The sequence below is a fragment of the Mesoplodon densirostris genome, chromosome 1 (genome assembly GCF_025265405.1).
Source record: "Mesoplodon densirostris isolate mMesDen1 chromosome 1, mMesDen1 primary haplotype, whole genome shotgun sequence".
Taxonomy (NCBI): Eukaryota; Metazoa; Chordata; class Mammalia; order Artiodactyla; family Ziphiidae; genus Mesoplodon; species Mesoplodon densirostris.
The window spans coordinates 76,624,527-76,737,485 of NC_082661.1; the positions used below are offsets into that span (position 1 = coordinate 76,624,527).

A 112,959-nucleotide genomic window follows, 5' to 3' on the forward strand; every position below is an offset into this window, starting at 1 on the left:
TTATTGGGATAATTGTGAGCTTGGGGGGAGTTTCTTAATCATTTTGAGTTTCATATTTCTCAACCTGAGAATTATTTTTTAAATGTCTACTATTTTGTGGAAATAATATTTTAATGAACCTAAAACAATGCCTGGCTCTTGGTAGGTGCTCAAACAATAGCAACAATTATTATTTTTGCCTCCAAGTTCTACCTTATTTTGAAAGTGAACATGTGACTTATTAACCATAGTGATTTGTATAGTGTTATCATTTTTGCCTCATGATAAATGCAACAGAATTCTTGCAACAGAATTATGACTGTGCCTACGGTTTATGTGTGCAGGTTAACTATCAAAATTTACATATTTTATGTCCACAAAGAACTCAAGAACTCATGTATTTTCAGCCGTTATGATTTTTGGTTTCTTTAGCCTGGTAGGCTGAATACAACAACATAGTACACACACACGCATACAGAAGAAATGCCACCTCAGCTCAGAGTGTGTCTCAAAGCACATATTTTCCAAACTTCAGATGAGGGGAGAGAAACTAATAGATCTCAGAACTGCTGGCTCCCCAGCTCTTAGTTATGGAGAAAGTATATGGATTATATGCTTCAGTTATGTAACTTATAGCTCCATTGGAGTTTCATGGAAAACAAAGTAAGAACTTTTTTTGTCTTGGAAACTAGACAGGAAATCCCCACTTCACTCATATATCATAAATCTCAGGAAATAAGAACAGCTAGGCCTAGAGATCCTTTTTGGATTAAGCTTGTTCAATCTACAACTGGGTACCATGTGATCCAGTGTCTGTGGGAAGTCTCACTAGAAGATAATGGCACTAGTTTTGATAAATAATAAAGATCTTTACTATTATAAGTTTCCTTAGAGATGTAATACAGAGGCCTTTCACTGAAAAAGCAGAAAGGAAAGCTTCCTACAATACCTCTGTATATATTTCCTCTCTCCGAAGTTCCTTACTCATGATAGCTAAAATCTCCTACTGCTCTTTCAATCCCCCAGTCCCTCAGAGGGACTTTGCTTCCACTTTGTTCACTACCTTCTTCCCACATGATGTAAAAGTGAGAAGCCATGGGTTCCAGTGTCCCTGTGCACCAGCCACACCCAGAGGACAGCTGGAAGTCTCCTGGCTATTCTTCTCTTCTTGGTAAGAAGCATGTGGCATCCCCTAGAATGTGTATTTCTCTTTTCCTGAATGTTTGCCTACATTCCCTTGTTATATTTAAAAGGAGAAAATTTCATGGGAGAAATTCTTGTTTAAAATAACTCTCTCTTGTACCAAGTTTCCTGTAGCTTAAGCTCTATATTATATGCTTGCTAGCATGTGATAAGGATTATTTTAGTCTATTACACAGCAACTGTGCATAGGAATCTACTTGATTTCTACTTTTCATTAGTGAAGAAGAAGGCTATTATAAGAAAAAAAAAACCTTTTTGAAAGAGACTATGAACAAAGAAAGTAAAGAAACTCTACTTCAATACCTGAATATAATATAGAGGAAAGGAAGGACCTCACAGCAAGGACATTGTTTAGTTTACTAGGGCTGCCATGACAAAATACCACAGACTGGGTAACTTAAAACAATAAAAATGTATTTTCTCATAGTTCTGGAAACTAGATGTCCAAGATCAAGGTTTCAGAAGGGTGGGTTTCTTCTGAGGCCTCTCTCCTTGGTTTGCAGATAGTATCTTCTCTCTGTGTGTCCTCACATGATCTTTCCTCTTCTTATAAGGACACCAGCCAGATTGGATTAGGGCCCATTCATATGACCTCATTTTACCTTAATTACCTCTTTAAAGGTCCTATCTCCAAATACAGTCACATTCTGAGTTATCAGGGGTTAGAACTTCAACATAAGAATTATGAGGGGACGCAATTTAGCCCATGACCGAGATTTAAATTTTACTGGAATTAGAGTTGGATATGCCTTTGAAGACTTTAAGGATATTAATAAAAGTTTTTTAATTACTGAAAATATCAAACTAAATGAAATCCAAATGACAAATAGAATGACAGGCTATGGAATCTGGAATTAGGAGAAAGTAGCTAAACCTCCCTCCCAGTGTGGGGATACCTTCTCCAGGTTTCCCAGGATCTGTGCTTGAAAGTATTTCATGTATCAAAATTCAGTTCATTTGTCCTTGTTCTGACATCTGAAGCAACAGACTTACCACTCTTCAGAAGAAAACTTTCAAATATTTTAGGAAGTTTATCATTTTGCCTAGTCTTGTCTTCTCTAGTCCAAACCCCCCAAATTCCTGGACATTTTTTATATGGCAAGCTTTTTAGACATCTTGCCGTCATAGTGTTTTTTAAAAGTATGTCTCTCTAAATGAATTGGTATCTTCGACATGTTTTTAATCTGGCATTTTTTGAATAGGGAATTGTGTTTCACACAACTGATTTTTTTCACGTAATTGAAGTTTATCCTTTCAAGTAGTAACAGAAAAATTAACTTAATCTTCTGTAAAACAGAAACACTCCTTCGTATGATATTTTAACTTACAAAGTTTCATTTAAAAAAATCAGTCTTTTTTTTTTTTTTAAACTACTGAGCAACGGTATATCAACTTTACCTGCTTCCAGAAGATGGCACTAAAGATTGTACAAAGTAATTTTCGTCTAGGGTAGAGCTTCCCAGCCCTTTCATGTCATAGCAGAGCTGGAAAATAAGAGTATTTTTGCTGGATAAGTAAACAGTGTGTTGCAGCCAAAGAAGAAGAGCATCGGGATCACCTAAAGACCCCCTCTGGTTCTGAACTGTGTTGCTTCTACATTCATATGTTGAAGCCCTAACCACCACAATCCCTCATGTGCCTGTAATGGAAACAGGGTCTCTGAGGAGGTGATTAAGGTTAAATGAGGTCAGAAGGGTAGAACCGTGATCTGATAGAACTGGTGCCCCTGTAAGAAGGGAAGTCCCTGGTGGCGCAGTGATTGAGAATCTTTCTGCCAACATGGGGGACACGGTTTCGATCCCTGGTCCAGGAAGATCCCAAACGACGCAGAGCAACTAAGCCACGGCCTGCGCTCTAGAGCCTGTGAGCCACAACTACTGAGCCCGTGAGCCACTGCTACTGAAGCCTGCGTGCCTAGAGCCTGTGCTCTGCAACAAGAGAAGCCACTGCAATGAGAAGCCCACGCACCACAACGAAGAGTAGCTTCTGCTCACTGCAACTAGAGAAAGCCCACGCACAGCAATGAAGACCCAACGCAGCCAACAATAAATAAATAAATGAATAAAAATAAAAAAATAAAAAACAGAAGAGACACCAGAGAGATAGCTCTCCCTTCACCGTGTGAGAACACAATGAGAAGGTGGAGGTTTGCAAGCCAGGAAGAGGGCTCTCACCAGAACCTGACCATGCTGGCACCCTGATCTCAGACTTCCAGCTTCCAGAACTGTGAGAAAATAAATTTCTGTTGTTTAAGCTACCCAGGCTATGGTATTTTGTTATGGCCACCTGAGCTAATACACCATCTTTCTACAACAAACAATAACCAACAAGAGGAAAAGTAATTGGCAAAATGGAAACATTGTTGAATGGGTGGCAAGATGATCAGTGTCAACATCGGGCACCCATTAACCCGTTAGGGGGTGTTTCAGTATCTTAAAGGCCTAAGAAAGTACTGCTGGTGAAGAAAGCCAGGGAAATTCCAGACCCATTTTAATCTGTACCTCATCAACAGGAATGGTGGGAATACACTATAGCTACTAAGAGGTTCCCTTAGGATTGCAAAGAGGGGCATTCCTTTCCTCAATGGACTTTCAAATGTAAATGAAAAGATGCCCTTTGGAACCTTGTTGCTCAAAGTGTGGTCCAGGACCAGAAACATCAGCATCACCTGGGAGCTGGCCAGAATTTCAGAATCTCAGGCCTTCCCAAACCTACCAAATCAGAATTTGCATTTTAACAAGATCCTCAAGTGATTCATAGGCACATTAAATTTTGAGAAGCATCATTTTACATCTCATATCAGCAAAAAAAAAAAAAAAAAAAAAAGAGAAGAGTAAGCTTGGTTCTAAAGCTTCAAAGAAGCTCACTTTTGGGAATTCCCAAAGTGGCAGTCCAGTGGTTAGGACTCTAAGCTTCCACAGCTGGGGGCCTGGGTTCAATCCCTGGTTGGGGAACTAAGATCCTGCAAGCTGTGTGGCACAGCCAGAAAAAAAAAAAAAAAAAAAGGAAAAAGGGGGGGGAAGCTCACTTTTTTGTTTGGTGGAAATACATTTGTGGCCTAGGAGAATTTACCCTGGATTTGTGAATATTGGGACTTATGAACAAGGAGCTTTGGGAACCTAACCTGTTCATATGTAAAAGAGTTTATAAGGTTCTAAAAATGCGTTGTATATCCCTGCTGTCAATGCCCTTCAGAATACCAGGTTAGAAATTCCCAGATGGTAGAGACCTGTGGGCTATGTTTATCATGTTCTCAGTGTAATATACAGGGTTGTTCAATTTAACTAATTGCCTCAGACTGCTGTGCATTTAAGTTCTTCCATTTTTTCAATATTCTAATGGTGACAGCTGCGCTCACTGTGCCTATATCAACAGTGTTTCCTTCTCCTGCCTCGTGATTCATTGTTTCTAACATGCTGGGGGCTGGATAAGTGGATAACTACAGAAATTAAGGTATAGCTAAAATAATAGCCAAATATTCTAAGTGAGAACTTGAGAGAATTTTCTGTAAGTGCACTTTTGCACATAGGCTGACTATGTGGTAATTATTTGCCTAAAAATCCCACATTTCTTTTTTTCTTTTAGGATCTTAGTTTGTCTTAGACAGTTGAGACTTAAATGATAGTTAAATTACATCAACATAAGTGATCAAAAGATATGAACATCAGTGAAATTATTTCTTCCCATCATAATATGTCCTGGAACTCAATTTAGAATGCCCTAATCAGGGGTCCCCAACTCCCGGGCCACAGACCAGTACTGGTCCACGGCCTGTTGGGAACCGGGCTGCAGAGCAGAAGGTGAGCAGCGGGTGAGCGAGTGAAGCTTCATCTGCCGCTCCCCATCCCTCCTCATCGCTTGCATTACTGCCTGAACCATTCCCCATCGCCCCCGCCCTGTTCTGTGGAAAAACTATCTTCCATGAAACTGGTCTCTGGTGCCAAAAAGGTTGAGGACAGCTGACCCTAATGAAAAGGAGAAACAAAGATTCACAAGGAACATGAGAAAAAAATAACACAAGTTTGTAGGAAAAAAATCAAGAAATAAATATAAGAAAGTAGGATTATATGTAAAAGATCCTGCATAGGATCTTCAGGGACAGATTATATCCTATTAATCTTTGTATCCCCAATACCTGGCCTACTAAAAATGCAATAAATGTGTAAAGAGATCAGAAAAAGGAGAGGAAAGAAGAAAATCGTGTCTTCATATTGGGAGAGGGACATCTAATAGGGAATGCCACTGAAAGAGGAAAGGTATTCTACAAAGGTCACATGTGATTTAAAAACCAGAGGGGGAAAAAAAAAAGCTGAGGAAGATGCGAAGCCAGGTACAACAGAGAAGGAACTGGATTATCATTTTTTGAGATAAAAATAGGTGTTCAGTTGTCCAAGGCTCCCACAACTTCTATTAGAGAAGGTGAGTCCTAAATTGAGGGTGACAAATAGTGGCACGTGTGTCAGAATTTGACATTCAGCAAAAATGTCCCTCCTGCACCTGTGGCAGGGCTTACTTTCAATTATAGCACTTTTCCCCATTGAACACAAACTGTGCAACAGCATTTATCTTCACATTGCCCATCAAAACAATTAAGATTGACGCTACCATATTTGACACTCCTGGAACAAAGTATCACATTTAATGACTGGCAAAAGATTGGAGACATGTCCTGAAGAAAAGGACCATCGTTTCCTGATGTTGAAACTAATGAACCAATTCAGCTTAACTTTGTGATTCAAAGCAGCGGTCCTCAAATTTTCTTGTGCATCAGAAACACCAGGAAAGCTTGCTATTGGGTCGCATCTCCAGAGTTCAGTAGGTCTGTGGTGGGACCTGAGAACTTGCATTTCAAACACTTTGAGATTTGCCATTCTAAATGTCACTGGAACAAATTCTAAATATGTAAAACTGAAAATCCTTTGACAAGCAAAATAGTACATAATAATTAGCATAGCTTTATGAAGAAAAATGTAAATTAATCAAGTATAGTACGTAGTGAATAGAGCAAAGACTTTGGAGCTAAACAGACTTTGGTTTGAGCTCTGGTTCTGCCATTTACAGGTTCATGATTTTTACTAAGATTACTTGAACTCGGGCTTCCCTGGTGGCGCAGTGGTTGAGAGTCCGCCTGCCGATGCAGGGGACACGGGTTCGTGCCCCGATCCCGGAAGATCCCACATGCCGCGGAGCGGCTGGGCCCGCGAGCCATGGCCGCGGAGCCTGTGTGTCCGGAGCCTGTGCTCCGCAACGGGAGAGGCCACAGCAGTGAGAGGCCCGCGTACAGCAAAAAAAAAAAAAAAAAGATTACTTGAACTCTATCTAAGCCTTAGTTTCCTCTGGTAAAATGGGGATAAGAAAAATATCCAATAGAGTTATTGTGAGGACTAAATGGGGGGGGATACATCTAAAGTGACTAGCACAGTGCCTGGTACTTGGTAAGCATTCATTCAGTCCTTCCTCATTTTCTTCACTGATAGCAGTCGTGGGACTTAAAGCAGTAGAGTGAAATAACATATCTTCATAAAGGTTGTAGGATCTGTCATGCAAAAGATTCTTACAAGCATGCTAGAAAATACCACGGTGAATTAGCGGACAGATGGAAAGAGCTTAGATGATAAAGACTGTGGGGAAGATGGGTTAAAACACAGAGTCCCCGTCCTCCTTCTTTAGGAGTCTCCCCTAAAGAGACGGGGCTCAACTTCAGTCCATATACCTGTGATTAAAATGGGCTTCTTATACAGCGGTCCCCAACCTTTTTGGCACCAGGGACCAGTTTCGTGGAAGACAATTTTTCCATGGACGAGGCAGGGGGTATGGGGGATGGTTCAGGCGGTAATGCGAGCGATGGGAAGCGGCAGGTACCAGTCTGTGGCCCGGGGGTTGGGGACCCCTGTCCAAGAGGATACATTCCAAGGACAGAAAGCCAATTGGCTCGTTATTCCCTTACCCTTATAATAGCAGCCCTTAATACAGGGCTTTTCTCTGAACCATTTTTCAAAGGACTTCCAGGCAGCACTGGAACCTGTAATCGTGTAATCTTCTCGATGAAGCAGAGTGTGGTCCTTTGCTTATGCGGGGGCTTCGCTTTTTGCGGAAAAGCTGGAAACGCTGTAGAAAAGTGCTTGCCCATTTTGTGTAGATGGATGATGTATTGTTGAACATCCTAAAACTCAGAAAGTACCAACTATTACAAAAGACAATTGTGGACTGTGTATTTGATGATACTAATGAATTCTTTTTAATGACTTTAGGTATAATAATGGTATTGTGTTTATGTTATACATTTAGAGATACATGTTGAATACTTACTGATAAAATGATATGTCTGAAATTCATTTCAAAATAATCTTAGAAGGCACTTCCCTGGCTGTCCAGTGGTTAAGACTCCACACTTCCACTGCAGGGGGTAGTGGAACTGATCCCTGTTCGGGGAATTAAGATCTCACATGCTGTGCAGCACAGCCAAAAAGAAAAAAACTTAATCTCGGGAGAGTGGAGGTTGGTGCCAGTATAGATAAGCAAGATTAGCCCTGAACTGACAAATGTTGACGCTGGCTGATGAGTATATGATGGTCCATTATACTACTTTCTCTTACTTTGTATTTCTTTGAAATTATCTACCTAAAATGTTAAAAAATTCAAGTAGTTTTTATTAATGGGATATTGCTTTCTAGGACAGGATTGTGTTATAATATCTGTACAGTGTAATTTTCTCTAAAGATTCTGAAAATTTACATTTAACAAAATTCTTGGCTTTTAAACCTTAGAATTTGGCTTAATGCATCTTTCACATGCAGGAACTAGTATATTTTAGCTTCTGGATATCGTAATGTAAAAGTATTGTTTGGGTTGCTTATTAGTGTAGTGTATAAAATGGAAAGGAAAAATTAATCAGAATTATGGAAATAAGAATAAAGATAAATTCGAAAAACAAAAGTACAAATCCAACTACTGAAATCCTATTTGTAATTCATTTGGTTCATTAAAGCACCAAGTATTAATTCACGGCAGCAACTAAAGGGAAGCTTCACATTATTCTAGGACTACAACACACTTTATGTTTGGCATAATCATTCAGTAATTAGACTTATCGCTCCAGAAATACAATCTTGCTACATCCCATTCGGAATTCGATGCTTTTGAACAATTTCATTTCTAACAAACACAGAATGACTGTGGCACACTCAGGATTGCAAGATGGCAAAACGACCTGGGTGATGCAGTCCCAGGGCTTGCTTACCAGTTAACATGCTGGGACAGGCCAGAGATTCAACGATTTCACTAGTGTAGACAAACCACGCTGAGTTCTTGCTTTGGGTGTTACAGCTTCTCTTCTGAACATCAACAGGATGAGCCAACCCTTGACAAAAATCATTTGGACGATAAAGTTTGCCTTTCAGCTTCCCTTTACTCCATTTCCTCCTTTCCTTTCCCAGGATTTAAGTCAGTGGGAAAAGTTCTCAATTCTTATTGAGATACTGTGTTTATCATAGAGAAATATTTCCTCTTCTTTTGCCCAGGATTATAATTCCCTACGGACAGGGAGCTTGAATGCCTATTTCCTTTAGGATTTAATATTAAGGGGGAAAACACCTCAAGATTAAAAAAAAAAAAAAGCCAAACCCAGGGTTCCTCTTCGGAGGAAGGGTGAGCGGGGTCAGTCCGGCCAGGAGCCGCCTTGGTCTCTGGAGGTCACCCCGCAGCTCTGGAACCCCGTCCCCGCACCGCACCGCCCGGCCCAGGCCCGCCGCGCTCCTGCCTCCGCCCCACGTGGGAGCGGGCCCAGCGCCATCTATCCTGGTCCACCCCTTTCGCCCCGAGGCGACAGCAGGTCCGCCCGGGCCCGAGGTCGCAGGGCTGGCGGGGAGGCTGCCGCCCCGGGCCCCGCCTCCGGCCTGGTCGCGCCAGGCTCCGCCTGCAGGGGGCGCTGCTGTTCGCACAGTCAGCGCCTGCCGGGAGCGACCCGCGGGGTGGGAGTCCCGCGTCTCCGGGCTGGAGGCGGCGGCGGCGGGGCAGGGCCGGGCGGGGTTCCGGCGCCCGCAGCGGCCGAGCTAGGCTCCGGGGCGGAGCGCGAGCACTCCAGCCACGGTCCCGGGTGACTCCGTCGGTGACGCCGGGCGCATTCCCTCCTCTTCCTCTCGCCGCTCCGGCTCCGCCTTCCCTTCCCTCCGCCCAACTCACCGAAGCGGAGCCGCCGCCGCCGCCCGCAGTGCCGTCATGTCGGCCCCCGCCGGGTCACCTCATCCGGCCGCCAGCTCCCGGATCCCGCCCAAGCTTGGCGGAGCCGCCGCCTCAGGAGCCGCCGCGCCCGCGGGCCCGGGCCCGGGCCCGGGGCCTCACCAGCAGAACGGTGAGGAGGGCGGCCGGGGCGGAGCGCGGGGCCTAGTGCTGGCGGGGCAGCCTGCGCGGCCGGATCGGGCGGGGCGGGAGGGAGGGCGGTGGGAGGGGGGGCGGCTGCCGGGGCGGTGGGGGGGGCGGCACGCGGCGGGGGTCGGCCCCGGGGGGGGTTGGGGGGGCGGTGGGGGAGGGGCGCCCCGGCGCGGGGGCCGGCCCGGGGAATCAGGGAGCAGGGCTGTCTCTGTAGTGTGACCCCGGGCCCGAAACCACGGGGGCGAGTAGGGGCCGTAGAAAAGGAGGAGACCAGACACCGCATGAAATCCCTTTTATCCAGCCCGGGCGCAGGGGAGTTTCCCCGGGCGACCCCTTCGCCCAGATACCGGGCGAAAAGCCGAGGCCGCAGAGTGCGTGGTCCGGGGAAGGCTGGTGTAGCCATGGAGCTGGGAGGGTTGTACCCTTCCTGTCTCAGGAAAATTGCTGTGATTTCTGAGGCCCGGCGAGCACGCTGCCTGGAAGGGAACTGAAGTTAGTGCCCAAGTTTGTAGACAAAGGGTGTAAAGATGCAACACAAGTGTAACTGTAACCCTGACCCAGTTCGGCCTCAAGATCTGTCATTGCTGCTGCGGCCGCTACTCGAGCGTTTGGAGTTTGCTGGTCGCGTTTGAAAGGGAGCAGGTATCAAACGGATTTAAACGAATACTTTTAGATCTGGGTGTGTTTTTCCCCCCCAGCTTCACTTTCAAAAACACAAAAACGTGCCAGAGTTGGCCCTGTTTGAGGCAAGGCCTTCATACCGGCAGCAGCCAATGCACCGTGAAAGCGCTTTCATACTAAGGTCGCGGGGCTTTGGTGATGCTCGAGTTTTCAGCTGAAAAATGATCGGCTCTAGGATATCCATTCCCTCATCTTGAGATTTGGAATGTTCGTGGCTGGGGCCGGGGGAGAGGGGGCCTCCCTTTATAGACGATAACGTTTTAGATGAGAACTCTCGAAAGTGATGGACTGAATACTTCAGAAGAATATGTCTGGTTCTCTGTAAAAGAGAACAAGGTCTGCTGGTACTCTAAAAATGGTTGTTGGACTGACCTATTTTATCCAATCTGTGAAATAAAAACTTACTGGACTTTATAAACCAGTTCAGCCAGCATCTGATTTTTATAACTGATACTTTTCAAGCTTGCAGTTTATCATTTATCCTGAGAACCAGAAGTTGCATTTTTTTCATAAGTCAAACGTGATGGCTTAGCCTTATCCTTTGGATCAGCCATACTTGTCAGTATTACATGCTTTACTTTCACTGGTCATTGTTTACTCTGTGGGTTTTGAATGTGAACAGTGTAGTAGGTTTTGTACTTCTTTCCTGAACATACATGAAGATATTATTTGTGAGCAGTTTTTGTTCTTGTAAACTTGATATAAGTTCTTGTTTTTGTTTTGTTTTTAGAATAGCTTTGTGTGTGGAGGAACTAGAACACGGTAATTTAGGAAGCGATCCCAAGTCTTTTAGAATATTTTAAATCCATGATTAATAGTGATCCAGGGATTGTGTCTTGATTTTCTGAGTATGCATTATTGTCTTAGTGTACAGTTTTTAAAGTGGCAAGTATTTACCTCAGCCTTAACAAATTTTGTGAACGCTCAAGGAATGGCAGGATATCAGTTGTAATCAGGCTGTTAAATATGTAAAAACAAATCAGTTAATACATTTAGAAGCCAAAAATAGATGATGCTTGATTTCTACTGTTTATAATCGTTACTTTGACATAATTCATTTCAACATTTGTTGCATGCTTGCCAGTTGGGGACTCAAGGTTAGCCTAGTAGAAAAGACAGAATCCCTGCCTCTCTCGTAAATTGACATGTATTTTGGTGACATTTGAGTTGGCTATGACCTTGAGGGATTTGACAGGGATGGATAGGAGAGGAGGGCTGTCTCAAGGGCATGAACAGAAGTCTCAAAATTTAGAAACTAAGAGGCAGAAAGGGTGTTGGGTGAGAGGGAAAACCCAAGGCATTAAAGCTGAAAAGAATACCTAAAAGGGGCCAAGTTACAGAAAGGCCTTAAATGCTAAGGAATTTAGAAATTAAGATAAAGAACTAGAGTTAATTTTTGTTTGTTTTTGTAAAATTAAGTAGCTTATGTAGGTAAATAACAAGATCAAATCTGTTTTTGTTTTGTTTTTTAATCTTAGAAAAAAGTAATTTTTGCTATATGGTATTTGGCACCCATAGATAACGATTAAGCAGGCATTCAGGTTTGTGGTTGATTCTTTAGCCCCACGTAAACTAGTTTGCCTTTTAATATATCTCTGTGGAATTCCAGCACGGTGAAAAAGAAATAGGTCAGAAGTATGAGTTTGAAGCATCACAGAAGACAGAGTTGTAAAACGGGAATGGTACTTAGAGATCACTTAGTTTAGCGGTTATCAAACATTTTTAAAAACAGATTTGTTTTCCTGCAGAGCCCTGCTATAGAAATCAGAAAAAAGCAAAGCTGTTGTGGTTAAAATAGAGGTGGAGATCCAGGTGTTTTGGGAACACAGTCTGTAAAACACCTAGTTCACTCCTCTAATTGAACAGATCCAGAAAGTTTTGGGTGGGTGTTTTTCACCAATGCCCGTATAAGCTTCTTGAGGGTAAGCAGCCTGCCTCCTGTTCACTGCTGTATATTCAGGGCCTAGAACAAGTTATAGTCTCATTAAACATTTGTTAAATGAAGTCTAATACAGTCTTCCTAGTTTCAAGTCCAATCTCTTTCTATTAACAGACTCTAAGAAGTCTCTTATTAGAAACTTTGATATTGGAAAGGGTAGGGAGGCAGAAATCGGGCCTTCATTATTACTTTTCCTTATTTTCTGTGTTTAATTGTTAACATATTTTCCCCCATTTATTTGAAGATAGAATTTGACTTCTTTGAGTCTTTGAAGTATTTCTTTTTAAACTTCCTTCCTTGAAGTTATATTTCTGTACTTCTGTTTTTCATTGAGCACCATACGGGCGGTTTAGAATTATTTGTATTTTCATATGAAGTATTAGTTGAATATTTTCCAACTTTTCCTCTGCCTTTTGAGAGTCCTTCCAAAACTGAGTCCTCAAACAAGGGAGGACTGATTGAATAATATCCTAGTAATGATGGTATAACCCCATAATTTCCCCCAATCGACTTAAATTGAAAGAGGTCTTTTTAGAATTTTTTGGGGCAGTGGGTCACCCAAATTTACCAATAAAACACTGCTTTTTAATTCTACTTTTAGGAAGCAAGTGGTGCTCATTTTCAAATGAAAATGTGTTTTCTTCCTTCCATGTGCCTTTTCCAAGAATGATACTACCAGCAGTTTTATCATTTTAATTGTTAATAATGCAAGGAAGATGAGATAGTAATGGGAATTATGAGAATTCATTATGGAAGCTATAAATAAATATACCATTCACTCAGCAATACTGTCTAGTAGGTTATAGGAAACCCTTCAACTTTGAGAGCACATGCAAAATTTAAAATGATACAAATCTCCCTAGTGTGTCTGAAGGAAGTTTCTTTTGATCAGAGCAGTGTCTGTGTCTCAGGTTTCTAGTCTTCCTTTCTAGCTAACCAGAAGCATCAAGTCCTCATGAAGATACTGCCATGGTATAACATAGCTTTCTGCACACATAATTTCCCCCTAAATTGATTAATAGATATCTCAAGGATCTTAAAAAATATATAAACAAGTGTCTTTTATCTGGGTTCAGTTTTTATTGTTGTTGCTGTATTGCTTTGGTTATTTTGATTCCCATGCCACTCCCTCCCCCTCAGCTTCTGAGGTTATATCTGTACTAATTTTTGTAAATCACATTCATTGCTACTGATCCTAGTATTTCAGCTAACTTCCATCTTTCTGATTCATCTGTAAACCCTGAAGTATTTATTAGATGCTAAAGATGGTGAAATAGAACAGATTTTGAGCCAATCTTCAGCAGACTTTCCTAGAAATGAGAGCATCTTCACAGTCAGCACTGCATGTTAGAGCAGATCATGTTATATTCAGCCCTGGGGAAGCCACTATTATTTCCAGTAGGCTAAGCATACTCAGAATTGTCAGAAAGTGTGGGCTAGTGAAAAGGCTGTGGGGCTCTGTTACAGCCCAGGGTTTTGTGGAGAAAATTACTTAACATCTCTGGACTTCAGGGGATAATAATACCTTCCTCATAGGGTTGTTGAGAAGATTACATTAAATGAGGTACTATTTTTTTAAAGTACCTGGTGCTTAGCAAAATGCGACGCTTAGCAAATGAGGGTCCCCTTCAAAATACCAGGATATAAATTCTTCATGTGGCAGATACCATGTGAGTTTTCCTCATCACATTCCGTGGCAGCATGCAGTAGACACTCAGTGGAGTAAGTGAACTTGGCTATTATTTTCTTACACTCCCTCCCACGAATCTGCTCTTGGAAGGTTTCCTCTAATAGGCCACTACCTCAGCTAGCTGGTTTGCGGGAAGAGGGGTTTCATCGGTTTTAAGTTTTCTAAAATTGTGTGCTGAAAGCTGCCAGTAAGAGGAACTGAGGAAAAAGCGGATGAAGTAGGGAGGGGAGAGGGACTAGTAAAATGCCTTGCCTAGGCAGTGGCCAAGTCCTAACTCGCTTGTTTTTCCTAGTATTTCTCTGAAACGGATATTGTGAAATGGGCTTTGGAACCTGCAATACCTGGCTTCTTCACTACTTCCCAACTATTTGAAATTGTATGAATTAGTGACCTTTCGTGTCCCTGTTTGTTTGTTTGTAAAATGACAATAGTTGTACTTCACAGGACTTGTGAGAATTATATAAGATTATATATAGGAAAGTAAAGTACCTGGCATGTAGTAGGTTTTCAGCCAATATTGGTTTTCTTTTGGCCCCTTCACTCTTAGCACTCATTATCATGACATCCAAAGAGGACAACTGATGTAGTGGCAGGAAAAACCTATACTTAGTGCAGTGAGATTTCATCCAAATGGTTGCATAGACTGTGTCTGCCAGCAGTGACTGGAACAGTTACCTTTGTAGCTATTAGCCCTCCATCAGGAAGAATAATCCAGGGGAATCAGATGTGATTGAGACTCTCCATTTTTTAAATCACTGGAATTTCTAATTGCAGATTTCTTTAGAGGTGTATGTGTGTGTATACATTTTATGCTCACTAAAAATGTATTTTAGTAATATTATTGATAGTTTATTGGTAGGGGTAGTATATTCAAAATATTTAGTAATCAGTACTGCATGTACTGACCACTGAATGGATACCAACCTTGCCCCTAGAGCAGAATTCAGACAGACTGCAGTGTGCCAGGCATTAGTCCTTTAGCTGCTAAGTTGTGAGTGGCTGTGTGGCAAGGGGCCAGCATGGTGGGGCGCAGCAGAGAGTCAGGGTCAGGACTGTGGCTGTTTACCAGCTGGTTCAGGAGCATTTTAACAGTTTGATAAGGACGATTATTAAAGTGCATACTGGCTGAGTATTGACGGACTTCTTGGTAACTCAGTGATGAATGAATTACCTTCTTAGATCTGATTCTCCTTCTCCCAGTTAGTACGGATTGTATCTCAATAGGATAGAGGAGTTTGTACTCCGATGACCTTTCATTATCTTTTAAAGATAATGAAAACTTTTCATCTGACTTTTTTAAAAAGTTGGAAATTCAATTCAGGAAAAGACTAATGAAACAAAAATACATTAAAAATGTTGCTTCTCTATGGGATTGGGGGGGATGAGGAAACATTAAGAGCCTATGGTTTTTTGTATAGTGACTAGACTTTCCATAAAATACTTGATTTGTAAATTTTGATTTTCATGTCGAGTTTGCTTAAAGCAGGAATAGAATGAATTTTCCTTTGGTGAGACTCTTATCTCTGAAAGGAGATTATGTCACTGAGGCAGATCTATCCCTTGGGTGGATCTTGTGATAATTTACTCTTGCTAAGGAGGGCATAGATGCTTATAGAAAATCAGGCTGTATCTATCTTGTATATGATAATATCAGTCAGGCTGACCAGCTGAAACCTCTGCAGCTGTGATTAGAGTTGGGGAGATTATCCTGGATCTGGGCGGGCCTGATATAATTACAACCATCCTTATTAGAAACTGGAGGAGTCAGCCTACAGAGAAAGTAATGTGACCATAGAGCAGAGGTTAGGATGTTGTGCTTTGAAGATGGAGGAAGGGGCCATGAGCCCAGGAATGCAGGTAACCACTAGAAGCTGAAAAAGGCAAAGAAATGGATTCTCTCCTCAGGCCTCGGAAGGAACCAGCTTTGCCCATGATACCTTGATATTAGCCCAGTGAAACTGACTTTGGATTTCTGACTTCCAGAACTCTAAAAGAATAAATTTGTGTTATTTCAAGCCATTGAATTTGTGTAATTTGTTACACTTGCAGCAGGAAACTCATACATCTGGTAAGAAGGGAAGAAAAAGTGGTAGTGTCAAAACACTTTAGATGTAATGAAATACAGTAGGTTTTTACTTTCCTTTTGTTTCAAATGTTCATATACTTGAACTACTACAGAGTAAAAAGTGTAGAATGCCAAGGTAAAAAAAAAAGTCAGACTTGTATATTTGTTCTCATAGTAGCGTATAAATGGCTTTACTTAGTGGAAGCTATTAAGTTTTGAATTCTTCCTCTTTCAGTATCATATAGTTCTTGTTGATAATTGTGATGAGGTAAATAAATGCCTGATACAGAAATATTTGAGGATTATTTATGGGACTTAATTTTTTTCAAAATATAGTAATGGATTCCATTATCCTAAGCCTTAAGGATACGATAGAGCTGAGAGCAAACTAGGCCCAAGTTTTTCACTTACAGAGTGTACACTTAGAGTTCCATGTGGAAAGGGCTGTCCAAAATACTGTAGTACAACATTAAGCAGGCATCTGCTTGTAGGGTTAGAAAATGTCTTCTAGAGGAAGAGCTGAGCTGAGAACTGAAGAATGAGCAAGAGTTGGTCAGATGAAGGGGCTAGAGGGAGTTTTTGAAGTTTCCACGTAGAGGGAAGAGACTGTGTAAACAGTCGGGTGAACAAGCATGACTTGAGAAAAATTTTCTATGGTAAGAGTGTGGAATAGTGATTTTCAGCCTTTTCACACTCATGGCTACTTTAGTGCCAGAGTTTTTGGTGACATTCTTTTTTTAAAATTTATTTTTATTTATTATTTGGCTGCGTGGGGTCTTCGTTGCTGCGCACGGGCTTTCTCTAGTTGCGGCGAGTGGAGGCTGCTCTTTGTTGCAGTGCGCGGACTTCTCATTGTGGTGGCTTCTCTTGTTGCGGAGCACGGGCTCTAGGCACGCAGGCTTCAGTAGTTGTGGCACGTGGGCTCAGTAGCTGTGGCTCGTGGGCTCTAGAGAGCAGGCTCAGTAGTTGTGGTGCATGGACTTAGTTGCTCCGTGGCATGTGGGATCTTCCTGGACCAGGGATCGAACCCGTGTCCCCTGCATTGGCAGGCAGATTCTTAACCACTGCATTTGGTGGCATTCTTGAAAGAATTAAACTTTGAATACCTGTATTTTAAAAAAGCAAGTTTCAGAAAAATATCACATAATTTACTTGATCCTCTTCAGAAGTCTTTATATGGCAACTTAACTGTTGTATTCTGCCCTAATAAACCTCTTCAATGGCCTTTTGAGGCAAAGCTCTAGCATACAACCTTACCTGATGTTGTGCTGTGGCTCCTTTGCTTTTCTTGTGGCAAGTTATACCTCTTCCTACCAGGTCAGCATTCTGTGTCACTTCATCATAACAGTAGGCATTCTGAGTTGTAGCAGAATTACATTTTATTTATTGATCAAACTTTGGCGGACCCACGTGAGGACTCACGGTATATTAAGGTATACCTGTAGGAAATCATTGTGAGAAGGGGGAGTGGTGCGCAATGAGTTAGGAGAGGTAAGCAGGGGTCAGATCATGAAGGGTCTTTGCATTGGTTTTCTCTTTGCTGATGTAATAAATTGCCACAAACTGGTGGCTTAAAACAACATGAATTCATCTTCTGTAGGTTAGAAGTCTTACTGGGCCAAAATCAAGGTGTCATTAGGGCTGCATTCACTTCTAGAGGCTCTAGGCAAAGGCAAAGGTCTTTTCCAGCTTCTAGAGGCTGCCCACATTCCTTGGCTTGTGGCCCACTCTTTCCATCTTCAAAGCCAGCAACGTTGCATCTCTCAGAGGAGTCTTCTGTAGTCACATCTCCCTCTGACTCTCTTCTGCTTCCCTCTGCCACTTTTTTTTCTTTTTTTTTGCGGTATGTGGGCCTCTCACTGTTGTGGCCTCTCCCGTTGCGGAGCACAGGCTCCGGACGCGCAGGCTCAGGGGCCATGGCTCACAGGCCCAGCCGCTCTGCGGCATGTGGGATCTTCCTGAACCGGGGCATGAACCCGTGTCCCCTGCATTGGCAGGTGGACTCTCAACCACTGCGCCACCAGGGAAGCCCCCTCTGCCACTTTTAAGGACTCTCATGATTACACTGAGCTCACCTGGATTATCAAGGATATTCTCCCTCTTCTAAGGTCAGCTGATTAACAACCCTAAAGCTGTCTGTAACCTTACCTCCCCTTTGCCATGTAACCTAGCATATTCACAGGTTCCAGGGATTAGGAAATGGACATATGGGATGCAGGAGGGATTATTCTGTCTTCCACTATTTTACAGGCCATGTTAAAGAATTTGTATTTTTCCTTGATGGCAAGAAAAACCGTTAGAAAGCTTTAAACAAGGAAGTAACAATCAGATTTGTTTTTTAGGAAAATCACTCTGGTGGCTATGTTTGGTGTAGTCATTTGCTTCACAAATTTTGTCAATCAATTTAGTAGGTCGTTTCCAGCACTTTCTTCATTGATGGTTTAAAAACTTGTTATTTTGCAATAATTTTAGATTTGCAGAAGTGATACACAGTACGGAAAATGCAATAACCTTCTCTTAGCTTCCTCTAAAGTCTTAACATCTTCCTCTCATGATTTACCATCTTATAAAAAACTATGGTACCTTTATCAAAACTAGGAAATTAACATTGGGGAAATACAGTTAACAACAGATTTTTATTTACAGTTCACCAGTTTTTCTGCTAATTTTTTTTTCCGTTCCTGGATCCAGTCCAGGATATCATGTTGCATTTAGTTGTCGTGTTGCCTTAGTCTCCTCTGGTCTATGACAATTTCTTAGTCTATTTTTTTGTTTTTTTAGGACTTTGACAGTACTGGTAAGTTATTTTGTAGATAGTTCCTCACTTTGGGTTTGCTGATGCTTTCTCATGATTAGACTGGGGCTATGATTTTTTTAGGAAGAATACCCAGAGGTTGAAGTGCCCTTATCGTGTCATATCAGGGGTTACATGATATCAATTTGTTTTATTACTGGTCATGTTAACCTTGGGCACTTGATTGAAGAGAAGTCTTAGTTTGGGCTACTATGACAAAATACCATAGACTAGGAGGCTTAAATCACAGACATTTATTTTCTCAGTTTTAGAGGCTGGCAGTTCAAGATCAGGGTGCCAGCCAGCATAGTTGTGTTCTGGTGAAGACCCTCTTCGTGGCTTGTAGACCTCCATCTTCTCACTGTGAGCTCAAATGGTTTTCTTCTTATAAGGATACTGATTCTTCATGAGGGTCCTACCGTTGTGACCTAATCTAAACCTAATTACTTCCCCAAAGCCCCACCTCTTAATACCTTCAAATTGGGGGTTAGGGCTTCATACGGATTTGGAGGGGACACATTCAGGCCAGATTCCTCCACTGTAAAATTACTATTTTTTATTTTTTCCTGCTCTGTTGGGAGCAACTCACTTAACTCAAGCCTACATTCAACAGAAAGGGAATTATGTTCTACCTCCTGGAGTTAAGTGTATCAAATAATTTGTGGGCATATGTTAAAATCACCACAGTAATTAATAAACATTCTTAGGGTGATACTTTGAAGTTACTATCCTGTCTCCGCTTAAAATTTCATGTACTGGGCTTCCCTGGTGGTGCAGTGGTTGAGAGTCCGCCTGCCGATGCAGGGGACACGGGTTCGTGCCCCTGGCCGGGAAGATCCCACATGCCGCGGAGCGGCTGGGCCCGTGAGCCATGGCCGCTGAGCCTGCATGTCTGGAGCCTGTGCTCCGCAACAGGAGAGGCCACAACAGTGAGAGGCCCGTGTGCCGCGAAAAAAAAAAAATTTTCATTTACTAATTTTAACATTCCTCATTCGCTCTTGCCTGTGGTTATTATTGCTGTGGAATTCTAATGGTGATTTTCTTTTTCCCTCATTCTTTCTACATATATTATTTGGAATTTTTCTGTAAGGAAGACTTGCCCCCTTTTCTCCCATCTTAAAATTTATTCAGTCATTTATTTATATTATTATGGGCTTAAGAATATTTATTTTATTCTTTGGATTATAAGCCAATACTATCATTATTTAAAATTTTTACTCAAATTGTTACAGCTTTCGCCATTGGGAGCTCTTTCAGTTTGGCTGTTGTGACCTTTGGCCACCATCCTTTTGTTTTTTGAGCACTTCCTTACTTTCTGGCACTAGCAGATGCTCCATCTTTTACTTGCACTATGGCAGCACCAGAGTCTGCTCTTTGTCCAAGGAGCCCTGGTTCCTTTTGTTCGGACATGGTGTTAAGAAACCAAAAACTGGGCCTTGGATGTGCTCATTGCTACTGTGGTGTCACTGTTTCTAGGCTCTCTCAGCAGACAGAGCTGGGGGATGTATATGTATACGAACCCAAGTATGTAAACCTATTTATATAATTATATCTGTTGCCTATTTATCTGTATGTATATTACCTAAATATCCTTCTGTTAGGTTATCATACATTTGTAATAAACTTAGACTGATTTGTCACAGTCTGCATTCCATCCTAGATTTTCTCAACATCTAGTTGATTTTTTACAAAAATTTGCATGTAGTAAATTTCATTCATTCTTTGTAGCGTACAGCTCTATGGGTTTTGATGAATGCATGTACATAGTCAAGTATCAACCACCACATTACTATTCAGAACAGTTCCATCACCATAAAAAAAAGGTCTTCATGCAGTCCCTTTGTAGTTAACAGCTCTCCCTTCCGCAAATCCTGGCAACCATTGCTGTTCTCCTTCACCTTTTCCAGAGTGTTGTATAAATGGAACCATAAAATATATCATCTTTTGGGTCTGGTTTCTTTCACCATGTTCATCTATGCTGTTGCATGAAACAATATTCTGTTCCCTTTTATTGCTGCATAATATTCCATTACATGTATAAACAGGATTGTTTATCCATTCCTCCGTTGTTGAATATCTTTGTTGTTTCCAGTTCTTGGTGATCATGAATAAAGCTGCTATAAACATTCAGGCACTGGGTTTGTGTGAATACTAGTTTTCAGGTCACTTAGGTAAATATGTAGGAGTGGGACTGCTGGGTCAAATGGTAAGTGTATGTTTAACCTTTTATAAGAAACAGCCAAACCATTTTCCAAGGTGGGTGTACTATTTTGCATTCCCTCCAACAATAAATTAGAGTTTCTGTTAAACTATATCTTTGCCAACATTTGATATTTTCAGAGTTTTTGTTTCAGTCATTCTAATGAGTGTATAGAGATATCTCATTGGGGTTTTAATTTGCATTTCTCTGACTAATGATGAGCATATTTGCATACATTTGCCATCCATATATCTTCTTTGGTGATTATCTTTTCACATCTTTAACCAGTTTTTGGTTGGGTTGTCTGTTTTCTCGCTGTTGAATTTTAAGAGTCCTTAATATATTCTGAATACAAGTTCTTTACTGAGCATGTGATTTGCAAATATTTTCTCCTAGTCTGCTACTTGTCTTTTAATCCTCTTAGTGTTTTTTACAGAGCCAAAGTTTTTAATTTGATTAAGTTCACTTTTTCAATATTTCATGCTTTTAATGTCATAGGTAAGAACTTATTGCTAAGCCCATATTCACCTAGATATTCTTCTATATTTTGTCCTATAAGTTTTAAAATTTTCCATTAAATCTATGATTCGTTTTGACTTAATATTTGTTTAAGATCTGAGACATGTGTTGAGATTCATTTTTTTTGCATATGGACTATGTATGCATCAATTGAAAAGTACCATCAATTGAAAAGACTGTCTTTCCTCCGTTGAATTGCCGTGGCACCATTGTCAAAAAATCAGTTGACTGTGTTTTTGTGGCTCTATTTTTATTATTTTCTGTATGTCTAGCCTTTCCTCTGGACCACACTTTCTTTTTTTTTTTGTTGTTGTTGTTGTTGTATGCGGGCCTCTCACTGTTGTGGCCTCTCCCGCTGCGGAGCACAGGCTCTGGACGCGCAGGCTCAGCAGCCATAGCTAACGGGCCCAGCCGCTCTGCGGCATGTGGGATCCTCCTGGACCGAGGCACGAACCTGTGTCCCCTGCATTGGCAGGCAGACTCTCAACCACTGCACCACCAGGGAAGCCCTGGACCACACTTTCTTGATTATTGTTGTATATAAAGTCTTGAAATTGGGTAATGCAAATCCTCCAACTGTTCTTTTTCAAAGGTTTTTGTTTGTTTTTTGCTATTTTAGTATCTTTGCCATTTCCTAGAAATTTTAGAATCGGCTTTTTGATATCCATAAAAAAGCCTTCGTGTATTTTTATTGACATTGTTTGAATCTAAAGATCAAAATTGAGATAATTTACATCTTAATGTCAAGCCTTCCAGTCCACAAACATGGTATATCATTCCATATCCTTGATTTCTTTTATCAGTGTTTTGTAGTTTTCTACATATAGATCCTTCACATATTTCATTAGATTTGTATTTTAAGTCCTACCTTTTGTATGTTTGCTATTATAAATAGTATTTTGGTTTTAGAATCTGAATTCTGAATTTTTAAAAACAGTAATTGCTGTTCTAGTTGCTATTAGTACATAGTAAATTACAACAAAACAGTGGTTAAGCAACCATTTTATTATGCTCACAGACTGTGTTGAACTAAGACTTTGAACAGGGCATGGCATAGATGGCTTTGCTCTGGGATGTCTAGGGCCTCAGCTGGGAAGACTTAAAATGATTTTGATGGCTGGAGATTGGGATGATCTTGAAGGCTTATTTATTCACACATCTGGCACTTAGACTAGAATAACTCAGAGACTCGGACTTCAAACCAGAGTCCCTAGTGGTGACCTCTCTATGTGGTTTGGCTTTCTCAGACCGTGACAGCTGTGGAGTAAATGGATTTCTTATGGAGTTGCTTAGGGATCCATATGCAGATATTCCATCAAACAATGCAGATGCTGGGTTGTCTATGACCAAGCCTGTGAAGTCACACAGCTTTGCTTCTGCCATTCTTTATTAGTGGAAGCTGTTATAAGCCTGCTCAAATTCAAGGGGAGTAGACAGATCCTACCCTTTAATCAGCAGAGTATCAAAGAGTTTGGGAACTGTGTTTTAAAACTGCCACAGATGCTAAGGCAATTATAGGGAATATAAGCAAATGAAAATGCTACTACCAGTAAAAACCCCATAATTTACAGAGTGTGTGGTTTTTTTTTTAAAGACTATGGTTGTATATAAATGATTTATTTGTGATATTTGCCAGGCTCAGTTTTTAGTTTATGCAGAAGAAATAAAACTTCAATACTAGTATACCCTAAGAGAAAGTTAAGAGTTATCTAATATATTTTAAAGTTGAAGAAAAGAGAGTGCATGCCTTGTTAGGTCACAGTAAGACAAAATTTTAAAAAATATTTGCTTGTCCTAGATATCAGTTTTTTTCAATTTAAACTGATCTTTATGGTTTGTTCTGTTTTGTTTTTTCAGTGCAGGCTTTAAAAGTTTTTATTTTTTATACAGCAGGTTCTTATTAGTCATCAATTTTATACACATCAGTGTATACATGTCAATCCCAGTTGCCCAATTCAGCACACCACCATCCCCACGCCCCCGCGGTTTTCCCCCCTTGCAGGCTTTAAAAGTTGATTTAAAATATTCAAAACAATCATTTTGCTTTCAACGAAGTCTTGATTCATTTATTATTTTGATTAAATTATACTAGAAATTTTGGGGGGTACACTTGGAACATTTAGATCTTGCTATAGTGTAAGGAATGGTAAGCACCAACATATAATTAGCTGTTCCTACCTTTGCATCCCCCCCTCCTCCCACAAAGTAAGGACCTTCCTTTTCTTTGATGGGCTGAAAAAGCAAATAGGCTTTTTGGGTGGGTAATTCACTTCTGATAAATTTCAGCAGATACAACGTTCCTGTTATTTTTAGAAGAATGGCATTTGAGTAGCTTGGACATGATGATGATGATTTTCCTGTTTTCAGATCATGTGGCATAGATGAACCAAATCAAATCATGAAGTGGGTAGATATTTAAACAGATTTCTCTAACTCTGACTTGGCTCTTCTCTTGATCGATAAATTTGTACCAGTGTTGGGTTTTCTGTGACTGTAATGAAGAGTAGCAAACCCTGGTTTTGTTTTTTTTTTTAATTTTTATTGCAGTATAGTTGATTTACAGTGTTTTATTAGTTTCAGGTGTACAGCAAAGTGAATCAGTTATATGTATATCTAGCAAATCCATTTTTTAAATATACTTAAGGAAGAGAAGGAGCAGAACATTTTACACTTTTTTTAGTCATGTTAAATTCTTCTAAATGAACTATGATCATGTAGAATATCCTGTAAGAAAAGTAAATTATATACCTAGTGAAACAGTGTTACCTGAGTTTTGGTTCTCTGTATGCTTCTTGGAAGTGTGGCCGTTATTTTTTCTTTACAGCTTGATTGTGTAAGTTATGTTTGTATCTGCCATGGAGTATGTATTTAAATGACCAAAGATTAAGATTCCACTGCATTATTTAGTAGGAATTGAAAACAGAATAAGGAAATTATTCATATATCTTTTATAAACACATTGTCTATTTTCTATTTTTATACATTATTATGGCAAAGAATACAGTGGCACTTTCTTTGTGTCAGTGAACTTGAAACAGCTTGAAATATATATATATATATATTTTTTGATTATCTTTTCATTTGAGGTATGATACAGATATCTATTTCATTCCACAAGACAAGAAAATTAGATTCTAGGATAATTAAATTTGCCCTTGTAACCAAAGCTAGAATTCCATTGTTTGAGATAATTGACCTTCTTCTTGGCTAAAGAAAGCTAGCAGGATTTTAGTGTGGTGAGGGACAGCAGATCATTGTCTGAAAGCACGGACTTCAGCCAGATTATTTGAATCAAGTCCCAGCCCTCTTACTTCCAAAGTATGTGACTGTATTGAACAACTTAACTTTTGTGCCTCCTTTATTTTATTCATAAAGCGGTTATAATGATACTGTTTACTTCAGGGAGCTGTGAGGATTAAAGGAGTGAATATATGTAAAACATTTAGAACAGTGAGAGGCACAAAATGTAATGTTTAGTAATGTTTAGACTATTAATAAAATTAATATTAATATTATTTTTAACTTTAATGGTATTGATAAAATAAATACATTCTATAGTGATCAAAGATAAATACATAAAAATGGAAATATTAAAAGCACTAGAGGAAAACATTGGTATGTAGCTTTATAATATTGGAATGGGGCAGGCTCTACTAAGTATGATTTTAAAATTTATCAAGCATGAAAGATTTTACTATATAATAATTGAGAAACTATAGCAAGAGACAACATGAACAAAGTTAAAAAACAAACAATAACCTGAGGGAAAATATAGACAGCACATAATAATAACATATTGTTAAATTTCTTAACATACAAGAACATTTATAAATTATTAAGGGAAGCACAATCCTATGGGAAAAGGGCAAATAACAAAGAAAGATACCCAAATGGCTAAGAAACATTAGAAAGGATTCTGAGCATCACTCAAAGTCTAGTATTGCAAACTATAATGTTTCTCTCATTAGATTGGCAAAGATTAAAATGGTACTCAGTGTTGGGAAGATGAGGCATTCTTAAGCATTACTGCTGAGCAGTATAAATTGATAGACATTTTTGGAGAGTTATTTGGCAATAATGGTCCATTTTAATAGCCCCAAAACCCTTTGAACCTCCAGTTTCACTTCTAGGAACTTACCCTGCAGATTCATCAAAGGAGTTGACTTCATAAGTTAGTTCTCTCCCTGGAATAAATATTCATCAATGGGGATTTGGTAAATAATGTTATGTTTCTACAATGAAATACTATATAGATTCTTTTAGAAGAACAATGAAGTTTGTATATGCTAACACAGAAGGGTATCCAGGATATATTAGGTAAAAAAAGGAAGTTGTCAAACTGTAGTATGATCTATGTCTGTTTAAATACATATGCTTATATATACATTACATATGTGTATATAGGTATACAAAGGATACACAAGAAACCATTAATTAGCTACATCTGGGACATAGGACATAAGCTACCAGGGAGAGAAGGGGACTTGTACTTTTCACTTTATATTCTTCATTGTTGGAATTTTTTTAACAGTGGATATATTGTTACTTTTATAATAAAAAAAAAAAACAGCCTGTAAGAAAGGTTTGAAAATCTTCCATGCTAGGTATATTGTTATCTACTGCTGCATAACAAAATACCCCAAAATTTATCAACTTAAAACAACAAATATTTAATCTCACAGTTTCTGAGGGACATGAAGCAGCCTAGCTGGGTGGTTCTGGTTTAGGGTCTCCTGAGATTGTAGTCAGGCTGTCAGCTGGGACTCTAGTTAGATTCTGCTTAGGAGAGGACCTTCAAGATGGTGGAGGAGTAAGCCATGGAGATCACCCTCCTCCCCACAAACACATCAAAAACACATCTACATGTGGAACAACTCCTACAGAACACCTACTGAATGCTGGCAGAAGACCTCAGACTTCCCAAAAGGCAAGAAAATCCCCACGTACCTGGGTAGGGCAAAAGAAAAAAGAAAAAACAGAGACAAAAGAATAGGGATTGTACCTGCACCTCTGGGAAGGAGCTGTGAAGGAGGAAAGGTTTCTACACACTAGGAAGCCCCTTCACAGGCGGAGACAGGGAGGGGGTGGTGGTGGGGAAGCTGCGGAGCCATGGAGGAGAGTGCAGCAACAGGGTTGCGGAGGGCAAAGCGGAGAGATTCCCGCACAGAGGATCAGTGCCGACCAGAACTCACCAGCCCGAGACGCTTGTCTACTCACCCACCGGGGTGGGCGGGGGCTGGGAGCTGAGGCTCGGGCTTTGGTAGGATCCCAAGGAGAGGACTGGGGTTGGCGGTGTGAACACAGCCTGAAGGGGGCTAGTGCGCCACAACTATCTGGGCGGGAGTCCGGGAAAAAGTCTGGACCTGCGTAAGAGGCAAGAGACCATTGTTTCGGGGTGCGCAAGGAGAGGGGATTCCTTCCCTGTCTGCCCACAGAAAGCAGAGCACTGCCTAAATGAGCTCCAGAGACGGGCGTGAGCCGCGGCTATCAGCTCGGACCCCAGAGACGGGTATGAAATGCTAAGGCTGCTACTACAGCCACCAAAAATCCTGTGTGCAAGCACAGGTCACTGTCCACACCTTGCCCCCAGGAGCCTGTGCAGCCCGCCACTGCCAGGGTCCTGTGATCCAGGGACAACTTCCCTGGGAGAACACATAGCATGCCTCAGGCTGTTGCAACGTCTCGCCAGCCTCTGCCACCACAGGCTCGCCCCGCATTCCAACTGTAACTACCGTACCCCTCCCTCCCACTGGCATGAATGAGCAAGAGCCCCCTAATCAGCCGCTGCTTTAACCCCGTCCTGTCTGGGAGGGAACAGATGCCTGCAGGTGACCTACACGCAGAGGCGGGGCCAAAACCAAAGCTGAACCCCAGGAGCTGTGCGAACAAAGAAGAGAAAGGGAAATCTCTCCATGCGGCCTGAGGAGCAGTGGATTAAGTCCCCACAATCAACTTGATGTATCCTGCATCTGTGGAATACCTGAATAGACAGTGAATCGTCCCTAAATTGAGGCGGTGGAGTTTGGGAGCACCTGTAGACTTGGGGTTTGCTGTCTGTGACTGATTTGTTTCTGATTTTTATGTTTATCTTAGTATAATTTTTAGCGCTTGTTATCATCGGTGGATTTGTTTATTGGTCTCTTTTTTAATTATTATTTTTTTCATTTTAATTATTTTTTATTATTTTCTTTTTTATTCTTTATTTGCTCCCCTGTCTTCTGAGCCATGTGGCTGACAGGGTCTTGGTGCTCTGGTCTGGTGTCAGGCCTGAGCCTCTGAGGTGGGAGAACCAAGTTCAGGACACTAGACCACCAGAGACCTCCCAGCCCCATGTAATATCATTTGGCAAGAGCTCTCCCAGAGATCTGCATCTCAACGCTAAGACCCAGCTCCCCACAATGGCCAGCAAGCTCCAGTTCTGGGTTCCCCATGCCAAACAACTAGCAAGACAGGAACACAACCCCACCCGTTATCAGAGAGGCTGCCTAAAATCATAATAAGGCCACAGACACCCCAAAACACACTGCCAGATGCAGCCCTGCCCACCAGAAAGACAAGATCCAGCCTCATCCACCAGAACACAGGCACTAGTCCCCTCCATCAGGAAGCCTACACAAGCCACTGAACCAACCTTACCAACTGGGGGCAGACACCAAAAATATCGGGAACTACGAACCTGCAGCCTGCAAAAAGGAGACCCCAAACACAGTAAGTTAAACAAAATGAGAAGACAGAGAAATACACAGCAGATGAAGCAGCAAGGTAAAAACCCACCAGACCAAACAAATGAAGAGGAAATAGGCAATCTACCTGAAAAAGAATTCACAGTAATGATAGTAAAGATGATCCAAAATCTTGGAAATAGAATGGAGAAACTACAAGAAACGTTTAACAAGAACCTAGAACTAAAGAGCAAACGAACAGTGATGAACAACGCTATAAATGAAATTAAAAATTCTCTAGAAGGAATCAATAGCAGAATAACTGAGGCAGAAGAATGGATAAGTGACCTGGAAGACAAAATAGTGGAAATAACTACCACAGAGCAGAATAAAGAAAAAAGAATGAAAGAATTGAGGACAGTCTCAGAGACCTCTGGGACAACATCAAACGCACCAACATTCGAATTATAGGGGTCCCAGAAGAAGAGAAAAAGAAAGGGTCTGAGAAAATATTTGAAGAGATTATAGTTGAAAACTTCCCTAACATGGGAAAGGAAATAGTCAATCAAGTCCAGGAAGCACAGAGAGTCCCATACAGGACAAATCCAAGGAGAAACACGCCAAGACACATATTAATCAAACTATCAAAAATTAAATACAAAGAAAAAATATTAAAAGCAGCAAGGGAAAAGCAACAAACAACATACAGGGGAATCCCCATAAGGATAACAGCTGATCTTTCAGCAGAAACTCTGCAAGCCAGAAGGGAGTGGCAGGACATATTTAGTGATGAAAGGGATAAACCTACAACCAAGATTACTCTACCCAGCACAGATCTCATTCACATTCAATGGAGAAATTAAAACCTTTACAGAGAAGCAAAAGCTAAGAGAATTCAGCACCACCAAACCAGCTTTACAACAAATGCTAAAGGGACTTCTCTAGGCAGGAAACACAAGAGAAGGAAAAGACCTACAAAAACAAACCCAAAACAATTAAGAAAATGGTAATAGGAACATACATATTGATAATTACCTTAAATGTAAATGGATTATATATACAATGGAATATTACTCAGCCATAAAAAGAAACGAAATTGAGTTATTTGTAGTGAGGTGGACGGACCTAGAGTCTGTCATACAGAGTGAAGTAAGTCAGAAAGAGAAAAACAAATACCGTAAGCTAACACATATATATGGAATCTAAAAAGGAAAAAGAAAATGGTTACGAAGAACCTAGGGGCAGGGCAGGAATAAAGACGCAGACGTAGAGAATGGACTTGAGGACCCGGGGAGGGAGAAGGGTAAGCTGGGACGAAGTGAGAGAGTGGCATGGACATATATACACTACCAAATGTAAAATAGATAGCTAGTGGGAAGCAGCTGCATCACACGGGGACATCAGCTTGGTGCTTTGTGACCACCTAGAGGGGTGGGATAAGGAGGGTGGGAGGGAGATGAAAGAGAGAGAGTATATGGGGATATATATATGCGTATAGCTGATTCACTTTGTTATACAGCAGAAACTAACACAACATTGTAAAGCAATTATACTCCAATAAAGATGTTAAAAAAAAAAGTAACGTAGGAAGTTTAATATCCAGTTACTCCTTGGCAGCACTATCACCACAGCCAAATGCCCACCAACTGAGAAATGGAGAAGCAAATTGTGGTCTGTCCATACAATGGAATGTGACTCAGCCATAAAAAGGAATGAAGGTCGGATACAGGCTACAATGTGGATGACCCTGAAAGCATTATGCCAAGTGAAAGAAGCCAAACACAAAAGGTCATATACTGGGTGATTCTATTTATATGAAATACTCAAAATAGGTAAATCCACAAAGATGGAAAGCAGATTAGTAGCTGCCAGGACCTGGGGGCAGGGAGGAGTGAGGAACAACTGCTTAATGGGGACGGGTTTCCTTTCAGGGTGATGAAAGTGTTTTGAAATTAGAGGTGATGGTTGCACAAGAGCGTGAATGTACTAAATGCCACTGAATTGTACCTTTTAAAATGGTTGAGTGTATGTTATATAAATTTACCTCAATTAAAAAAAAAAAAGAGAGAGACTCTACTTGGTATGAAGGATCTGCTTCCAGGCTCACTCCTGTGATTGTTGGCAGACCTCAGTTTCTCTCTGGCTGTTGGTCAGGAGAATTCGGTTCCTCACTGCATGGGTTTCTCCAGAGGGCTCTTCACAACTTGACAGCTTTGTTCTTCCACACTGAGTGAGTGATCTAAGAGAGTGCCAGCACCCAAGACTGGGCAGATCTTTGGAGCGATATATCATTACCTCTGCTATATGCTGTTGGTCACACAGTCCAGTCCTGGTATTGTGGGAGGGGGTCAGTACCAGGGGGTGGGGGTCATTGGGGGCCATCTTGGAGGCTATCACAGTGGGTCTATCAGAGTATAATCTCTTGTAACAATTTGGGATTATGAAGAGGTAAATTAGGGCAACATTTAGATGGGAACTGTGCTTAAAAGTTAGTTGCCTTCTTACTAATTCTTGTAAATATTTGCTCTTTTTTTTTTCCAGGTCCGGCACAGAATCAAATGCAAGTTCCATCTGGGTATGGATTGCATCCTCAAAGCTACATTGCTGCCTCAGGACATTACTCTCAAGGACCTGGGAAAATGACCTCATTGCCATTGGATAGCCAGTGTGATGATTACTACTCTGGTCCCTATAGGGTACCAACACAGAATGTGGTGACTCCTAACACAGCAAGCCAACAACCAGGAGCACAGCAGATGTATGGCAGCGTTCCTCCTGCCCCTCATGTCGTGGGATCCACTCTGGGATCATTCCAAGGTGCCGGGTCATCAGCATCACATTTGCATACGAGTGCCTCCCAGCCATACTCCTCTTTTGTGAATCATTACAATAGTCCAGCCATGTACTCTGACAATTCCTCTGTTGCTGCTCAGGGATTTCCCTCTACTTGCGGTCACTATGCTTTGTCAACTGTTTCTAATGCTGCGTATCCTAGTGTTTCATATCCCTCTCTACCTGCTGGTGATCCATATGGGCAGCAAATGTTCACCTCGCAGAATGCTCCGACTGTCAGGCCAATTAGAGATAATTCATTTTCTGGTCAAAATACAGCTATCAGCCATCCATCACCACTTCCACCTCCACCATCACAACAGTACCACCAGCAGCAGAGTCTTTCAGGATACAATACTTTTGCGTGGTCAGCTTCAGGCCTTCCGTCAACCCAAGACAATCTAATCCAAAACCACACCTCCATGGCTACAGCCAACAACCCAGCAAATCCTGGTAGGTTGAATGAAAAGTTCACCAAAGCATGGTTGAAAATCAGTGCATTTCCAATCTGATTTTTACTGCATGAAGGTTAAAGATGATACTGCCTAATAGAAAAATTGGAAATTAGCTCACCTTTGCAATTTATTTGCTTTATTTATAGTGGAATTTTGCAGCATCTTCTTGAACCCTTCCCCTTCATCTATTCACAATTAGCCCCCCAACCATCTGACTTGTATAGCATGGTTCCTTGCCATGATTGGGATCTCAGTTGGTATTTGTTGCTGTGTTTTCATGCCTCTGCAGTAGTTGTCTTTAATGTGAGTTAGGAATAAGGCAAAATGGAAGGGTCTATTTGGGGATATGCTTTGGTAGCTAATACTTCCTTTTTTATATTAGTTCAACCTTGGGACAGTTACTATTCCAGCCACAGCCCTCTTCACTATAGAAAAAATGATGGCCTGCAATACCACACTGGTTTCTCTAGGTGAACCCCTATTAGCGACTTTCACAGAAGATATATTTCCTATACATTAAAGTTGATGTTTTCTCAGCCCCAGATTGGTAAGTTAGGATGAAGGACAGGGAAGATGGAGAAAGATAAATGAAGAATACCCTTGTAATTAGTTTTTCTTACCTTCCTAAACCAAGATGTGGTGAAATGTATTTGTTTAAAAATTATGTATGCAAGGTATGTAGTTTTTTAGTGTGGGGTTTGCATAGGATATATTCACTTTAATTCAACTTGTGAACTTGAACTTAACAAAATCTGCTCTTGAACTGAATGAAAAGGTATGTAAAGGATGGGAATTGTTAAAGCTGTGATAGTTTTCTGAATGATGTCTTTGGATTGTATATCAGAGTCTAGATAGCCATAGGTCAAGGATGTTGTAGAAAAGTATCATTCCCTGGACAGTTAGATTATTTAAAGTTAGAACTTTAGAATATTAGATCTGAAGTGTGCATTTGAGATCATCTATTCTTTCGTTGCTATGTTGTTTAGAAACACTTTGGCCTACAAGCAACTAATAGTGGTTTAAACAAAAGTGGTATTTTTCTCACATAACAAGAAGTCTAGGCAGATGCAGTAGATCTAGATGTCCTCAGTGTCTTTTCTCCCTTTCCACTCTGCCATCCTTAGTATGTTGATTTATAGAAACAAGATAATTTCTGTACCTGTAGACAGCAAGTCAAAGTTAAAAGCAGAAAGAAGGGCCTCCCTGGTGGCGCAGTGGTTAAGAGTCCGCCTGCCGATGCAGGGGATGCGGGTTCGTGCCCCGGTCTGGGAGGATCCCATATGCCGCGGAGCGGCTGGGCCTGTGAGCCATGGCCGCTGGGCCTGCGCATCCAGAGCCTGTGCTCCGCAACGGGAAAGGCCACAACAGTGAGAGGCCCACATACCGCAAAAAGAAAAAAAAAAAAAAAAAAAAGCAGAAAGAAGAGAGAGGAAAGAAGATGGGGTCGTGGCATTGACCCCATTTCATTTTACATATCATTTGCCATAGCTGTTTTAAAAGACCATCTCTAATTTAAGGGAAGGCTAGAAAATGAATATTTAGCTTTGTAGCCTTCATGGTAGAGGCAGGCAAGAAAGAAGGGGTTTAGCATTAACTGGATTTTAGGTAAGTCAACTTGAAGCATCTATCACAATTCCCAAATGTGGCTGTGCACCAGAATCCTTTGCACAGATGGTGATCTTGAAACCCAACTTACTGAGCTAGAATAGAATCTCCAGGGTAGTCTTTGGCGCGCAATTTGTGGGATCTTAGTTCCCTGACCAGGGATGGAACCTGGGCCCTCAGCAGTGAAAGAGCAGAGTCCTAACCACTGGACCACCAGGGAATTCCCTTGGGAATCTGTATTTCTGATTGATCATGAGTGATGTCTGGTAACAGATCCATATTCTAGTGTATGTAGTCCTTTTGTTTAACAAACGAGGAAAGCCTGTAGTCATTAATGTTAGAAACAGAGCTTGTCCTGAAGCTCAGTTTCTTCTGACTCTCACTCTACCCTTCTCAGAACCAGGGTTTTCTGTCCCCTAGAAATTCTGTTTTCTTTCTTTCTTCTTTTAGCAGTCCTTTTACACATCAGCTTATCCTAAGGTCCCTCTGACTTAAGGATTTTGTGACTTTCGTGACAAAAAAATAAGAAATTCAGGTAATTCCTGTCTTATTCTGAGATGGGACTGAATAGAACTAATTTATGCTGAGATGTAGGATCAGGGAAATGTAGGGCCACTTGGCTAAGGAATAGAATACCTGTGCGGAAGGGCCTGTCGTTGAAGAAAATGTTGAATAAAGGGTAAGAATAATTACAAAATTACCTTCTATTTGAATAAGTAGTAATTAGGCCGTTAGGCAGAGAGAAGGGGGGGTATATTTCCATTCTTTTAATTGTGATACTATACTGTGAAAGGCATAGTAAATATAATTTTAGAAGTTCATTTGTTAAGAAGTGGGTTTCTTTATTTTTTCTCTTTAGATTGGTAAATGACTTTTTAATTGTAGTTCAGAAGTTGACAAATTAAGTGTATCTCAGGTTAATATGACCCATACTCGTCACCATTTCAAAAGAAATAAAGAGGTTACTTTTAAAATGTACTTTAAATATTACAGAAGTTCCTAAACTTTCTCAGCTGATGTTTCTCAGTATTTTTTCCAGTGCCTCAAGCTACTTAGTATTAATAGTTCACAAGGTTTTTTGACAGATGTCACTGTGTTTCTCTTGAAAATTTAAAACATGCCTAGGAACTCTGTGAGTTTGTTGCGAGGGCAACTTGGGTGCCTAATTACAAGGTTTGGGAACCATGGGTATACTGATTTTAATGTTCTAGAAAGACAAGCAATTTAATTGGTTTGGACATTCTTAAATTATATTGTCATATTAAAATGAGAATCTTAGTTATTAACCATAGTTTTGTATGAAAATCAATCTTTTAGTAATTGACAAGAATGATTGCATTTTTATTACCTTGTTATATTAGTTTCATTTTTAGGTAGTATAGTAAAAATTCTTAAGCAATTTGTGAAGGGTTGAGATCCAAAAGCATAAACCTGACTTAAGTGATTATCAAAAACACAGTGATTGATACATGCTGTTACTTTTAGGCAGTTGATGAGTTCATATTCAGAAACATAGAATAAAAGAGATATGTAAATGTTATCTCATTTGCCTATATTTTATTATTTTTTAATTCTATTTATTTGACTACGTTGTGTCTTCCTTGCTGCATGCGGGCTTTCTCTAGTTGCGGCGAGCAGGGGCTACCCTTCGTTGTAGTGCGTGGGCTTCTCATTGCAGTGGCTTCTCTTGTTGCGGAGCATGGGCTCTAGGCACGCAGGCTTCAACAGTTGAAGCACGCGGGCTCAGTAGTTGCGGTGCGCAGGCTGTAGGGTACACGGGCTCAGTAGTTGTGGCTCACAGGCTCTAGAGCGCAGGCTCAGTAGTTGTGGCACATGGGCTTAGTTGCTCTGCGGCATGTGGGATCTTACCGGACCAGGGCTCAAACCCGTGTCTGCTGCATTGGCGGGCGGATTCTTAACCACTGCACAGCCAGGGAAGTCCATTTGCCTCTTTATTTTAGAAAAGCATGTTAGTACAATTCAGCACTAGAATTTCAGATTACTTTATTAAAAACATAGTGATGTATATGTTTTGGGGACTATGTTTAGTTGTTAACTTAGAGTGAAATTTTGGCTGGTGTTTAAAAGGTGTCATTATACCATTAAAATTTTTTAAACTGTCACTGTAGGTAAATTTCTCGAGGTTCAGAAGCTCTTTCTTAGTTTGAGATGAAGTTGGCTGAGTAATACAACTTCAGTAAGGATCACATCTTGACAGCATATTATAGAATAGTACTGAGTACAATTTTATTAAAAAACACTTAAAAATCTACTTATAAAAAAATAATAAACATTTATATAATCCTTATATAAAAATCCACAACACACATGACACTAAGGTATAGCCACTGATAAGTTAATATACATCTATCATCTCGGGGTGGTGATGTGCCTGAGGAAAAGCAAAATAGATCCCTATAGGAGGTGACTATCTGGATAAAGAAATACAAGTTAGAAATAAGTTAGAAAACTACATTGGAGGTACAAATAGTACAGTTAAGAGATTATTTTCAGCTTTGGAAACGTGTGATGAGATTGCAGAGTTGTGTGGTAGTGATAATTATGCTCCCTCACACTCGTACTCCTTCAGCTTTTCCAAAGCTACTCTTGAACCTTATCATCTGTACTCAAATTTATACCTTCCACCTGTAAATTGTTCTATATTTACTCCTTCTTCAAGCTCAGAAGATGAGATGTCCATCTTTGTGACCACTTCCTTCAAAAGTTGACTTTATCAGTTGTCCCTTTTCTGTATCTCAGTTTCCCAGTTTCTCCTGGGCTATGGCATTGGAAAGGTGAGAGGAGAAGACTTGAAGGAAAAACATAAGCTTGGTCCTGTATGTAATCAGCAGCCATCAGAAATTTTTAAGCAAGGGGGTGACGCTATCAGATTTGCGTTTCAGATCTTTCTTCTGTGAGCAATGTGGTAGGTGGACTGGAGGAGGAAGAACTTGGAGACAGGAAGACCAGCTAGGAAGGAATTACTACAATTATCTAGATGAAGGATGCTGACATAGGTTGAGATTTATTTATATAGAAGACAGATGGCAAGAGATGATTTCAAGAATTCATTGATAAGGTTTATGAAGGAAAAGGAATAATAAAAGTTGACTTAAATTTTCTAGTTTGAACAACTTGAGTGGGTAATGGTGCTATTAGTTGAGAATTTGCTTAATCTTCCTAGTTTCAAAAGGGTTTATGTACAGTTACTAAGGAGCTACTACAAACTAACAGGGGAACTACCTTAATGCCAATAAATAAATAAATAGATAAACAGACAAATGATTTATTTTTGAATTGTAGGTTCTGTCTCTAAGTATACCATGTTTCATCTGTCAAATTCTCTTTGCGAAAGGGGTAGTTTTGTTGTTGTTGTTTTTGGCTGGCATTTTTCTGTGGTCCTTCATATTTGTGGAACTTGTCTCCATTTATTTGACAAATACTTGAAAGCCAGCTATGTGACAGGTGTTTATTTTAGTGCTGGGAGATAAAATAGCAAGTAGAAAGACTTGATCCTTACCTTCATGAAGTTTGTGATCTTCTTGGGGAGGCAAACATTATCCAAATAAACACAAATAAATGTAAAATTGCTACTATTATTTAAGTATCATGAAGCAGAGATGTATGGTGCTTGGTGAGAGTACTCTAGGTATAGAGTACTCAGGAAGTTTTCCCTGATCTCTGATATGTGAGCTGCAATCTGAAGAATGAATTCTCCATGTGTAAAATAAATTACAGATGAAATAAATATTTAAATGCAAAAAGGCAAAACTTTAAAACTTTTCAGAGAAAATACGGAAGAACCTTGGAGTTGGGAAAGATTTCTTAAGGACACCACACACAGTGCTAGCTAGCCATAAAGAATAAACATGATAAGGTTTACTATCATCTAATTAAGAACGTTTTTTCATTTAAAGGCAACATAAAGAGAACAAAAGGACAAGCCATGAAACGGGAGAAAAAAAATTTTATAGTATTTTATCCAGAATATACAAATAACACATAAGATCAATAAGGAGAAGACCAGCAACCCAAGAAAAAAATACATGAACAGGCATTTCACAGATGAAAGGAAAACATACTCAGTCTCATTAATAATCAGGGAAAAGCAACTTAAAACTAGAATGGGATATCTACTTATACCTAGCAGCAGGATGGTAAAACTTTGAAAGACCGACTATACCAAGGGATGGCAAGGATGTGGAATAACAGGAAAATCTTAGACAGTGTTAGTAGAAGGACCTATTGGTTCAGCATTTTAGGGAAATTTGGCATTAGTGGGATTGAAGATAACCACACCCTAAAACACAGCTATCCCACTTCTGTGTACTCTAGAGAAGTCCTTCTCATACTTTGTATGAATCACCCGGGGCCTTGTTAAAATGGAGGTTCTGATTCACCAGGTCTAGTATTGCCTGGCCTAAGGATTTTATCAAGTTTCTGTATAAAGTGTTGCTAGCCCATAGAGTACACTTTGAATAAGAGGGCCCTACAGCACCACTTCCTGTTTTAAATGTGTAGAACTTGTAGAAAATAACATTCTGCGGGGCGGATTCTGAGCTAAAGGGTCTAGTCTGTTCCCCAGGCCAAGGAACTCACTTCCCACAGGGCCCCCAGGGCTGAGGGGATCCTCATCCCTTGCTGTACAACTACATACACACTTTTGAGCTGTGGCACACACATTGAGAAGCTCCACCCCAGAGAAACTAGCACATGTGTACCAGGGACATGTTCATGAATATTCCTGTAGTACTGTATGTGAAAACAAAAAATTAGAACCCAAAAGTCCATTTATGATAGAATGGATAATATCCTTCCAGTGGGCTACTGACCAGCAGTGAAAATGATGAAATAGAGCTATACTCATTAACACAAATGAATCCCAGAAATGTAACAGGATTCATGGAAGAATATATGCTGTATGCTATTGTTATAAAGTTAAAAAAACAAGCAAAAATAATGTTTAGGGATACTTATTTGTGTGGTAAACTAATAACAAAAGCAAGAGAATAAGGAACACAGTTCAGAAGGGAGGCAAGAGAATACCTTCCGTGAGGAGTACACCAGGAGCTTCAACAGTATTGGAAATGTTTTATTTTCACAGTTGGACGCTGAGTTCATGGGTATTTCTTTATTATGATTTTATAAATACATACACATATATGTATCACCTTTTATTTGTATCAATTATTTTATTAAAGAAAAAAGTTTATTGCATCTAAGGGGGAGCAAGTGTATTCCCCGTTAATGGGAGAGAGCATGGCAAGTTCAAGGGACTGAAAGACCAGTGAAGCTAGAGGAGAACCATGGGCCAGGAGGAGGCTGGGAACTCAGGATCATTCAGGGCCTCGTTGACCATGTTAAGAAGTTTTCAGGGTAAGGTGTTTTGTCTTCACCCTCAAGCACTGGCAGACTATTGAAGGACTGTAAGGAGGGTGATGCCATGTATCAGGCTGGAGACTGGAGAACACAGAGGGCCGTGTTCAAACCTGAACTACTTATCTTCGACTTTGTGCTTGGAATTGTTTTTGAAAAATTACTTGTGGGAATAATTTGAGGCCTAGGATGATGGAATTGTTCTCCAGAGAGGATTTATATTTCCTTCTGCCAGTTTCCTCCAGGTACTACCAGCCTGTGATCACATTCATCCAAGTCCAAGTGTCTAGATGTACTGGACTGTGCAGATGTTCTGAATCAAAGCTGCTGGCTTTTGTAAGGCTTAGCTTCCTGGTTTATCCTTAGCCCGAGGTTATAACCCTTCAGATACTATCCTAAAAGTGGAGGTATGGGGTGCTGAATCAGGTGCCCCATCTTGGGTGTGCTGTGGGAGATGTCTTGTTTCCCATGCTCTGCAAGGCTACAGAAAACAGCAGATCAGGTTTGCAACAGATAACCACAAGGTGAAAGCAGCTCTGAGTGTTAGGCTTATTTCTCTGAGTTTTCAATTTCTTACAGATTTTCACCCAGAGATTCATTAATATCATGTTAGATCTTTGATTATTTTAAGAAGATCTTTTTAAGTATAGTTTTTAAAGTTACCTTTAGTAGAAGATTTGATACTAATTACCTAGATCATCATTACCAGAGGCAGAAATATCTTCTATATTTTTAGACAGTGTCTTTTAGTTTCTTATTATGAGCAAAGGTAAAGTTAATATATTTACTGTCTTCCACACCCCTTTCCTTTTTTTATCACTCAATTTTAGGTGATTATATCTTAATTTTTACTTTGAATTGTTAAATATATTCATCGCTCTGTTACTTTAGCATTTTTAATGATTTCACCAGTTATCTAATGCTGGTTTAAAACAAAAATTATTTATTATTTTTCATAGTTCTGTGGGTTGTATGGACAGTTCCTCTGCCGGTTTTCTTGGACTCATGTGACTTCATTTAGCTGGAGAGTTGGCTGGGCTGGAGGATCGTAGACTTCACTCATATGTCTAGCAGTTTGTGCGCACCATTCAGTGGGGCACCTAGGTTTTTCTCCACGTGATTAGATTAGCTTCCTTACATCAGGGGTCCCCAACCCCCCGGGCTGCATACTGGTACTGGTCCGCGGCCTGTTAGGAACTGGGCCACACAGCAGGAGGAGAGTGGCAGGCAAGCGAGTGAAGCTTCATCTGCGGCTCCCCACCACTCCCCATTGCTTGCATTACCACCTGAACCATTCCCCCATCACCCAAGGCCTTGGAAGAATTGTCTTCCACGAAACCGGTCCCTGGTGCCAAAAGGTTGGGGACCACTGCCTTACATGATGGTCTCAGGGCAGCATTTCAAGAGCAGAAAGGCATAAGCTCTAGTACCTCTTGAGACTTGAGGTCTTGGACTTTTACACCATTACTTCTGCCACATTCTGTTGATTAATATATATATATTATTATTATTATTATTATTATATTATTTATATATATATTAATATATATATATTACTTCCACATTTTCTTTATCCATTCATCCATTGTATATATGTCTGTTTATATACACATACACACATGCATGTATTGATATATGCATACACATACATACATACATGTATATGTATGTATATACACCACATTTTTAAAGTCCATTCATCCATCAGTGGACACTTAGGTTGTCATCATAGGTTTTTCAGTTATCTCTTGGTTGGCTGAAGATGATCCTGTAGGTCAGGCAGTTTGAGCTATCAGAAAGACCAACTATGAATCACATGTACTTTATTCCAGAGGTCCAGCCTTATGTTACCGTCAGGCCCTTACTTAGTTACCTGTGAGATATGGGATCTGATTAGAAACAGCATATGAGAAGTGGCAGTTTACAATACAAAATGGGATCTGAGCTAATACTAGAAACATCTGTATAATTCATGAATCACATTACTGCAGAAGCAAATAACCTCTGTTCATCTTATCTATCTAAGGTACCATTGCACAGTACAATAATTAGTATTAATAATAGTGATCATTAGTAAAGAAAAGCTGTTTGGGGTTCATTTTGTTTAAGAAGGTATGGAAGCTTGTGAAATGTTTTAGGAAAATTGCCATTAAAGACTTTTAAAAACATTTAGTGAATAAGTTTTTTGTTTTTTTTGAAAATCATTTCTTTGGATCCCTTATTTTCTAGATATAGATATAGTAGATAAATGTGATGCTGCTGAAGTTTCTTACAAGAACTTCAGATTAACTGTATTTTGTTAGTATTTTAATATATTTCAAGCTTACTGCTGTGGATGAAATAGTTTCTTGTCTTCAGTTGCAGATACTTTGTCCTGTTCTGTAATGCAAAATGTTCAGCCTCCCAAGTCCAGCCCAGTAGTGTCCGCTGTTTCGTCAGGAGCCTCGTCAACAAGAACGCCTCCTGCTGCAAGTCGCCCAGTTGAGCCTTTGGCCTCAGTTGCACGGCCGTCAGAGCTATTACAGCAGAAAGGTATTTGAAAATTTTGTTATACTGCATATATTGTACATATATATACACACACAGTAATTCAAATAGCTGATTTTAAAAAGTCAAACTGATTAAGCATAATTTATGGAAAATATGAGAAAAAGTAATTTATAATCTCAATTCAAACACTATTTTTAATATATTCCAGTCTCTTGCTTATGATTTTATATAATTATGTTATAGAATTTTGTTAAATCTGTTATATATTTTATATCATTGCAATCATAGTTTACATGCCATTTTGTATCTTGCTTTTACATTTATTAAATTATGCAGTTCTTCATATATCTCTGTACAGTTTTATAGTCATGGCTAATTCATTGTGTCATTGTATTATAATTTACTACTCCATCCCTCCATTATGGGCCATTTATTTTCTATTTTTTAAAGGTTATTATAGTTTCTTTTGGGATGAAACACCCAAGATTTCCTTGTTTTGTGAATTTCCATATCCTATTTGATGATTTCTTTGCTTGTCATTATTATTAATGGAAAGTAACTTTTGACCCAATTTTGAGAATGAGAGGATGAAAATGAAATTGTAAGCCACACTCTTGCATCATTGACAAAGAATATGGTTTATTTGTTTGCTTGTTTAATATTCTCCGTGTGTTAAATAAGTGACAGGTGACTAAAATGTGTTGTTTTGACCATTTCCCCACATTGCCTTTTCTTTTGGTTGTATTCTTGATTGTTTTCTGTCTGGCTAAAATTCCAAATCTATTGATGTTTCAGGTTAATATACTATATTTTTCATATGATGAGAGATAACTGTTTTTAGGAATACGTGGTTTGTATTTCCAGCACAATCATTAGTAATATTTTAGGGACTATATTCACTATGTAGTGACGGCCCCTCACCTTGAGTATGAAGAACTCTCTTATGTTCTGAGACTTGGAAAAAGCAACATAAATCCTTAGGCTGATCTCACTGCTTATATCTGCTGAGTGTTCCTGTGGTCAACAGAGGCTTTTCTATCCTTTGATCAGATTATACATTATAGATTTCCTTATTATTATTTTTTTTTTAGGAAAACCAACTGCAGCACCAGAGAGTGTCCACTGATTCCCAACAAGCCAGTGGGTGTATTAGGAATAGAATCTAGTTATTATAAGCATTTACTTTCAAAGTGAGGGGCTGGTAGGAAAGTTTTACTTATCATGAGTAGAAGAAACTTAGGGGTACATAGGAGCCCTAACTAAATGAGTGATGTCTTTCCTCTACATTGATGATTACCTTCCAGATGTTAAGATATATATGCTGCTTGTTTTGGCCCTTTACATTGCCCCCGCTAATTTATTTTTTCCTATTATATTTTTCTTTTGACCATTTTAGTTTAAATACCATCCTGTCATCTTACTGTATCATTTTGTAAACCACTTTCCCACTAAATAATTATAATTATTATGTTTCCTTTTTCTTACTAATAAGATAGATTTGAAAAGAGAAGGAACTATCGTTTATCGAGCAGTTACAATGTGCCAGATACTTCATATTTATTATCTCATTTAATCCCCTTACCAATTCTACTAGGTAGACATTACCCTGGTTTTACAGGTGAGAAAAGTGACATTCACAAAGATTAGGTAACTTGCCCAAGATTATAAATTAGTAAATAGCAGAGTGAAAGATTTTTCTTTTTTTCTTTCTTTTTTTGGCCACACCACACAGCATGTGGGATCTTAGTTCCCCAACCAGGGATTGAATGCGTGCCCCCTGCAGTGGAAGCACAGCATCTTAACCACTGGCCCGCCGGGGAAGTCACCAGAGTGAAAGGTTTTCAACTCAAACCTTTCTATTTTGTGCTCTTTCTATAAATGAGGCTGAATTATTGTTTTTGTTGGCTGTTAAACTCTTGATTTACCTAAGGTAAACTCCTTGAATAAGTAACAGGAAAGATAATGCTGAAGACCTAGGAAAGATAATGCTGAAGACCTTTGAACTGCAGCTTTTATTGTTCCATTTTCTGAAGTAGGAGATTGGTCACTTTATGGTCTCATTGCCTTTGGGTAGATCTGGATACACACAGATGCGTATGAGTTATGGCCCCATGTACGTTGTGCAAACTGTAGTTTACAGGACTGACGCCCCTTGTGTGCAGGTTACGGCTGTGTAGGGCGTGCTGTGTGTCTGATAAGGCTACGAAAGTATTGATACTTAAAAGAGGTTAGTCTTTTTCTCCTGTGAATGAAGAGTGTTGCCTGCCGTAAAGCAGAGAATGTTGAGCCACCAACCCACTACAAAGCTGCTGCCAGTGGTGAGCCCCGAGGGAACTCAGGATGGAGACAAACTGCCGAGCCCTGAGCCACTGCAGCCAACCCCGCAGCAGTGCGCCCGAGGAGACTCAGGATAGGAAAGAACAGGACACCGCCCTAGAGAGCTATGGTACCTATGAAAGGAATAATTCAGTGAGCCCAGGCTCTTGCATCTTCCCATACACAGAAGAGTGCTAAGTTCACTGACTTGAGATACCTGGTTTTCTTTAATTAATGGTTATCTTTTGATGTTCCGACTCCCTGGTCTTTGTTGCAAAAACCTCTGTATGTCCCGGCTCCTCCCTTACCTCTTCGGAGCCATTCCTCAGAGCTGCCTGAGAGGCTGTCTTCCGGGCTTGAAGTCCTCAGAAAGTCCACCAAATAACACAGTTCTCAACTTTTAGGTTGTGCTTTTTTTTTCAGTTGACATTCCCAGCTTCAAAGACACCCTTTCTGAGCTATTCTCTCAGCATTTTTTACTGGTTTTTACAGGAGAGGCTTCAAATTTTTGCTTGCATATCTATCTCCTAAAAATTTTTTGAAAAAACTGTAACTACTTGAACATTTTTAGATTGACATCTAAAATTTTTCACCAAAAGTTTAAATACTTGCAGTTATATAATTTTCAACATACTGAGTATGTTGACTTTTACAAAAAAGATGTTATGTTTTTCTGTGTATCCACTGGAATGAAGCCTGTCACCCTTTAAAAGATAGTAAAGGGACTTCCCTGGCGGTCCAGTGGTTAAGATTCTGCGCTTCCAGTGCAGGGGCCGCAGATTTGATCCCTGGTCGGGGAACTAAGATCCCACATGCTGTGCAGTGAGGCCAAAAGGTTTAAAAAAAAAAAAAAAGAAAGAAAGAAAGTGAAATTAGCCCTTCTTTAACATTTAGAAAGTTTACATTTTTCCTTTTTCTTCTTAACATCCCTTGAATGTTTCCCTTGAATGTAGTAATAATATAATATATTCTTAAGCTAGAAACCCTTTTATCACTCTATCATGCTTTTCTGCTACAATAACATTATATATAATTGAAATTTTAAAATATTGTCTATAACCATAAGTGTCTAAACATTAACATTTTTTCTTCTGGACTTTTCTATCAATACAATTATTGTCAGTATCTAGTGGGTCAAAACGACATAAACATCGTGAATTTTGGTATTTTTTTAATGGAAAGTACATTTTTATTGGAAATACATCTTTCATTGAGATAAATGGCTTTCCCTCCATCCCACCATAGCTTTCTGTACCTGAATTGCTTGATTCATTATTAGAATAAGATAAACTTTAGAAAAATTTCATTCATAGTTTTTATTTGCATATATATAATTACTGAGAAACTTTGTTCATGTAAAGTAGATAGGAATGGTATTGAAAGGGTTTTATTAAAGCAATATTGTTCTATAAAGTTATTTAACCTTCTGAGTTACATGTGAGAAATTTTTATTGTTGTTGGTTGAATTTTATTTTCCAGATTGTAGATAGTTGGTAGCATTATTATTTCATGTAGCAGTTTACAATTTTAAAATACCTTTAAGTTTTATTATCTCACTTGATCATCATGTGAAGCAGACATATCATATTTCACCTTTATTTTATAGATGAGGAAACTGAGGTTTAGAGAGGTTAGGTGTTTTACCCAAAGACATAGAAGTCCGCAAAAGGGATACCAAGACCCAGTGCAGATCTTCTGCTTCCAAACCCAGTGTTTGTTTTACTGAGTTAGCAATTATTCAAAATATTATGAATTTTGTTATATCATTGCCAGTATAATATCACATACTTTAATGTATTTTTATCAAAAACTTCAAGCTGTGACGTAAGTCATTTATCTCATGGATGGCATCTCCATATAACCTAATTGGCAAAGGCAGTCCTCGTTTTCAAACCAGTGACACAAATTTTATTCTTTTTCAAAAAGCCTGATTTAGTTTTTTAATTCAAAGAAATGTGTTCCTTAAGTTTCAAGGGGTATCATAAACTCCGCTCAGAAATAAATTTCATCCTACGTATCCTAAGCCAAATTACTAAGAGCAATCAAATTTAAATGTCAAAGCTTATTCTTTTTTATAGTATAGGTTATAAAAACTAGGCAGTGAGTCAATATGCTGTTTCTCATTGCCAAATTTGAAATAAAGCATTGTAATATGTACCTAATACTAGGCTATTTGTGAAGCAAGGATTATATTAAAAAGCATTGTATTCCTGTGGTAAATATAAGCATAGTGTGTATCAAACTCTGTTATTTGGCTTTTTTTAGTATTTAAATAGGAATCAAGCATAAAAATTAGAAATAACTCTTAATTTCATCATACATCATGATAAAAATGTTCCCATGTATTTTATTATATATATATATATATATATACACATATATATATATATATATATATATATATATATATATATATATATATATACTACTAAGTACTAATAGGTTTACCTGCTAGTAAATTTTTGTTTTTTGTTTTTTGGTTAAAAGGAGGTAGAAAGCATTAAGTACTGTGTAAAGTATAAGGGGATATGAAATGATTATAACCATTATTAATATTTTATGATAAAATAGGTTGTAAAGTACTTTATTGAACATCTCATAGCTTCTGAAAGAAACATGTAGAATTTTTACCTATGAGTTTTATCCAGTGTCTCTTAAAAAGACTGGTAGTCCTAGAAAATTTTCTACTTACTTTTAAAAGAACTAGCATTACTAAGAGTATTATTCAGGTTGGTAGAAGGTTCCTTTTCTAACTAATGACTTGTCCTAGGGATAAGTATTAAGAATAGTTGAAAATAATTTTTTTTTTTTTTTTTCGGTATGCGGGCCTCTCACTGTTGTGGCCTCTCCCGTTGCGGAGCACAGGCTCCGGACGCGCAGGCCCAGCGGCCATGGCTCACGGGCCCAGCCGCTCCGCGGCATATGGGATCCTCCCAGACCGGGGCACGAACCCGTATCCCCTGCATCGGCAGGCGGACTCTCAACCACTGTGCCACCAGGGAGGCCCGAAAATAATTGTTTTTAATTAAATAGATACAAAAACATGGTTTTAAATTTCAATACTAATAGTAGTGAATACTTGTATAGTATTTACTATATTTCAGGCACCATTCTAATAAGATTTAAAATATATTAATTCATTTAATCCTCCCAGCAGCTGTTTGAGGTAGTTATTACCCCACCTTACAGATGATATAAATGAAGAACAGAGAGGTTAGTAATTTTGCCCAAGGACACACAGCTAGTAAGTGGTATTACCTGGAATTGAACCCAGAGACCCCATCTTTATCCATAATGTCCTGCTGCTTGTCTGTTCAGTATTTCTTACTGTTTTTGCTTTGTTCTCATGTGACTCTTTCAAAAGCAATGGATTCTTTGGCAGTAGTGGTTGGGGCCTTCACATATACAGAATCATTAAATAAATTTATCATTACTGCCGCCACCCTACTTTTCACTTTCTGAATTAATAAAGCCAACCCTATTTCTAATATGTTTCATTTTTAACTGCAGCATGTATGGCAAGGTAAAAGATAGTCTGTAGATTTAGGGTGCCTTGATCAATCATTTAAAGAAGGAGGAAGCTTTCCTAGTAAGATTTAGGATAAGTTAAGGTAATGTGTTTTCCTTTGTAAAGTGAGAAAAAGTCTGTTCTTAACACAGGTACTTTCTTAGGTGGATAAGATATAAGAAAGAGAGTACTGTGGAGAGTGATTCCCTTAAAAGCCTTCTTTCGTGGGAACCCTTGCAAAGTCTTCTAGTGTGTGTACCTATTTAGAAGACCAGATTAGGAAAGGTAACAGTTGCTCAAGTCTGAACTCTTGAATTTAAAAAAGCTAACCTCCACAAGGGATTTGTTTTCTCTTAAGACTAGTTTTATTTATTCCCAGTGTAACTGTATCTAGGGAACGGTAAAGATGCCTTTTATTAAGCAACTCCAACTCTCCTGGAGAATTTGGCCTGAAGGTACTTTAATGATGGGTAGTTTAAACAGAATGTCTTTTTGAAAATATTGGGACCCTGTCAGTAACAGGCTCTTCATCATGTCATTCAGTCTGTGAAATAGCGTCCCGCCTCTTGGTTTTCTAGATTCATACCTTGGAAGCTCTGCTTAAGACAGAATGAATTGGGGGTGTGGCATTCCTTCCTTGTTTGGTGGTGATGGCTGGGGTGGGAGGTACCCCAGGACATTTCGACAGTGTGCTGTATACAACCTAGAGCAGGGCATTTAAATATGAATTGATTGTTATTCCGGAGCTCTTACCATTCTTCTGTGGATTAACTAAAATATCATATCCTTCTGCTGTTAGTATTCCCAGGCTTTTAACAAAGTTTACTTAAACGAGCAAAGGAAGGCTAAATTCTGAGCCTTAAATATTGAGTCGCAGTTGGGAAGAGCTTAAATCTTGATACTTTGATCTCCAGCACTTCTCAAAAAGGATTGCATCTTTTTTTTAGGACAGTAAAATTAAGTATGTTGTGTGACATTCTGTTAATATACAGTACGTTGGCAACCACTGTATAATCTAAAATGATATTGTAATAAATAATATTACTCTGTTCTTATTTATAGGTTTGTTCCAGTGCATTAAGTAGTTGCTCTATAAATTTTTCTTTAATCATTGGATAGCCATCTCATTTGCTTCCAATTAAGCATTGGATATTTTTCCAATAATATGTGATATCTGTTTTTATTCAGTAAATCTGGAAAAAGAGAGGAAAATATTTGTCTTATAATACATATAGGTTTGCCCTATGCTTTGGCTTCTTTGATTAGTTAGAGTCAGCAGTCTACAGAATGATTCAGTCATGAAAAGAATGGATTTTCTTCCTGCTTTTTGGCCTCTCTTAGCACAGTAAATGTAATTTCTTTTTTTTCTTCTTTCTCTTATTTCTGCTTATTACATACATACATACATGTGTACTTTTTAAAGTGCAATGCTAATTGACATTTTGGGAAAGTACTTCGTTTTTAAAGAAGTTCTTAAATTGAAGAATTTCTTTTCTATAAAATCTTTTTACTGTTAACTCATGTCTGTTATAAACTTCTTAGTATATTTAACCTAAGGTCTAATATTAGTCAAATTTTCATTTTAACTAGGCCTTTATTAGAGGAACATGCCACTCTGAATTTGGTCTTTCAAGGTACCAAGTTTATTTTTTGTGTTGCCTGAACTTATTTTACATTGATTTTTACTTTCTCAGATGAATTTGTGATAACTGCCATTTTATCTGTATTTAAAACATGTTTCAGCAAAGCTAGCAGATTCTTCTATGACTTCTTTAGTCATGAGGGTCAAAGCTTCATTCATATACGGTTTAACCTTTGCTCTCTTCTAAGTTCAGATTTTACTCTTTAATAGCTTTTTTCTTATGATAGTCATGAGTTATGTTTCTCCATGCTAATTTAAAAGGTCATCTGAGGGCTTCCCTGGTGGCGCAGTGGTTGAGAGTCCGCCTGCCGATGCAGGGGATACGGGTTCGTGCCCCGGTCTGGGAAGATCCCACATGCCGCGGAGCGGCTGGGCCCGTGAGCCATGGCCGCTGAGCCTGCGCGTCCGGAGCCTGTGCTCTGCAACGGGAGAGGCCACAACAGTGAGAGGCCCACTTACCGCAAAAAAACAAAAACAAACAAACAAAAAAACCAAAAAACCAAAGAGGTCATCTGAAAAAAACAATGAAGAGAGCATCAGAGGTCTACCACATGATTTTTTCGGTGAGGCAGGGCTTCATTGTGAAGTGTTCTTGAAAATCTTTTGCTAGATTAATCAAATAATAAAAATATGCAATCAACTTTTTTTTTAAAGGAAAGTACTATACAGTTACCAGTTGTTGTGCCTTTTCCACAGACTCTGCTTTCTCTTGCTGTATCTCACACTGAGGACTAGTCTCATTCACCTACTTCAGACTCACATGTAGGCATTAGACTGATGCTGAGATGATTGGCCATCTCAGAAAATTTACTTTTCTGTAATTGTCTCACTTGTAGGGCCACAGTTAATAAGCCTTTTTTTTTTTTTTTTTGAGCGTCTACTCTGAGCAGAGAACTATGCTCAATACAGTTCTTTTCCTTAACTCATTCTTTTTCCGTTATGAGAACTGAGTTAGCAGCAGGGTGGCATTAGCAAAAGGAAGGTACCAAGTATATGTGTCCGTGTGTTGTGTGCTGTATAAATTCACTTCAGTAGAAATGATCACTGCTCACCAAGAATACACAGTCCCAAAGGAAGTATACCACAAGGGCCCCAAGCTCAAAGAAGGTAAACATGTGTAGAGCTCAGTAGAACGTTCAGAGACTATCAGTGCAGTTTCCTAAGTATCAACAGTGTCAGACATGGTACTTTCTTTTTTTACACTTAAACCAATTAGTTCATATTAAAGCTGCTTTTACTAAACTGCTTCGCAGAGATTTTCTAACGGTTTGTTTCAGTTTTGATAATAAATTAGCTGATATTAATATGCATGCTGGGATGTTCTTCGGAATGTCAGAGTTCTTTCTCACTTTTAATGCAATGTCAGAATTTTATTTCTCATCTTTCCTGTTGGTTTGACTCTTGTGTTTGTGCTTTCCACTTTACAGGCATGCAGTATGGTGAATATGTTAATAATCAAGCTAGCTCCGCACCAACTCCCTTGTCATCCACTTCCGATGATGAGGAAGAGGAGGAGGAGGATGAGGAAGCAGGTCTGCTTTAGCTTTACACCAGTTCTTGATCTTTTCCTACTCGAGTTTTCTTTTTATGTCCACAGTCTTACTAGTCCTTAAAAAATGTGTCTTTGCAGATTTAGCTCAATAGCTTGGTTTCAGCTATAGAAGGTTGGGTCACTCGAAATGAGGTGTTTTGCATGTTTATTTGTTTTGTGTTTTCTCCTTTGGACCTCTCTACCATTCTGTAAGTAACAATGCATTTTTCATGATGATAGAGTGCTTTCTTCTTTCCGAAGTGCATTTTCTCTCATGCCACATGCAAAAGAATGAGTCCTGACTGAAGCTTTTGGCTGATGATTGCTGTAGCACCCTTTTAGGATTCCTTTTAGGAATGTTTTATTTTCTGCTTTGCATGCTACTTTAGTCTAATCAAAATGAATCATGTGGACTTTATAAAAGTGAAAGAGAAATAGGACTTTGCTCCTCTGAAGTCCTTGTGGCCTTTCCTGTCATATACTTAGAAGACCCCAAATTTTTAATTATTTTCCTGCTTCATGAAGTAGTAGTTCACATCATGCTAGATGAAGAAACTGTGCATGCGATTATGTGTTGCAGGCTGTTTAATATCTTTTTCTGCCTTTGATAAGTATAACTGTTGAGTATTAAGCTATTCAGTTCGTCCATTAATTCTAATAGTCTTACTGAACCAATAAGTGATGATCTTTCACGTTATTATACATGACCATGATTCTCTTTCTGTTATCTTTATAATTGAGTGGAAGGATTTGCTCTGTAAACAATCCGCTTAACTAAAAGTTTCCACTTCCTTTGCATTTTTTAAATATTCAAATCCTTATGCATGATTTGAGGTGGTGGGTTGAAAATAGAGGGTTCCAGATGGAGAGTAATTTTTCTTACCTTAAAAATCTACATACCCATTTATCTTTCTGAATTTGGGGTAATTTTATTTTATATAATTTCAATCTTATAGAAGAGTGAAAGAAACTACCGTATACACTTTATACCATTTTTGCCACATTTGCTTCTCTCTATAAACATTTTTTCCTACGTCATTTGAAGGTGGAGATATCCTGAACCTTTACCTCTAAATACTCTAGTATGTATTTCCTGACTGTAAGGACAATGCCTTACATAACATAAACACAATACAGTTGTCAAGAAATTGAGCACTGTTGCAGTAATATCTGTTACACAGTCCATAGTCAAATCTCAACAGTTGTCTCAGTAAGATCATTTATAGCTGTTTCCATGACCCAGGGTCATGCACTGAATTTAGTTGTCATTTCTGTTTAGATTCCTTCAACCTAGAACAGTCCCTTAACCTTTCTTTCTCTTTCTTGACTTTGACATTTTTGAATAATAGAGGCCAGTTATTTTGTAGAATGTCCCTCAGTTTGGGGTTATCTGGTGTGTACTTGTGATTAGATTCAAATCATGCATTTTTTTGGCAAGATTACCACTGAAGTAATGTTGTATTCTCAGTACATTGTGTCCGAGGCACATGTTGTTGATTTATCCCCATATTGATGATGTTAACTTTGACCACTTGATTAAGATGGTGTCTGCCAGGTTTCTCAACTGTAAAGGTACTTCTTTTTTCCATTGAAATTAATAAGTAATTTGTGGGGAAATTCTATGATACTACGTAAATTTCCTGTTCTTTTTTTTTAAACCGTCACTCATTAGTTTTAACATTCATTGGTGATTTTCTAGTTCCAACATTCCTTCTATATTTATGAGTTGAGGTTTCATTGTGAAGAAGAGCTTTCTCTTCTCCCTTGTTGATTTCTTTGGGTTCATATTGACTCATGGATTCTTATTTTATTCAGTGGGTAATAATTCATTACTGTCATTAATTATTTTGATAGCAACTTGTCCTGGCCAATAGCAGCTCCTTCAAACTGTCTTTTTTACATGTTCCCATGAATCTTTAAGCACTTATTTTAAGTACTTTAAGTCCTCGATAAGATGTTCCTAGCTCATCTTGTATTTGGGCTGCTGCAAGCCTGGGACAAACCATTTCCTTTAGTCCTGGTGCCTATAGTAGAGAAGGGTGTTTTAGAAACCAAGATGTGATCGTAATGTGTGGTCATTGCTAATGATGGGTCATTGCTCCCAGGTCCTGAATTATTATTATTATTTAATGTATATATTATTCAGATCCTACATATGTCTCACTTTTTAATCTCATGATCCTTATTTTACACATTTCAAAAATGTGTTATTTTGCATAATTGTCAGCCTAAATTACCCCCGTTTTTTTTCTGCTTACAATTAGGTGCAGTGGTTGAAAACCCCTTTTCCTTAGACAGAAAAAAAAATTGGAAAATCAAAAAGATTTAGCATTAATGGCTTTTCTCCTATCACCTTATCTTATTTAACTACTTTTTTCTTGAATATATTACAGATTAAAAATCCCTAAATTCTTAACTCACAGCATTTAGATTTTAATAATACCTAACATTTTTGAGTACTTACTGTGTGCCAGCTGCAGCACTAAAGAGCTAAAAGCTGTGGGGTTTTGTGTCTTTTCTTCTAAATTCAAATCCTGACTTTGTCACTTATTAGCTTTGTGACCTTAGACAAGTTTCTTAAACTCATTGAGTCTCAATTTACTCACCTGTAAATGAGGAATAATAACAGTAACAATTACATATGGTCGTTTTGAGGATTGAAGGTATTCTTCGTAAAGAGCTTAGAACAGTGTCAGGCAAATGGTAAAATCTCTCAAAAAAAATTAGGTGTCATTACTAACATTGAGAACATGTTTTTATCTCAATTTGTTCTTCTCAACAATCCTGCAAGGCAGAGATAATTGGCTCAATTTTGCAGATGAGTTGACTATGATCTGAACGTGTACAGTAACATTTGTCTCTGGTCACACAACTCCTAAGTAGCAGAGCGGAGATTCAAACCGAGGTCTGTCTGCAGAGAGGTGTGAAGAGGACAGTCTTTATCTCCTAGTGAGAACACAAAGCTCTGGAATAGGTGGGAACTAAAGGGCACATGGCAGTGGTCACCATGGCATTTCTTATGTGTTGTCTTCCTCCTTTGCCTTTTTTATTATGCAGCAAAATAATGACTGGACTATGGACATTTTTACTAGGATCCTGGTGTTATCTCTTCATGGTTTGTAAAAAAAAGTCCTATTTTTGTTGATTGCAAATTAAAGGGACATTCTAAGTGAGGGGAAAGAAAAAATGGAAAGAAAATCTAGCTTTAAAATGAATTATATATGTTATTTTTTAAATCCTGCTCAGTTACAGTATTTTTTTCATATGTAAAAAGGTAAAAGAATGCCTCAAATTGGTGCGGAGATTACATAGAAGTGTATCTGTCAAGTAGAGATTTTGGAGTGCTCTATTTTTTAAGCATTTCAGTGGTATTCATTCCCTATAATCATGAGATGTTTTGTATATTTAGTTTATGTGGATTATTCTCCGATTTTGGAAAAATTTATTAAGCAGTAACGAAATATCAACTAGCAAGCAGGTTTGGAAATCAGTAATAATCTTCTTTATAGTTATATTTAAAGTAACTATCCTCTTACTTTAGCTTTTCATTTATTAAAGCTTAGGGTTTCCTTGACAGCGGGTCTATCTAGGAGTCAAGTACACGGATATTTATTTAAAACTTTCAGTTTTAAAACAAAATTTTGATTTCAGTTCTGATTTTACATTAAACCATCTAATTATATTTTTTAAATTACATGCTACAAATAGGCTTCCTTTTTAAGGTTTCCTCATTAAATGCACACTTGGAAACTAAAATAGGATTTTGTACTAGAGACAGTCTTATGTTTTGTTGGCAGCTTCTAAAAGTGCAGAATTGTTGGAGAATAAACTTAAAGAAAACTTGAACAGATAGCAAGATATCAGGTTCCCATAATGGTTGTATCTTAAACTCCTCACTAAGTTTATTCAGTCACAGGTATTCACTCCTTCAGTTGTTAGTGCTAGAGTGGACCTTTTATTAGTTTTAGATTCAGTACTGAAGACAAGTACTGTCATACCTATACTAGTAAGGAATACTAACTTGAAAATGGGAGTGAAAGGGAGTAAGCAGTGAAATAAGGTGAAAGGGGAGAGTAAAAAACCAAAGATCAGTATCAGCCCTAGTCCCTGGGAGACACTGTCAGCTAATGTTCTGTCACCTGCTATCCATACTCCCAGTGCCTTTCCTCTAGGGAGTTTTCAGGTTAGGAAGAGGCCAGAGGACAACAGGAAGCTCTCTCCCATGGCTCTAGTAATGTGACAGCTTGATGCTATATTTTGTAAATGATGTTAGGAAAAAACTTCTGATTTTTTCATAATGAGTTTTAAGGTGCTAGTCAGTTTTTATTTGACTTTCACACAGGCTAATGGTAATTATTCAGTGCCAGGTACTATGTCAAAGATAATGATATGTTTATAGTTTGCTTGGATATTTTAAAAGGTCATGTTGTATTTTGATACAGAACAAATTAAGTCAACTCCTGTAGATAACAGCACAGTATTGGCCTTATCTCGAACTTCCACAGAAAATTCTTTTTTTTTTAATTCAAGTATATAATATGGTATTGTTAACTATAATCATTGTTAACTATAATCATTATGCTATACATTAGATCCCCAGATCCCTAGAACATGTATAGCTGGAAGATTGTACTCTTTGATCAACATATTCCCTTTTCTTCCACCACTCCCCTACCCCCCGCCAAAGAAAATCCCTAAAAGGGTTCAAATCTATCTTTCTCTTTAACTGATGTACTATGTGATTATTTTGACAAATAAATATCTTTCAACTAATTCAATACATATTTAGTATATTTTTTAAATTTTAGAAATTGAACACATGTCCTAGGTCTGTGGAGGATATAAAAAGATATCCATGCCATTAAGAACAGTATTAGTTTCAGGGTTTTCAGTATTCATATACATTGAAAAGAAAATGTCGTCATGTGTTTGCAGATGATACCTGTTACCTGAACATCTAGCTTGCAAACATCCTGTATATATAATTGCTATAGCTGGAAACTCCAACTCTCTGTACAGTGGAAGAGGGCAGAGTATTAGGGCTATAGCAGAAGGAGATTTGGTACCAGTGTCCAGAGTTAGAATTCAGAAGGCACTTTCAAATAGAAATAGTGATTGGATGGTGATTGGATGTCTAGGCTAGCCCTAAAACTAATTAACTGAAATACTGAACATTTGCAAATGCTTTATTTTTTCCAGCCTGTCATAAATGTATAGTGTTTAATCAATAATATGGATTATGGGTTTTTTAAGAGTGCTTATGAAACAACTTGGGATAATAAATACCAGTTATTTCATTATTTCTTTGAAAAAGTGTGTTCTGAGTTCTGAACAACCAATTTATAAACAGATTAATAATGCCCTATTTGTGAGCTTGATTAAAAGCCCAAGAAGCTCACAGTCTGATTTGGAATATAGAACAAAATGATAGTAAGTCCTGTGTTAATCATAGTGTTTTATAGGAATACATAGGAGAATTTGGAACCAGATGTAGGGTGGGATGACAGGGAGGATTCTCCTGGAGGGCGGGCAAGGGAACCTAAACTGAATCTGAAAGAACTTGGAGTTGGGCAAGTGAGGGATCTGGGGAGAGGCAGAGACACTTTTTGAAACAAAGCAAGACGCTTGAGAGAAGATAGCATATTTGGGGAACTTTAGTGAGTTTGGGACCTATGGTTTGCAGAGAGCAGTGGCAAGAAGAATTGAATGAGGGTGAGTAGGATGGCTGGGTAAGATCTTTAAGAACCTTGCGTTTCCTAGTAAGGAGTTTGAATTTTATCTTGAAGGTAGTGAGAGGTCACTGAAGGAGTTTACATGGGAAAATAACATAACCAAACTTGCATTTTGGAAATGCAAATTGATTTCGCATTTACAGAAAAAATTGATTAGAGCTTGAAGCTTTTGGAATAAGCCAGTGAGAAATAAGAGTTCTTAGACTAAGGTAGAAGGAAGATTGGAGAAGGGGGGAGAGTATTAGCAGAGTATTACAGAAAGAAGAGAACCATTTTTACAAGTCAAAAGTAACTTGGTTCTCAGTGATAAATGTTAAGGAAAGTTTGGTTGAAGTCTGAGAACAAACGATTGGCCTTATCCATCAGGAGGTTCTTGTCTTGGTCTTTCTTTTCCCCTCTTTTGTAGCACTGTTTTAGCATAGGAAGAGGGAAGAGAAAAAAAGAACATTTCCTGAGTCTCTGGCTAGTATCTGTTTAATTTATGTCTGTTATAGCTGTTTAATCTTAACATTAGGCCTGTGGAGTAGGTGTTATAACATCTGTTTTTACAAATAAGGAATGGCTCAGAAATGTTAGAAGTCTCGTCCATTTTCTCTCAACTGGTAAGTGGTAGAGATGGAATTTGACTTACAGTTTTTCCATGTTTTATACAAGTTATGAGGAAGTGAAATCTCAAATTACCTGGTTAATTTCAAGTTGAACAGTACTAGTAAGTAAGTATATTAGACTTAGTTGACCCATGGAGAGAGAATGGCTTCAGTTTTTTTTAGAAGGCTTCAGTGCATCCTGTTTTTTTTCCCCCAACTTCACAGATTCTGAGCTATTCATTTGACCTTACTCCTTACTTCCTCAGATTCAGCTCCGCCTCTTTTCTGACTTCCCCTTTTCTTCTCTCAACCTGTGACATAGAGCCAGTAAAAGAATGAGGGAAAATGTTCCCCAAGTATTACATTCATACTCACCCTCCTTTTGATCTCAGGATATTTGTTATCACTAACTGTAGCGTGAAGTGACTAAGGCACACTGGACCTATCAGAGGTTTTAAAGAGTGGTGACAAGTACCAAAGCTTCTCATTCGACTAAAACTAGCTCGTATTTAGAAAGCAGTATTTTGCTTGGTATCGTGGTTCCAAATATCAATGCAGTAGCATAGCTGCCTCTATAGACTAATAATATGACAGGGAAGCAGATATCATATGTGATTACAGTACAGCTTGAAAAGTACAGTAATTTGGGGTTAAGAAAATGTCCCTATATAGGAGAAGAAATGATTTCCATTGGCATGTCAGAAAGGTTTTAGGAAGGGTTTGAAATTTGAAGGATGAGTAGGAATTTGCCATGTGGAAAAAGAAAATCTAGGCTAACAGACCAATATGTACGGTACATAACACAAAAAATAGTGTATTGGGATGAAGAGTGAGAAGTTGGGTGTGACTGTGTCATAAGGTAAAAGAGGGAAGATGGTACAAGAACAGGTGGGAGATGGAGGTGACAAGGAAAGTGGAAGACAAATTTTGAAGTTTTTTTTTATGGCAGTATAAAAGCATTTAGACCTTATTCTGTAAAATGGTAGGGGAACTAGTGAAGGTGTTTTTAAGCATGTTTAGAATATTGACATGTTTCATAATGTACCTTTTTAAAAAATATATTTTGATTTGTGTTGCAGTAATGGCATAACCTAATTAGAATTAATCTGAACAATAAATTTTAGCAAAGTTTGAGTCTGTTTAGTTTAGTGGTTCATCTGGATTTATAACTTTTATTGTTGCTTTGATATTTTAACAAGTTCAAAATAGAGATTTGCATTTGTTCTTTTCTTCTGAAAGTGAATTAAAATATTTTTTTAATTTATTTATTCAACTGCATTGGGTCTTAGTTGCGGCACGTGGGATCTTTTGTTGCAGCACGCAGGCTCTTTGTTGCTGCGCTCAGGCTTCTCTCTAGTCGAGGCGTGCAGGCTCTCCAGTTGCGATGTGCAGGCTCTAGAGCGCGTGGGCTTAGTTTCCCCACAGCATGTGGGAATCTTACTTCCCCGACCAGGGATTGAATCTGTGTCCCCTGCATTGGAAGGTGGATTCTTAACCACTGGACTACCAGGGAAGTCCCTGAAAGTGAATTTTATTTTATTTTTTTATAACTTTATTTATTTATTTTTACTTTTGGCTGCATTGGGTCCTTGTTGCTGTGTGCAGACTTTTCTCTAGTTGCGGCGAGCAGGGACTACTCTTTGTTGTGGTGCACGGGCTTCTCATTGGGTGGCTTCTCTTGTTGCAGAGCACGGGCTCTAGGTACGTGGGCTTCAGTAGTTGCGGCACCGGGCTCAGTAGTTGTGGCTCGCGGGCTCTAGAGCACAGGCTCAGTAGTTGTGGCACGTGGGCTTAGTTGCTCCGTGGCATGTGGGATCTTCCTGGACCAGGGCTTGAACCCTTGTCCCCCGCATTGGCAAGCAGATTCTTAACCACTGTGCCACCAGGGAAGCCCTGAAAGTGAGTTTTAAACTAGCAGGTTTCAAGTTATCCAATAAGTAAAATAGAATATTTCTATCAAATTAATACTTTAAAGTTTGTTACTATAGCATTATTATCTAAATGGGCAATATTTTTAAGCATTAATATTTGATTTGACATGGATGGAAAGAAGAAGCTAAGCAGCATAATTAAGTAGTATTATGTATTATGTACCTGTTAATCCTATACTCCTAATTTGTCCCACCCCCTTCTCCCCTTTAGTAACCATAAGTTTGTTTTCTATGTCTGTGAGTCTGTTTTGTTTTGGGTTTTTTTTCTTGTTTTTTTTTTAATTTAATGTAATTTATTTTTTTATACAGCAGGTCCTTATTACTCATCAATTTTATACACATCAGTGTATACATGTCAATCCCAATCACCCAATTCATCACACCACCCCCAGACCCCCGCCGCTTTCCCCCCTTGGTGTCCATACGTTTGTTCTCTACATCTGTGTCTCAATTTCTGCCCTGCAAACCGGTTCACCTGTACCATTTTTCTAGGTTCCACATATATGCGTTAATATACGATATTTGTTTTTCTGACTTACTTCACTCTGTATGACAGTCTCTAGATCCATCCACATCTCAACAAATGACCCAATTTCGTTCCTTTTTATGGCTGAGTAATATTCCATGGTATATATGTACCACATCTTCTTTTTCCATTCGTCTGTCGATGGGCATTTAGGTTGCTTCCATGACCTGGCTATTGTAAATAGTGCTGCAATGAACATTGGGAACATTGGGGTGCATGTGTCTTTTTGAATTATGGTTTTCTCTGGGTATATGCCCAGTAGTGGGATTGCTGGATCATATGGTAATTCTCTTTTTAGTTTTTTAAGGAATCTCCATACTGTTCTCCATACTGTCTGTATCAATTTACATTCCCACCAACAGTGCAAGAGGGTTCCCTTTTCTCCACACCCTCTCCAGCATTTGTTGTTTGTAGATTTTCTGCTGATGCCCATTTTAACTGGTGTGAGGTGATATCTCATTGTAGTTTTGATTTGCATTTCTCTAATAATTAGTGATGTTGAGCAGCTTTTCATGTGCTTCTTGGCCGTCTGTATGTCCTCTTTGGAGAAATGTCTATTTAAGTCTTCTGCCCATTTTTGGATTGGGTTGTTTTTGTTTTTTTAATACTGTGCTGCATGAGCTGTTTATATATTTTGGAGATTAATCCTTTGTCCATTGATTTGTTTGCAAATATTTTTTCCCATTCTGAGGGTTGTCTTTTTGTCTTGTTTAAGGTTTCCTTTGCTGTGCAAAAGGTTTGGGTTTTTTTTTGTATATAGATTCATTTGTATTATTTTTTAGATTCCACAAGTGATATCATATAGTATTTGTCTTTCTGTGTCTGACTTCACTAAGTATAATTTTTTCTAGGTCCATCCATGTTGCTGTAAAAGGTGATATTTCATTCTTTTTATGGCTGAGTAATATTCTATTGTGTGTGTATATAAAATACACACACACACACACACAAACACACACACACACACTCTACATGTCCTTAAGCTAATTGTCAGTTGATGGGCACTTGGGTTGCTTCCATGTCATGGCTATTGTAAATAGTGCTGCTGTGAACATTGATGTGCATATATCTTTTCAAATTAGAATTTTTATTTTTTCTGGATATGTACCCCCAAGAGTGGGATTGCTGGATCATATGGTAGCTCTATTTTTACTTTTTTAAGGAACCCCCATACTGTTCTACATAGTGGTTGCACCAATTTACATTCCCACCAACAGTACATGAGGGTTCTCTTTTCTCTACACCCTCCCCAGCATTTCTTATTTGTAGACTTTTTGTTGATGGCCATTCTGACCAGTGTGAGGTGATACCTCATTGTGGTTTTGATTTGCATTTCTCTAATAATTAGTAATGTTGAGCATCTTTTCAATGTGCCTGTTGATAATCTGTATGTCTTCTTTGGTGAAATGTTTATTTAGGTCTTCTGCCCAGTTTTTTGATTGGGTTGTTTGTTTGTTTTTTGATACTGAGTTATATGAGCTTTTTGTGTATTTTGGATATTTAACCTCGTGTCGGTCTCATCGTTTGCCAATTTTTTTCTCCCGTTCTGTAGATAGTCTTTTCATTTTCTTGGTGTTTTCCTTCCCTGTGCAAAAGTGTTTAAGTTAGATTAGGTCTCATTTGTTTATTTTTGCTTCTATGGTGTTTTTTTAATTTAATTTTATTTTTTTTATACAGCAGGTTCTTATTAGTCATCAATTTTATACACATCAGTGTATACATGTCAATCCCAATCTCCCAGTTCATCCCACCACCACCACCACCCCCCCGCCACATTCCCCCTTGGTGTCCATACATTTGTTCTCTATGGTATTTTTATAATAACAACTTTATTGAGATATAATTCACATACCATAAAATTCACTTATTTAAATTTAAACAAAGTTCTGCAACCATCACTGTGAAATTGTAGAACACTGTCTTCACCTCAAAGTAGAAACTCCATGTTTTAGCAGTCACTTCCTTTTCTTGTCCCCCTACATGCACGCATGCGCACATACACGCACTAACCTACTAATCTACTTTTTGTTTTTATAGATTTGTCTGTTTTGAACCTTTCATATAAATAGATGGTATACTATTTGGTTTTTGTGACTGTCTTCTTTCTCAGCATAATGTTTTCAAGTTTTATCCGTGTTATGGCATGTATCAGTCCTGTGTTCCTTTCTATTGCTAAATAATATCTTATTGTGTGGATAAATATCACATTTTATTTACCTGTTAGTAAGTTGTTGGACATCTGGGTTGTTTGCACTTTGGGGCTGTTATGCGTAATGCTTCTGTGAGCGTTCATGCACAACTGTTTGTGGGGGTGTATGTTTTCATTTCTCTTGAATGGAATTGCCAGGTCAAGTGATAACTGTTTGCCACCTTTTGAGGAACTGTCAGACTGTTTTTCAACATGGCTACATTTTACAATCTCGTGGAGGCTTCCATTTCTCCACATCCTTGCCAGAACTTTTTGTTATCTGTCTTTTGAATTACAGACATCCTAGTGGATGTGAAATGGTATCTCACTGTGGTTTTGATTTTTATTTCCAGAATAGCTAGTGATGTTGAGCATCTTTTCATGTGCTTATTGGCCATTGGTTTATCTTTTTTGGAGAAATGTCTGTTTAGATCCCTTACTCATTTTAATTTGGTTATTTGTCTTTTTATTGTTGAGTCATAGAGTTCTGTAAATATTTTGCATATTAGACCTTTATTAACTAGATATATGATTTGCAAATATATTCTCTCATTCTGTGGGTTATATCTTTATTTTCTTAATGATATCTTTGGAACACAAAAGTTTTTTAATTTGATGAAGTCCAGTATATCTATTTTCTTTCTTTTGGTGCTTGTGCCTTTGATGTCATATCTAAAAATCCATTGCCTAACCGAAGGTCGTGAAGATGTACTCCCATATTTTAAGAGTTTTAGCACTTACATTTAGGTCTATGATCCATTTTCAGTTAATTTTAGCATAAGGTGTAAGGAAGGGGTCTAACTTCATTCTGCTGCATGTGGATATCTAGTTGTTCCAGCACAGTTTGTTGAAGAGAATACTCTTTCCCCATTGAAATGTCTTGGCATATTGGTTTTGTTTTGTTTTGAGGTGAAATCTACATAACATAAAATTAAACATTTTAAAGCATACAGTGGCATTTAGTATATTCACAGTGATGTGCAACCACCACCTCTATCTGATTCTGTCATTTGGGTTGTCGTGCAGTCACCACTTCTATCTAGTTCTAACTTTGTAAATGTAGTGAACTTGATAAAACTAAACATTTTCATCATCCGAAAAAAGAACTCTATACCCATTAAGCAGTAACTTCAAATTTCCCCCTCCTCTCAGCCCCTGGCAACCACCAATCTACTTTCTATCTCCAGAGATTTACCTATTCTGGATATTTCATGTAAATAAAATCATTCAGTGTGTGACCTTTTGTGTCTGGCTTCTTTTGCTTAGCATGTTTTCAAGGGTCATTCATATTATAGCCTGTATCAGTACTTAATTCTTTTTATAGCTGAATAATATCCCATTGTATAGATATACCACATTTTGTTCATCCATTCATCTCTTGGTGAATATTTGAGTTTTGGTGTATTGTTTTTTAATGCTATTACTTCAAGACTTTTGACCTTGTATATCAGCATTCTTCTTTAGTTATAAATTCACAAATACAAGGAAAAGAAAGAGCCATTACTTCCCATTCTTAATTAAGAGTAATGACCTATATATGCAACAATATTCTATTTACCACAAAGAAAGCACTTAGTATGTATTAGTGTCTTTCACCTATTATTTATTTTATAGCCTTCATCTTTTGTAAGTTGCTTCATAACCACTGTCTCATCTAAGCATCACAAGAACATTAAAAAGCACACATAGGGCATTTAAAAAATTGTTCTCATTTTGCGAGAGAGAGTATTATGATGATTGTCACTTACCCAAAGTTATTTAGCAATTAAATGACAGAGTCTACTGTAACTACAGTCTTTTGCCTCCAGATCATGTTCTTTACTGATAACAAAATGTTCCTACCAAAAAAATTTAGCTATTATGCCCTGAGTCAATACACTGAGCTCTTGTAGTTAACCAAAATTATTCAATGAAAGATAGTTATGCATATCTATTCTTTCTATATCACAGTTGAAAATTAACCTAAAATGTAGTTTAAACCCGGTTATAATATTGGTGTTAAGAGCCAGAGATAACCTCTATACCACAGAATTTTGTCTTCTGGTGAAAAAGACCAAGATCTTTAACACAAGAGAGAGGCTGAGTGTTTTCAGTTTTATTAATTAGTATATACTCTAGTGTATCTACCTATGTTAACTGTAGGCTCTCAATAAAATATTTGTTAAGTGAATGAATGAGAGAAATATATGTTCTACCAGCTGTGTGACACCACTACATTTTATCGTAAATGGCCACTGAATATTCCCATTAGTTTTTCAAGTTTTGAACGAACACATGTAATAAAAATTCTTAAAGTCTAACACATATTTATTAGAGTACCTTTTATTTTTGTTACCTTATTAAATATGGCAGGTACTGTTTAATATTTATTGAGCAGATGAATAAACTGAGGCATAGAAAAGCTTAGTAACATGCTAGGTAGCAACCCAAGCCATAGATTCCTCTCTTATGAAGGTTTCATACAGCTATGCTGAGTTATAAAAGTAATTAAAATTTAATTATCTTAAAATAGCGTGATATTGATATAGGGTATTTAATAGCTTGTGATTTGGTAGATCCAATCTTTGAGGTGTGATTTTATTAACATTTCTATCAATCTAAAATTGATGTTTGTGTGTTTGACTACTTTGAAAGTTGTGTATCTTTTCTTTAAGATGCCTTCATGTGTGTCTGCTTAAATTTTATTCCACTTATCAGCTCCGTATTCTTCCCACTTTCACCCCCTGTTCTTATTATCAGAAATTTATGTATGGTTTTTTAAATGTCATTAAACATCAGTCATTTCATGTTTTTAGGATCAGGAATTTTCCTAGATCAGCAAAACATCTTTTTCAAAATTGCCAAAGGTTGCTTTAAGATATGTTGTCATTTTAAACTTAGTAGATATTTTGGTTTTCCTTTTAGGTGTTGACAGCTCTTCTACCACAAGCAGTGCTTCTCCAATGCCCAACAGTTATGATGCCCTAGAAGGAGGCAGCTATCCAGGTAATTTGTTTTGTGCATATTTAATGTTTATTTGAAAAGTTACCATCAATTACTTTCAAACATGAACATGTACTATACATAATTAGCAGACTATATTTTTAACAGAAAAAAAGGGACATTTTCCTGGTTTTTTCAGCCTTAATTTAATGGTGTAATTGTCATATAACAACTGTGGATGCTGTTTTTGGGAGGCCTAAGGAAATTTATTATTTGATTTTTGTTACCATGGTCTTTATCTTTTTCCTCTTTCTAAAAGACTTAATACTGAATAATTTTTCTCTTCTTTTCCCTTCTTTTTATGCTAATAATTCCGTAAATAAATTTTATATTTCTGTTCTCATGCTTAGGTCCTTGAATTTCTTCCAACTAGCCTCTGAATATAAATAGTCTTTGACTCTTTACTCCCCCTATGGCTCCTGGCTGCCTCCACCAGGTAAATAGATTAACCAACTTGGGGGTAGGTTTTGGAGGCATTACTTTTAACCATATCTGGAAGTAACTTTGGTCATATGTAGGAACAGGAGTGGTGGATAGTGTTTAAAAAAATTACGAACTGAACTTCTATAATGATTAGTTATTTCATTATAGCATCTTGTGCTGTGATCTTCCTCATTTGCCTGTCTCCTATCACCAACAGCCTGACAACCACACCTGACCTCCTTCTTTGTCTTTTCTTTCTAATGATTCCAAACTTTAGGATTAACAGAACAAGTCATTTTGCTCTTCGCCTTATTTCTTATCATGTTGTTAATTATCCAGGATGAAGCTTAATTGAAGTTGGAGTGTGCTGGACTTCACACACCGTCTTGCTATCACTGTTCTATGAGTCAGTAGAAAACTTTAATCTTCTCAGCTTAGTACAGAGTTCCCTTTTAACATTTCAAGAATACTTAAATAAGCTACTTAGTCTTTTGTGGTTAAGGGTTCTTTCCCTAGGGATCTGTGTGTGTGTGTGTGTGTGTGTGTGTGTGTGTGAGAGAGAGAGAGAGAGAGAGAGAGGGAGAGTGTGTGTGTGTGTGTGTGTGTGTAAAAAGTTGTGGACCATTCCAAAAGCAATTACCATTGTCAAAATATTCTAGAAGAGTTACTTCATTCACTAAAAGGTGAATACTATTTATTCAGCTATCGTATTTCATGAGCTTCAAATTAACCTGAAATAAAACATCTAATGTGGTATAGTTAAAAGATGATGGCCTTGGAGTTAGACCTTGCTGTGTTTATCTGTATTCATTTAATCCACAAATCTTAATCTTGTTATGAACTGTGCTTTGACAGTAAGCGAATAACCTTAGATAAATTTTCTAGCTATTTATACTGCACCAAAATTAAGGAAAGCTATGAACATCTATCACAGTAAGGTTAACTGAATTAAGTCTGTGTCAGGTACTAGGTAGATCTTAGGGACTATAGAAATGTATGAAATACTGTCCTTTTCCTAAAAAAGGGGGGAAAGTTTTAGACCCCCATGTTTAGGACTCCAGTTCTTCATTTCTTGAGCTGATGACTGGTGTCATGTTAAGAGACCTTTCTACCTACAGTCCCATCACAGTGAGGAGAGACAAGCAGGAAATCTAAGTATATGACACTGCATTGACGCTCTAGTCCTTTTAAGAGGTCTGGGAAGTTACCAGAAAGCCAGTAAGCCAGTGCTTGCCTAATTTGCACAAGACAATAGACAGCAGAATGTCTAGGAATGTCTCTTCAAAATGAGAGCGAAGAGAGTCAGTAGAAAGATGATTCCTCAATAAACTTTGAAAAAATAAATTTCTTAAGTCAGATGCTTTTAAGAACATATTTTCTTTTTGCAGAGTCTGATTGCTGGTGAAGAATATAATTTTTATATGAAAATATATAGTGAAATACAGTGACGAGAGATTAAAATACACATGTATTTTAGATTTGACTTTTTGTTGTTATTATTCTTGTATATGGTGATAAAATTTTCTACAGTTTTTTTCCCCCAGTTTTAATCAAGTTTTAGTTTCTGTTTTAAATTTAAATAAAGGAAGAACATTCATTCATTACATTTTATTTGGCCTCTACTACATACCAGACATTGTTTTAGGAGCTGGACACTATTCTAGACTGTCTTTCATACTTTCATTTTTGCCTCTGCAAATAAAGCAGACTTCTAGGGGATTGTGGTAATATGCCACTCCTTCCGTGGACTTTTTTTTTTAAATAAATGTCAGGGTCAGATAAAAAGGCAAGTTAGAGCAAAGAGTAGTTGACACTCTTTTTGTTTTTTGGTTTTTTTTAAATTTATTTTATTTATTTATTTTTGGCTGTGTTGGGTCTTTGTTGCTGTGCGTGGGCTTTCTCTAGTTGCAGCGAGCGGGGGCTACTCTTTGTTGTGGTGAGCGGGCTTCTCACTGCGGTGGCTTCTCTTGTTGCAGAGCACGGGCTCTAGGCATGCAGGCTTCAGTAGTTGTGGCATGCAGGCTCAGTAGCTGTGGCTCGCGGGCTCTAGAGCGCAGGCTCAGTAGTTGTGGCGAACGAGCTTAGTTGCTCTGCAGCATGTGGGATCTTCCCAGAGCAGGGCTCAAACCCGTGTCCCCTGCATCGGCAGGCGGATTCTTAACCACTGCGCCACCAGGGAAGCCCGACACTCTTTTTATTGCTTTGCTTTGTCTTCCGCTTCTTAGCGCCATTTCTGCTGAGAGAATAAAAGGAAAAATAACTGTATTTTTAATATACATAAATATATATTTATATTATATGCTATGTGGTATTATATATATTTAATATGCATAAATATAAAGGTCTTATCTGTTAGAAATACCAATTGAAGTATTTGTCAATGAAATGATACGAAATGGGGTTTTCTTTTAAATACATGTGTAAAAAAAAAAAGATGGGGTAGGAACATGTGAAACAAGATTAGCAAAATACTGATGATTATTAAAGCTGAGTAATGGATATATGGGGTTTATTATTCTATTCTCTATACTTTTGTGTATGTTCAAAATTTCTCATAATAAAGAAGTGTTAATAAAAAGGGAGATGCCAAAGGCTATGGGCTCAGCCAAGAGTATTTGTGGAGTCCTGACTTTCAGTTGTCAACACCATGCTTTTCCCTTTGTTAGACATGCTTTCTTCATCGGCAAGCAGCCCTGCTCCTGATCCTGCTCCTGACCCTGCTCCAGCTCCAGCTGCTCCTCAGCCTTCAAAAATGGCCAAGCCATTTGGGTATGGTTATCCAGCTCTGCAGCCTGGATATCAGAATGCTACAGCACCACTTAATTCCGGAGTGCCACCCAGTAGCCCAATGTATTCTGGATTCCAGCAGTATGCTCAAGTATGTATTTAGTCATAAAAAAAAAAATCCTATAAAAATTGTGAAACTATTATCAATTCTGACAAATTCCTGGTGATTCAAATGGATCATAGGTATGAATACAGGTAAGTCTAGATCAAACATACATAGAATATGATTCCAGTTTGTGTGTGTAAGTGTGTGTGTGTGTGTGCGAGTGTGTGCGCACATGCGTACATAGAAGAAGATAAAAGGTATTACTGTGATTTTTCTTTTCTGCATTGTACTTTTATTTTTCAGGGGTTCTGCAATGTACAGGTATTAATTTTATGATTGGGAAATTAAAGTAAATGTTATTTTAAATTCTGTATTACTAAGCTGCCTTTCTCCTCAAAAAATGACATGGTATAAGTGTGGTTTGGGATTTTGGTCTCAGTTCTTAACTTGAAGAACTCTCTGTGACATATAACTGAAATTGGTAAAAGCCTCCATACACATACATGCTCATTAATACATTTGTTCATAATTACTGCTATGACCTCTTTTGACATGACCTTTCTTAGAGTTACCTGTTAAATACCATATCAGTTTAATAATAGGACAATAAGTATTTTACATTTATATTTATTGGGAAAAAATAAAATATAAGGAAACAATTTAAATGGCAAAAGCATTCTACTTACAATAAAAAACTGCTCGTAGTAGACTAACCTTACAGAAATTTCATCTGGTGGTGAACTGATGAAAATTAGAGGGGAAATAAGAAAACCATTTGTTCCTGGAATTTAATCTTAGAATTAAAGCACAGAAGAAAGAAGGAAACTGGGAGAGGCACTGGAGAAATGTGGTTGGTTAGTACAGATTTCCCTGCCTTCCATTTTGTTAGATTTTCTTTATGACTTTATTGGTCCAGATGGAACACCACTATTTCAGGGTAACTGAGCAATAGTGATTTAAGCACATAGCTAGGATGTGCTTTTAAATTCTTACCTGTGTACTAAAAAAAAGGTTATAGATTTTAATCTAATATTAACATTAACAAGCTAATTTTAAAAGCAGCCATTTATTTTTGAAGTCCTAGTTAGAATATTTTAATTTAGCTTTTAGCAGCTTTCTATAGTAAAATTGAAATGCCTTTAAATGTTGCATTTAGTATAACCCCAGTGGGAGGGTTCTGAAATCTAAGGGCTTTCTTTGTGTTCATTTATTTATGATGACCTTTATTAAGTAGTGGGAAACCCCAATGGCTGCCCTTTGAGGAAGAAAAAACTTAAATTAGTTTTTCAGGGTAGAAAAACAGGTAAAAAGTTGATGTTTAAAAATGAAAATTAAAAATAGAAAAATATTTTAGTGAATATGTAAAAAACCAGATACAGATACTGTATGGCTTTTTTTTTTAACCAAAAAAAATGTGCATGATCAACTGTAGGAAAATGCAGATAAGCGAAAAAGAAGAAAATAAATATCAATCAATACTCCCACCATCAAGATATAAAAAGTAACAGTTGGAGTCTGTCCTTCTGGGTTTCTTGCTGTATGCATTTGCAGGAGAAAGCCAGTAAAGAAGCTGGTCATGTAGATGACTTATTTACACAGACAAATAAGTTGATAAATATGGGCATTGTTTTGCATTTTTTTAAAATCCTTGAACAGCATAAGAGGAAACCTTTCTATATTATTACATATCCTTTACCTGATAGCTGCATAACATTTTATAATCACCCAGTCTGCCACTATTGGGCATAACTTGAGTGTTAAAATCAAAATATACACGTGTGCACAAACCTTGTGCATTCGTCTCATTATTTCCTTGGATGAAATCTCTTCAGGTGAAATTAGTGAATCATAGCACCTAATTTTACCGGTCTTTGGAATTTCTCTCTACTTATTCATTCAGTGAAAACTTAACTGAGTTTCTACTGTGTGGCAGCCCTACTCTAGGCACTGAGGTTACAAGAGGAAGCTAAGTGAACAAAACAGAGTTCCCTCTCTCAAGCAACTTGGTGGGAAGGCAGGGCCAATGGGACAGTAAGTAAGTAAAGCAATAAATTAACAAACTAGTTTCAGGGACTTCCCTGGCAGTCCAGTGGTTAAGGCTTTGCCTTCTAGTGCAGGGGGTACAGGTTCGGTCCCTGGTCAGGGAGCTAGGATCCCCATGCCTAGTGGCCAAAAAACCAAAACATAAAACAGAAGCAATATTGTAACAAATTCAATAAAGACTTTAAAAAATAAAAACGAAAACATGCTAATTTCAAATAGTTACAAGTGCTATGAATCAAGAGGAGTGGAAGAAATTGCAAGGGTTGGGTATAAAGAGTAAACAGGAAGGCCCTCATTATAGAAGTTATGTTTGAGTTAATATTTGAATGACAGGAAAAGCCAGACATGGAAAAACCTGGGGGTAGAGGATTTCAGGCTGAGGAAACATATATACAGAAACGTTAAGGCAGGAGCAACTTTAACACATTCTAGGACCAAAATCCCAGTGTGGCTGGAACTCAGTTAGCAATGGGAAGAATAATAGGAACGAGATCAGAGAGCTAGGGAAGAACCATAGTCAGAAGCTTGGATTTTACATCAAGTGCAAAGGGAAAACATAGGAGACTTTATGTAATGGAATGAAATCTGATTTACGTATTTAGAGACTCATTTGGCTACTATGTGAAGAACAGATTAGGGCCGGGAGTATTTGAAAAGATAAAAATGGAAACAGGGAGACAAATGGAAGCTTTGCCATCATCCCAGAAATAGATGATTGGGCTTTCTTCTAAGGTGGTATTGGCAGAGGTAGTGAAAAGTGGATGGATAAGGGATATCTTTTGACTTATTAATGGATCGGATGTGGCGGGTGAGAGAAAGAAAGCATCAAGGATAACACTTAGGTTTTTGGCAGGGCATCTGGATAGAGGGTACTGTATTTACTTAGATGGTAAAGACAGAGGAATAGTTCTGAGAACAGGAATCGAATTGGCCATATTAAGTTAGAATACTTAATAGACATCCAAGTGGAGATGTATAGTAGACGGTAGTTGGTCAGTATTTGGTGGTCAGTTATGGAGAAATAATGTACCAATTTATATTCCTAGCAAAAGTGTCTTTGCCTACTTTTCCATATTACTAAGTATGCCAAGTATTATATTTTATAAGCAAAAATATTAAATTATTTTCATAATTATTAGTTATTTGTGTTTCTTTACCAAAATCCTTGTTCATATTCTTTCACCATTATTCTATTCAGGTCCTTCTAGTTTGTAACATTTTTATCTAATAATATATTGCAATTTTTTCCCCCAGCTTGACACTTGTTTTTAATTTTAATGTTTTTTTTTCTTAATTGGAGAAATGTTTAATTTTATATAGTCATATTATAATTTCTTTTGTTTTTACCTTTGTATCTTTTTTTTTTTTTTTTTTTTGTGGTACGCGGGCCTCTCACTGTTGTGGCCTCTCCCGTTGCGGAGCACAGGCTCCAGATGCGCAGGCTCAGCGGCCATGGCTCACGGGCCCAGCTGCTCCGCGGCATGTGGGATCTTCCCAGACCAGGGCACGAACCCGTGTCCCCTGCCTCGGCAGGTGGACTCTCAACCACTGTACCACCAGGGAAGCCCATTTACCTTTGTATCTTTTAAAAGTCTTTTCAACCTTAAGATTAGGGAAAAATTCCCTCTATATATTTTTTTTTACTTTGGTGATTTCACTTTTTTGCATCTTTTAAGGTTTTGTTTTGGTACATAATGTAAATAATAAATCTCATTTCTCCCCCCCCCATATATATTCAATAGTTAGCTCTAATTTCACTGGTATTTATTAAATAATCTATCTTCCCTCATTGATTAAATATTCCACCCTTATTTTGTATCCTAGATTCTTAAATTTAAATTCTTAAATTCTAAATTCTTATCTTAAACTTGGGTCTGTTTGAGGTTTTCCATTATACACTGTTACTGATCCATGTAATCATTTTTGTCTCCTCCTTTACAGCTCTACTGAAAACTGAAAGAATCTCTTGTATTACCCAGTTTTGGGTTTTTTTCCTTAGGACCATCAGCTTCAGTTACTGTCAACAGTTTGTTATATTTGTTTGACCTATCCTCTACACACACACACACACACACACACCCCTCTCTTTTCTTACTGAGGGTTTTAAAGCTAATCCTGGGCAAGGGGAGGCAGGGAGATGGAAAAGACAATTTCTTGCAAACCACAGTACCACTATCATATCCAACAAAATTAACAATAATTTCTAAATATTGTTTAAAATTCAGTCCATATTCAGATTTGCCCGACTGTTTCAGTATTGCTCTTCTGTAGTTGGTTTGTTCAAATCAGGAGCTAAGCAAGACTTACTAATTGCATTTGCTTATGTCTCTTAATTCTCTTTTTAATTTTAAAACAAAGCTCCACCCCCATTTGTTGTGCCTTTGATCTTTTGAAAAACCTGGGTCTCTTGTCTTGTAGAATGTTCCACATTCTGAATTTGGCTGATTGCTTCTTGTGGTATCATTTAACTCGTTCCTCTGTTCCATTTTCTATGTTATTAGAAATTAGATCTAATGGCCCAATTATATTCAGGTATATTACTTCATTTATTTATTTCCCTAAGCCAAAATACAATATATTTTGGTTCTGTGTACATTACAATAATAATTGGTTGTCTCACTTTTAGTGGTGTTAGGACTGATTAGTGGGTTCATATGGTGACAACCTGATCTTTTCATTGTGAGGTTCCTCATTATGCTTTTACCCAGTGGCTTTATCATCTATTGATACCTGTTTATCGTCTATTCCAGATGACCATTACCTGTATCATTTATTTCCATATGGGTTGTAAAATAGTGATTTTCCTGACTTTTATCATTTTGCACTGATTAGCTAGAATTCTGCAGTACATTCACATAATGGAGTGCTCGATAACTACAAAAAAGAATGTGGAAAATCTCTATATACAGACATAGAGTTATTGCCAGGACTTTTTTTTTTTAGGTGAAAAAACGGGTCATATTTAGAGCAGTGTATATATTAGTTTATATTTGTAGATACAGACAATGGAAGATTAAACCAAAAACTGATAAAAATAGTTATTTAGGGGGAGGGATCAAGAGTGAAGCAAGATATCTCTGAATGATTGTAAAGTTTTGACATTAGAATTAGGTAAATTTTGTTTACTCAAAAAAGATTATTAAGTGGAAAAAAAGATGAAAAGCAATCCTTAAAAATTAAAATCAAACAAAAGCAAACCAGTTTATCAAGTTGAATACATTCTGATACAGAAAAAAAGTATTGTTCTAACTAATCTTAAAACTCAGTATTTTGTATGTTCTCAATGGGAAATAATCCAAGGACAAAAAGAACTACAAAGAAATCTTTATTTTAATAACTTTACATTTATAATAATATTAGTGTTGTCATTTTGGAACTATTTTAGTATATTGTAGGATAAAACAAATAAGTAAGGCTGTTACCATTAGGAATCAAGATTTTCAGCAAAAGAGAAGAGAGATGCAGGCATAAAATCAAAAAAGTTAAAACACCATCATCTTAAATTTGAATTGGAAATGTCAATGTGAACTGATTATTCTTTTTCTTCTATTTAAAAATGTATTATGTTTTCTATTTACACGTATTGTAGAAGTCTGGAAGTAATAACAGCACACTAGCAGTGAACACCTTTATTATCCAGATTATGGTCTCTAGATACCATCCCTACTTAAAAGGAACCAAGAATCTTTTTGGATAAATGATTGATTTGAAGTCTGAAGGAGGAATGGTACAAAATGTCATGCCAGAAAGCAAGGAAGCTAACAGAGGCAATGGGTTCATATCAAAAGGACACTGGGGTCAGCTTTAAGGGGATCTCACTGGCCAAAGATTGGGTAGTTTGGCCATGAAAGTGAATACTAACTAATTCATTAAGTCACTTTGAGTTAATAAAAGGCATGAATTCAGAATGATACTAAAAATATAAAGGGAAGCAAAAAATAAGCAAAGCAGCACTCATTGAACATCATTGTCATTTCTACGGCATCAACTCATTCTGAAAATTGAAAAAACTTTAAAAACAAGCATTTACCCTGCTTTTCCAGTATGAAAGATATTCAGAGAAACCAAATTCTTGATGTTGAAAAAAGCATTATTTAAATTTTATTGTGGAGTTTAATCATGCAAATAAGGTTTAAATTTATTCAGCATTTTTGCTTTGAGTTTTTTCAAGAGTGCTTTAAACTGAGCTGTCCTATTAAGTTATTTTACTGTTACAAAGCCAGATTTAAATTTTTTTTAATCTTCTTGCCTTTCTGTATGTTAACATCCTATATATAGGATAATAAATTTTATTCATGTTTGTTAACATTGTTCTTTTGTTTTGCTTTGAAATGCCTTTTCAGCAGTATCCTGGTATGAACCAGCTGTCCTCCAGTCTGGGAGGATTGAGTCTTCAGAGTTCTTCACAACCAGAAAGTTTGAGACCTGTAAACCTTACTCAGGAGAGAAATATTTTACCCATGACTCCTGTGTGGGCTCCTGTACCTAACTTGAATTTAGACCTCAAAAAATTAAACTGTAGCCCAGAGTAAGTATTTAATTTATAATCTTTAGTAAGTAAAACCTTGTCAAAAACGTTGTATGACTTTCAAAAATAGTAAAAGTACTGTGGTATTAATTCCTTGATTGGAAGTTTTGTTAATGTGAACTCTTGTAAATTAGTTGTATAGAAATTCTAGATTTAAAATTCAATTTAGGTCATTGGATCCTGCCCCCATCTCTGTCGCCATCCAATCTCATTCCCTATCATCTAATGCTAGGAAATGTTTTTTCTATTTTAGTGAAGGGTTTTAGGAACCCAAATCTAACTATATTTTTTTTCTTAAATTTCTTTTTCCTCACTTTTCACCAGTAGTAACTTCTGATGTCTTTTAAATAAAGTGAAATCTTTAAAATTTTATGCACTTCAGTCTCTGCTTGAAAAGGATACAAACGTCATTTGTGTAATCCCAACAACAGGTTTAGATAAATAATTTATCTCTGAATTTTCTTTTCCCACTCAGTGTAGAATGAGAAGACCATTGCCCCCAGGCATATTTATCCAGCCTGAATTTAGATTTGGATTTTCTTTATTGAATATTTCCTCACCTTATGGAGAAGTTTAGCTGGCAGCCTCCATCTGGTGGCCACAAACCCCTGGTGTATCGTCTGGGTGGATGAGCTCTGTTACTCACCTCATAGTGCACCCAAAACCAAAAGTTCTCTGTTATTACCTGCTTTCCTTACTTCTGTCTCATAAGAATAGGATATTCCTCTGCACCCAGACATCCTCCTGCTTGTGGAAACTCTCCTCAAAAAGTAAACAATGATTCACAGACAACATTCACAAACAACTCTGATTCACAACAACATCACAGACAGCATTTCTTCCTTGCATTAGGATTAGTGTTCTTTAGAGACCATATATATAAATATATATATATATGGTCCCATCTATAGAGAGACCATATATATATATGTATTCTTTTTTTAAAGGCAGTAGTTTTCTAGCTTTTAAAAAAACTAAGTTCCTCTTTTTTTCTACCAGAGTCTTATATAGATTTCCAATACAGGAAACAGAAAATGGAGGTGCTTCAAGGGTTCCACCTCTTCTACCACACCCTACCACCAGCACCCCCATCAGTGCCAAAGGCAGTGCCAAGATCATTCTATAAAAATGTATAATCATTGATTCTAGATTGAAAGTAGCTGCCTATCCTTCTGAATGTAACTTGCCATCAGGTCGATAAGTATGTGGATTATGGCCTTCTACTATGAATGGTTAGGCATCCCCCAAGTAGGTAAATATAGTCTATGTATATGTGTAAGAGATCACATAGGTAGGGAATGGTGTCTGTGTTTCTACTCAGTTATGTGTTTTCTGTGAAAATATCTCTTATCAAAACAACAAAGCAGAGTAATAGGCTTTAGAGAATAGGCTTTAGAATTTGACAGACCTAGGTTCATACCATGGTTCCACTGATAAGTAGCTGTGAAACTGCCAATTACTCAACTTCTCAAACCTCAGTATTGTCAACTGTAAAACAGGAATAATAATTGTGCCTGCGTATTAAGATAAATCATTTAATATTTACTGAATGCCTTCTAAATAAAGTACCAGGCACTGTTTCTAGGTGCTGGGAATGAAGCAGTAAACAAAATAAAGTTCTCAATCTCATACAACCAATATCCTATTAGGGAAGACACACTGTGAACAGTCAAACCAATGGGTGTATAATGTAAATGTAATTTCAGAGAATAACTATGAAGTAGAGAGTAGTAAGGGTGGAGGTTGACTATTTTTAATTGAAGAGTCGGGATGGGTTTTCCCAAGGAGTTATTAACATTTGAGTAGAGATCTGAATGAAATGAGAGAACAAGATGTGACTCTTGAAAAAGAGTGTGCCAAGCTGCATGAACAGCAAATGCAGAAGTCCTGTAGCCAGAACCAACTTGGCGTGTTCAAGGAACGTCACCAGCGTGGAGTCAACCCATAACTGGATATCTCTACATACAGTCAAGCACTCCTTGAAATTCCTGTCACGGTTTCCAGTTCCTATGCTTCTTATCTCTTTGGTTGCTCCTTTATTGATTCTGTGTCTACTGACCTTAAGTTACTTACTCTATGAGAGGAATAGTGCCAGGGTGACACAAGGACAAAATGATCTCTAATCTCAAATAGAGAAGATAAAGAAAGTACACAACCAAGTAAAGCAGATCAGACTAATTGATAACACAGAAGCATAAACAGATCTCAGAGCACAGAGGAAGAAGTCTTTCTTTCTAACTTGTGATCAAGGGTGAGGATGGTTTCACAAGAAGCTATAACTTTGATGAGTCTCAGAAAGATTAGGAGTTCAGCAGATGAAGAATGACAGCAGAGCAGGAACAGCATCATGAAAGCTGTACTTTTTCACTCATGTTATCTACTCCCTCCTGTTCATGCACTGATAGTCATGATGGAGTTACTGTTTGTTCCTGGATGTGTTGTACTTTTTCACCATGAAAATGTTGAGTCCTTAATTTAGGCCTTTTGACATATAAATTACATATATGCCCATTTAAAGTAATCAGGACCCTCCTAATTGTAGTTATGTAATATACCCAAATGATTTTCATGTATGCCCTTAAATGTTTAGTTATCTACAACTATCTACATCAATATTGTTTTTTATCTCTGATAGCTAACGTAGTCTGTGTTGTTTATATCTTTGCAGTTCATTTCGGTGTACTTTGACAAATATTCCACAGACACAGGCTTTACTGAATAAAGCTAAGCTTCCTTTAGGATTGTTGTTACATCCCTTCAGAGACTTAACGGTAAAGTAACATTTTAAAATATTAGTGGGTACTGACCTGTGTACTTATGTGCGAGGTATTCAGATTGTATATTTTCTTAGAATTTTTTTCATTTTCTTTCATTTGAAGTTAGAATTAATCATTTCTGTCAATTTCAATACAGCAAACATTTTCTGTCACCTGCTTTGTGACAGGCCCTAAACTAAGCACTGGTAAATACAAAGATAATTAAGTCATTGATGTTGCCCCTAAGAAATTCTTATCTAACAGGGGACAAAGATATCCCAAATAATTACAGTGCAAATAATTACAATGCAGGAAAACTAATACATGTAACTAATCAAATTCTATGAAGTACTTAGGTGGTGAATATAGTATTGGAAGGGATTTCCTCTGGGTACAGTAGCAGACTTTTCTACAAGTAATGAGATCTGAGCTGGATTTTGAAAGGTTAGTAGTTTTAGAAGTTGGAAAGGCCGTAGAGGATAGATAAACTTTAGGAGTTCTTTTTTATTTATTTATTTATTTTATTTTATTTATTTATTTATTTTTTGGGTGTTACGCGGGCTTCTCACTGCTGTGGCCTCTCCCGTTGCGGAGCACAGGCTCCGGATGCGCAGGCTCAGCGGCCATGGCGCACGGACCCAGCCGCTCCGCGGCATGTGGGATCCTCCCAAACCGGGGCACGAACCCGTGTCCCCTGCATCGGCAGGCGGACTCTCAACCACTGCGCCACCAGGGAAGCCCTAGGAGTTCTTTTTTAAACATAAAGGAAACACCAGCAATGATATGCATTTAGGGAGGAAAACCATATGGTTGTTCCCAACTGTATTAATCAAATAACCTTTGTAATAATAAAGTTTAAATGCTTCAAGTCTATTGAATTAAAACATTACTTTTTAAAGTTTCCATAGTCTGTTGGCCTTAATACCTAGCTTGCTGGATTTTTACACATACTTCTGATATTTCATGCAGATATGTTGAATTTAATTTAAATTTCTAAACTTCAGAAATAACGTTTATCCAGATACATTCTATTTATACTTTAAGTTGCATTTCTCCCTCACACATTTTTATGACTGTGGTTTTCTACGTTCATCGCTACTGAGTTTCTTTTGCTCTCATTCAACCAAAAAATATTTATTGACTACCTATCATGCTGGATGCTGAGGATACAGAGGTCATTGCTTCCTCGTGGAGCTTTCTTTCCTACTAGGATGTATAGAAAGGAGCAAAGTGAATAGAAAATAGAATAATTATAATATGCAACGAGTACCTTGAATTTATTCATTCAGTAAATACTACTTGATCACCTGTAATAAAATTGCAACCTTTATCTAGAAACCAAGATAGTTAATTTCCCATATACATAGGTGAAATTTTTTTTTTTTTTTGGCTGCATTGGGTCTTTGTTGCTGTGCGTGGGCTTTCTCTAGTTGCGGCGACCGGGGACTACTTTTCGTTGCAGTGCGCGGGCTTCTCATTCTTCTCATTGCAGTGGCTTCTCTTGTTATGGAGCATGGTCTCTAGGCACATGGGCTTTAGAGCGCAGGCTCAGTAGTTGTGGCGCACGGGCTTAGTTGCTCCGTGGCATGTGGGATCTTCCTGGACCAGGGCTCGAACCCATGTCCCCTGCATTAGCAGGCAGATTCTCAACCACTGCATCACCGGGGAAGTCCCCGAAAATTTTTGTCTAAATACATATTCCATATGTGATACCTTCTGGAAGTATATACACTAAATTGGCAGCAGTGACTTCCTCTGGAATGTAGAATTCTGGATAATTTTTTATTTTCTTATTTTTAGTTAAACATATTTCCTGATTTTTTCACAAATGATATGTAGTTATGTAATAAAAATTATTTTTGTGAAAAAAATTAAGTACAAAAATAAATGTTTATGTATGGATAGGGAGGAAAAAAGCCAGAAGGAAATATACTAAAATGTTATCAGGAGTTAATTCAGGGAGATAGAATAATATGTATCATATTTTCTAAATTTCTTATATTGAATATAAAGTTCCTTCCCCAAACTAAGCATAAAGAGATGTATAGTGTTTGAGGCACATGTGTTTGGTTTCTCAGCACTGTGTGGCTGTCTAACAAGCAGGGTCTTGAGAGTCTGTTACCAGGTGCAGGCAAGCAGCAAAGACAAAGGCATTTTTATATGGTGCATGTTTCTTTCTCACTCTTGTTTCTTGAGTTTAGCTGATAGCCGAGGTTATTCTATTTTCTTGGCCAACCAGGCTTTTCTTTTTTTTTTTTTTTTTTTTTTTTTGCGGCATGTGGGCCTCTCACTGTTGTGGCCTCTCCCGTTGCGGAGCACAGGCTCTGGACGCGCAGGCTCAAAGGCCATGGCTCACGGGCCCAGCCGCTCTGCGGCATGTGGGATCTTCCCAGACCGGGGCACGAACCCGTGTCCCCTGCATCGGCAGGCGGACTCTCAACCACTGCGCCACCAGGGAAGCCCCAACCAGGCTTTTCTTGTCTGCCAGTAACTTTCATTACATTTGGTTTGACTTTATATTAGTGTTATTTTTTTTTTTTTTTTTTTTTTTTTTTTTTTTTTTGCTGTACGCGGGCCTCTCACTGCTGTGGCCTCTCCCGTTGCGGAGCACAGGCTCCGGACACACAGGCTCCGCGGCCATGGCTCGCGGGCCCAGCCGCTCCGCGGCATGTGGGATCTTCCGGGATCGGGGCACGAACCCGTGTCCCCTGCATCGGCAGGCGGACTCTCAACCACTGCGCCACCAGGGAAGCCCTATATTAGTGTTATTTTATAGTTTGCGACAGAAGAGGGAGAAAACTTGATAGCTGCTTGTGTTGCTTAGTGCACCACTGGATTTTATTAAAATGTTTCAATTTCAAAACACGAGTGTGGTTTCTGTTCTGTATATGGAGCAGAGCAGTGTGTGGTCCATTTTCCTCTGGAGGGCTTTTTCTGCTACAACAGCTTTATTTTATTTCCTAGCAATTACCAGTGATAACATCCAGTACCATTGTGAGGTGCCGATCTTGTCGAACATATATCAACCCTTTTGTATCCTTCATTGATCAACGTAGATGGAAATGCAATTTGTGCTATAGAGTTAATGATGGTGAGTTTCAGATTCTTAAAATAAGTGTGTTTTATATTATTTTAAACATTTTGACATTTTTGCCGTTATCTGGTCTCTCTCTCCTCATTGCTTTAAAAACTTCCATGCCACTTTTAATGGAGAGAATACAGGCTAGGGACACTTCGTTTTGGCTGGCCAAGGGAATAATTGCTAATGAGGAGAGTGATGGGGAGGGGAAAGTAAAAAGAATTCGTAAATACAGCAGTGAAGGTCATGCAGATGAGATCATGCAGACTAATTATGCTTGATCCTGACAAGTTAAGGTTGTCTTCTGTTTGTACATTTGGTTCATTCATCTCAGTGTGGATCTCTGCCAGTATGTGTGAACACATGTGTGCATGTGTATCTGTTGTCCCCTTTAGTCATTCTTAGGTCCTGTTAGTATAATTGTTTTCGAATCTGTGTTTCTGTCTGATTTCTTTTCCATGTCATGTGATACAAGAAATAGGGCACAAGCCTAAGAAGCAAGATTACTTGTATCCTGGTATTCTCATCAGATTTAAGTAAATAAGTTTTTTTATCCTTCTGATTTATTTTTTTAAAGAGGGCTTAAGGCATTAGTTTTTATCATTAGATCTTCACAGAACTGTTGTAAACCTCATAAATATTGATGATAGAGGAGTTTATTTCTAGGCGTGTATATGTGTTACTAAATTTGTACTGGATTCCTAATCTTATCTAGTTCCTGAAGAATTTATGTATAATCCCCTTACCCGATCTTATGGAGAGCCTCATAAACGGCCAGAAGTTCAGAATTCAACTGTGGAGTTCATTGCTTCTTCAGATTATATGGTAACTATTCAGTGTTAAAATTAGTCATGGGATGCAATTGTATTGGTTATTTGTAATTTGCTGTTAAGTGAATTCTTGTCTAAATTTTGAAATTGTCCATAGTATGAATTTTTTGAAATAGTGCTGAAAGTTTATATTTAATAAATAGAAAGCTCTTTGTAAAGATTACTTGATCTCCTAGAATAATGCAGTTATATCACTAAGAAACCTTGGTAATGTTTCATGATGAGCACTAGCATCTACAATTTGTTGTCATTTTGATTTGATTACTTGCATGGAATGAATATAAATATTCTTTTTACCATTTTCCTTAAACAGAAAAACTCATGTTTTTGCCAAAAACTGCCATTTTCAGGCTCTTAAAGATATCACCATCTTACTGGTTCACCCAGTACAAATATCAAGATAAATGGATATTAACTTGAATCTGACTTTTCTCTTTCCACTTCATCATAAAATTCTACCTGTTTTTTAATTATACTGATTCTTCAGATCTCATTCTTCTTTTCCACTTACAAAAACAAATTCTTCGCCTAAGTTCTGCTCATTTCTTCATTATTTCTACTCATTTAAAATATCTGTATAATAACTTGCATTTCTTCTGTGTCCTCACTTCTAATCTTTGTTGTCTGCACAAATGTAAAATGTTGCTAGTGGGAAAAGGTGAATAGGGACAACTAATGTGTATGAAGTTCCTGGTGCTTGGCCCATTTCCTTCTTTATTTTTGTGATTTTTTTTATGATCCTTTGTGTCCAATTTCGCATCTGCCCACTGAACTACTATTTTCTCGTCTGTTTCCATATTAACTATATTTTCCATTTTAACTCATGGTCACTTTTACTCTCAACTTCTTCTTTACAACTTGTTATATTCCCAACTCTGTTCTGGCCCCTTAGGAATCAGTCTAATTGAAGTGGTGAAGTAAGAAGTAATCTTTAATTTTTAGCATATGACCTATATGATTCTTGATTGGCATATCTTCTTTTTGTTTCCGATTACACTCAGTAAATATCCAGTAGTAGTTGTGATATAAAAAGAATAAATTATACATACTAAATACGTTACATTATTTCTGTTCCTTTCAGCTTCGTCCACCTCAACCAGCAGTTTACTTGTTTGTTTTAGATGTGTCTCATAATGCAGTGGAAGCTGGATATTTGACAATTTTGTGCCAGTCACTGTTAGAAAATCTAGACAAGTAAGAATTTTTTTTACTCATTGTGTGTGTGTGTGTGTGGTGTGTGTGCGCGTGTATGAAGTGTTTATTAGCAATTTATGGGGTTGGTTTTTATTCAATTTGATTTCATTCATTTGTCACTAACAGAGTACATCCTGGCTACTTCAGAATAAAGATCCTGCTACTTAGATTATTATGATTTGTGACTTGATATCTGATTCTTAAAACCGTAAAAGTTTTAATACTTGGTAAGGAATTTAGATCTCATCTAACTATCCCTCTGACTTAGCAGATCTGAGCACTGGGACTCAGAAAATTCAACTTAGCCAGGGTATCAAGAGAGAAATGAGAGAAATCTAGCTGTAATTTATGCCTGAGCAAGGAGTTTTTCATAAGATAGTTTCAAATGTGCTAATGAGAGAATAAGCCAAATAAAGGGAAGGAGGGAATTGATTTTGTGCTGAATACTTCAGGAAACCAGAAACTGAATAGGCACATTAGTAAGGAGCTTTATTGTGGAAGTGGAAACAGAGTATAGCATAGGGTGCTTATACTTGGCTTTAATTCCTACCTGTGTGTCTACCAGTATTAGTCATGAAGGAGACCCGTAAATAACTTAAAAAATGAACCTTCCAAATCTCTGGAAAACAAAGTTGTTTATACATTTCTTTTTCTACTCCAACACTCATAAGAAATATGACTTAAGATTGTTAGTAAGAGTAGTTTCCTATTGCAGTGATCCTTGACATGTGTAGAGGTGTAAGGGTGGTTATATATGAATATTTTTTCAGAAGTACTAGGTTATTCCAAAAGGTTCTTCTCCCCCATCTTCCATTTGAGTTTGAGAGTCCTTGCTCTACTGAGTGCTAGCTGTAGCCACCATAATTGCATGTCACTGATCTTGGCCTGTGAATAAACTGATAACATTGAGACATTCAAGATTAAAAACATCCATAGACATTAAATGATTTGCTTTTAGATTCTGTTAGTAACTTGGAGTTTTCATATTTTTATCCTTGATTGAAGCATTTGCCCTTTTTTAAGTCTCAAGTGCTTGATTCGGACATAACTTCAGCATTGTGTGGCAATGGAAGACCCTCTGCAAAGAAATAGTTTTTAAGACTGAAGAGTTAGCTTGCTGGAAAAGTATATGAGAATATAGCCCTAGAAATAGGAGCCAGTCCAACAAAGATGAGTGACTACGAATTCAATGGACTATGCAAAGCCAAAAAGATAACATTGGGAATGAAAAATAGTTTTTAAAATTATCATTTCTTTCTTTAGGCTTCCTGGAGATTCACGAACAAGAATAGGATTCATGACCTTTGATAGCACTATTCATTTCTACAATTTACAAGAAGGATTATCACAGCCTCAGATGTTGATTGTGTCTGATATAGATGGTAAGCAGTGAATAAAATAAAACTCTGTTTATTAATAAAACAGAATTTTGGAATTAAGCCTGCTTTATTTTACAGTACATCTTGTCATAATGCTATACGGATAATTTGGCCTACTTTGGTATTTGTTTTAAAATAACTTTTCCTGGAAAATACTTGATTCTAAGTTTTTTACACCCATGTGTGTGTACTTATACATGCTCGAGCACACACACACATATAATACACACAGTGTATATATATATTTAATAAAGCAATATTATGGTACCCGTTACATGTATGGCCTTAGAAAAACTAAGATTTTTTAATTCAGAATTCTTTTGGCTTGATTTATCATTTGGTTAATATATATGTTTTCCCTATAGATGTTTTCCTACCTACACCGGATAGCTTACTGGTGAATCTGTATGAAAGTAAAGAGGTGAGATTGATTTTTTTCTTAAAGTATTAAAGTATTTCTCTTACTTCAACTGATTACTAAAATGCTGAACATGTGTTTACTTGGTGTATATTAACATTGCAGTAGACAATGTAGGTAGATATCTGTTGACTACTCACTTTACAGTCCTCCAAAATGTAGTGGCACGTACTATACTCTGGAATATTTTAAAGAAGAATATTGCTTTGCCTTCTCAGTAATTCAATTTTTAATCTTTGTTTTCCCAGCTTATAAAAGACTTATTGAATGCATTACCAAATATGTTCACCAATACAAGAGAAACACACAGTGCCCTGGGTCCTGCGCTCCAGGCTGCCTTTAAATTAATGTCTCCAACAGGTGGCCGTGTGTCTGTATTTCAGACACAGTTACCTTCCTTGGGGGCAGGACTTCTGCAGTCCAGAGAAGATCCTAATCAGAGATCAAGCACAAAGGTATTTTATATTAGTTTCTCTGTCATATTTAAGATCATGTCTTCTACCTCTATAGACTGTGTAATTATTTGTTATTCTATTTTTCTACTTCATTGATAGTAAAAAAAAAAAGAAAGAAAACTGGTAAGAGAGTTTAATTCAATTATTGTTTTGTTTTTGTGTTACAGTGTGTTCTTTTTATTACTTTGTTTACAAGTCATAGAAATTTAGAAATTATCTACTCTAACCCTTTTACTTTACAAATGTGGAAACAGATTAAATGGTCTTGCCAAAAGTTATTAAGTATTTAATGGTAAAGGTGTGACTTGATTTTCTGACTCCACTGTTCTTTTCTATTTCACAAGTGATTATACTTACTAAATCTGAGATATTATAATTTAACATGCACATACTAATAAAGTTTTTTATTATAAAGGTAATATAAATCATTGTATAAAACTTGGAAAGTGGAAACAAATATAAGTCAATTATCTCACTGTCAAGATAATAGCATTTAGTTATACAAATACAAATAAGCATAACTGGGTATCATACATTATTCTATATTTTTTAAATGACTTTTTTCATTGAAGAGTACATAGCATTTTCTGAGGTCCCTAAAAAATCTCCTAAAAAAATTTTTTTAGTAAATGTGAAAAACTCGATTTAATTAATTGCCTGCTAGCTGTTGAATAGTTGTTGCCAGTGTCTTCACTATTAAAAAAAAAGAATATGAGGCTGAATATTACTAGGGTTTTACATGAAGATTTGGTCAGGGTATTTTAATCCCTATTTCAAATAATAAATGAACTGGGACAATCATTTTTGTTCTGTACATAAGTTTTGTCTGACCTCAACTTACATATGTATGAAAATGCCATTACAACTAGTTATGAGTATGAATTAAACATGTTTAATAGTGTTATAAATCTTTAGCCACGTATTCGTTTTTTCCATAAGATAAATTCCTAAAAGTGAAATTATTGGATCAATGAGTATAAACTGTATTTAAATTATTATTGTATTCTACTTACTGGGGGTTTTATCAACCTGTACTCTTAAGGACTCATCTTCTAGCCACCATTAAGTATTGTTGCTTTTTTATTCTTCACCAATTTGCTAAAGAAGAATAGCACTATATTGTAATCCATTACAAAATACTGAGGTGTTTTGAACAGAGCAAAGTGTTTACTGATTCTTTGATACACTTTGAGGGTTTTTTTTCTCATTTAACTTCCAGAAATGTTCTTTATCTGCCTGGGACTCAAAAGCTTAAGTATCTCTTCCATTTTAAACTCTGATATAATAGCCATACACTATAGTTAAGAAGATTGAAACATTTTGTTGTGCAATGTAGCATAGTAATTAAGAACTTGGAGCCCAGCTCTTGCATTCTTAACTGTTCTCCAGTGCCACATCCTCACCTCAAGTGTCTTCATACCAACAGGAAAAACTTTCCTTAATCTGTTATTCTTTCATGTTGTTATGTAACAGTATACGTATAGTAATGGGTAACAGCACTCACTCTGGAGCCAGACTTCTTGGGTTTATTATATTCCAGCATCTACCACTGAATGACAATGTAATTGGTCAAGTTACATAATCATTTTTTTGGCCTCAGTTCTCTCCTCTGTAAAATGTTGGTAACTCTATGAGATATATGTTATTATGAGGGTTAAATAATTTATATAAAACATCTGTGCTGGCACATAAGTTCTTTATAAATGTTAGTGATTGTTATTATCCTCATAGGAAATTTGTGCCAACTACCTAGACATTTAAGAACTCCTTAGTTTGATAGGGGGACAGAGGATATCCTCTTCCTTATTTTAACAGACAGAAATATATGCATAATTCAAGGTTTCTAGCTCTTACTTTATGACCTGTTGACTTAGGTTGTACAGCATCTTGGCCCTGCAACTGATTTTTATAAGAAACTTGCTTTAGATTGCTCAGGGCAGCAGACTGCAGTGGATCTGTTCCTTTTAAGTTCACAGTACTCTGATCTCGCTTCTCTAGGTAAGGAGATATCATTGTGTTTATCTGTTTACATAAACATTTTTAGCATATAATTAAATCTAAACTCTTTACTAAGAGTTCTCAATAGTTTGGGGAGAAAGATGTGAATTAGATAATGTATATGAAAATTAACCGTAAACTTTAAAGCACTATACACATATAAAATGCTATTATGGGTTGTTGTTTTTTTCAAATACAATTCCTTTACCATTCTGCTCAACAGTAAATTTATTATATATTTTACAAATGTCTATGTTTCTCAGATATATATATTATCCCCATTTTGACCACTTTAGGTTTTTTTCACTACGAGTTAGATTTTTTCATATTACAGAATGTGCACTGCTATTGGACAAGTAGAATATTATTGTTTCTGTAGCTAATACTACTTATATTTCTCTCTAAAGCTTGCATGTCCAAGTATTCTGCAGGGTGCATCTATTATTACCCATCTTTCCACTATACTCACAATCCTTCACAAGCAGAAAAGTTACAAAAAGATCTAAAACGATATCTCACAAGAAAAATTGGATTTGAAGCTGTTATGAGAATAAGGTGTACTAAAGGTATGAAATTATGTAAATTATACTTTATATTATATACTTTTGTCAAAATTAATAAGCATTCATATACTGATGACCTTTGACTACCTATAATAATCATAAAGGATTTTCTGCTTGATCCAGTTAGCTGTACCCTGTTTTAAATATAGTTATTAAATAATTGCCCAATTTTTTAAGCAATTTGAATAAGTGGGCAAAGGTAATGTTTTGCTTTATTAGAAAGAACCCAAGAGAAAGTCCACATTGGAGGTGATTTCAGAAGAACTTGAGGAATAGGGAAGATCTTCAGTGAAAATCGTCAGATTAATAGTCTTTGCCTTCCTAATCATTCAAATGGTCTTCAATTTACATTATCTCTTTTGTGTGAATGTTTGCTGGAGGGATTCTCATCCCTTATTTTAATTCTTAAGTAAGTTGTGTAGTAACCTTAATTTGTTTAATTTTGTACGTTAGGTCTTTTTTGTCTGACTTCAAATTACCTATAGGAAATTTTGTCTGACTTCAAATTTTGTCTGACTTTAAATTTTGTCTGACTTCAAATTACCTATAGGAAAATATTATAAGATCATCAATGCAAGTTAAATGTGTAGCCTCCTTTTATATAACCTGCATTGGTGTTTTTGAATTGATATTTTAGAACCTCCACCAACAATCCAGTACTACTCCCCAGTTATCCTTTTAATTCAAAATCAGAGATATTTTTTATTTTAAAAAGTAGCTTTAGCCTGAGGTAAAGATACTAGTATTACGTCATCTTTTATAACAAGTTTTCTCTTCTGTAGGTCTTTCGATGCACACCTTTCATGGAAACTTCTTTGTCCGTTCCACTGATTTGTTATCCCTCGCCAACATCAATCCTGATGCTGGATTTGCAGTACAGCTGTCAATTGAAGAAAGTTTGACGGATACTTCCTTAGTGTGCTTTCAGACAGCCCTGTTATATACATCAAGCAAGGGTAATGTTAACAGAAATGAAATGCAACCTGCAACAGTAATTCTCCCCTCCTTTCACGTGCTGGGAGAATAGGGAGAAAGAATGAACACCAGTGGGAGGGGATATGGAAACATATGTATATGTATAACTGATTCATTTTGTTATAAAACAGAAACTAACACACCGTTGTTAAGCAATTATACTCCAATAAAGATGTAAAATAAAAAAGAATTTGTGAACTAAGTTGGACTAAACTTTGTAACTTTGAGACTTTAAGTGAACATGTCAGTGAAGCAGTTGGTATCAGATTTGGAATTTAGGGTAAGGGACTGGGACACTAGAGACACACACACACAAAAAGAATGAACACCAGTGGGAAGTAATGGAATTTGTATTAGTTAATCAAATATATGTTCCATTCTTTTTTTTATATTCATTTTTGAATCTTTAAAGAATATCTCTTTGACTTGTGGAAGATTGGTATTCCCAGGATCATACTACTATAATAACTCATACTAAATCTATCTGTGTCATCCTGAGTATTATTTCTATCCTCATAACATAAGAAATTCTGCATGGCACTTCAGGCCTACATTTGTTATTTCATAGTCTAAGTTTTCTGATATTTTATTATGTTGTGTATAATTTAGAATGAGTGATATTAAGATAAAACCAGAACCCAGTGTTCGACTGTATACAAAATATATGTTCATAGTCTGTGTTCAGATTTGGAGAATGTTTAATTTTCTTTAAAACATGTTTATTGTAAAACTTTGTTTTTGCGTTTCAAAATCCTGTTGGTGATTTAATACAATCAAAACAGTAGCTTGAATAATATTTTGACCTGTCTGCTTTCTTTCTTGGTCTAATGTATTTTGCAATGACATGGATCCATCCTTTCATTAGGTGAGCGGAGAATTAGAGTGCACACACTTTGCTTGCCAGTGGTCAGTTCGCTAGCAGATGTATATGCAGGAGCTGATGTACAAGCTTCCATCTGCCTCCTGGCAAACATGGGTGAGTAAAAAAGTGAAGCAACAGGTGAAATATATTTTCCTGTCCTAAAAACTGAAGCCTGGGCATTTTTTTACCCTAGAAATCCCTTATTTAAAAAGTATATGTTTTACATTTTCATTTGCAACGGTGTGAATTGGACTGTTCTTATATTTCTTATTACTTCTTTAGTTTAAAAATTATGTGTGGGATTCATAATCACTAATAACTGGTAACAACTCAAATGTTTTTCAAATCGTGAATGCGTGAACAAATTATGGTACATCCGTATAATGGAATACAACTCGGCAATAAAAAGGAATGAACTGTTGATGTGTGAATGGGCGTGACTCTCAAAGGCATTATGCTAAGTGAAAGAAGCTAGACTCAAAAGACAACATGCATATGATTCCATTTATATGACATTCTGGAAAAGTGAGAATTATAGGAATGAAGAATAGATAGTGATTATCAGGGTTGGTGGCAGGGGGAGGATTTCACTACAAAGGGGCAGCCACAGGGGATACTTTTAGAATGATGGATCTTGATTGTGGCAGTGATTACATGGCTATGCGTTTGACATACATATATGACACTCTGAAAGTAAATTTTACTATATGTAAGTTTAGAAAACTCCTTTGGAGAATTAGTATAACACAGTGTTTTGTTTTTAATGAATTTACCTTTTAGATGAATGTAGATGTAAAATGAACCTTGTTATTTTCCATGAAGTCCTGGAGAAAGATAACCATTATTACTCATTTTGGGAAAAAGTTTAATAACATTTACTAAGGATCTCAATATTTTAATTGTCATTTTTTATCTTATATTTCAAATTAATTATACTATAACTATTTTTCAATAATTGTTTTATTTTTAATATTTGGGCATTTGTATCTCTGTTTTACTAAAATATGTACCTAGAGGAAAATAAGTTCCACACTGATATCTGGCTCTTCATTGTCTATATTTAGGGAACCTGTGTTTAGTTTGACCTCTTTTTTTGTTGACCAAAGAATGCTTTGACAGAGAAGATTTTAGAGGATCATAAGGGATAATTCAGATTGCAGAACTTGCATTGTTTATGCAGAAAAGAATGATGCTTTATACACGTGACTTCTGTTTGAGTAATGAAAAGATACCCAGAGCTTTCTCAGAAGTAGATGGGTAGTACATCTTCTCTAATATATCAATAGCAATTAAGTGTTTTTAGGCTTAAAAAGATTGAAAGGAAAAGGTCCAAAACAATCTAGATTTGTTCTGATTGTCAGATTTATTCAGATTTAGTTCCAAAATTGTCTAATGAGCAGATTTTTTTTTTTTTAATGGCTGCACTGCACGGCATACATGGTCTTAGCTGCCCAGCCAGAGGTTGAACCCACACCCCCCGCAGTGGAAGTCTTAACCACTGGACTGCTAGGGAAGTGCCCAGATGCTTTTAAATTGAGGGAGCAAGTGAAATTTATTTTTCTAACCTAAAAATGGAATTTTTGTTGGTTTCTTAAAAATTGCATGTAAATCTTATCTCTTATAGTATTCATTGGCATCTAATGATTAAATTCTTTTTCATTTTGGTTGCTTTATAGCTGTGGATCGATCAATTTCATCAAGTCTATCAGATGCAAGAGATGCCTTAGTGAACGCTGTGGTGGATTCATTATCTGCATATGGCTCAACTGTCTCAAATTTACAGCACTCTGGGTTGATAGCACCCAGCTCCCTCAAGTTGTTCCCTCTCTATGTTTTGGCCCTTCTCAAACAGGTAGTTCTCTATATACTGTTAGATTTAATAAAGTCTTTTGAAATTCTTGATACATAGGTGAAAAATGAAACCTAGGTTTTCTGAGGGGTTTTAAACGTTTGATTAGACAGTTATGCAGCTTAGCATTGGAAGAGTTTTGAACAGGAAAAGGTGAGTGGAAAATGACGGTATACAAATACATGATGAGTATAAATACATACTGATGAGTCTCGTACAACCATATGCTCTCAGTCTAACATGTGGGAGCAGCTTGAATAATGGTGTGCGTATAGCACACTCATATTGCGTGCTCCTGGAAAGACACTTGAAGGAAAGGATCTACTGTTCATTGAACATCTTCCCAAGTCTTAGGCACCACGATAGGTGTTATATATATGTTCCCTGTTTTTCTTATGATGACAGTATAGCTTTGAGAAACTGAGTTACTTGCTCACATATCTACCTATTGAATGTCAGAGCTGAAAATTGAATCCAGGCCTGTCTGGTTTGAAGGCTGTGCTTTTTCCATGACTGATGGTATATATTTGTTTTAATATTTGTCCACTATATTTATGTTTTACTCAAAAATGTGTATCGTTTTTCCATGTAGAAAGCATTTAGAACTGGTACAAGCACACGCCTGGATGATCGTGTATATGCCATGTGTCAGATAAAGTGTCAGCCACTTGTTCATCTAATGAAAATGATTCATCCCAACCTATACAGGATAGACAGACTGACAGATGAGGTATGATTTTTTTTCAATGTGTTTGAAATTTTTTAATTTAAATTTATTTGGGTGTCTTGATTCTACAGCTAAGGTAGTAATGTATTATTAGCAATTTCTTCCATCTGTTTTTCCCCTGTGGTGATAATACATTAAATAAGGACACTAACTATGGATTTGATTGGACAATAGGACTATTAGATACTGTCATAGTTACAGACTTTTCAAGAATAATTTCATATGGGAAGTAATTCACCTTGTGGGTTTGCTTACATTTACTGCAAAGGTATGCTATAGAGTGGGCAGTTCCATCTATATTTTGAAGATATTGACTGTTTCTGATGTGAACAGAGTGAAACTTTGATTATATTATTGTAAACCAAATCTGGTATACAACAGTATTTTGTGTGTGTGTGTGTGTGTGTGTGTGTGGTATGCGGGCCTCTCACTGTTGTGGCCTCTCCTGCTGCGGAGCACAGGCTCCTGACGCGCAGGCCCAGCAGCCATGGCTCATGGGCCCAGCTGCTCCGCGGCATGTGGGATCCTCCCGGACCGGGGCACGAACCCGTGTCCCCTGCATCGGCAGGCAGACTCTCAACCACTGCGTCACCAGGGAAGCCCCAACAGTATTTTTAATATGCAAATATGTAATGTCTTTTTTCTTCCTTGTGTTAAAACTCTGCTAGTTGGAATCGTCTCTGTATTTTGTTACTAGAGGAATGTAAAAAAGTCCTTTGCAGCAGATTTAGTAGTCATACTTTTAACATATCCTGATCCCAGAAGGGAAGGAAATGGACAGGTCATTTTACATATTCATGTTTTTATCTTTTAAATTTGAATACATTCAAGAATCTTTTAATTTAAATACATCTGAGCATCTTGATTCTACAGCCAAGGTGGCAATGTATTATCAGTATAGTTGACCCTTGAACAATGAGGGGGTTAGGGGCACCAACCCCTGTGCAATTGAAAATCCGTGTGTAACTTTATAGTCAGACCTCTGTGTCCTCTGTTCCATATTCAACCAACTGCAGATCATGTAGTACTGTAGTATTTATTTATTTATTGAAAAGAACTGCATATAGGTGGACCCATGTAGTTCAAACCCATGTTGTTCAAAGGTCAACTGTATTTTTTTGCATCCTACAAAATTCTCAAGTATCATTTTTCAGTATTTCATAAAGAACTAGGGGCCATTAGCTTCCAGCCTGTAATAATAGTAATGTAAGTACATTCACATTCCATCTTTTTCTTTTCAGGGTGCAATACACGTTAATGACAGGGTGGTACCTCAGCCACCTCTTCAAAAATTGTCTGCAGAGAAACTGACACGAGACGGTGCTTTCCTTATGGACTGTGGCTCTGTAAGCACCCACTACTGACAAAAGCTTAACACTTCCAGCTGGCAAAAGGAGAAACACTTACAGGGTCCAGCTCTGTTATCACAGATCAGGCAATGAAAGGTGGATTAGGAACTCAAAGGCAGTAAATTGGTAACTGGCACAGGTGGTCAATTTATTTAAGAGAAGTAAAGAGATAAATTCCTGTCTTCAACGATTTTACCATCAAGAATCATAAAATTCAAAGGGACCTCAAGAATTTATCTAGTTCAGCTTCATCCATTGTCTGAAATGCCATTAATTATTAGGAGTTCAGGAGAGGTCATTGGACAGGGTGGTGGTGAAGGGTGTCAGAATGGGCAGGATGGCTTCATAAATGATGCCTTGTGATCCCAGGAAAGGGATTCTGATAGCCACAGTATGGGGTGGGGCAGGAGTAGGGTAGGGGTGGGAGGCATTAGTTAAAGTACAGAGGCAGTAATTGAAATGATTGAACTAGTGGGTAGGAAATAGAGAAAGTCAGTTATCCTGGTTGAAGCATTACATTCCTGTTGGGAAAAAGGTAAGGAAAGCAGTAAAATATATTTTATGAGAAGCCTTGACATTTAAGCAGAGAAGAAGATATGAACCACTCTAGATTCCTGAATGTAGATTCCAAATGTGCCAGTTATAGGTTTCCTTTTTTACTTTCATGTTTGTTCCTACTTGATTTGAGTTAGTATACTTTGCCTCTTTTATGCTTGATAATTTTGAGAAAAGTAGCTATACTGGGTTTCTGATTAGGGAGTTTTAATATTTTGTTATTGTTATTTTTAGGTTTTTTACATTTGGATTGGAAAAAGCTGTGACAGTAACTTTATAGAGGATGTGCTCGGGTATCCGAATTTTGCATCAATACCACAGAAAATGGTCAGTGGATTTTGTGTACTTGTTTAAAATTTTTTGTGTGAGATAAAATTCCCTTGAGTCACATTTTAACCATTTTAAAGTGTACAGTGCATTCGTTCTTAGTATATTCACAATGTTTACAACCATTTCCAGTATCTAATTTCAGAGCATTCACCTCAAAAAGAAACCTATATCCCCCAGTTATTCCTTTCTTTTTTTTTAATTTTTGAATTTTATTTTATTTTTTTATACAGCAGGTTCTTATTAGTCATCAATTTTATACACATCAGTGTATGCATGTCAATCCCAATCGCCCAATTCATCCCACCACCACCACCACCCCCCTGCCGCTTCCCCACTTGGTGTCCATACGATTGTTCTCTACATCTGTGTCTCAACTTCTGCCCTGCAAACTGGTTCATCTGTACCATTTTTCTAGATTCCACATACATGCATTAATATACAATATTTATTTTTCTCTTTCTGACTTACTTCACTCTGTATGACAGTCTCTAGATCCATCCACGTCTCTACAAATGAACACAATTTCGTTCCTTCTTATGGCTGAGTAGTATTCCATGGTATATATGTACCACATCTTCTTTATCCATTCATCTGTCGATGGGCATTTAGGTTGCTTCCATTACCTGGCTATTGTAAATAGTGCTGCAGTGAACATTGGGGTGCATGTGTCTTTTTGAACTATGGTTTTCTCTGGGTATATGCCCAGTAGTGGGATTGCTGGATCATATGGTAATTCTCCTTTTAGTTTTGTAAGGAATCTCCATACTGTTCTCCATACTGTCTGTATCAATTTACATTCCCACCAACAGTGCAAGAGGGTTCCCTTTTCTCCACACCCTCTCCAGCATTTGTTGTTTGTAGATTTTCTGAAGATACCCATTCTAACTGGTGTGAGGTGATACCTCATTGTAGTTTTGATTTGCATTTCTCTAATAATTAGTGATGTTGAGCAGCTTTTCATGTACTTCTTGGCCGTCTGTATGTCTTCTTTGGAGAAATGTCTATTTAGGTCTTCTGCCCATTTTTGTATTAGGTTGTTTTTTTAATATTGAGCTACATGAGCTGCTTATATATTTTGGAGATTAATCCTTTGTCTCTTGATTGGTTTGCAAATATTTTCGCCCATTCTGAGGGTTGTCTTTTCATCTTCTTTATGGTTTCCTTTGCTGTGCAAAAGCTTTTAAGCTTCATTAGGTGTCATTTGTTTCTTTTTGTTTTTATTTCCATTTCTCTAGGAGGTGGATCAAAAAAGATCTTGCTGTGATTTATGTCATAGAGTGTTCTTCCTATGTTTTCCTCTAAGAGTTTTATAGTGTCCGGTCTTAATGTTGGTCTCTAATCCATTTTGAGTTTATTTTTGTGTATGGTGTTAGGGAGTGTTCTAATTTCATTCTTTTACATGTAGCTGTTCAGTTTTCCCAGCACCACTAATTGAAGAGACTGTCTTTTCTCCATTGTATATCCTTGCCTCCTTTGTCATAGATTAGTTGTCCATAGGTGTGTGGGTTTCTCTCTGGGCTTTCTATCTTGTTCCATTGATCTATGTTTCTGTTTTTGTGCCAGTACCATATTGTCGTGATTACTGTAGCTTTGTAGTATAGTCTGAAGTCAGGGAGCCTGATTCCTCCAGCACCATTTTTTTCCCTCAAGACTACTTTGGCTCTTCGGGGTCTTTTGTGTCTCCATACAAATTTTAAGATTTTTTGTTCTAGTCCCATATAAAATACCACTGGTAGTTTGATAGGGATTGCATAGATTCTGTAGATTACTTTGGGTAGTATAGTCATTTTCACAATATTGATTCTTCCAATCCAAGAACATGGTATATCTCTCCATCTGTTGGTATCATCTTTAATTTTTTTCATCAGTGTCTTATAGTTTTCTGCGTACAAGTCTTTTGTCTCCCTAGGTAGTTTTATTCCTAGGTATTTTATTCTTTTTGTTGCAATGGTAAATGGGAGTGTTTCCTTAATTTCTCTTTCAGATTTTTCATCATTAGTGTATAGGAATGCAAGAGGTTTCTGTGCATTAATCTTGTATCCTGCAACTTTACCAAATTCATTGATTAGCTGTAGTAGTTTTCTGGTGGCATCTTTAGGATTCTCTGTGTATAGTATCATGTCATCTGCAAACAGTGACAGTTTTACTTCTTCTTTTCCAATTTTTATTCTTTTTATTTCTTTTTCTTCTCTGATCACCGTGGCTAGGACTTCCAAAACTATGTTGAATACTAGTGGTGAGAGTGGACAGCCTTGTCTTGTTCCTGATCTTAGAGGAAATGCTTTCAGTTTTTCACCATTGAGAATGATGTTTGCTGTGGGTTTGTCGTATATGGCCTTTATTATGTTGAGGTAGGTTCCCTCTCTGCCCAGTTTCTGAAGGGTTTTTATCATAAATCGGTGTTGAATTGTGTCGAAAGCTTTTTCTGCATCTGTTGAGATGATCATATGGTTTTTATTCTTCAATTTGTTAATATGGAGTATCACATTGATTGATTTATGTATATAGAAGAATCCTTGCATCCCTGGAATAAATCCCATTTGATCATGGTGTATGGTCCTTTTAATGTGTTGTTGGATTCTGTTTGCTACTATTTTGTTGAGAATTTTTGCATCTATAATCATCAGCGATATTGGTCTATAATTTTCTTTTTTTGTAGTATCTTTGTCTGCTTTTGGTATCAGGGTGATGGTGGCCTCATAGAATGAGTTTGGGAGTGTTCCTTCCTCTGGAATTTTTTGGAAGAGTTTGAGAAGGATAGGTGTTAGCTCTTCTCTAAATGTTTGATAGAATTCACCTGTGAAGCCATCTGGTCCTGGACTTCTGTTTGTTGGAAGATTCTTAATCACAGTTTCAATTTCATTACTTGTGATTGGTCTGTTCATATTTTCTATTTCTTCCTGGTTCATTCTTGGAAGGTTATACCTTTCTAAGAACTTGTCCATTTCTTCCAGTTTGTCCATTTTATTGGCATAGAATTGCTTGTCGTAGTCTCTTAGGATGCTTTGTATTTCTGCGGTGTCTGTTGTAACTTCTTTTTCATTTCTAATTTTATTGATTTGAGTCCTCTCCCTCTTTTTCTTGATGAATCCGGCTAATGGTTTATCAATTTTGTTTATCTTCTCAAAGAACCAGCTTTTAGTTTTATTGATCTTTGCTATTGTTTTCTTTATTTCTATTTCATTTATTTCTGCTCTGCTATTTATGATTTCTTTCCTTCTGCTAACTTTGGGTTTTGTTTGTTCTTCTTTCTCTAGTTCCTTTAGGTGTAAGTTTAGATTGTTTATTTGAGATTTTTCTTGTTTCTTGAGGTAGGCTTGTATAGCTATAAACTTCCCTCTTAGAACTACTTTTGCTGCATCCCATAGGTTTTGGATCATTGTGTTTTCATTGTCATTTGTCTCTAGGTATTTTTTGATTTCCTCTTTAATTTCTTCAGTGATCTCCTGGTTATTTAGTAACGTATTGTTTAGCCTCCATGTGTTTGTCTTTTTACATTTTTTTCCCTGTAATTCATTTCTAATCTCATAGCGTTGTGGTCAGAAAAGATGCTTGATATGATTTCAATTTTCTTAAATTTACTGTGGCTTGATTTGTAACCCAAGATGTGATCTCTCCCGGAGAATGTTCCATGCACACTTGAGAAGAAAGTGTAATCTGCTGCTTTTGGATGGAATGTCCTATAAATATCAATTAAATCTATCTGGTCTACTGTGTCATTTAAAGCTTCTGTTTCCTTATTTATTTTCATTTTGGATGATCTGTCCATTGGTGTAAGTGAGGTGTTAAAGTCCCTTACTATTATTGTGTTACTGTCAATTTCCTCTTTTATAGCTGTTAGCAGTTGCCTTATGTATTGAGGTGCTCCTATGTTGGGTGCATATATATTTATAATTGTTATATCTTCTTCTTGGATTGATCCCTTGATCATTATGTAGTGTCCTTCCTTGTCTCTTATAACATTCTTTATTTTAAAGTCTATTTTATCTGATATGAGTATTGCTACTCCAGCTTTCTTTTGATTTCCATTTGCATGGAATATCTTTTTATATCCCCTCACTTTCAGTCTGTATGTGTCCCTAGATCTGAAGTGGGTCTCTTGTAGACAGCATATAGATGGGTCTTGTTTTTGTATCCATTCAGCAAGCCTGTGTATTTTGGCTGGAGCATTTAATCCATTCATGTTTAAGGTAGTGACCATTTTCTTAATTGTTTTGGGTTTGTTTTTGTAGGTCCTTTTTTCTCTGTGTCTTCCACTTAAAGAAGTTCCTTTAGCATTTGTTGTAGAGCTGGTTTGGTGGTGCTGAATTCTCTTAGCTTTTGCTTGTCTGTAAATCTTTTGATTTCTCCATCGAATCTGAATGAGATCCTTGCCAGGTAGAGTAATCTTGGTTGTAGGTTCTTCCCTTGCATCACTTTTTAAGTATATCATGCCACTCCCTTCTGGCTTGTAGAGTTTCTGCTGAGAAATCAGCTGTTAACCTTATGGGATTTCCCTTGTATGTTATTTGTCGTTTTTCCCTTGCTGCTTTCAATAATTATTCTGTGTCTTTAATGTTTGCCAAGTTGATTACTATGTGTCTCGGTGTGCTTCTCCTTGGGTTTATCCTGTATGGGACTCTCTGTGCTTCCTGGACTTGGGTGGCTGTTTCCTTTCCCATGTTAGGGAAGTTTTCGACTATAATCTCTTTCGAATATAATCAAATATTTTCTCTGGTCCTTTCTCTGTCTCTTCTCCTTCTGGGACCCCTATAATGCAAATGTTGTTGCATTTAATTTTGTCCCAGAGGTCTCTTAGGCTGTTTTCATTTCTTTTCATTCATTTTTCTTTATTCTGTTCCGCAGCAGTGAATTCCACCATTCTGTCTTCCAGGTCACTTATCCATTCTGCCTCAGTTATTCTGCTATTGATTTCTTCTAGTGTAGTTTTCATTTCAGTTATTGTATTGTTCATCTCTGTTTGTTTTTTCTTTAATTCTTCTGGGTCTTCTAGATACAACATTTCTTGAATCTTCTCGATCTTTGCCTCCGTTCTTTTCCCGAGGGCCCGGATCATCTTCACTATCATTATTCTAAATTCTTTTTCTGGAAGGTTGCCTATCTCCACTTCATTTAGTTGTTTTTCTGGGGTTTTATCTTGTTCCTTCATCTGGTACATAGCCTTCTGCCTTTTTATCTTGTCTATCTTTCTGTGAATGTGGTTTTTGTTCCACAGGCTGCAGAATTGTAGTTCTTCTTGCTTCTGCTCTTTGCCCTCTGGTGGATGAGGCTATCTAACAGGCTTGTGCAAGTTTCCTGATGGGAGGGACTGGTGATGGGTAGAGCTGACTGTTGTTCTGGTGGGCAGAGCTTAGTAAAACTTTAGTCCACTTGACTGCTGATGGGTGTGGCTGGGTTCCCTCCTTGTTGGTTGTTTGGCCTGGGGCGACCCAACACTGGAGCCTACCTGGGCTGTTCGGTGGGGCTAATGGCAGACTCTGGGAGGGCTCACGCCAAGGAGTACTTTCCAGAACTTCTGCTGCCAGTGTCCTTGTCCCCACGGTGAGCCACAGCCACACCCGCCTCTGCAGGAGACCAACACTAGCAGGTATGTCTGGTTCAGTCTCCCTTGGGGTCACTGCTCCTTCCCCTGGGTCCTGATGCGCACAGTACTTTGTGTGTGCCCTCCAAGAGTGGTGTCTGTTTCCCCCAGTCCTGTTGAAGTCCTGCAATCAAATTCTGGTAGCCTTCAAAGTCTGATTCTCTAGGAATTTCTCCTCCCGTTGCTGGACCCCCAGGTTGGGAAGCCTGATGTGGGGCTCAGAACCTTCACTCCAGTGGGTGGACTTCTGTGGTATGAGTGTTCTCCAGTCTGTGAGTCACCCGCCCAGCAGTTATGGGCTTTGATTTTATTGTGATTGCGCCCCTCCTACCGTCTCATTGTGGCTTCTCCTTTGTCCTTGGATGTGGTGTATCTTTTTTGGTGAGTTCCAGTGTCTTCATGTCGATGATTGTGCAGCAGCTGGTTGTGATTCTGGTGTTCTCGCAAGGAGTGAGAGCACGTCCTTCTACTCCGCCATCTTGGTTCCTAATCCCAGTTCTTCCTTTCTATTTTCCCTTGGCAACCACTAGTTTACTTTCTATCTCTACGGATTTGCCTGTTCTGGACAATTCATATACAGTATATGGAATCACACAATATGCAGCCTTTTGTGTTTGACTTCTTATACTTCTCACAGTGTTTTAAAGGTTCATCCATGTTGTAGTATGTATCAGTAGTTCATTCTTTTTTTTTTTTTTTTGCGGTACACGGGCCTCTCAGTGCTGCGGCCTCTCCCGCTGCGGAGCACAGGCTCTGGACGCGCAGGCTCAGCGGCCATGGCTCACGGCCCCAGCCGCTCTGCGGCATGTGGGATCCTCCCGGACCGGGGCACAAACCCGTGTCCCCTGCATCGGCAGGGGGACCCTCAACCACTGCGCCACCAGGGAAGCCCCATTCTTTTTTATGACTAAATAATAGTCCATTGTATGAATATACCACATTTTGTTTATCCAGTAATCTGTTCATGGGCATTTGGGTTTTATTTCTACTCTGGGGCTGTTGTGAATAGTGCTGCCATGAACAGTTCATGTAGAAGTCTTTGTGTGAACATCTGTTTTCAAGCTTTCTTGAGTATGTAACTAGGAGTGGAATTGCCGGGTCATATGGTAAACTCTAAGTTTAACTTTTTGAGCAACTGCCAAACTGTTTTCCAACAGCTTTAACTTCTCTAATTGAAATTATTTTGCTGATAATAAACATAATCTTTTCAGTAGGCCTTTACTGTATGTGTGTTAATACCAAAGAAATATGATTCTGAAAGCAGTTCTCTATACTTAATGGAAAAGGCCTACCTTATTTTAAATATATCCTTTCTCCTAAATGAATATAAATTCAATGTGATTCTTACCACATTCACTGTTTATTTTTTTAAATTTGACACATTAATCCCAGAGTTCATTTCTAAGACTCAACAAATGAGGATAATTAGGAAAAGTTTGAAAAGAGAGAATACTATCAGCAGCGGGGAAAGCACGTGAAAAACAGGTCCTGCTAAATAAAATAGTAAACTTTATTTTATAGCTGTATTTATGCACAGTGATAGTGGCACAATAAACATATCAGTAGAACAGAACAGAATACAGAAATGAATCTAATTCATGAAAAATAGAATGCGGTAAAGATTGCATTTCAAATCACTGAAAAAATGGAATATTAGAAAAATAGTATTTATTATATTAAAATGGGTAAGGCCTTTGTAAGTCAGTGGTAGAAAAGGCTAAAGAATCTGAGAGCATAAAAATAAAACATTTCTATCTGGTAAAATAAATAAAGCCAAAAGACAACCAAATCAGAAGATTATCGGTAACTCACATGACTGGAAAGGGGCTTATTTCTCTAGGATAAGAAGTTCTTTTACAAATCTTTTAAGAAAAGGACATCTCAGGGCTTCCCTGGTGGCGCAGTGGTTAAGAGTCCGCCTGCCGATGCAGGGGACAGGGGTTCGTGCCCTGGTCTGGGAAGATCCCACATGCCGCGGAGCGGCTGGGCCCGTGAGCCATGGCCGCTGAGCCTGCGTGTCCGGAGCCTGTGTTCCACAACGGGAGGGGCCACAACAGTGAGAGGCCCGCATACCGCAAAAAAAAAAAAAAAAAGAAAGAAAGAAAAGAAAAGGACATCTGCACTCCCTTAAATAAGAAAAGAAAAATGAGGAATAATTTGAACAGGCAATTCATGGGCAGAAAATATAGTAGTGGCCATATGAAACAGTGTTCAACTTCATTTGTAATTAAGAAAACAGAGTAACAGCATAGCATTTCTTTCATTTATCAGATTTTTGCCAGCTGGTAAAAATTTTTTTAATTTGATAACAGGCAGTAATGCAGAGGGAATAGGTCAACGGGCCTGTCAAATACTATTGATTGGACTCTACATTTACACAGTCTTTTGAAGGGTCATTTAACAATATCTGTTCAAATTAAAATCACACAGTGTATGAAACAGTAAATTATTTACTCCTAAGAATATATCCTATAGGTATATTCATGGAAGTATTTATATGTACACATATACTTGTAGCATTAAATAAGTAATATCTATGCATCTATTCAAAAGAATACAACCTGAAGAGAGAATAATGTGCAAAATATAAACTTTTTAGGTATCTAAAATAGTCTTGCATATAGTGTTTAAATATATTTACACATTCACACTATTCTTTAAAATTCCTTGCCCTTAAATTTTAAGGACTAAAGAAAACATACAATTTCCTAAGAATGCCTATTATTAGAATAGGGTATAGCGTATAGTTGTTTATAAGTGAAGTTGGAGCTTAGTGATAGCCCCCTTCTCTTGAATACTTCCTTTAGAAGAAACATACAAAGTGTAACACAATATACATGAAATACTAATCATTGTGTATGTTTTATTGACTTGTCTGGAAAAAAGTATAATATTCAGGTAAAATGTCAGTCACGTACTTATCATTAAGTATATCTTATGACTTAGAAAAATATAAATAGATTTATCAACAGTGTAAATTTCATATATTTGTTTGCTGCTGTTTGGGCTGGGAATCGAGTGCTGGCAGTTGGTTGGTGATAGTGGCAATCATGATTGAGTCCTAACACTACCTAAGTCTATGAGAAAGGAAATAATCTCCTAATTACATTTTTTACCAGACACATCTTCCAGAGCTAGACACCCTTTCATCAGAAAGAGCTAGATCCTTTATAACCTGGCTTAGAGACAACAGACCATTAAACCCAATTCTTCACGTGGTAAAGTAAGTACTTCTATAACTTAATTATGAAATTGTCTTATCCTGTCCAATCTATGTGAAATTGTTTGTCTTCAAAAGCAAATTTTAGATAATAATATCAAAATACATTCTAGTGGTAGAATGCTATTACTTGATTAACATCCCCTATTCATTTTCAAGTCCCTATGAATTAGTAATTTTTTTAATAAGTATAAGTATTCTTTTTAATAGTATGCATTATAGATAAAAACTCCTTTTTCTTCTTCAGAGATGAGAGTCCTGCCAAAACAGAATTTTTTCAACATTTGATTGAAGACCGGACAGAAGCCGCATTCTCTTACTATGAATTTTTGCTTCACGTTCAGCAGCAGATTTGTAAGTGAAGTGGAATAAAATTGAATAAGAAGAAAAACGTCTATAACCTAGGTAAAGCGTAATCTGTCAGAGAAGCACATAGGAAATTTGAAATGTAGGCATTTGTTGTTACAAGAGACAATGTGTAGCATAGCACCTGGTCTGAGGCTTTGGCAAAAGGTAAAGAGGAAGAAAGAACTTGACAGACTTTCTTCATCCTAAATTAATGGTAATGATGATGCTGTTTCGCGAAGTATATTTTGAATTGGTTTCCACACATTTCCAGTAGTGCAGCAGTACAGTGCTCTGTTCATTGCAAGCCGGCAAACTTATGTAGTTATGTGGGATGATATGTCATAATGTAATATTAGATAAATTCCCTTTTCTTATAATTAATATAACATTTCTGGACTTGAACTCTGACAAGAGATGCCAAAAGGCAGTGGTACCGTGTTATTTGTTTATATGAATTACTTTTTAACAAGGAATGATTCATATTCATTAAATGAATTCAATATTTTCCCTGTAAAAACAATAGTTTCAGTACATGAACTATAGAAAAAAATATATATATAATGTACATAAATGTTACATTTGTAAAGAAAATGTAAAAATGTAACTACAGAATATGAATTGCTTAAACTGTGCTGCATTGGTGGATGACAACTCTTTTGGTGGCAGTTAGAGAATGAGGTTGACTAATGCATATTACGAATTGAGTCCACAAAAGAAACACAAAACTCTTTGTAATTCTGTTAAATCTTTTATGTGGATTTATTTATGATCAGCCTACTAATTAAAAATATTTTGCTTGACAATATGGCTTGGTGTTTGTGTGTTTGTGGTAGGGGAGAGTTGGTGGTATTTTTACATATAGGATGTATTGAATTTATTGCTTGGGGAAACACAATGATACCACATTTCACTAGGTAATATATGTGAATATGTTTTCATTAATTTGTGGACATTATCAAATACTTTTTCTGTTTGTATTCTAAAAAAACACTACTTTCAAAACACATATGATTATTGACTAATCATAACCTTAATTTGTTTTTCTTGGTTAAATTAGGCATTTTTTCCTGCACATGCATAGCAAGAAAATTTTTATAACGTTGTGACTATCCTGTTGAATTGACTTTAAGATTACCATCTTGAACTTTGAGAGTGATTTTATTCTGATGGAAAAAAAAACACCTCATTTACTAACAGCTTATTTACTGTAAAAACTGTTCATGATCCATTAGCTTGTAAATAAAATTTTATTATAAACACTGTAAAAGTCCCATTGATGAACTTTGGAAGGAAAAAGGCCCTCGATGTGCGTGGTGAGTGATTTCTACCGGTTTGTGTTTGGTGGATGGATCAAATAAAAGAAAATAGTTTGGAGGTCCTGTTGAGGGCAGAGAGCTGTTAGGGTACGGATACCAGAGGGAATGAGCTGGAAAGATAGGAAGTGGTGGTCAGGATATGAGATGCTTGAAATTGAGATTTGAGGGAAGTTTCATCTGGATGTCTACAAATGAGGAGCCGAGGGATGCCTCCCTGGGGTTTGAGATCAGAAACAGCCACCTTGAAAGGCCTTGTCCTCTGAAGACGGCCAGACTCCAGTTAGAGAATGTGAAGACTGACATCAGCAAGAACATAGGCATGAGGAGATTGGTCCTCCTGGGGAGTAGACAGATAATCATCCTCATCACCTCCTGTGCAGCAAGTCTCTGGCCATTGGTTTTGTGAGGCAGGAAGTTGACAAGAGGAAGGGGCATGCTTACCAGGAGCTCTCGGAGCCCCTTTTCAACTAATTGAAACTGTCATTAAAGTCGGCAGTTTAAGAGTATCCCAGGTGATGTGAAAATCTCCTAATCCCTTACTAGAACCATTGTTTAATAGGAACATTCAATTTGGTTTATAGTTTACATACTGCTCTTAAAGAATATATCCATAGCACAAATCAAGTGCATTGATGGAAAAAGAATTCTATTTTTTATTCATACATTAATATATGTGTGCTAAAACCTATTTGAAAGCCATTTATAGCTTGAATCTGTTGTAGTCAACCCATGAGGCTATAAAATACACATATTAGCAAAGTGTTGTTAAGAAACCTATGAGTCCTCTATTCAAAGTAACTTTTGAAGACACTAAAAATTCTTATAAAGGCCAAAAGAAGATGAAAACTAACGAAGCTGAAAACAACACTGAAGATGTTTAGGTGGAATTGCTAATCACTGAAAGAAGACAGTTTAAGATTTTTTTTAAAAAACACCTTATTCTTTGGCACATGAAAGAGAGACCTCCTGAAAAATAAAAATAGTAGGTAGATATTTTATGAATCACTCATCTTTTATCTCTAAACTCAGAGATGGAATCTGCATCAACCAAAAAATTGGGTATCCTCTTCCTCCTGCCTTCTTGTAATACCTATGAGCAGCAGAGAAGTTAGTCTCGATTAGGAGACACAGAGGCTGTTAACGCGTTGCCTTCTCATGGGTCATAAGCTGATCCAAAAATGAAAGCCCTTTCTTTAGTTCCCATTAGTAAACAATGCACAGTTTTGTAGATTTTCATGTCAATTTTGGGGCCAAAAAGCATTGCTTACCAGTAACCCACTAAATGAGTTGTTACAGATTGCTAAATTGGTAGTCACAAATGAAAATCACTGTTTTATTAAAGATCACTTGACACTCTACTTCTGTTCTCCTAAGAAACCTGGTTCCTGTGCAAGTTTGTAATTTTGCAAAAACTCCCCAAAGTGTGTGTATACAGATAATTGGGTCGCCACCTCCTCGGGGGCTTCTTGGGTGAAATCTGAAACGTCTCCACATATGCAGAGGGCAGGGAGAGGCCGAAGAAAGAGGCAGCCACTCCAGATTGGTAGGTGGCAGTTTTAATAAGCAAGGGAACTTACTTACAAGGCTTGCCTTGGGTGGCCACAAAACCAGTAGGACTCCACACCTACCTGCCAGAATCTTAAAAGTTTATATAGAGACCTTAACTGGCTTCAGTCACGTACACGGTCCAGGGAGCCTCAACACCGCATTTATGTTTCAAGACTGGATCCTTGGAGCAGGTGCTGGGAGCAGGGAAAGCAAGCAGAATACAGAATCCAAGGATAGGGGAGCGGGTGGGGAGCCTCCAGGTGCCAGGGTTAACTGGCAGTCACGTCTTTTTGATGGCCTCCTCCAGTGACAGGTGCTATGCCACAGACAGTCTGTCAGACAATGGACAGAAACTACCCTACAGCTGGTGATCAGTCAGTTTCTTATGAGTGCATCATCGCTGCTCGGACATGTTCATGGTTTTTGTGACTATTTTTGTTTTTCAGGTACCTATTATTTTAGCTCAGTAGCCAATTAATTTGTTGATAATTTGATTAGGGTGTAGTGATGTATATGCTTATTTTTATACTCTAATTGTCTAAAACTAGATTCTAAACTATACTTTCTGGTAAACGTAAAATGATTATACTCTCATTGTTAAAACAAATATGTATAACCTACCCTTCTACCTTGCTTATACACTCACTTTTAAAATATATATATTTTTTTATTTATTTATTTGGCTGCACTGGGTCTAAGTCGCAGCACGTGGGCTCCTTAGTTGTGGCATGCAAACTCTTAGTTGTGGCATGCATGTGGGATCTAGTTACCCGACAAGGGATCATACCTGGGCCCCTTGCACTGGGAGCGTGGTGTCTTATCCACTGCGCCACCAGGAAACCCCTGTACCTTGCTTGTAACACTTTATTGATGATGTGGCTGGTACATGTGTGCTAGTTTAAGTAATTTGTAAATATAATTATTAGGTTCTTTTAAAATTAATAGGCTATGGCTTTATAATATTAAATCATGGTTAAGCCTATTCTTCTCTTTAGAAATAAATAAAAAGCAATTTGTATATGTTTCTCTCAATTCTTTATTACATTGAAATTTACTTTAGGTCAGGGATTTTACCTTGAGTCTTTTTAGTACTTCTTGTCTCCCAACTCACATATCCCCAAGCTCCTGTCCTTGTATAGCTACGTAATAGAAACATGTTAAGTTAATTTAGTGGAAAACTTACTAGCCTTTCTTACAATGGAGTCATTTCAGAATGACCCTTGGGAAAGCTGTAAAACACTGTACTAGTTTGGAAAGCCTGTCCCATTTTTAATGAAATTTTTATGGAATTTTTTCTATATTCCAATTTCTTTCAAATCCTGCTCTTTGGGGACTTAACGTTTTATGACTTGCATAGTAACAATAGGAAAGACCTATTAATATGTGCGTCCTATTGAAACCTGAGTGATTTTACTAGAATGAAAGATACTGTGCCTCTAGACTATCTCTTATTATCAGAAACTGATAGGTAATTATTTGCAGAGTCAAGAATAACAGGGAGGCGGAGAGATGAAGGAATAAGATGTTTAAGCAAGAAAGGTCAAAGCTTAAAGCTGAGTTATTTAATTAGGACCCTGAGTACTGTGTCCCCAAGCAAATAAGGGGTCTGAAAAGGTGTTTTTCCCCCAAATCTAGTGAACCTAAGTTGTCTTCATAGAACTTACCACAGTCTTTTGAGTGATAGTTTAGGAAGGAATGGGAACCAAAGTGGGATGGAGAATGGGTAGGAACCAGAAGGGTAACTCTGAAAGTAAAAGAAGATTGATTGTACATCACTATAGGGGCTGCCCTTCTTCATGTCCAGGCTTTGCATGTGCAGCTCCCCTTACTTGAAAACCTGTTCGATCCCTTCCTGGCTTCACTGACTGAACCCCACTCTTCCTTAGAACTCAGCCTAAAGATCACCTCCTCCTGGCAGCCTTTCTTGACCACTACTCCCCCTCCTGTGTGTTTCCATAACACCTTCCGCTTTTCTCTGCCATAGCCCTTGTCAGCGTTATCGTTGACATTCTCCTTTAACACAGGAACTATGTTCTCTCTTAAACTAAGGCAAGTGCCTCCCACCCCCATGCCTGGCACATAATAGACATTCAGCAAATGTTTGTTGATTCCGTTTTAAATGATTCTAAGTTAGAGATAAAATGAGTTGAAGATCTGGAAACAGAAGTAAAGAAACAGTCTCTTTTGGATGAAAGAAGAAACATACCATGCTAGATGGAAATTGAAAGAAAACCAGATGGATGGAATGGGAATAGTGCCAGAAGGTGGATATAAACCCCATGAAAATTCAGTGGTTTCTGAAAATCCAGAAACCACCTCTCAGGTTTCTGGAGCTTCAGGCATCTGGAGCATGTTGCAAGATAGCCTCCAAAATGAAAGACAAGTCACTCCCCCCAGGTCACCTTCCACAACACCTCGCACAATGCTTGGTGACTTTTTGGGGTCTTAGAAGCTACATACGCCCCATTTCAATGTGCCACTCTGACCCATTTACCAAGTAACTGGTAAGGCTGCCAATTTGCAGTGCAGTTAGAGCAAGAGAAGGCTCTACAGCAAGGAAGGCTGTGGTGCAAACCGCTCTGCCCCTTGGGCTCTTTTGACCCAGCAAATCTAACTGGAGTGTCTGTGACAAATGCGAATGCCATGTGGGGCTCAACTGGAAATTACAGACCTCTCTAGGGTTCGGGAGCACAGCCATATCTTCTTCAAAAAAAACTTTTATCTCTTTGAGAACAGCTCCTGGACTGCTACTGAGCTGTGCACTGCAAGACGTTGGATGCCCGAAGCGAGTAATAAGATGGCTCATGCCCAGAAGCAGTCTATCACTAAATGTGAACAGGATATAAGGTACCAGACTCAGCTGTCCTGAAGCAAGTTGCATGAGCAGGTGGCTCAGATTCTTACGGCCACTCCTGCTGCATGGCCACCTTCCCTCAGTTCACATCCATGGCCTCATGAGGTATTTCCCTATGATCAGTTAAAGAAGGAAGAAAAAAACAGAGCCTGCTTTTAAGACAAAATTATGGCACCAACTGGACTGCTGTAGGACTAGTCTAGTGGTGAAGGGAAATCTTTGTGGGCAGAACTTCAAGCCATACATTTGTCTAGACAATGAGACTCCTAAGAGATATAGGCCTATACAGCTTCATAGCTAACGGCTAGTTAAATGACCAGGGACTTGGAAGGAAAAGGTTTGGAAACTGGTGACAAAGGTTTAGAGAACAGGTATTCGGATGGATTTCACAGAGTGACACTGTGAAGATATTTGTATTCCACGTGAATGTACACCACAGGGCATCTGCAGTGAAAATTGTCCACCTGATTCAGGTGAGCCATCTGTGAATGTCAGCCTCTTTCCTTAGTCACCCCAGTGTTTGCTCAATGCCTGTGAACAGATTTGCTATACTTGCGAGGATAGAAGCTATGCTTGGGCTAAATACTATGGGCAACCCCTCGCCAAGGCTGAAATGGCTACACTACTGTATTCCTAACCTGTCCTCAGCTGAGACCTACTTTGATTTCTCAATATGGCATTATTCCTTGGGGAAACAAGGCGCCACATGATAGCAGGTTAATTACATTGGACCCTTCCATCATGGAGCAGTTTTTCCTCAGTGGAATAGACACACAGTCTGGGTATAGATTTGCCTACCCTGCCTGTAGCATTTCTGCCAACACCACCATCCATGGGCTTACAGAATTACCATGGGATTTCCACATTGTTTCTGATCAAATAATTCATTTCACGGCAAAAGAAGTGTGGCAGTGGGAATTCACTGGTCTTACCACGACCTGTCACCCCCAAAAGCAGCTGGCCTGATAGAAAGGTGAAGATACAGAGTGACTCTTGATGTACTGTCCTACAGGATGCAACATATGCTTTGATTCCGAAACCAGCATTTTTCTCCCATAGCCAAAGCACAGGCCTGAAAATCAAGATGGGATCAGCATTCCCTCTTAACCTATTCACAGAATTTTAGGGTCTTACTCCCCAAAGGAGCATGCTTCCACCGAGGGACACAATATTGTTCCTACTGAATTGGAAGTTATGACTACCAGCTGACTAGTTGGGGCTCCTTATGCAAGAGTCAGAAAGGGATTTATCCTGAATGTGAATAGGAATTAATTTGCTGCTATATAATGGGATAGGGAGGACTATATCTGGAACCTATAGAATTTTCCAGAGTGCCTCTTAATACTTCTACATTCAAAATTAATGGAATACTGGGAATTCCCTGGTGGTCCAGTGGTTAGGACTCCATGCTTCCACTGCAGGGTTCGATTCCTGCTTGGGGAACTAAGATCCCACAAGCCGCACCGTGTGGCCATAAATAAATAAATAAATAAAACAAGAAAAGAATGTCAGCTTAAAAAAAAAATTTAACGAAATACTACAGGAACCCAGTAAAAGAAGGGGTCACTGATGACATGACTCAAACTCTTCAAAAAATTAAGATTTCTGCCTCCCACTAGGTAAAGAATGCCAACCAACATCCTGTACCGTGCTAAATAGAAATTGGTAAATGATCTGAGAGGTACAATGTGAACAAATTTGAGAGTGAAAAGGAAGAATTCGATTCTAGCCCTGTATCTGTCATGTTATATTAGACCAACTCCAGTAGAAAGAAGTGTTTGAGAGCCAAACAGAACACAATTTGAGCTCTAGTCCCTCTGCTAGCTGTGTGACCTGGGCCAAGTCCCTAAACTCTTCTGAGCCTTAACAGTCCTACTAGAGATGATAATTTTTTTTCTTTAATTAAAAAAATATTTATTTATGTAGGCTATGCTGGGTCTTCATTGTGGTGCACGGGTTTAGTTGTGGTATGTGGGATCTTAGTTCCCTGACCAGGGATTGAACCTGAGCCCCCGGCATTGGGAGCTCGGAGTCTTAACCACTGGACCACCAGGGAAGTCCCTAGAGATGATAGTTCTGTGGTAAGAGTTTTGTGAGAATTATATGGAACAAATGTGTAAAGTTGTACATGTAACAACTGACATAGAGTAAGTACTCAGTAAACGTCAGCCAGTGTCTTGGCAGAATCGCAGCACAACAGTAATCGTAGCAATGATCTGCCCATGTTGAGCCTGCTCTCTGCCCTCGTATCACCAGTGTCAGTTTGCCTCATACCTACCAGTTTCTGCCTTCACTGAAATTCCTCCCTGCTTGAGACTAAGGACCAAAAGTTTTAGTGCTGGCTACTGCCACCTTAACTCCCTTTTTCCTAGGATTCATTTGTTAACCACACTTGTATTTGCTTCAGACCACCCAGTACTGCTGGATATACAGAAGCAAGCAGTCTTTGTCCATTACATCCATCTACCACCAGACTTCAAAATTTGATACTCACCAGAGAGCCAAAATTGTTATGCTGTTTTCTTTGAGATCAAGTTTTAACTTTCTACCTGATAATCTCTTTATTAGGAGAGAGTTATGAATTCTTATGCCTCTGGGCCTTTGAACATGCCGGAGCCTCTGCTAGAAACACATCCTCACCTCTTCATTTGACTAGCTCCCATTCCTCTTCCCGTTATTCATGTGCACTGATGTCAGCCTGACCCTCACCCCGAGCCTACCTGGACCTCCCCGCTAACTGGGACCTTGGGCCCTGGTCTTTTTCCATTTATTCCGCTCTAATTTCTTGTTCTGTTAACTTCCCCACTATGTTCTATGTGGGCAGGAAACTCATCTTTTTCATTCATCACTCTATCATCAGAGCCTTGAACAATATCTGACACACCCTTGTGCACGTATAACCAGAAGTATGTGTGATTTTGTTCTTCTTAAAGTGGTTGAAGTTTTAAACTTACAAGTCCTGTTTTATTTTTCATCCTTTCATTCATTCATGAAATATTTAAGAACCTACTTTGTGACAGGCTCTGTTAGGTGATGAGTTTAGAGCAGTGAACAAAACAGACAAGGTCCCTTCCATCATGGAGCTTGCATTCTAGTTGGGGGAGACAGATAAAAAATAAATATAGGTGATGATGAAATGCTAAGAAGGAAAATAAAGCAGAGTGAGGGCTACAGGCAACGAGTAGGAGGTAGTGCGGCCAGACTTATCTTTTAGGGCCTCGCAGGCTATGGTGAAGCCTTTGGGTTTCATTCTGAAAGGTGTAATGCCTTCAAAGGGCTTTGAACAGAAGGGTGATGTGAACAGGAGACAGCCAGCCAGCCTACCGTAGGAGGCGGAAGAGAACAATTCATGAATAAAGCAGCCCCCAGCATAGTTCAGATGGGACGTGTTTGGATTAAGAGAATGTGAAATTTAGGAATTGACCCTGGCAGCTTGGATCAATTTTTACTTGATCATTCTTTTATTAAACTACTGGTTCCATTTGCTAACACTTCATTTAAGATCTGTTTCATTTACTTTATAAGTAATATTGGTCTGTGACCTGCTTTTATCATGTTTACTTGTTTCATTTTGATATCAGCATTATGCTAGTTTTGTTAAATGAATCGGATAGCTTCCCATCTGTTTTGATGCTTTGGAACAATTCATATCAGTTAGCTAAAGTTTAGGTATATAAGATAGGTATTATCTATTCTGGAAGTTTTGGTTGAACTGGCCCAGTAAGCTCTGGGCTTGGGACACTTTTCCAGGTAGATCATTAAACACTGTTTCAATCTATGACTACTGGTCTCTTCAGGTTCTCTTTGTTGAGCCAAGTTTGGTTTTTATAGTTTTAAATTGATTGATATAAGTAATTACTGGGGGTTAGTTTTTCTATCCTTTCTGTTATGTATATGTATCCCTTCTTTTTTCTTCATCATTCTTGTGTCAGGTTTGTCAGTCTTGGTGCCTTTAAAAAGAAAACAACTTTTGGTTGTATTGACTCAGTCTATTTTGGGGAGAGGTTGCTTTAGAAAAAAGGGTAGAGGAAGTCTGATTCATTTTCTGCTTTTACCTTTATCACTTTCTTCCCACTACATCCTTTAGGCTTATTTTTGCTATTTTTATAGCTTCTTAGATTGTAAGCTTAGTTTACTTTCAGACTTTCTTGTTTTCTAATAAATGCATTTAAGACTATACATTTTCCTGAGTAGTGAACGTTTTGATATTAAGTGTTTTCATTGCTATGCAGTTTTAAAATAGTTCTCAATTTCCACTTATTTCCTACTTAATCCATGAATATTTTTAATAAGTGTGTTATTCAAATTCCAATAGTAGTGATGCTTTACCTTCTAATTTCATGAATAAATCTTATATGTTAGGAAGTTAAAAAACTATTTTTGACATTTCCTCTGAGGCCTGACATACGGTCATTATATTATGAATCTTCCCTACGAGTTTGAAAATAATATGTATTTTCATTTGGGTACTAAGTTCTTTATGACTGTTAAAAATGAAAGCCTAGGAATATTCTTCTCTAGTTACCTCTAGAATTCAATCAGTGTAGGGACCTCCAAGTAGGATGCTCGAGGGGACCCCTCAGCCAGTCTGCCTCTCCACTCTGCAATCCAGTGCTGCTGGCATCTGCAGAGGATATATGAGAAGTTGCTGGATTCAGAAGCTTTTACAAGTAAGACCAGGTGACGTAAATATAAAACTTTTTTCATAAATAAACTTTCCTTCTACCTTGACTGAATCTAGCCCTGTTGCCAATGGTAGGCAAGTGATACCAATGGTAGATAATCCAGTATCGTTACTGGTCAGCCTATCTGTGAAAAACTAAGTTCTCAAATGATAGTTTGAGGACATAAGTGAATAACGTCTTCAAAGGCCAGTTGTATGAAAGTCAATCGGGAAATTTGGGGACCACCTTTATTAGAAGTTAAAGCACAAATCTGGATGTTCATGTCCTCATTAAGGATCTGATGCCAGGCTAAAACTAGGGTGAGGCAACTGAGGTACTTGCCTTGGGCACCAAATTTAAAGGGGCACCAAAAAACTCAGTCATTGAGATAATATTTAAATGTAATATTTTTAAAAATCGAAATTAATGCAAAATATATATGATGAACAGAGTATCAAAATTGAAAATAAAGAAAGGCT

At 37.8% G+C, this 112,959-nt stretch overlaps 1 protein-coding gene across 4 annotated transcripts; it reads left to right on the forward strand.

Moving 5' to 3' along the window:
• The first annotated feature begins 9,183 nt into the window (after positions 1 to 9,183).
• Positions 9,184 to 103,092, forward strand: SEC24B (SEC24 homolog B, COPII coat complex component). Of its 4 annotated transcripts, none has more exons than XM_060104821.1 (24): positions 9,184 to 9,532; positions 30,644 to 31,387; positions 40,729 to 40,902; positions 49,754 to 49,858; positions 63,726 to 63,806; positions 66,893 to 67,104; positions 73,449 to 73,630; positions 76,299 to 76,401; positions 79,351 to 79,477; positions 80,181 to 80,290; positions 81,377 to 81,489; positions 82,753 to 82,871; positions 83,234 to 83,289; positions 83,535 to 83,741; positions 85,616 to 85,739; positions 86,147 to 86,305; positions 87,085 to 87,258; positions 88,143 to 88,253; positions 89,816 to 89,991; positions 90,581 to 90,718; positions 91,957 to 92,061; positions 92,854 to 92,946; positions 101,650 to 101,753; positions 101,998 to 103,092. In XM_060104821.1, exons 1-24 carry the CDS (start codon positions 9,400 to 9,402, stop codon positions 102,110 to 102,112), a joined length of 3,765 nt encoding a protein of 1,254 aa, XP_059960804.1. In that variant the 5' UTR covers positions 9,184 to 9,399; the 3' UTR covers positions 102,113 to 103,092. The 4 variants fall into 4 exon arrangements, with proteins under 4 accessions (XP_059960804.1, XP_059960797.1, XP_059960818.1 ...); XM_060104814.1 differs by having other exon boundaries at positions 73,446 to 73,630; positions 101,998 to 103,091; XM_060104835.1 differs by lacking the exon at positions 49,754 to 49,858 and having other exon boundaries at positions 101,998 to 103,090.
• The last annotated feature ends 9,867 nt before the right edge of the window (positions 103,093 to 112,959 follow it).

Coding starts and splice junctions, on each gene's coding strand:
- SEC24B (XM_060104814.1), top strand. CDS start 9,400: ATGTCGGCCCCCGCCGGGTCACCTCATCCGGCCGCCAGCTCCCGGATC. Junction 9,533..30,643: donor GGGGCCTCACCAGCAGAACG/GTGAGGAGGGCG, acceptor TTTTTTTTCCAG/GTCCGGCACAGAATCAAATG. Junction 79,478..80,180: donor GTGCTATAGAGTTAATGATG/GTGAGTTTCAGA, acceptor AATCTTATCTAG/TTCCTGAAGAATTTATGTAT.